Source organism: Gopherus flavomarginatus, chromosome 4 (assembly GCF_025201925.1).
Source record: "Gopherus flavomarginatus isolate rGopFla2 chromosome 4, rGopFla2.mat.asm, whole genome shotgun sequence".
In the NCBI taxonomy this organism is placed as follows: Eukaryota; Metazoa; Chordata; order Testudines; family Testudinidae; genus Gopherus; species Gopherus flavomarginatus.
In genome coordinates, this window is record NC_066620.1 from 126634571 (window position 1) to 126757061 (window position 122491).

Below are 122491 nucleotides of genomic sequence, written 5' to 3' on the forward strand. Positions count from 1 at the left end.
TTCTCCCCACCAATTCCCTGGTGAATCCAGACCCCGTCCCCTGGGGTCTCACCAGAATAAAAAAACAATCAGGTTCTTAAACAAGAAAAGCTTTTAATTAAAGAAAGAAAAAACAGTAAAAATTATCTTTGTAAATTTTAAAAAAATGGAATAGGTACAGGGTCTTTCAGCTGTAGACACTGCGAACACCCTCCCAGCCTAAGTACACAAGTACAAATTAAAATCCTTTCAGCAAATATACAAATTTGAACTCCTTTCAGCCAAATACATATTTGAACTTCTTCCAACCAAATACACATTTGCAAATAAAGAAAACAAACATAAGCCTAACTTGCTTTATCTACCTAGTACTTACTAGTCTGAACTTATAAGAGCCTGTATTGGAGAGATTGGAGAGAAACCTGGTTGCACATCTGCTCCCTCTGAGCCCACAGAGTGAACAACAACCAAAACTAACAGCACAGCACAAAAACTTCCCTCCCTCAAGATTTGAAAGTATCCTGTCCTCTGATTGGTCCTCTGGTCAGGTGACAGCCAGGCTTACTGAACTTGTTAACCCTTTACAGTCAAAGAGATATAAAGTACTTCTGTGCTATTAACTTTTCTTATCTGTTTATGACAGGAGGCTATTCCTTCCAAACATGGAGGTGAAGCTACAAAGCATCTAGCCACAGGATCTAAGCACCAATGCATTCAGAGTGTGCAGGGCTGCCCGGGGCCGGGGGCAAGTGGGGCAATTTGCCCCAGGCCCCCACAAGAGTTTTTCAGGGCCCCTGGAGCGGGGTCCTCACCCGCTCTGGGGGCCCTGGAAAACTCTCGCAGGGCCTGGGCCCCCGGAGCGTCTTCGGCTGCAATTTGGTAGCAGGGTGTCCTTCCACCCCAGGACCCCCTGCCACCGAAAACCCCAGGCCCCTGAATCCTCTGGGCGGTCCTGAGGCACCTGACCAGAGGACCAATCAGGAAACCGGATCAGGGTGAGAGTGTGCACCCTGATCTTGTAATTGGCTCCACATAGGTGCAAGGGACTGCCTAAGTGGAACCAATTGTCGAAGCAGAGCCTCAGTACTTAGCACTTGCAGTTTTGGGTCTTGAGAGTACAGATGAGGTGGACTTTCTAGAAGGAAACCATCAACTGAAGTAAAGATTTCTGTGTAGGCGGGCATGTGAAAACAGCATAGTTCATTCACAAACATGTAAGTTTTACCTGAATGATCAGCTCTTCCTTCCTCAAAAAAATGAATGAGGGTAGGGAAAATTCTAAAATTTTGTTTGGTCCTAAAATTGTTTTTTCTTCCAGATAACCTTAAATCCAGGCAAAACATGTCTGAATTGATTTTAGCTTTTTTGAGAGAGAGAGACGAGCTGTGTGTTGTGAACAAGATCCATATGTGTTAAGGTAATCTAATGTGGTGGTTCTAACAGCTTGAGAGAGTATCAGAGGGTAGCCGTGTTAGTCTGGATCTGTAAAAGCAGCAAAGAATCCTGTGGCACCTTATAGACTAACAGACGTTTTGGAGCATGAGCTTTCGTGGGTGAATACCCACTTCCTCAGATGCTCAAGCTCACGTCTGTTAGCTTGAGAGAGTTGATTAAATAGGAAAAGGGCAACTTTATTTTATGCTACCTCCATGGATGGGAGCAAAAACAAAACTCGTCAGTTTCTGTAAGTAAATAATTGGAATTTATCATCAGAATCATAAATATCTGTTAACGCTTGCCAACATAATCTCAATGCTAATATGCTAAGAACTTGGTGTTTTAATTTAGTATCACAAGGGGGCAGCAAGTTCCTTTAATATCCTTTAAGCTAGCTTGGTTTAAAGGATTTTTTTTAAATGCAAATAAATATACCACCAATGTCACCTTTTTTTTTTTATTTAAAATTTTTAAACAAAGCTTGTCCTTCAGAAATTGTTCCAGTACTACAGTCTTTGGAGAGACCACAGGCTTTTTGGCTGATAGCCCATTTGGAATCCAAGATGTAATAACCTTATGATAAAGGCTACATGTGTAAGTCACTGATTTTACTATAGCTGTAAGATCATATTAATTATTAGAATATTTACACTGATGTTTGAACATGATCCTCCAATGACACACACACAAATTGATATGGTCTCAGGCAGGGCTTAAATTCAGCCAGTGTTGTCTGGAGTGGAGCACTGCTAAATATTTTATCCCTGTGAGGATGAAGCCCTGAGCCCCAGCATCACTCCCCACTGTGGGGCTAAAGCCCCGAGCTCTGGCAGCCTCCAACAGAGAATGGGGGTTGGGGAGCATGTTGGGGTCCAGGAAATACTCTGAGAATTTAAGTCCTGGTTTCAGGCATCACTGGATAATGATGTCAGTGGAGGATCATGTTTAAACTTCAAGGTAAATATTCTAATAATTTCTAATGCAATTTCTGCACTTGCACTGGAAACAGCGACTTTTGCTATTACATCTTCGTGAGTGAAGTTGGTGTTCCTCAAAGCGAGGGACCAATGGCAGTGGTAAACCGCAGTCAGAGGTACAGGAACAATTTGTATAGTGGGGGTGCTGAGAGCCACTGAACCAATCTATAAAACCTGTATATGATGGAAACCACTTCAAGCCACGGTGTGTGACAGCACCCCCAGTTCCAGCACACAAGTCATAACTGAGGGCATAGAATATTTCTAATCCTAGGTGCTCTCTGTATGGTGGTTTTGGGACGAGGACAAATGAAAACAAGGCAGGGACCAGACCACCATCATGGTAGATTCACTGCACCGTGATTCAGGATTTGAAGCTAACTCTGTGAGGGAGAGAAGTTAATTCAGTCACTTTTGAGATCACTGTGCACCAAATCCCCCAAAAGTCATCATTTCATTCTCCATTCTGCCTCTGGGGAAGAGTGAATAATGTATCCAGTTGCCAAAGAACAGGAATGTTCTGAATCAGTTTACCGTATGCTTGGTTGTAAGTAAAACTCAGGTCCTTGGATGTCCATTGTTGCTTATGGTTTCATGCCAATAAGGAAAGAGAACCATGAGGGATGGAATGTGACAAAAATTATCAGTCAGAATGATACCAGTCAAAATGAATTAGAGCTTATAAATGGGCATCTTAATAAATGCCATATGCCAGTGTGCATAAACACGTAAGGCAGTAGGGTCCTGGTCATATCACAGTGCTATGTATGCCTGAGTTTCTCTAGAAGACAAATAGTATGAGCAGTTCATATTCTTTTCACAGCTTAGTATGGCTTACATTTCCATAATGCAGGAGCCCCATGTTTCCAGGTCACCCTATTCAAATTTTATAAAACTGTCTGTCAGAGCAGATGGTGTTACTTAAGGATAAAAAGCTTAGGCATACATAGGAAGACAAGCTGCCTCTTTAAGTAAGATCTGCTACTTGTTTTAGGCATCTTGGTCTTATCACCTAGGTTTCCATTGCCTGCAGGACACAGGGTTTTTCATGGTTTTTTTTTTAAAGTCCTTTACATCTTCTGTGGGGAGCTGGATTTTTTTTTCTTAACTGACACCCCACCCTCTGGCTGACCATGGACAAGTGGTTGTGTGTCTCTTTGCCTCAGTTTATCCCTCTGTAAAATGAGACAGCTGCCTGGCAGAAGGTTAGTTAATATTTGGACAGTGCTTTGGGATCTTGGGAGAAAAGGATCTGGTTTCTAGTATCTGTATAAAGTATTAATGAACCAGATCAATGTGTTAGCTTAATGTAGCTATAAATGAACTCATGATCTTTCCTCCCCTTCTCTGATGATGAATGGTTACAATACCATCATCCTTTCTGCCATCTTTCCCTCCTAGATTAGTCTCTTGGCTCCAGATCCTTAGGTGCCCAACTTCTGTTGATTTCAATAGGAGTTGCTGTCCACTAAAGTCCAGATCTTCAATGGGAGCTGGGCCTTAGTGTTCATCAAGGTCCTGCCAGCTCCTACTTCAAGCAACTTCTAGTAATCTACCTATCCCATGAAGCAATCAGCCTAGATGTCCCCCTCTCTGTATATTTGTCTTGTTTTGTACTTAATTATTTTTGATGGGTCCTTCAAACTGTAGGCTTTTGAGGTAGATCAGCTGCCCTACAGCAGTATATATACTTTTAAGGCTAATTACTGCCTTTTGTGATCTGGTATGATTGACTAAAGAAACCTCATGATAGCTGAATAATTTGTGACAGACGGTATCCTTTCTCATTCTATTTACTAGCACAAAGTTGTGGTGATGAGCGTCAGATGTTCAAACCCATGGTTCCTTTTAAACTGAAGGATTACTGCAGATCAGAAAAAGAGCTGAAGTTTGGAGTGACTAGCTATGATGTTTCAGGGTTCCCAAATTCTGTTCAGAATGTTTTCAGGAAGTGAAAGCATTGTCAGTGATATTGTGCTCTGTAGGTCAGTTCTGATGTCACTGTGCAGACAAATGAAATCATAGCTTAACTACAAAAAGTGTAAAGTGAAGTCTCAAAAAAGCAGTGACAACCTGACTAGGACAAAATAGTTGCATCTTCCATGGACTACTTCTTGCAATGATTGTTTATAAATAACCAGGATGAGAAACTGGGAAATACCAAGCCAATGAGAGTTATCTGTGGTGGTGGTGGATAGATGTATGTATGTTTTACATTGCTCAAGAGACACTACTAAAAACATGATACTGAACAGCCTCTGCCCATATCATACAGTACATTTGTTTGTAAGTTTGGAAAGACAAACTTGGGTGAAAGTCTCGACAGCTACAATAAAATGTAGGTGAAGAAACCCAAATTATTTTGTCCAGACAATACAATAAGATAACACCTAACAAGCCAGACATTTGGCTTCCTTCCTTATCACAAATGGTGTAACTTTCTCAAAATGAAAGATGCCTTTCCCCTGCATTCTTATCTGGTTTTAAAAGCAGCTTATCTGCCTGCTTTCTGCATAGCCTTCATGATTTGTGGTGCTGTATTAGGGAATTTTAGTAAAAACCAAACACCAGTATATTTTTTTTCTTTGTTTTAAGAGGAGAAAAGTGACTTGTGGAAATGGCACCTTCTCCTGAAATATATTTGTGTTGTGGGATTATTCAGAGTTAATTGTTGACATCAGGGACTAAAATAAATTGCTGTCTTTTAACCCTACTTGTCCTGCATAGTCCAGCACAACTATAAGAAAATAAGCTGCATTCTGTTTTATCACTTGAATCGATAGCAATGGTTACTGTTTCAATTGCAAGGACAAAATTCTGCCCCCATTTGCACTTGTCTGACCCCATTAAAGATGGTGTAAGAAGGCAGAATTTGAAGACAATAGGGTTGCACAGTCATTGTGAGAAGAATTCGGCCTGTAGAATCTTTATTATGGGTGCTGATGCACAAGAAGGAAAAATCTAGCGTGGCTTCCAGATTCCAGGCTGAGTTTGCAGGGAGAGCAGATAGAAGAGCAACTTTTACCTGGACTCAGCGAGATGCTATAAATAAAGAGCCCCATGATGCCATTTTTACAGGGGCTCTTTTCAGACTAGAGCTGCACTTTGATTATGTGAACATCTATCTGTCATAAACAGATAGCTAACTGTTAATGTTCTTTTATCTGTAAAGGGTTAACACAGGGAACCAAACACCTGACCAGAGGACCAATCAGGAAACAAGACTTTTTCAAATCTGGGTGGAGGGAAGTTTTGGGTGTGAGTTCTTTGTTCTTTGTCTTGGGTCTGACCCTCTCGGCTCTGAGAGTGATTTTTCTATCTCCTGGCTTTCTAATCTTCTGTTTCCAAGTTGTAAGTACAAGGATAGTAAGACAATAGGTTTATATTGTTTTCTTTTGTATTTACATGTGTGTAGTTGCTGGAATGTGTTAAATTGTATTCTTTTTGGATAAGGCTGTTTATTCATTTTTTTCCTTTAAGCAATTGACCCTGTATATTGTCAGCTTATTACAGAGATCCTTTTATGTCCTTTTTTTCATTCTTTTTATATAAAACTTTCTTTTTAAGACCTGTTGGAGTTTTTCTTTAGTGGGGACTCCAGGGAATTGAGTCTGCAGCTCACCAGGGAATTGGTGGGAGGAAGAAGTCAGGGGGAAAATCTCTTTGTGTTAGGTTTACTAAGCCTGACTTTGCATACCCTCTGGGGGAGGGGGAAGAGAGATTAGCTCTCTCGGTACTTGTGTTTCCAGAACTTAAAACAGGGAGGGTAGAATCCCTTTGTTTAGATTCACGGAGCTTGCTTCTGAATATCTCTCCAGGAACCCAGGGAGGGAACACCTGGAGGGGAGGAGGTGGAAGGGAAATGGTTTATTCCCCTTGGTTGTGAGACTCAAGAAATCTGAGTCTGGGGGTCCCCCAGGGAAGGTTTTGGGGAGACCACAGTGAGCTAGGCACTGTATAATCCCTAGCTGGTGGCAGCGATACCAGGTCCAAGCTGGTAACTAAGCTTGAAGGTTTTCATGCTAACACCCATATTTTAAACGCTAAGGTCCAAATCTGGAAAAAAATGTTATGACACTATCCCCTATGACCTGTCCTGAGCCCACACAGGTCACCAAACTGCTATCCAGAGCTAATTACTTTGGTCACTGCTGCCCGAGACCAAATTTGAACCAATTTCCTGGCGGTGAAAGGCTATGTTTTCTATTATATTGCCAATCCCCTGTGCTTTCCGCTCGTCTCCACAAAGCCAGTTATTTAAAGACAAAAGGTTGGACCCAAAGATCAGTGATCTCTATAACTTTGTCTGTGCACGTCTGAAGGCATGTCACCAGAGCACAACTCTGTTGGTTTAGCCTGCTCGAAAGGCAGCGGTATGAGTTTCTCTTGGGTGATGCAAATGCTTGACCTGAGTCATTCTTATTGCTGTCGCACCTCCACAATGTGGCTCTCCAAACGCTTTTGAAAATAATGACTGAAGCCTCACACCAGACACTGGCAGGGAATTATCACCTCTGTTTTACTGGTTAGAAACTGAAGCACAACAGGTTAATGGTCTGATTTTCAGAGATGCTTAGCACCCTCGATGCTCAATGGGAACCCTTCACTGCAGATGTAGCTCAGGCCCCTATGCAGGTGTTGTCCCCTAACCCCCATCCTGTCCATACCTAAAATCCTCTTTCCTCAAGTTGGTGGTGTTTTCACCTGGGGTTACCTGCATGGCAAGGGAGAGTAAGTTAGAGCTTGAGTTTCACTTTCACTTGAGCTGGTAAGCCACCCAGTTTACAGCGAAAACACGAGTGCTGTTAGATTAGTCCTCCAGTGCTATCTCATAATGCCCCAGGTGTGTCCAGAAGGACAGACAAATTCTCCTCTAATTGTCTGGTAAAGAATCATGCAGAGGCTCAACATACTCTAGCCCAAAGACCTGTGGGATTTGTCCCTAGACTGAGGAGCACAGCACCAGTGAGGACACAGTTATGTGTGGTGTGGCTTTGTAGCATTACTACAAGCATCACACCCAAGCTAGGCTAACCCACTGAAGCCAATGCAGGATGAAAGTAGTCAGCACCTATATAAATCAGGCCATGAAGTGTCCTTGTGGCTTGCCCAGCATCATGCAGCATCTTATTTCCCGCTGGCTCAGTTAGGCCAGTGTGCCAGCTCAAGCTGAAATCTATTCCCCTCGCCATACAGCTGCCCACCATAGAGATTTCCTTATTGTATGGTTGGAAACAGGAGTGGCAAAGTTCACTGATCAAGACTACCGCAGTTGTACAAAACACTCCCCTTCCAAACCCCCCCCCCAACAAACAAAAACCCCATAAGTCAGCCTTTTGTAATTGCACTTGACCACAGCAATTCATTAGTCTTTTGACAGGCAAGTGGGGTGTGTGGAAAGAGGAGAGTGCAGTTTGAGAAGGCTCATTTCCCATCCATGTCTCAAACAACTGGGGTGGAAACAATGGCTTGGGTTTTGTTTTGTTTTTTGCTTAAACATCTCCCATTGGTAAGGGGACGGGTGCCTTTCAACTCAGGAGGGGCCAGCCACAGAGCCATTTCTCAGCTGTCAGTTTTTTACAGCTGTCAATAAGGTGGAAGCAGCTTTTCTTTTTGGCTCTCTGATCTCAAGAGAGATTTTTTAATGCACTTAGTTGCAAACTGATATGAGCAGTTTCAAGCCCAGACCCTGCATCTTAGTGGAGGCAAAGTTTTGCCCCTGGCTTCATCTGGGGCCTGGGGGCTGTGGCTCAGTTAATATTGAATTTACTGGTCCCTCCTCATGGAAGCGACTGTTGCATGCAAGAGGCTGGTGGTTGAAATTCTGTTGCAGCAGCTCAAATTCCAGGGTAGGAGTAACATTATCTTGGGGGTTGGGAAGCCTTGTGGTTAGAGTGAAAAAAACTCAGCAAGCCCAACCCCTTAAGGATACAGACGTTTCATGTATAAGGCTATTTTTTTTCACTTGCTGTTGTCTCTACCACTCTATTTTCTCCATGTCCTTAGTCTCATGTTACTGCTACACTAAAATGAGACACTCTAAGACATAGCAGGTTAAATTCAACCCTAGTGAAACTCTCTGGAAGTCACTGAAGTAAGACCAGGGATAAATTTGGCCCCAAGCAAGTGGCTCAGAGCAGGGTATAATAAACTGGTGAAAGCTAGAGTAATAGCCAGTGATGCTGCATCTCAGGCATAATTCTTAAATGTATCCAGTTCAAAGTAACGTTAACCACACTCTGGCCGCAAATAGCCCTGTCTGTCAAGTGCAACGCTATGGTGCATGGATATGTCTTTTGTAAATCAAGTTAACTAGATGCAGATTACACTGTTATGAGGAGTGACATGTCAGAACTGGTTAGCACACCCACAGTCAGCTTATGGAGACCACCCACGAGACGGTCTGCATTGATTCCACCACATGGAAGAAGGCACGGACATGTGGTATGTGTTTTAGCCAGGCTGCAACTTGATTAGTCAAATTACATCCAATGTTCCCAGGGGGGACAACAGCCCAGCGCAGTCACTCACACCCCATAGATCCTTTGCCAATTTGGGGGCTCCCACCGCAAGGGGGCCCTATCTTCACACTAGCAGGTGTCTCCACTCACCTGCTAGCATCCATCCCCCTTATGGGGGTTGAGGCAAGAGGGGACCTTGATCCTAGCCAGCACTGCTATTAAGCGCATTGGTGGGGTGGGCCTCCCAGGTAACCCAGGCCCCTGGTTCCCATTCCTGCCAGGGGGCTAGACACGCTACCCCATCTCATAAGGGGTTGCTCCCAGGATATCCACTATGTTACCTTTTGGACCTGGAGCCTAAATCAGCAAGTTTCTACAATTTGATCAGTTTTGATTTGTGGTCCTTGAGCTGTAGAGAGTCACCTTCCCACCACACACCCTGTAGTTTGAGAGCCAGCCTTGAAGAGCTGCCCTTGGCTGATGTGAGCAACTCACAGCTCCAGAAGGCCCTGAAAAACCCCCACAGAAAGGCTACCCTAAAGAGTATAGCTTCACCGCTCTCTCCCCCCACCCCCCAACAGTAGACCCGAGGAAGACCCTCAGCTAATGGCCTAAGGACCATGAGGTCACTGGCTTCCTGACATTGCTCTGCATCTCGGCAGCCAAGGCTCCTTTCTACTGCATCCTGTGGTTCATGAATTCCTGACCCACAGACCTGCAGTAAAAGGCCACCCTGGCAAACCGTTTAGCTATAGTGAGCCCATGAACCACCAGATTTGGTGTTCTGGGATAGGTCAGGCCCTGAGTGGATCTTCAACCTCCCTGATACTCCTCAAATGCCATCATGTGTCATCTAAAAAGGTGTTTGTACATGTGCTCCCTTGGCTGCAGATCCTGCTTCTAGCAATCGAGAGTCCATAGGGGCACCACCAGCATCCTGTTCTGGCACTTCCCTGGCCTCCAGGGCTAGTGCTTTGAATCAGTTGACCTGCAAGTGAGAAAGCATCGGCTAGGCCACTGTTAGGCCCAGGCACATGCAAAGGTTTGCCAACCCTCCTGGACTGGCCGGAAGTCTCCCAGAATGGGCCTCGATCTCCCAGCCTATTGAAGCTAATCTGGAAGATTTTTAGGACCCTAAAATGGCAGTGGACTGGCAGTGCAGTGGCATTACGGCAGGCTCCCTACCTGCCCTGGCTCTGCGCCATTCCAGGAAGTGGTCAGCAAGTCCCTCTAGCTCCTAGGCACAGGGGCGGCCAAGGGGTCTCTGCACGCTGCCCCCACCCTGAGCACCAACTCTGCAGCTCCCATTGGCCAGGAACTGTGGCCAATGGGAGCTGCGGAAGCAGCGCCTGTGGGTGCTGGCAGTGCACAGAACAGCCTGGCTCCTCCATCTAGGGGCCAGACATGCCGGCTGCTTGCGGTAGCCTGAGGTCAGCCTCGCCTGGCCAGAGCTTGCACCCCAAACTCCCCCCTACACCTCCCCAACCCCCTGCCCCAGACCTGAGCCCCCTGGCAACCAAACTCCCTCCCAGAGCCTGCACCTCGACCACCCTCCTGCACTCCAACACCCTGTCCCAGCCCCCTTCCACACTCCGAACCCCTCAGCTTCATCCCCCCAGCCCAGAGCCTGCACCCCCTCCCACACCACAACCCCATGCCCCAGCCCAGTGAAAGTGAGTGAGGGTGGAGGAGAGTGAGCAACAGAGGAAGGGAAGATGTAGTAGGGGGTGGGGCCTTCGAGAAGGGGTGGGGCAGGGGTGTGGCCTCAGGAACAGGCAGGGCAGGGCTGAGGCAAGGATGTTTGGGTCTATGTGATTAGACAGTTGGCAACCCTCCACATTTGTGGCAGTGAAATGAATGTTGCATGCACCTTTCTGTTCGGTAATGTTAATTGGTAATCATCCATAGACAGAAGAAAGTGCTTGGAGAGCTTTAGTCCTATTCAGGATTCCAGGCAGGTGGACTCACTCCTTCCCCTCCCTGTGAAGGGCTGCTGTGCCCCATGCTAGCAAGTGAAATCTCTCTTCCACAGGCCAGTGGGTGAGACATCAGCTAGACCGAGCCCTGGTGTCCTGCCCTGGAATCATGCCAGCAGCAGTGTGCAGTCCCGTTCCTGCCAGGGAGGCCAGAGGAGACAGACAAACGTCTGTTTAGAGCATAATATGCACGTTACACAAGCCTGGGCCATTTGGGGCAAGTAGGCCTCCATTCCAGGGGTGGCTCTGCTCACCTCTGCACCTGAGCTGCATGCCCCAGGCCTACCTGAGGGCACCCAAGGAGCATGAGATGGAAGAAATTCCAGAGTTGAGCCCTTTCCTCCATTCAGGGACCTGATGAAGAGAGTGCAGTTCCTCGTGCACTCCCTCTATAGCCAGACTTTGGGGGCGGGGGTGGGGGGACATAACGCCGCTCTGACTGGAAGAATTCTACACTGAGTGCTGTGTTTGAGTCGGACTGATCTGTAAACGCAGAGATGGACACTCAAAGCCGTGTGAGGCATAGTCTGATAATCCAGACATTGCCTAGGAAAGGGGGTTAAACTCCCACCTACATTAATGCTTTGTCTTGAGGTCCCAGTTAGGATTTAGGGTTCACAGGAGCTGCCTCTGGAGTCTCTCAGTTAACAGACCAGCCTGCAAAGGCGAAGGCTGCATCATGCTTGGGGCCGCGGCTCAATCTCATGGGGCTACCATGTTTAGCCATAGCCCCAGCATGGCAGATACACTAGCAACCAGGTGGCGCCTCACTCAACAAGTAGAGTCCTGAGAAGGAAGGGTTCGGTGGAGGGGAAAGTGGGGGAATGTTTCTGCCTGAACATTGCACCAGCCCAATTAGGCTAACTGCCAGCTCAGCTCTGCACAACCTCCCTTGCAAGTCCCTTCCTGCAGTTCATACCAGTGTTTGCTCACTGCATGGTTCACAGCAGGGCTTTCCAAACACCTTTCAGCAGTTACTCTATTCCTACCCCCCCGTGTCTTGGTTTCCCTTGGAAGGGGTGGGGCTCAGCAAGGTATGAGAAGAGTATTTGCCTTCCAAGCGCAGATGATTGTCCTTGCCCAGCATGTTAGAATTGAAAAGGCTGCATTCTCCTGGCCAAAGACTTGTCAAGGGATGAAGCAGAGACAAAATGGAGACAAACCCAAACACTATTTTGAGGGGGAGGAGGGGAGAAGCAACTTGTATAACCTCTGCCTGTTGTAGGAACTGTGGGATTTATGGGCACTGACAGCCACCAGAACTCAGTGGAAAGTTATGAACGCAGTATGCTTAGGAGCGGCAGTTCTCCATTGTTGGGGTAGGATAGACATAATACAGGATCTGCAGGCAAAGGGCCTAACTACAGTAAGGAAGTTTGCCTTAAGAGTGCAAACCCCTCCGTGCATCTGCCTGAATCAGGGCTGTAACCCATTAAATCGCAGTAGGAACGGCCTTTGGAGTTTATATTTGGTGTGGAAATAGAATAAAACACTTATTGAGGAGTGTCTATCTGTCTTGCTGACCACACCTCAGAGGAACAAAGTCACCAGCAGCAGCATGAACCCCAGATACACAAGCTACTGCCAGGGAGAGGACGGTTCCGTTTTTCACTTCCAAAAGCACCAGTGTCCATGGTGTGCCTAGGTTTAGGCTGCAAGCATGGCCAGTGCCCCACAGGAGATGAGAGGAGACCACACACATGAGGAATGCTCAGATAGAAAGGGGCTGTGTACTAGGAGCAAGAACTACACCAGGGAGTGCCTGCCCCAGGCCCAGATCAGGACAATCAACTCAGCCCCCACGTTGCGCTGCTGGAGCTGTGATGGGTCCAAGGTAAGAACCAACTAGACTAGCATAAGCAACAAAGAATCCTGTGGCACCTTATAGACTAACATATATAAAGTATTCACCCACAAAAGCTCATGCTCCAATACATCTGTTAGTCTATAAGGTGCCACAGGACTCTGTTGCTTTTTACAGCTCCAGACTAACATGACTACCCCTCTGATACTAGACTAGCACAGCAAGCCAGAGGCACTAAATAAATTTCACCCCACAGGTTTAGGGGGTGCACTTGGGTTTGCTCCTTGGGGAGCATTTGGCTGGGGTTAGGCCAGCCAAGCTCACAAAAAACAGTTGCTGCTGCAACCAATTCAAGTCGCACAGGGCAGCAAATAGTCCCTTATGGGCATGGCCCACAGCCCGAGGCAGTCAGGATTTCCCACTAGGGCTCTGCCTGGGCCATGGAGCTCAGCCCTGTCCTTCCTAGGAATTCCTAACCCTCACTGCCCTAGCACCCCGAGCCTCACAGAGTAGGCTGAGGCAGCCCTTACCTTGACTTGAGACCTGGCCTGAGCAGCTTTGCATGAAAGCGAATCACTCCAAGGGAAAGCAATACAGGCATGGTCCTGCTGGCTTGCAGAGCTGCTGGCCCACCTGCAGCAGCAGCAGGCTGAGCCCAGGGATGCTGCCTCCCTGCGGTCCCATCTGGGCTGGCAGGCTGTCAGAAGGCAGCAAACAGGAAGTGGCCTTGAGGAGGTATCTTATCATGGCTCCAAATCTTGTGCCAAGTTCCATGAGATCTTACGGCTCCAAGTCCTGTGAGATCTCAAGCCTACCCCAGAAGTCCTGTAGGGGTTAGACAGCTTGTTGGACCTGGCCTGTGCGGTCTTTTTTGCCTTCTCCCATAGCGAGCCATTAAATACACCCCCTCACAAGGCTTGGGGCCTCTTGGCAGGGCCCTTAACAAAGCATTCCATGATGTAGAAAGTGCAATGGCTTTGTGTACCAAATGCATAGCATACGTGTGGCTTTATAGTCCCAGAACTGCACCTGGGAGGTAGTGATTGAGAAGCTGCAGTGGAGATTGAGCCGCATATGGCCCATTTAAAAAAAATAAAAGGGTTTGGTGGAAAAACATGGCACTCACTCCTCCAGGGTCAAGTCACTAAAATATGGGGGAAGGCGACTAAAAATATTTGGGGAATTTTTTAAAGCACTTTCCTGTGACTATTAAAAAAACAAAACATTTCATTGAGATTAATCAGGCTGTGTGTTGAAGCATGTTTGGGTGCTAGCAAGAGGATAAATAAGCAGGTGCTAACATGAACTGCACAGTGATATTCAGACAGGACTTTGCAGACGGAGGAATCAATTGACCGAGGCATGCCAAGATTATTATTATAGTACAAGCTATGTCATCAGTCGCTTAATAGCCTGACATTGATACGCTCTCTCAGTGCCTCTTCCTGACAGCCTGGGCATAGCTTTGATGACCTAGGGCCAGTCTATACTAGAAGCTGCAGCACTTCTATGCCAGTGGGTAGGGCTCTACCAAATTCACAGTTCACGATGGTCAATTTCATGGCCACAGTCTTAAAATTGGATCTGGGTCCAGATCCAAAAGAGGATGGGGGGTTCCACAGCTGTTGTAGGGGGGTTGCAGGATTGCCATATGCACGTCTGTGCTGCCTTCAGAGCCCAGCAGCTCAAGTGTTTCCTGACTGAAGTGTTCCCAGAGTTTCCTGCAGCTGGGGTGGGGGGGACTCCCAAAGGCAGAGGTAGGTCTGATCTCCCCAGTGCTGCTGGGAGCTCCCCAACCAGGGGCGCCTAGCTACTAGTCAAGGCCAATGGTGGATTAACACATGGACCCAGGGGCCCCAAACAATTTGAAAAATGGGTGACTCAGCCCTGGCAGGAGACACAGGGTAGAAGCTCCGAGCCCCAGCAGGTGCTGCGGGGGACTGAAGCCCTGAGCTTGGATGCCCTGAACCCTGGCAGGAACCATGCGGAAGGGGAGGGGAGCAGAAGCCCCAGAGCTTGAGCGCCCAGAGCCCAGGCAGGAGCCATGGGCGGCAGGGCAGCTTCAAGCTGGGCAGGAGCTGCTTGGGCTGGAAGCCCCGAGCCCTGCTGACCCCCAACCGGAGCCACTGGGTGTGTGCGTGGGGGGTTGGGTAAGGAGCAGCAGCCCCCAGCCCTGGCACCCTGAGCTCCAAGAAGAGCCGCGGAGGGTGGATCCCCGCAGCCTAGGGCTGGGCTGCTGCAGCACAGAAGCACGGATGATACACCCTCACACTCCTGTGCTGCCTGTGGAGATGGGTCTGATCTCCCTCCAATAACAGCTGTGGGGAAGGATCAGTCCCATCCATCCCCAGTGTAGCTGATTTCAGGGAGATCTTATTTCACCATCTGTGACACATTTTCCACAGCTGTGAAATTGGTAGGGCCCTACCAATGGGAGACAGATCTCCCGATAAGGTAATAAAACCACCTCGAGAGGCTCTCCCACCAACATAGCGCTGCCCATACCAGGCGCTTAGGTCGGTGTAACTTACATCACTCAAGGCACTTATTCACCCCCTTGAGCGACGTAAGTGGGAGAGTGTACAAGCCTTTGCTTGTTTGCGGAGTAACAAGTCGGACTAATTGGGTGGGTGGAGTATTAGTATCATGCTCATGAGGAGGGTATCTTCATCCCTTACTCATTATATAAATCCAGCATGGAGTTTAGTCTTAATTTCTTCCTCGGCTCTCTTCCCCTGCCCCAAAAGTTACGGGTCACAGAGACTAGATGAGGTGGAGTGATGATAATTTTCTTTTTTAGCAAGGCCGTTATAGTCACATTAGCAGCACAACTGTTACTTTTGCACATGGTAAGGAACACCTATTTCTGGGTGTTTGTCAAATTTCTTCTCCCTCAGGATATGCAACAGCGGGTGTGTGAAGTGATGATAAAACAGAGCTAGACTCCAGTCCTGCCCGATAGAGTTGCAAAGGTTGGTGTCCTTTATTTACACATGTATGTAAACAACAAAAGTAAACAATACCACCCAATGTGGTGTAGCAAATCTGCTGCTGCAGTTTTACTTCAGGACTTGAAGTGTTTCATACATTTCACAGAAATTGCACTGACAGCAACATGGGAAGGCTACATAGTTACACTGGTTTTTCAGCACAGGAGAGACACCAACACACACTCTCCACCATTTAGTTCAGCACCAGCAGAAGGTCATTGCACCATTACAGTCCACAGCACATGCACAGTGAAACAAGCACAGGAAAACTAGCAAGAGCTTGTTTTAGGACCAGGTAGGGCATGTTCTTAAATAAAATAATAATAATACTTTGTACTTTTATAGCATCTTCCACCCAAGGATCTCACAGCGCTTTACAAAGAATTAATTTAGCCTCACTACTACCCGTTCAGGCTGGTCAATATCATTTCCATTTTATGGATGGGGAAACTAAAGATCCTGAGAAGCTAAGTGATTTGCCCAAGGCCACACATCTGTTAACAGAACTGCGATCAACTTGCTGGTTCTCAGCTCCGTGCCTTCAATACATGATTGTTCTTCCTCCCAACAAGGGTAGGACTTCTTGACATTTTACAGTAAGTTTTTGAGTACAAAACAAGGCCCCAGTGTTGCATGGAGAATAGCAATGGAGAGCTCCTGCCTCCACCCGGAGCCCCGTTAATTTCAGGGAGGTGCCGGGCGGGTGAATGGTCACAATGCACAATGCATTGCAAGTATCGTGCCCAAACAAGAATCCAGGATGACCTTCCCAGCAAAAAGAAACTATTTGAAAACAACTTTGCTGATGTGATCTCCAACAATTGAAAATGCCATAGCAAACCACATATACTTTGCACTGCCTGGTCTGCAAATACTTCAGAAGGGGCAAAACTCTAAACTGAAACGAAAAATAATCCAAGACTTCAATGAAAAGTTTAAAACTTACACTGCCCGTAAATTGTCCTAATTCACATTTTAGCTCTACAGACACTTCTTGAAAAGCCAGATTCACAGATGTAGATTTTGTATATTCCAAAAAAGATGATGTGACAGTGATCACCACAATGAAAAACACTCTGCTTGAACCAAGACTGGCTGCAATGTTTTCCACTTGTCTTTAAAATAAACAACAACATGGACAGACTCATCCTGCATCCTAATATCAAATTAAATTCAAGCATGTAAAGACTGCTTCTAAAAGAGTAGCTGCTAAGTCTGATTTGAGTATCACAATGAATTGCTCATCCACCCTCTTGTGCACATTTATGCTTCAAGTAGTTTTATTTCTTCTGCTCTTCAAATATAAAACTATTAAAATGCCTTATTTCCAGCTATCCTGGGAAAGGACATGAACCACCACAGCCATAGGAGAATACAGTTTAAGACTGCTAACACAAGAGAAGATAGAATAAAGTTCATGTGAGCATAAGATTTTTTGTTCAAGAACTTCTGCAACAGCTGTTTCCCTTACTATTTAAATACATAGAACAAAACAGATGAAAGGAAACTCAGTTATTTTTCTTAAATAAAAACTATGTACAAATTGCACATATTACAAATCAGTTACAGAACGTAGAGTCTTCACTGATAATTTTCTCTTGCCATAGTCAGTGATTATCAGAGTACTCTGGTCTTCAAGTGTCAGAACACAACAGAACTGCAATATTATGTACACAGGCTGAGTTTGTCTTCTAGCTGCCCCAGTGGAATCCTTTTAAACTAGAATACATTCATTCCAGTAGCTACATAGTAACACTGTTCACTAGAGCAGCAAATCTCTCAACTCAGCAAGTCACAAGAGTGCTGTCATTGCTGTCTGGTTTATTGGTTTTAGGCAGTCTCTGGGTGTTGAATAACCCTCATTCACCAATGAATTAGTTTGTGGCTTCTGATAGTCAGCACAGTAGTCCATTGAGCTCAAAACACTGTTAACTTTAGGTTTATCATAGCTGATTAGACTCTGCGGTGTCTGATAGTCCCCATTCCTGACATCGGTCCTACTCGCATTACTGAAACTTCCAGCAGAAAGGGAATGCTTATGAGCAGAAGAAATTACAGGTACATTGTAGTCATTCTCAGAGGAAAAATTGTTCTCTCTTCCTAGATGCCTTTCTATAATAGGGGTGGCATATTCAGGCACCTGGTTGGTCAAGGGCAATGCATATTCGTGACGGCTAGCTCTGTGCGGGCAGTGATAGTGGTTCTCGATCACTGAACTATCTTTCTTCTCCTCATCCTCTGTGTCCATTGGTTTGAATGTGGATCCTTTTCTTGTTACCATCCCAGTTCCGATCATGAGAGGCTGCTGATAATCTAGAAAGAAGCATTAAAAGCTCAAAAATATAGACAAACTATTGGTTTCTTTGATTTCACCATATATAATGTAACAGGAGGCAGAGTTTAAAAACATTAAGAGACCCAGCTACTATATCGGTAGGAATTCTCATTCAGAATGTAAGAAAACTCAGTTTGTGCCAACTTCCTTCATTCAGTGAAGGAATCATTATTTGTCAGAGGTAGTTATGGTTCTAGAGCGAGGATAAAAGTTCAGTATCAGCAGGATATGGGCTTCTTGATAAGTCTGGCAAGGGATCTTGCATGAAGCTGATAGGAATTTTTTTCACATGTGAGAAGTTCTCTATGATGCCTAAAGGAAGGTTAACCTCCTCCCCCACCCTCAGTTCCTGCATTACTAACAAGGAATCTTAGGACAGTCAAATGGCAAGTGGAAGGAGAAAGCTGAATGGGACAACAACCAAGGAAGGTAGGTGTTGGAGTCCAACGAGTTAAGGGAAGTGTGTAATGTGTGATATTGGCTTTGGGCTGGAGGTGAGGGAAGAGTGGGAACAGCAAGGAAGGCAATTACTGGACAGGTCACCTAGATCTGGGAGGATAGCAGGAAGAGGATCAGAACCAGTAAATGAGCCATGGAGGAGCCAGAGGTAAGATCAGAGGACTGCAGTGTCAACAGGGATGTTTGCAACTCCAATCCAAGAAAGCCCCAGCCAAAGGATTAGCTTGGTAAAGTAAGAGAAAATTGCAACATTTTCACTAGCCTGAAACTAAGAAACTAAAATCTGTCCCCTTCTCTTTGCAGATGAACTAACCTGCACAGCTCTGTTATACAGCACTGATAGAGACTGCCATGTTTTGGTGTAGTATTTAGAAAGTTCAATTCAGTTTTTGTTTTGGCTTTGAACTTCATCTCCGACATGAGCTGAATTCAGCCCTACGTCCCCTGGGGAAATTCTCTGGCACTTCTTGTTCTGCATCTCAAACTACACTGTAAACTCTTTGAGACAGAGAAGGTCTTGTCTTTATCTGTAGAGTGCTGAGACTACTGGTGTACTAAATAAATAACAAATCGTTCTCTGATGCTACTCCCACCTTCAGTTCCATGGAACTCCTAATATGTTGTGATAAAGTATCCAGATCCATTCTGGGATTTCTTTAGGGACTAGTAAGTACTAGAGAATTTGACAGTGAAGGATTATATTAGGGATTTATTTAGGTTGGATATTAGAAAAAACTTTTTCATTCAGAGAGTAGTGAAACACTAGAATGGGTTACCTAGGGAGGTGGTGGACTCTCCTTCCTTAGAGGTTTTTCAAGTCAGGCTTGACAAAGCCCTGGCTGGGATGATTTAGTTGGGGACTGGACTAGATGAGGTCCCTTCCAACCCTGATATTCTATGAATCTATGATTCTATGATTTAAAACCAAACCAAACCAAACCATTTCTAAGGCGAATGCCCTCCACGACCTGGTTATTCAGGTGCCTTGAGCACACATTCCTTGGCTTAGCTCACTTTTTTCAGCTTTACCGTTTGCTTTTAAGGCAAGTATTCATAAAATACCAAACCTCAAACATTGCCTGTATAAATCCCCAGAATTTAGAAATGTTCACCCCATGGCATGAGTGCTTGGAACCCTCTATAAAGTAGCGGCCATCAGGCAAAAAGCGTGGATCCATGCTGGGTATCGTCTCACATAACCACAAGTAATATTTACTCACCCCTCTCATATAAACTTTTTTTTTTAAATAGACCATCATAAAAGTATTTATTCAGAAGGATCCTGTTACAGCAAGCACCAATACATCCATATTAGTGTTATATAGAATTCAAATTAACCCCTAGTCACAGCTTTTTTTATTTGGTCTTCACTGCATTTCTCTGCCAACTGATATCAAAGGCAAGCTGGAATTTTGGGATGCTGGGGATAGCAAATTAGTCTTGCAGGGAAGATCCATGCAGTGCTGACTGATCCTATAAAATGGCTGGGCTCACTAACCTTTCCAGACAGAGACAACATAGGCAGGGACAAGAGGTGCTTAGAGAAGGAATGAAGTATCCCTTTGGGATACAAACAGGAACGGATGGCTGGAATTTGCTCTGTCCAAACAATGAGTTGCAGCTAAGCTAACACAGCAGATTAATACATCATTGTTTTACTTAACTAGGTTGACTTCAGGGGGCCTGGCTTCCACAGCGGTTCAGGCACTAAGTGACATGAACAGAGGTCTCAATATGATCTCTAGTTAGGCATTAGGCCACAGCTCAAATTGTTGGACAAACTTTATTCAGGTCACTCAACTTTTGTGAAGAAATAAGACATTAAATACAAGCATGACTAAAGAAACGTTAAATCCCAATCAGCAACGGCAGTCTAGTCTATTTTAGTCAGGTCTATCACTTAAACTATGACTGTTTCACAAGGAGATAACAAATCTCTCTCCACATCGCGGAGGGAAGTTTTAATTTCAAAACTAAGGAGAGTTAAGAAATCTCCTGTATGTTTTTCCAATATATTCTCTCATTTCACTAGTTCAATGCCCAAAGGTAGGCACATTAATTCCTGGGTCCTGCCTCACATGTTTACTCTTGATGCACCCAGAGTTTTGCTCGGATAACATTTGCCTCCCCTCTCGCCATTATGTACTATACATCCAGAAGAAAGCGTATGGGTCTCAAAAGACATAACTGTTACCTGCCATGTCACTTGTGACTAGATCCAGCTTTTGTGGAGTCTCCTTTTCATTATTATAGGTGATGGTAAATTCCGCTGACTGATGTCTGACGAAGGGCTGCTTGATCTGTTTCCAACAACCTAGAAGCAATAAATGAACACAGAAAACATTAAGGGCTTGTCCACATGAACACTTAGTTCACGGCAAGCTGGGGTGTACATCTACCCTACAGTAGCCTATTGGGCACTAAGTGTCCGCGTGGATCCTGCTACTGTGCACTAACTAGTATGCTTTGAATTACACTATTCCGAAACAGGAGTAAATTAAAGCACGCTAGGGAAATTTTAGTGCATGGCAGTGGGGTCTACCTGAACATTTAAGGTATGTCTATGCTGCAGTAAAACATCCGCAGCTGACCGAGGCCAGGGCATTGGGGTTGTGAACTTGCAGTATAGATATTCAGGCATAGGCTGGAGACTGGTCTCTCGGGCCCTCCCCCATCACGGGATAAGTATTATCCTTTGGCACCTTTTGAGAGAGGAGTATTCTGTGTTGGCCTATTTCAAGATTGCTTTAGAGACAAGTGGAGGGGAAGTGAATTTCTTTTGCTTTCTTCTGTTTCAGATGGATGTTTCACCATTTAATTGGCAGAGGAGGAGAGTGCTCCACTAGAGAGAAACTAAATAGCAGCTGAACTCAGATTTCCTACCCTAAATTAAACCCACCCTAGACAGGCTAATCAACTGACACACACAAAAAATGTCACTTCAAAAGATGTTACTTCAGTTTTTGCAGGCATCTTCCAAAAGCAAAATCCCCTAGACAATGTTCTCTTCAGATATGATGAATGAAGCATAATTCAGTATTATTGGGCTTTTTTAGGAGTTAGGGAGAGAAAGCCACATTAAAACCATGTCTTGGCCTCCTTAGGGAGAGGCTAACCTCATGTGCTGCAGAAGAGAGAAAGGAAAGAGGCAATTTGCTAAACGGTAAGTGTTTTTTCCAGTGGGAACACTCTCAAAGTTTGTGACCCAAAGTCTCTCTTTCACTTGCTAATTGCATTTCTGTTGTGGAAGCTATGCGATGGCTGCTGTTTTCAGGTGGCACTAGTAGTGGTATCATTTTCCCTAACCCCTTTTGTGATACTGTGAATTAAAATGAAAGGAAGATAATGCAATTGATGTTCAATTGTTTGATCCTTCCCACCAACCCACAGAAAGGAGAGAGCATGATTCTCCACTAACCTGGGTTCTCTGCATCAGATGAACCATAAGCACCTCCTTTTGTCTCTCTCCTGTAAGACAGGAATATATTCGTAAGGTTTCGTCCGTCACCGCACTTCTCTCCACTGAAGCTAAGGCATGAAGGTGAACTATCATATTTACCAGCTGAGGAAAATCATCCCCCTTTAGTTTCTGGGTAACAGCACTTATTACAGTAGGGGACATGAATGCTAATCTTGTTATATTTGTTTCCCCCCAGCTATCTGAGCTGGCAAAAGACACTGGAAAACAGTGACCTCTTAGCAGTTCATGTCCCTGTATGCCAGCTCAGATGTTATCTTCCTGGCTGTGTTAGGACTGCTATCCTGAATTCTTTGCACAGTTGTTAGAAACTCTAGATTAGGTACTGGATTCTGAGGAGATGCAAGCCCTTTTCATAAGGAGGTGATGTCAAAAGGAACTTTGTCCCCTGTCCCAAACTTCATCTGCTGACAGGAACATCTGTATCCACTAGGCAGAGCTCAAATTAATGGAAGACTAGGGGGTGTATAAGCGAGTGAAATTTACCTTTTTCCAGCCTTCTCAACATGTGTGACAGCTGACGAGCTTTACTTCCCAACATGTGTTTTATACACTCTTACATGGCAGCTCTGAATTTGGCCCACTGAGTTACAGATCAAGGAACCAGCAGAGATGAATGTAGCAACCAATAAGAGGGGGGTAAAATAGCTTCCACTCTACTTTCTTTTGGTTCCTAGGTGTGCAAGTTACACCAGCCTAGACTCAGTTATTAGTCAGTAAATGGAGTAGATAGGTCTGAGGCAGATTAACCAAATTATATAGGAATCGGAGCTAGCGTAAGGGGTGCTACTTTACATCACCTCTGTATTTGGCTAGTCTACACTGGCAACATTAAATGTATCTACTGTGGCAGTGCTTTAACATGGCTTGTGTAGTCACGGCAGAGAGCTCTCCCAGAGCTCTAAAAAACCCACCTCCACGAGGGACGCAGCTCCCAGCACTGGTGCACTGTCTACACTGGCACTTTACAGCGCTGAAACATGCTGAGCTCAGGGGGGAGTTTTTTCAGGCCCCTGAGTGAGAAAGTTGCAGTGCCATGTAGACAAGCCCTTAGCTTCACAGGGCCACCTATGGGATGGGGCCCCAGGCAACTGCCCTGCTTGCTACCCATTAACACTGGTCCTGGCTTTTATATGCAGAAAAACAGTTGTTGTGGCACAGCTGAGTCATGGACTTTTTATAGCATATTGGGGGGGGGTGGACGTTCAGAAAGAAAAAGGTTGAGAACCCCTGATCTATGCCACTATAGCTGTTTTAATTTATATGATGAAAAATAAAATCTTACCTTCGTATGGCTGCACAGATACAAATCCCAGAGAGCAGGAACAGACACAGCCCTACTAAGACCGGGACAACTATAGCTGTAAGTTTTAACCCTGCAGGGAAAAACAATTAACAAAAGGTAACAAGGGCACAGTTTTCCAGAACTAGATACATTTTGTTTTAGGAAAATGCCCTGAAAATGAATATATGATAAAAATCTTAACTCAAGAGTGCGTGAGAAAGTGAAGGCACAATACTGCAGGAGGCTGTGGGCCAAATTTAGGTTTGATGTAAATAGGTGCAGTTGTATTGATTCCAAAAGAGCTAAACCCATTTTCTCTAGGTCTCTGTGTTGCTCAAAACATGTATACATCCTTCCAAAGGTAATTTCTTTCTTATTATAGTCTGGGCTGGTAGAACCACCTATTAAGGTTGCCTGACGCTTCCCATTATAAAGATCCTATTTTCAATTGTAACTTTGTGGCGGAGAGGGGACTGATATAGAATGAACTCAGGGAGGAAGACCAGGACTGGGAACCAGTCTTAGGGCAAGGGGAGAGAAACAGACTGGAGGAGGACCCTGGAGAGGGAGACTAGAACTGACTGGGCCAGGAGCCAGGGATGAGAAACCTGTAAAGTAGAGACTGGAGCTGGGTAGGCAAAGAGAATAGGACCATGACAAGGAGCCGGGGTGGGGAAAAGACAGGTCAGGGAAAGGTTGAAGAAGAGCCCTGAGTCTCTCCATCCTCTGTTGTCATTAAATATCTTTGAAATCCACTGGCAAAGTGCTTGTCTGAGCCCATTGGGATCAGTTACTTCATTAGAGTCAGTGGCAGAGGCCTGTGCAGTGGAACTAAAGGTTCCAACCCTGCTGATAAACCATGTGGTATCAATAAGACAGCACATGAGAGAATTTGTTTTTTCAGTTTTCTTTTTGAAAAAACTTTGAAATTACACACACCAATCTAATAAGAATATTAAGGTTGCAAAATTAAGCATGGAAAACTTAGGAAATGCCAAAATTAAGGTTTCCTCTGCAATTTTAATTTGTCACCCATATGTGTATGCATTATGGCATAGCCTTTAATTACATGATCCCATACTATTTTTTCCCATAGGCCTCCTAATAACAAGAATTATTGTTATAAGCTGGGAGCGCATCAGTTGGAAGTAACAGAGGAGGAGGAGAAGGACCTTGGAGTATTGGTTGATCACAGGATGACTATGAGCCGCCAATGTGATATGGCCGTGAAAAAAGCTAATGCAGTCTTGGGATGCATCAGGCGAGGTATTTCCAGTAGAGATAAGGAGGTGTTAATACCATTATACAAGGCACTGGTGAGACCTCATCTGGAATACTGTGTGCAGTTCTGGTGTCCCATGTTTAACAAGTACAGAGAAGGGCTACTAGGATGATCCGAGGAATGGAAAACCTGTCTTATGAAAGGAGACTCAAAGAGCTTGGCTTGTTTAGCCTAACCAAAAGAAGGCTGAGGGGAGATATATTGCTCTCTATAAATATATCAGAGGGATAAATACCAGGGAGGGAGAGGAATTATTTAAGCTCAGTACCAATGTGGACACAGGAACAAATGGATATAAATTGACCATTAGGAAGTTTAGACTTGAAATTAGATGAAAGTTTCTAACCATCAGAGGACTGAAGTTGTGGAACAGCCTTCCAAGGGCAGCAGTGGGGGCAAAAGACATATCTGGCTTCAAGACTAAGCTTGATAAGTTTGCGGAGGGGATGGTATGATGGGATAGCCTAATTTTGGCAATTAATTAGTGTTTGACTATTAGCGGTAAATATGCCCAATGGCTTGTGATGGGATGGGATCTGAGTTATTACAGAGAACTCTTTCCTGGGTGTCTGGCTGGTGAGTCTTGTCCCAATGCTCAGGGATTAGCTGATTGCCATATTTGGGGTCAGGAAGAAATTTTCCTCCATGGCAGATTAGCAGAGGCCTTCCTCTGCAGCGTGGGGCATGGGTCATTTGCTGGAAGATTTTCTGCATCTTGAAGTCTTTAAACCATGATTTGAGGACTTCAATGGCTCAGACACAGGAGTGGGCGAGTGAGATTGTGGCCTGTGTTGTGCAGGAGGCCAGACTAGATCATAATGGTCCCTTCTGACCTTAAAGTCTATGATTCTACCTCAGTCAACCTTTGGGTTTATTAGAATAGCAGCAAAAGTGCTTTTCAGTTAGAATGTATTCCTATTAATCTTACTCAAGCACCCACTCAGACTTCTATTCATTGTTAGGGAAGGTAAGGTGTATTGCCCTGGTTGGTCGTTTGAGTCACTGACCTAATTTATGATTATTTAGTTTGGATATATCTTTTTGTACAGCACTGGGGAGAGACAGAGACAGAGACAGAGACAGAGACAGAGACAGAGACAGAGACAGAGACAGAGACAGAGACAGAGACAGAGAGCACACACACCTCTGGAAATCCAACGATTCTAAGGTCTCTAGCAGATTATCCTCTGCAAAACCACCATTGTAAGAACAAGTGGGTTTTATTTTATTCCAAAAAACAGAGTCAGTCCCATGTATCAAACAGTGCAGGACAAAATTAAGAGTGACCTGCAAACTAAAAAGAATAAATGCCCACATCACTTCTCTCTGATTCACAAAGATAAAGACAACCTGAAAATTGTTTTAAAGGTGTTTTTTGCACTTTAAAAATTCTTCTTTTAAATTAGAAATTCAGGTCTTGTCTACTCAACTTTTCCTCTAAGACTCTAGGCGGGGACTGGACTCGATGACCTCTCGAGGTCCCTTCCAGTCCTGGAGACTATGAGTCTAGGGACAAGTAGAAAACTGGTAGATTTAGGACATCACACAAACCAAGGAAGTGAAACCTAATTAAATGAAAGAGGAAAGGATTTTTATTCAGACTATTTAAGAGTTTAGGGTTTGTTTTTGTTAACATCTATTAAATTCAAACACCTGAAAAACATTTGGAAGAAAAGTTATTTGTTAAAAAAAAGAATCAACATCACTGTCCCTTCAAAGGTATCAATCTACTTTTCTGAGTCTGTCAAAGGAGACAAAATAGGTAAGGTAATACTGGATATATAGATAAATAAAACACTTTTTAAAAAAATAAGGATTTCAAGTTCTCTTTATCCCTCATAAAGAAGCAAAGAGGACTCCCCTCACCCTCACATATGCAGATAACCATTAAAGAACATTGATGAGATGGGAACAGTTTGATCTGGCAAAGTGAAGATGCCTGTTAGAACAGGAAGTATACATCTCAAAAAGATGGCACATTTTAGAGAGACCGTACTGTTCTAGTGTTACCTAGGCTAGTTTCTTCTGACGGGATGGGTTCTGTGATGGTTCTGTCTTCTTTTCCAACAGCTACACCTGTGCTTTGACTTGGCCTTTGCCACATTGGGTAAGTAAATGAGTTGTTAGCTGCAAAAGGAAAAGGGAAAACAACTGAGCTGTAGGGGTTTTGGGATTCCATTGCTTCACTGGGCTCCTGGAAGTATTGCTTGCCACTTACTTTGCATTATTCGACAACCAATCAGCTCCACTTTCAATGCTATTCTTTGATGCCAGGTCTGTGGAATGATCCGCACGTATCGGGCCACTATAGGAGGGATAAAATTATTACGGACTACATCCTCATAATTAGAGTTGCCTTGGAATACCTGCAATTTAAAACACAAACACTTTAATTGCTGTGTTTTCAGAGTGACTTCTTAAAAATACAGAACATCTGAAATGTAAAGAGGGACACTTAACCTAAAACTCATTCAAAAATATCTTCAACTGTGTTGTAACTTTAGGAGTATCAGAAGTAAGTTTTAAAAGATTTAAATGTGCTAATGCATGCTACTGTGTTTGAATTAACAATACCTCCTGCATCAAAAGCAAAACAAAACTTTTTAAATCAAATCATGAAAAATGTTTTGTAAACTACTTTTTTTCTTCAGCAAAATCTAAATGAGTGACCAAAAAGAAGTTACTCACCTTGTGCAGTAATGATGGTTCTTCGAGATGTGTCTCTCTCTATGGGTGCTCCACTGTAGGTGTGTCTGCATCCCTGCGCTGCTCATTGGAGAACTTTGGCAGAAGTGTCCGTTCAGCCCGAACGTGTGCAGTCTCTCCTCATGCTGCACCATGAGGCTAGCCAGCACATGTTGGTTAACCATTCTCAGTTCCTTCGCTGCTGCAGAATTAGTGAGAACTCAGAAGTAGAGGGGAGAAGGGCGTCATATGGGGACACATCTCGACAAACCATTGTTACTGTACAAGGTGAGTAACAACTTCTTCTTCGAGTAGTGTCCCCATAGGTCTTACACTCTAGGTGACTCCTGAGCAGTGCCCCCCTTGGAGGGCTGGGACTTCAGCATCAGGTTAGTTACAGATGACAGTACTGTGGAGCCAAAGATGACATCAGAGACAGAGTCCCTGGTGATCACGTAATGTTCTGCAAAGGTGTGGACTGAGGCCCATGTCGCTGCTCTGTAGATCTCTGAGATGGGGACATTCCTGAGGAAAGTGACAGATGAGGAGATTGATCTCATGGAATATGTACGGATCGAGTCCGGACGGGTAATGTTACAAATTTGATAGCACTATCCGATGCAATTCGAGACCCACTTAGAGAGTCTTTGGGCTGAGCCCTTACACCTTTCCACCATAGAGAGGAACAGTCTAGGGGATTTCCTGAAGGTCTTTGTCCTATTGAGGTAGAATGCAAGGGCTCTCCTAACGTCTAAGGTATGGAGTGTGGCCTCCCTATTGTCTTGGTCAGGCCTGGGGTAGAAGGTGGATAGACTGATTCATGTGAACCGAAGAGGTCACTTTAGGGATGAACCCTGGATGCTGCCTAAGTGTAACCTTTGTCAGGGAAAAAGATTATGTACGGGGGATACGCCATCAGAGCTGCTATTTCCCCTAGAACAGGAGCTCTCTAGGTGCTGGAACCACGTAGGATCCATGTTTTGAGACAGAGGATCCCCAGGTTGGGATATGTGGTACAACCTTTGTCCTGAGAGAGAGGGTGCGAAGTGGCCGGAACAGAGATCAGTGACACATCACAAGCTGCATCAGGTAAGGGTACCACGTCTGTCACGGCCACATGGGAGCAATCAAAATTATGTAAGCTCCGTCCCCTCTTTATCTTTAGCAGACCCTTCAGCAGAAGAGGAAATGGAGGGAAGGGGTAAAGAAGGCCCTTGTCCCATGCGGGGAGGACAGCATTGCCCAGAGAGTGCTGTCCAATCCCCACCCTGGGACAGTATTGCAGACACTTCTTGTTCTGGACAGTGTTCCGCACCGTGTGAACAAGTTGTGATGTACCAATAGGTGCATCTCCTACTCATGGTCATATGGAAATTCGTGACTGGGCTTGTCTGCTATCGCGTTTTGCGTGCCTGAGAGGTAAGCAGCGGACAAGGTGATGATGTGAGAGATGTGCCTATTCCATAGTTTCATGGCCTCTGTACATAAGGAGGGTGATCTGGCTTCTCCCTGATGGTTGCTATAAAACATGCGGGCTACATTGTCTGTTAGGATTTTTGTATGTGATATGGGTATCAGCAGGAGGAAATGGGTTCAGGCGTTCCTGACCACTCCCAACTCAAGGAGATTGATGTGCAGGGATATCTCCACAGGCATACACGACCTGTACCTCCCAATACTGGGGGGCACAATCTAAAGGGGAGGACATGCGATGGGGACCTCGCTGATACTGATCTCTCCAGTGCCAGATGGGCCAATGCCTCTGGTGATACCGGCAGCTCACATACCGGAATGTTTGCCATTCTCTCTCTGTGGCAAAGATTCAAAGCCTGTGCCCAAAGAGTCTATCAGTGGTACCAGACAACGATGGTTGCCATGAGGCATGGGTGTCAGATGATCTCAGTGCTGGCGGAGCAGAAGATACCAAACGAGATGGTGATTGCTTTCGGCTATTCCTGCGCTTGCTGAGGGGACTTTCTGCTCTCTTTTTGACTTGTGAGAGGGGTCCCTGGACTGTTTCTTTGACCCAATATCCTTCGAAGTCAAAGGTTAATGGGAAGGCTCACGCCTGCCAGAGGGCTGGGGTTGGAGAGCCGTCTCCATGGAGATGATTTTCTGGCGGCACTCTCTGTCCTTGCGGGATCTCAGCCGGCCCTCACGAAGGCAGCGAATGCACTGGGAGTGCTTGTCCATGACTGGGCTCGCCCCACTGCAAGTGTGACACTTGAAGCCACGAGAGCTGGGGATACCCTTCTCCAAGGCTGGGGGTCAACACAAGAACAAAAAGTCTTTTCTTCTTTTAGGCACAGCCAAATAAAGAGTCAGAAGAAAGCTAAAACGTTTTTAAAAGCTAAAGATTTTCAAATGAAAAAGGGAATTAATGATCTACTAACCAGCTAACGGACAGCTAAAAGGTTCCGTCCCTAGCCAGGGGCAGTTGAGAAGGAACGGAGGACGGTTAGCCCGCACTTGCTGGCTAGCCTCATGGCGCAGCACGAGGAGAAAGAGTACGTGTGTGGGCCCAACAGACACTGCTATCTAAATTCTCTGATCAGCAGCGCAGGGATGAACACACCTAGAGTGGAGCACCCATTGGGACACTACTCGAAGAAGAACTGTTTGACTATGTTCTCTTCATTATATTTACAAAATCTGTCTGATCAGTCAGCCCATTCTACACGTGGACCTTTTTATTAGTTTGTTTAAATTAAAAGTGTATAAACCTGAGGCCCTGGCTGAATTCTGTTTAAGATCATGTATAACAGTTTCTTATGAGATTTTTAAAACGATGGAGTAATGTAGAACCAATTAGAAGTTTACCCTAATGAAACTTTGATTCACATGGAATTTAAAAAACAATCAAGTCAATTTTTTTTAAAAACTTTTAAGAATTACCATTGTGGAATAGTGCAAACCTGAAAACTTTAAATATCTCGTTTGCATAGTTCAGAGCCGTTACTGTACAAATTTTTCACTGCAGGCAAAAAACTGAGGTTGTAGAATATTAAGGGTATGGCTACACTTGCAGATGTAGAGTGCCGGGAGTTAAAGGAGCCCTTGGAGACAGCAGCAGGGAAAACACTGCTGTGTGTTCACACTGTGCTCCTTGTGACTGTGGAGCAAGTCCATATTAGCAGGTCTTGCAACGTCACAGAGAGCAGTGCATTGTGGTAGCTACCCCAGTGAGCAAGTGGCTGCAGTGTGCTTCGGAAAGGGTTTGCAAAGCATCAGGGGCAGAGAGAGTGTGTCAGCATGCTATCTTGTAAGTTCAAACAGTGGCAGGGGAAACCTGATATCAGCTCCCACCCCACACCTCTCTCTCATTCACACACACACACACACAAATAAATGCAGGAGCATTCCACAGAAATGGTTTGCTCTGTGTCCCGGAGCAGATAAGCATGAGGGCTGTCAGAAATGGAGCTTTGAAAGGGGATATCTGCATGCCTGTGGCCAAATTCAAAACAATGATGAGAGTGACCACTTGACTTCAGGGTATTATGGGATGTTTCCGGAGGCCAATCACAGCACAGTAATGCAACACATTGTCCACACTGACACCCCAGGGTGCAGCAAGCTCTGTGCTTCTCGTGGAGGTGGATTATCAGGAATGCTCCAGCTGCAAAGTCTAGGAGCTCTAAATGCCTTGCCAGTGTGGATACCTCTGGAATTATGGCGCCCAGGGCTGATTTAATGCATTCTAACTCGCAAGTGTAGCCAAGGCCTAAAATCCTGAGGAAGTCCACACTGTGCAAACGAAATTTCTCTCCAAACAATTTAAAGTACAGGATACATGGAGATAATAAGAACCCACTTTCTCGATTCAGAATTTTAGTGTATAGTGAGAACTGATGATTAGTTAGGCTCTGGTATTGCATCATGCTGAGCTCCCACCTGTACCACTGAAAATAATGAGAGTACACTCAGGAGCAAGCTCTTGGGATTTGTTCAGAAGTAGACCAACAACGAAATTCAATGTAATTACACTAGTGCAACCCTCTAATGTAGACCTTGTTTACATGAGATCTCTGCACTGCTTTCGTTTTAGTTCTTAAATCGATTTAAGTTAAACTTGTGTAGACTTCTGCATGGACATTTATTTTGGCTTAAGAGCAACTATTTTGGTTTAGTTTACAATGATTCCTTGAGATAACCCAAAAAGTGGTCAAACAGCCTTTTTGCACCAGTTTAACGATATTGGTTTGAAATAACACCTTTGCTTAACCTGGGGTAACTTTTGTGTGTAGCTAAGCCCACAGATGTACTGCACCAGTAAATTACATTGATGCAGTTACACTGATGAAGACAGCCTAATCTTTCATGACAGTGAAAATCTCTCTTTCAATATCAAAGCATCTTAGAGAATTTTTCCTTTTGTGTTCCCATCCCCCCCTTCACCTCCTTTTACCTTTTCTTCATTGTTTAGGATTCCTTTGTAAGTTCTCCATTTTGAGTTGTTATTTTTATAGTTCAAAATAAAGGTCTTTACATAAAAGTTAAACTTCAGCATAGTGGATCCTGTAGTCCTAATCCCTTGTAACAAAAGAAAAAATGTATTTTGTTAGCTTTTTTTAAAAAGAACATTTTCATACACAACTCAAAAAGAAAGTGTGTTAAAAATAAAGGCACAGTTCTGTCTAAAAACCATTCACCTCTCAAACTAAGTTTGGAGTTCAAAAAAAGAAAAACTGGTTTGGGGAAGAAAATCAGTTTTATACTATGAATTTCATGGCTTCTGTTGTGAACTCCGACTTGATCTTGGAGAGTCTATAGTTTTGGGTAAAATATAATCCATTTGCTAAGCATGTTTATAGAAGTAATAATGGAAGTTACTGAAGCTGTACCAGTAAGGAGAAGGAGAACCAAAACATATGTAGTAAAAATAGGCTTGGCAATAGTTTTAAACATTAAGGACTTAGAATGACACCTAACAGAAGTTGGCAGTTCGCATAAGTTAGCATGAGTATTATGTGCTTGACCAAGGTTATGAAATAATACATGCTTGACCAAAAGTTATAAAATCTAGCAATATGTATCCTTTAATAGTTTAGCAGGGCATCATGTAATAAACAGATAAACCCAACTGAACATATACTAAAATCGTACGGGCTTTTTGCAATAAAAGCTAACCACATTAACATATCAAAACTACTAGGAAAGGGACTGACATGAATGATTGGGTTCACTGTCGGAAATGTAATTATGGTCAACCAGAATACCACATATGGACAACCAGAACCCTAAAATTGGTCTCCTGGAATACCAAATATAAATAGGGGTCTGAGACTTGATCAGATATGGTCCCAGATGTATGTGGATGGAATGAAAAAAGGCACAGAAAGGGTTGTCAAACCCGTCTCTAGTTGGGACACTGGGATAATGGCATGGGCTGCCAGGCAGGAAGCCTGACCCAGCAATTTCTTCTTGTAGTGGGCTCCACTGTTTCTTCTATCTTTGGTTCTAATGGTTTCCATAAGATTACAAGTATGCACAATGTAAGATTGTAAGTAACGTGGGAAACCACATTACTGTACTTAATCTTATTCTACTTACGTGTATTGATTTTTCTATGGTTTCAATTATATTTGTATTAACTAAAACTTAATGTTTCTGTGTGCGCTTCACCTTCTTAATTAACTCTAAGTAACCATCTAAATAAAGAACTTTTTTGTTAAAGGTGTACTTTAAACCTTAGATTAATCCCAGGCTACACTGTCAACTAATCAGTGTTGTTACATGCAAGGCATATTTAAAAAGAACACCATCACCAATGCAGGAAAAGATTTCACATGAAAGATTTAAATTATATGGTTAGGAAACTTTCAAGATGCTCTTTATGTAAATACATGCCATGGAATTTTAAAAGATTACTGACCCAAAAATGGCAATGGCTCTCACAGATTATGGTCCATTACGAGGGTCTTTATCAAGTGACTGTAATTTATATTTTACAAGTGACTAATTCATATTTTTTAGACAATGCAAGGAGCTCACAACAGAAGCGCCTTTCATGTGAACATACCATTGTTTCAGTGACCAGGCTTAGATATTCATTTATTGATACAGGGAGTTCATCATAAATAGATCCTAAAAAGAGCCATTTACAGGTTGATCAGGACACAACAGACAAGCTCTATCGCTGACTGTGTGAATACATTGTATAATGTCTACAATGTAATGTTTACAGATAATTGATATGACAAAAGGCATATAAGACACTCAGCCCAAACCTGTGTTCCTGTATTCCCCACTCAGGAATTGTCTACCCGGTTTGTTAACTGCATCCACAACCAAGGAATTTGATGTGGGATGGAAAAAGAGGAACTCTGTGCCCTTTGATGGCACGTAATATTTTTTGTCAGATGTCTTGCAAGTTGGTGGAATTGTTGCTGGGGTCCGCCAAATTTGCCTAACCAGTTCCATGATGGCATCATTCATGGGTAGGGCAACTTTAGAGGAGGCAGATGTGTGTCGAATGTCAAAAAGCTTGTGTTGGTTTCCTGAACTACTTCTAGAGAAATGTCCAAGGAGCAACTCTCCTATAGAAGTCTTGGAATTGTTAAAGTCATCCCTCGTGTTGGGGGAGGCACTATGCTGTCATCAGGAGAAGAAAAGTGAAGGGTAGGTTCAGTGCCCTGGTCAGAGGGTTCATCCTGTTCTGCTAGAATGTCCTCAAGGGGCTGACAGAGTCCTGCTACTGACAGTGCAGGTGATGGATGTGTGCTCTCCCTGGGAGGTTTGTGGTGGTAAGGGGGATGTGCCATCCCTGATGTCCAACACAGCCACTGTGTGCCATCCAGGGGTACCCGTACCATTGGGATTCTTTGTGTGCAGTGTGGAGGCATAGGTGCCATCCAGGGGTACCCGTACCATTGGGATCCTTTGTGTGCAGTGTGGAGGCATGTCCTGCCGTACTGCGGATGGGAGAAGAGTGGTGGGAATAAATCTCTCCATCATTGACATCATCCTTGTCACTCGAAAGAGGGGGAGCCGGGTGAGGTGGAGTGGAAGGATGATTTGGTACTAAGTGAGTCAGGGTAACGTCACTGCTGAGGATAGGTGACTCAGGATTGAGGAGACTGCTAAATCCTTTTGTATAAGAATTGACTCAGTACTGATGGTGGCATCTACTATTTAGACGTAGAGCCTCTGTCAGAGGCTGCAGTAGGGGACTTCTGTCCCAGGGGAGTCCTGGCTTCTGGCTCAGATGCTGGCCTGAGGGACTTCTCTTTTAGAAGCAGCTTAGCTGCAAGTCCCTGACTTTCCTGATCCTGGCTGTTAGTTTATGGCACTGCAGACACTTTTGAAGAATATGTGTCTCGCCAAGGCAGTGGACACACTGAGTATGCCTGTCTGACGCTGGAATCGATAGCCTACAGGTGAGGCAGCATTTAAAGCCCAGAGAACCAGGCATGCCCCTGAAGGGAGAGTTTCACCCTCCCCTGAGGGGAGAACTGGCAATAACGGTTCAACAAAAACCTACTTCTAATCAGGAAAAACAAATTATGATTTTTTTTTTAATAAATGGGGAAAAGAAATGAAAAAGGGCTGACAATATATAATAAAACTGGAACTAACTTGGATATATTATTCTAGCTAAGCTCTGAGGTGCTGCTGAATGCTCTGACTCATAGCCAAAGGTAGTAGAGAAGGAACTGAGGGAGGACTGGCTGCACAGTGCTAGTGAACTGCCTGAAGCAGCGTGAGACGGGGACCATGCATGTGTGATCCAACCGGGCACTGCTACCATAAATCACCAATTAAGAGCACAGGGATGCACAAACACCTAAAATGGAGCACCCACAGGGACATCACTTAAAGAACTTAAGCCTCAGGCTTGGGAACCAGCCATGTTATTGAGTAGGTAACTTACCTGTTATTCTCTTTTTCTCTCCCAAGTCTACTTCCAACCACTCCCGGTGGCTGCTATGGTTGGAAGCCCATGAAGTCCCTTGGACTTGAAGCCAGGCCTTATCAGGAGACCACTGAACACTTTCCCCAATTTCACTGGTCTCTTCCCAAGAGGATGATGCTGTAATATGGCTGTTGGAGATGTCTCCATCTCCCAAACTCAAGGATTTATTGCAGCCTAGAAGCAATTCCAATACAGAGAGAGATGGAAGAGACAACTTGCATTTTCCCAGCATATCCCACCAAGACCACCCACAACAACCAGCTCCTATAATTTTCCACCCTGCCATTTCTCCCTCCTGTGCTGCCATCCATTAGGCATAATGTTTGCAGCAGGCAATCCAATATCAAATTAGTATGCTCCCTCTCCTTAAGCCAGCCTGTCCCACCTCCCTGAGAATGAAAGTGGAACTCCATTCATGTACCAGCACCACAGATGTAATATTATCACAACATCATGGCAGCGGCTTCTCAGCCACATGCATTTATATTATTCCTGGCTTTTTCCTCTCCCCGGTCACAAGCTATAGTTGTAATACACTGGCATCCTCAAAGCCACCACATTATACGTAGTTTGACATTTTTCAGGTTATTTTAGCTTTTACTGGGAAAAAAAATTGCAAGTCAAGACTTGAATATCTAAAATAAAGGTATTTTTCTTACCATTTGAGGTAAACACAAACCGCTTGTCTGAGAGTGAGCCACTATAAGAAAACAAAGGGGTGTGGGGGAATGACAAAAAAGAGTTATTGAACATGTCAGGAGCTGCTTATACAAACTAGCCCAAGATCAGTATATTCACTTTGGGGTGAGAGTATTCTGTATCTAACAATCTCTCAGACCAGATGGACAATCTTCAATATATTCTTGCTATTCATCCACCTCTTGTCAGGGCACTCCTGTTTTTGCCATGGTCTCATAATGACAAAACTCAGACCATCCTTCACAGGTTCTGGCATATACAAATTCTTTGAAATGATTCACCTCTCCCCCAACCCAGACTATCATCCTCAAAACATATTTCTCCTTAAGCATCTCCACTATGCAGAACCTATGCTACTTTGGGGCACTTTTATGCTAACCCAATTTCCCCATCTGCTACTGAAAAGCCACCAAAGCAACAGAAAAGCCACCAAAACCATCACAAAATGCCAAAATGCCAAGGTAACAGGAGCTCTGTATCTAGCCACCATGCACTGCTCAAACAATGAGCCCAATTTTCCTCTCTCACGAATGTAAACCAAGAGTAACTCAACTGAAATCAATGAAGTTACACTGGTGTAAATCCAATATAAGTGCAAGGATAATCAGACCCAGTTAAACTTAATCATACTTTAGTCTGGTCTTTAAATGTGGCCAAATAATACCACAAACGGGTTAAAAATAAACACTCATGCTCTACAAGGGCTAAAAAAATGGAGGTTTTAATCTGGTTATAGAATGGCTTTGCCATAATCAAGTTCAACTAAAGTTTTTAAAATGTCTCTTTTATCTCTGAAGACAGGGCCAAATTTTTTGTCTTCTCTCCCCACTTCCCCCACCCATGGAGTTATTTTAATATAGGACATTAAACAAAAAATAATCCTGCCCCACTCCACAAAACCTCACATAATAGTGCAGAACAGTAAAGTAGCAAAAATTTTAAAAAGTGACTATGAATTATGTAAAAGCAGCAAAGAATCCTGTGGCACCTTATAGACTAACAGACGTTTTGGAGCATGAGCTTTTGTGGGTGAATACCCACTTCTTCAGATGCATGTGGTGGAAATTTCCAGGGACAGGTATATATATGCTAGCAAGCAAGCTAGAGATAACGAGGTCAGTTCAATCAGGGAGGATGAGCCCCTGTTCTAGCAGCTGAGGTGTGAAAACCAAGGGAGGAGAAACTGGTTTTGAAGTTGGCAAGCCATTCACAGGCTTTGTTTAATCCTGAGCTGATGGTGTCAAATTTGCAGATGAACTGAAGCTCAGCAGTTTCTCTTTGAAGTCTGGTCCTGAAGTTTTTTTGCTGCAGGATGGCCACCTTAAGGTCTGCAATAGTGTGGCCAGGGAGGTTGAAGTGCTCTCCTACAGGTTTTTGTATATTGCCATTCCTAATGTCTGATTTGTGTCCATTTATCCTTTTCCGTAGAGACTGTCCAGTTTGGCCGATGTACATAGCAGAGGGGCATTGCTGGCATATGATGGCGTATATTACATTCGTGGATGTGCAGGTGAATGAACCAGTGATGATGTGGCTGATCTGGTTAGGTCCTGTGATGGTGTCGCTGGTGTAGATATGTGGGCAGAGTTGGCATCGAGGTTTGTTGCATGGATTGGTTCCTGAGCTAGAGTTATTATGGTGCGGTGTGCAGTTACTGGTGAGAATATGTTTCAGGTTAGCAGGTTGTCTGTGGGCAAGGACTGGCCTGCCACCCAAGGCCTGTGAAAGTGTGGGATCATTGTCCAGGATGGGTTGTAGATCCTTGATGATGCGTTGGAGGGGTTTTAGCTGGGGACTGTATGTGATGGCCAGTGGAGTCCTGTTGGTTTCTTTCTTGGGTTTGTCTTGCAGTGGGGAGGCTTCTAGGTACACGTCTGGCTCTGTTGATCTGTTTCCTTATTTCCTCGTGCGGGTATTGTAGTTTTGAGAATGCTTGGTGGAGATTTTGTAGGTGTTGGTCTCTGTCTGAGGGGTTAGAGCAGATGCGGTTGTACCTCAGTGCTTGGCTGTAGACAATGGATCGTGTGATGTGTCCGGGATGGAAGCTGGAGGCATGAAGGTAGGCATAGCGGTCGGTAGGTTTTCGATATAGGGTGGTGTTAATGTGACCATCACTTATTTGCACCGTGGTGTCAAGAAAGTGGACCTCCCGTGTAGATTGGTCCAGGCTGAGGCTGATGGTGGGGTGGAAGTTGTTGAAATCATGGTGGAATTTTTCCAGAGTCTCCTTCCCATGGGTCCAGATGATGAAGATGTCATCAATGTAGCATAGGTAGAGAAGGGGCGTGAGTGGACGAGAGCTGAGGAAGCGTTGTTCCAGGTCGGCCATAAAGATATTGGCATATTGTGGGGCCATGCGGGTGCCCATAGCGGTGCTACTGATCTGGAGATATATATTGTCATCAAATTTGAAATAGTTGTGTGTAAGTATAAAGGCACAGAGCTCAGCAGCCAGTTGTGCTGTGGCATCGTCAGGGATAGTGTTCCTGACAGCTTGTATTCCATCTGTGTGTGGGATGTTTGTGTAGAGAGCCTCTGCATCCATGGTGACTAGGATGGTGTTTTCTAGGAGGTGACCAATGCATTGTAGTTTCCTCAGGAAATCAGTGGTGTCACGGAGATAGCTGGGAGTGCTGGTGGCATAGGGTCTGAGTAGAGAGTCCATATATCCAGACAGTCCTTCAGTGAGAGTGCCAATGCCCGAGATGATGGGGCGTCCAGGATTTCCGGGTTTGTGGATCTTGGGTAGTAGACAGAATAACCCTGGTCGGGGCTCTAGAGGTATGCTGATTTCTTCTGGTGTTAGTGTAGGGAGTGTCCTGAGTAGATGCTGTAGTTTCTTAGTGTATTCCTCAGTGGGATCTGAGGGAAGTGGCCTGTAGAATTTGGTATTGGAGAGTTGTCTGGCGGCCTCCTTTTGGTAGTCAGACCTGTTCATGATGACAACGGCACCTCCTTTATCAGCCTCTTTGATGATGAATTATGGGTGCCTGTCAAAATGCATCTTAAAGGGGCCTGATGTTCAGAGGGATGGGTGCTTGGGCTTCCTGAAAATCTGTTCCTTTCAGGATTTTGCCAGTTAAGCACCCAAAAATCAGTAGTCCTGTGGGGCCCAAACTCTTCCTGTCCCCCCTCCCCACCAGTAATGGAATCTGTCCACGCTCTCCCTCCATTACTGCACAGTTGACTCAGTAGAGAAGCTTGGGCTGAGGGCAGAGCTGGGGGGTGAACTGGGGATGGGGGAGAAGCTGAGGCTAAAGGCTGGCCTGGGGGCACAGTTGGGCTGGGGGCAGAGCGGGGATGGAGAGCTCCCTCTCTGACCATGCCAAGCGCCCCTCCAATGTTCCTCTGTACATCTCTAAGGGGTGAACCCAACAGTTTAAGGACTGCACTAGTCCCTTTGGAAAATCTTTGTGAGTATGTTATGCCTTAAAGTAACTTCTGTACTTAAATGACAAAAGAACTCCCCTCCAGGGTTGCTTTTTCATGGTCATCCAGGACAGTTTGTCCTCAACTCTAGTCTGCGGGCTAAGCGTGGCCCAAAGAATTAAATATTTTGAGAACCAAGCTATAGCAAACTGGGAATAGAAAGGGAAGGGTAGCTACGTGAGAAGACCAGTCAAAGTACCACCTCCCTTCACCACTTTCTAGATAGGAAATATTGGTGATTAAAGAAAAACCAAGACTTTCAGAAACAGAGACTGTACAGAGGGAGTTGATTTATTTGGGGGTTCAGGTGAGTCAAAGCAGCAAGAGCAACTGGTAATCGTCTAGGGCATTTCTCACAGATGGGCTCTGTTGCTCTATGTCACAATTTTACATTACATCCCAAAGCATCTTTGCATATTTATTAAATACAAAGTGGTCCACTGACAAAGGCATGGCATGTCAAATCAATGAATTATAGGACTCCTAGAGCAATGTTTACAAAGGTATCTCTTACAAAGTCTTTTCTTTTTTGCATCAAAGAAAGGCACTGAAACTCCGTCTAAAAGAAATGCCTCTAACTTTAGCTAAAAGAGGGAAAGTTACAATTTCTAAAATGTTTTTAAGTTTAAGAAACTTTTACAGTTTGCAGGTCATTAAAAAATGGGCTAGTCTAATTACTGTAAATCATCATTTTTCACATTGTGATAGGTGGCATTTCTCACATAACGTATGTCAGTAAGGCACACTACTGTAAAGCTCCCCATTTCCTTACTAATCTTAAGAGTTCTTTTGAGCAGATTGTGAGAGCTATATGGCTCTACAAAAGAATCCACTTGTGATGATTCTCTGTTGCATTACATTTACATTCACAGGAGGACTTTAATAGTAGAGTCCACCTCAAGGAGATTTTGTAAACAATGCTGTTTAAACCCAGGCCTTAATCTGTACAATTCCTAAACAAATATCTCTGTTTTCAAAGACAGAAAAATACTGTTGCATGCTCAGCATCCCCCACAGGTAAGAGCCCTTTGTTTTTGTTTTTTATTTTGTTTAAAGATTTCCGGGGAATTTATCAACATTTTTTTTTAAAGTAGCAATGGGTGAAAAATCTGTAAAAACCAAACATGAAAGGCCTCTGGGCGTGAGATGGGAGGATGCTTGGTGGTCACCAGAGGCAGTGGGTTGGCAGGGGGTGATAGGAACCCTCTGTTTCCTGTGGGGCCTGTTGCTGCAGCAGTCTTGGTTGCTGGAACCTGGCTCCCTACCCATCTTGCTCCCCCTCTGCAGAGCAGCAGCAGTGGCTGCCAACTGGTAGAAGGGAGCCAGGTCTGGGGAATTCCAGCACTTGCAAAATTTGGGTTAAAAAGCAGTAAAACCCAAACACTTGCTTTTTTCAAAAACTGGAAATAGGCGGGGGCGGGTTCAGTAAAACAAAAGACAAAGGGCTTTACTCATAGGCAAGCTCGGGGGACAAAGTAAAAGCTGATACATTTGCACTTAAGATGTCAGAAATGCCTGATAAATCAGAGCCATGGCCACTGTATCTTCATTATACAATACATGTGTCTAGATCCACACATAGATCATGGAAACTACAAATCACAGATAACAGAGCATAAAAAATGAAGCAAGAGAGGCCAAGGTCAGTTCTAGGGAGGTGGTAAGTGAGCAATTCATAACTTAACCATCAAATTATAATACAGACACATTTACAGGCTCAATGCACATAAGCAGAAGTAGCTTTTGATGAGGTCAACTTCAACTAGAGTCACTAAATGAAATAAATCTTTTGCATATTGAAACCCACTGTAAATGAGATTTTAAAAAAGTATAGAAACCCTTTATTTAAAGGAGTATTTGAAACTCAGAAAATACTATTGTTTAGGTGCCAAAGAGTTATCCTTTTCAGCGCTGACAGTTCTGAGGAGTTTTAGTTATCGCGCGTGTGTTCTGAGAACAGAATAGCTATTCGGTGTTAGAAATACATATTATGAAACCCTTTTAAAAACTTGAAATACAGATCCAGTGTGTTTTCCTACTAATTTTGTCTTTTATCCTTCTGGAAAACACTCACTTCACTTATGTTTTGAAATAAGATGAAATTATTCTCCTCTCACCTCCCCATTTAGTTCTACAGGAAGTGCCACACTGGTCAGACCAATGGTCAGTCTAATCCTGTATCTTGATCCCAACAACAGCAAGTACCAGATACTTAAGGGATGGGTGGCATATCTCATAACGGACAGTTACAAAATAACATGCTCATGAAGGAAGTTTTTTCTAATCTTCGGTCCCCAGGCAGTTAGTGGCTGACTTATGCCTGGAAGCACAGGAGTTTATAACACTGATACATTTTGGGTGAAATCCTAGTCAACGGGAGTTTTGCTATTAACTTCAATAGATTCCAGATTTCACCTTTGTGAATATTCTTATTACTGCTCACAAAGAAATGGTTTGACTGGGTGACCACATGATGTTAGGCGGGCTTGGGAAAAAAAAATAAGGGGAGCGTGAAACTATGGGTGAAAGAAGAAATATTCTCCCAGGCACTCAGCCTGTTAGAATGCTTGGGTGAGAGGGCTTCCCTCCCCACCAATAAACACCTCTCCCATATTCCTGATATTTTAAAATTAAAAATATTAATAATCTTCCTGAGTGACACAGACAATTGCTGGAAGTGCTCACTGCACAGTTAGATATTTTAAGAGGTTTCATTTTTGCCTCAGCTGTAATACATGTAGGGGCAGCAGATAAATGGTAGCTCTAGTAATCTTAAATGGTGCTACAAAAAGCTTGTGAATGTATTTAAAATTTTCATTTAACTCCCCCACTTCTCAGCACTGCTATTTATTCCTTCAATCATATTATTTTAAGGTTTTTGAGGTTTTTCATTAGTTCATCATTGCTTTTTTAACATATTGACTATTTAAATGTATGATTTTGTTTGCAGAACACCAAAAACTTTGTGTATTTGCAAACCAGGTGATTTGATAAATATGTGAAAAGAGAGAAAGAGTAGCACAATCTAAAATTTCTGGTGCATTAATGCACCAAAGACCTGAGACACTATGTCTCTGTGTCCCAGAACTAATGCCATTTTAATTAAGTGTCAGCAAACCAAATGACATTGTGTCTTACATTTATCTTCCAAAGGTCAACTACTAAGTGATAAACACTTAAACGCTTCCAATTTTTTTCCATTCTGAAAGGGGACGAGCTGACAGTGTCCCATCTGCTCCCTCTCTGATGTGGTGGGTTAATTATGCCTCCAGGGTTACTTTCAAACACAGAATAAAAAGACAAACAACTGTGACACTTACTCCTGTGAAAGGATGCCATTGGCCAGGATGCCTTTGTATCGACTTATTCCTTTCTGCTGAATCACATTGATCTGGCCACCCAGCTCATCTGCAATAACGCCTGCGTGTATGGCTGATTTGCACAATAAGGAGGTCTGGAATGTAGAAACCAGAACTCAAACAAAAGGTTAAGTTTGGCAAGTTATTAAAAAACTTTCAAGCTCAACCCACCATTACCTCTCTCATAAGAAGTCAAAGATCTTCAAAATCATAAAATCCTCTGAAGACTTAAGGTGAATATAAAGAAGGAAAGTACAGTATTTTTTTTCCCTACAGGTTATGTTTAAAACTCTTCCCAAAAAACAAATGCTTATTCAAAAAAAAAAAAAAAAACAGACAAAAAAACAACCAACCAAACAAAAAAACAACCAACCAATAAACAAAACCCTGATTTGCTTGTAGGGAAAGTGCTCCAGAATCACCACCTAACACAACCCTCTCACATGCCCCTCCCCAGCAAAAGTAATTAAAAAAGGTACAGTCACTGCTATCTGCTGGGTAAAATTAATGTAAAACTACTTCATGGATTCACTTATTCTGCTGAAGCCAAACATACCTGTTACTTTGTGCAGGGTGAAGAACTGAGGCCTTGTCTATATTTTTGGCAAAAATTTCCCATTGCTGATAACATAGTTCAGTTTCGCCATTTTTAGCAATATTAGAAGCTCTACTGTAGATTGACTGCCACTAGCATTTTAAGGACAATGTCAATTGTGTCCACTTTAAGCAAAGTTAGATGGCACTGTACTTAAAATGCCAGCAGCTGGCCTACACTACAGCTTTGTGTTGCTACCATCATTAAAACTGAGAAATGGTTAGCAGCTATGAGAAAATTCTGCAAACTTTCCTTAGTGTAGACAAGGCCTGAGTGAGGCCCTGCCGTTTGTTGCTTTTCATTTCTAATCATCAGGTGTGGTAAGCAGAGCACCCTTTGATACAAGTTGTGTGTAGAATTTCCTTGTTATTTCAGCCAATTTCCCTATAATTCTCTAAGAAAGAGCAGCTGAACAATCAGTGAACAGTTCGAGGACATGCACTGGCATTTAAAACTCAATTATTACTCCATTTGTGATGAAGAAAGATGCACCTTTATGTAGATAAACTTAGAGATGCTAGAAAGATGTCAGAGGAATCTAGGGATTATATGCTAGACCTGTGGGTGGTCAAAACAGGGTGTGGTATAATACAGGCATTAGCGAACCACTCAGGCTACTTTCTTCTTTAAACAAAGAACTACTAATATAAGGCCTGATCACAATCCATTGAAGTCAATAAGGTGCCACAAATTCAATAATTTAAGACACTGGTAATCCTAAATGGGACAAGTTTAGGAAACATAAGATATCCCAGTAAATCACTCTGAAATGAAGTAGAATTGGTGTCAAAATCCAATTCTAACTGAACTGATTTTTTTCCCTAGGAGGACGGACTTAAAAAAATGGAAAGATTTGTGATAAGCAGGTATAGCACTGTTCAGGGAGTAACAGATCTGGAATTGGGGAGCACTGGATTCTTAAAAGAGAGAGCAGGAATCCTGAGATTGTAGGAATAGTTTAACACGTCAACCAGTACCACTTAGTGGACAAAAAATGAGAGAGGGAGAACAAAAATCACAGTAGCTAGAAGCCAAAAGTATCTTTTTCAGTGCATGGTTTCCTGTGACATGTTTCTTGCTCATAAATGGGTGGTTGGCTTGTTTGGTAACATGTAAGTAGTAAAGTTGCCAGTGAACGGGATTACTAACAGAGCTAAAAGTGAATGACATTTTTGCTTGTGCTGCTAAATAACCATGAATTTTCTAAGGTTGACAACTTGTGTAATATTTAAAAACTGGGCACTGGAGCAGGAGTGACTTTCCCCAAAGTCCCTCCCCTGTCCTGCCCCCTCTCCCAAGGCCCCACTCATTGTTTACTCTTCTTCTGCCTTCTCCTGTCATTCGCTGCTTTTCCCCTCTCCTTTCCACTCCCTATGTCAGGAGGGACTCACCTGTGGAGCTGGGCTAGGAGCTGCAGCTGCTAAATGCAGGTTAGGAGGTGGACCCAGCCGAGTAGGGTCTGGCATGCATGATTACCTGGTCCCTTCCTGCCTGCCCTAACGGGACTTTGGGTGTTGGGTCAGTAGATCTGATCGGACACTCTCAAGTCCCCTTTACCACCAGACTTTCTGGTCAAAAACCAGAGATCTGGCAACCCTAGCAATTGCCTTTGTATTCCATCTTTCTAAAGTCCACTGTTTACCCTTCATACTTACATCTCTGTATCCTTCCACTATATTGCCGGAAATATCACCTGCTATGTCTCTGCAACCAGCAGGACAGTATCTGCTGCAATAAAAGAACAGAAGCGTGTTTAAAACATGGATTGTAATGCCTGCCACACACACACACACACACACACACCCCCACCCACCCACCAAGAAATATTTTTAGAAATGTGTTCTAGCTGAGCATAAATTAGCATGTTTTTAAAAGGCAAATTTGTTCTCAGATTCAAGTTCATTAGCTTACTGCACATAGTAGAACACACAGAGAGCCAAAATACTAATCATTTAAGTGCATTTTTTTCTCTTTAGTTCTGCTTGTTCTGGAAATACTAACTTTCCAAGCAACTCAGAGAAGAAAAATATGCCTAATATTGTTCATGAGCACAAAAAATTGGCTTGCGTTCCATTACGATTTCAAAACCTATTGCCAGGATCACTGCCTTAAGAAACTAACCTAGAAACAATTTTAATGTACCTTGGGTATGATCCTGGAAGATACTTAATGCCCTCAACTCCCAGTGGCATCAATGGAAGTTCAGGGCTCTCAGTACCTCCAAAGGTCAAGCGCTGCATTTTTAGTTTACCCCAGCACTGCCCACTTATGCCACAAATTAAGAAAGTTTTAGCACTGTAGCAGCATCCCTTGTTTGTTCTGGAAAGTGAAGTCTCGGGGAGATGACTCTTCCGCTACTCACAAATAAGCCACAGATAATTACAGCATTATACTGAAAAGGAACTAACTTCTCAAGAAAACACATTCCTGGGGCAAAGGCTAGGCTTTTCAGTATATTACATGCTGCAAACAAAATACTTTATCCAGATACAACAATGAACAGGTCAAACAAGACACAGCGAGACAACTGCAGAGCATAGTTTTGCACTCATATTTACCTGTATTCGTTCTTCACGTGATGATTTGCTCTCTCCAAACATGTGATTAGATCTGTTAAAAATATTACAACTAGTCATTCCTGACTGAAGAGTATAAACGTGTAGAGAAAATTTGGCTAAACATGAAATTATATTTTAAAAAGTCTCCAGATATTATTTATACATTTACATCTTGATAGTTGACATTTTTATTAGCAGGTATGAAACAGCTATGATAGCCTCCCCACCTTCCCTTCCCCTCTTACCTCTGATCCCACACATAAATCAGATTGTCTGCTACCATTAAAAGTAAACTGCACAGTGAAACTATCACATCATCAGGTGTTGGTGTTAAATGTTAGTCTTCAACAACCTGATACATCATCACCACGTGATTAATATCTGAGCCCGAGGCCTCCTTTAATAGGACTTTAATGAGAATATGCTCATTTTCTGCTTAGATGACCCCTATCCCGCAAACAGTCCATGCAGGACTTCAATGACTGCTCTATGTGCATGCATTACTACTCTATAATTGTCCTTGTGTTACTCCTGAGGGCATTCTGCGCCAAAAAAAAAATTAAAAATTCTGTGCACAATCTTTTAAAATTCTGCAAATTTTATCTGTCAAATAAATACAGAGGCTCCAGCATGGCATTGGGGAGCATCGGCTACATGGAGGTGGGAGATCACTGTACAGCTTTGCTCCAAGTCAGACTCTGTGGTGAGGCTGCACCCAACCCTGACACAGCGCAATGACCGGGCCTGCCCAGAAACACCCCAGGGCTCTGCCCCTCTGCACCAAGTGTGGGTGGGCAGGCTCAGCAAAGCAGGATCCAAGTGTGGAGGTGCTTAGTGTGAGGGGATCCAAGTGCAGGCTGCGAGGGTTCTGTGTCAGGCAATCTAGGTACAGGCGGCTCAGTGGTGATCTGTGTGTGTGTGGGTGAGGGGAGGAGGATCTGGATGCACAGGAGCCTGTTGTGGGGTTCTGAGTGCAACAGTAATGGGACTCTGCAGGGGGGTCCAGGTGAAGGTGGTTGGGGCTCAGCAGGAAGGGGTCTGGGTGTGGGGAGGATAGAGCTCAGCAAGGGAGTCTGGGTGTGGGGAGCTCGGAGGGTGGTGGTGTCCAGATGCTTGGGGAGTGGGACAGGGATCCAGGTGCAGCTGGTTGGGGCTCAGTAGGGTGGGAATCCCGGGTGGGTCGTTGGGGTGGTCCAGGTGCCAGGGGAGTGGGACTGACCAGGGAGGATGTGTGTGTGAGGGGGTCTGGATGCACAGGGGTTGGGCGGATGGGGGAGGGAGTAACTCTCTGTACACTGGTCCCTCCTCCAGCAGCTGAGGAGTGATGGGTGCAAGAAGTGGGGCGGGGGGAGTTTGCAGAGCTTCCTATAGTTGGGGGAGAAATCTGGGGGTGGGCCTGACACGGGCCCAGATGCTGTGCAGGGGGAAGAGAAAGTCCCAGCCTGCCCAGCCCAGCCGGGACTAGCAGTTGAGCCTGGTGCAGAATAGGAGCCACCAGCCGGGTCTTCTCCAGTCCTGTTCCCTGCTCCACAGTGATTTCTCTCTCCGCCGGCTGCTGGGTACCCAAAACTGCTGGAGAGGGTCACATTCCCACTTTTGTAGCTTCCTGTTGCTTTCCCATTAGAAAATCAAAGTGAGGAAGCAAAGAAATCTGCGGGGGACATAAATTCTGCACATGCGCAGTGGCACAGAATTCCCCCAGGAGTACATGTGTACACTGTATTAAAAATATCTACATATCTCTCTCTCAAAATTATGGTTAAAATAGTTAAGTTCCCTGATAATACCGGGCACCCAGAGATTGGGCTTTATGAATATTATCAGCACGTTCACCTGTACCCTCAAGTTCTCTCTCTTTAATTCATAAGGGCATTTGCTTTTTGCACTGATTACTATACCTGGATGATCACTACTGGCATAGGATAACAGAAAGCCCCGTCCGGATACATGGGATCCACTCTCAAAGCGAATAGTTGCTTCATTAGTATCCAAGATAATTTCTTTAGGAACAGGCATCTTATTGCCACAGTATGGTCCTAAATGCAGTAAAAATAAGATTTCAAAAGCTTTAGATGACATAAATAAAAAAGGGAATAGACACTCTTGTGATAAATAAGGAATTTCACAATAAACTCCTCCTCTTGAAGTATGATTACAAATGTTTACTTCAGATGTTTGGATTGAGATCTTTGTGGGTCTGAAATCTGAAGTTACTGTAACACAAAAGTGGCAAGAATCCAATCCTGTAAGTACAGTGAAAACTCTGGCATTTAAATTTCCCATTATTTTAGCCTCAAGTGGGTAATTGATGCTCTTTGGCCTTTGAAGTATAGTATTTTTAAACAGCAGTAATCCCATTAAGGAAAGAGTGGAGTATTTAAAGGCAATCCACGGCATCTATGCAGAGTCTGCAAGATAACCTATCTAGATACACAGGTCAGGAAACTTTAGCTATGACTGCAACTTAATACCAAAAAGCATGCATGTTCTTAAAAGAAAACATGCAGCATGAGTAGAACAGGGAAACACACCACCAACACCACTTACAGCATCAAATATTCAGAAACAATTCATTTTTATACTAATGACGGACTATTTTTCTAGCTCAGTCTTAAAAACATCTTGAAACAAGAATGCTTTGAAGGGATTTTTAAGCAGACAATGCAAGTTTATTTTACAATCTTTTAATAAAAAGGGTAGCCTTCATGCTCCCATTGAAGTAGACAGGAGTTTTACTGCTGCTAGCTACAATATCCCAGGATACCATCTGGCACAGTATTTCCCTTGACAGATAGCATAGGTGCCAATAATTCCAGGTTGACCTATTTTCTTCAGGACCCTCTTCCTTTCCCCATAGAGAAAATGTCTTTGTCTTGGATACTGCCCCCTGCTCTTTCCTACTGAAAATAAGTAGGAAGAGCACCAAGAAGTAACTCAGTCTCTGGTCTCCTCTCAACCACAGATGGCCACATAAACTAGGAGATAGTGTAATACTTACTCTCCAGTAAGATGATGTATGTAAGTTCACAAAGAGACTTCTATTAAAAAACATTTGCCCTATAGAGACTATATATTTTTCAAGTCAGCATCTCTCTGCCTGGGAGAAATTAGGCTCTGTGTGCCCCTGCCGAAGCCTTAAGGATTCTTTCAACCGTGACTATAACCTGTCTGCCTCTCCTACCAAGACCATGCCCTTGAAAACAGCATAGCTGTCAATAGCATGTGGTAGAGGAGGACTGGACAGAATTTCCTTTAAAAAACACCAAACCCTACCCATTAACCATCCAGAAGGGAGTTGCTGCTGAATGAAGCAAGGAAATTAAGATTGGTCTCTTTTGGTTATGTAACCGAGAGAACTGCATCAAAGTTCAGGGAAAGGGAAGCTGGTAGAAGAAAAGTCTAGTATATAAACCAGGACTTTAGAGCCTACACAGCTGATTTGGCATATGTGGAAGATGCAATGCTAATCTCCGCCTTTTGTTTTGTTAGTAAACTAAATTTATAGTGCTGTTCCTTTGTGACAATGGCCTTGAGAACATAAAACAATCATTATGGATGAAAGTTTGTTACTATTCCTAAAGATGAGGGTTATTCAGCCCTATGTGCCTGCAACGGTGGAGGCCATGACCTTTGGGATCCATGAAATCACAGCCACAGAACAAATTTAGTGGGCTACACCTTGCCTGCAGTTCCCCCAAAGATCCCACTCCACAACATTCTCAGGCCAGCCCTGTGCACAGTGGCATGATCAGAAGCCAGTTATATACAAGACAGGGAGGAAAAAAATTGTTTAAGCCCCCTAAGACAGACTAAGGCTGGCTCTAGGCTTATAACATATAAGGCAAAATCAGGTATGCACAGCAGTAACAAAAAGGAAGCAGCAATTAGGATTAGAACTGGGCAGAAAATGTCCAGGGTTTGGTGAAAAATGCCAATTTCTAAAACCCAACAAGGTTGACGGAAACATGGTGGGTTTGACAAATTTTTGTGTCCGAAACCTGCCGGGTGGGTTGCTGGGTAGCATGGGCTTCCAGGGCCAGTGGTTTCAAGACAGCCCTGAATCGGACCTAGACCAAATGTTCAAGTGTCAGAATTCTCGTCAAACCAGAAATTCTAAGTTTTAGCCAGCTCTAGTTAGAACATTTCCTTTGTGAATGCATGTTATAAAAATGGCCTATGACTCAGTCAGAGAAGACAAGAATTTCTATAAAATGGTTAAGCTTCCTTTCCTAATTAATTTGCTTATCAAAAAAAGACAGCATCTGCCATGGTGTCATAATCAAACTAAAATATGAAACACACAGGTCTGTTTTCTAAGCGTGATGAGTGGTTTGTCAAAAATCTGTCAATTTTAAGCTTGGGTTTGTCTTTCTAAGGGAGAGACTTGAAAAAGTCTCTGGTGCAGTTATTGGTAATGCAGAATTTTAAAACCTTTGGCATGCTGTTGCATCTCTTCAGAATGATCTGAATGTACAAACTCAATCTCATAGTACCAATATGCTCCCATGTCCACAAGCTTCCCAGAGATTCATTAGGGTTGAATTTTGGTGTTAACAACTATGGGCATTAGAGGTTATGAGATAACATGAAAAATTAAGCCCTATCTCATGCCTCTATTGTTGCTCTCAATAAAGTGGGTATATATACATTTTTTGGTCTATACGTTCTTTTTTTATACAGGCAATTATGAGGAGTTAGACTGTACGATAATGTAACTGTTTTATTTTTATCCAATATTTATTATGGTTGGGAATTATCCAGTACAGCACATTACTGATTTGGCTTCCCTGATTATGTTGTTTAGTGCATGATAGCACCAGACCCTTTTGCCAAGGTCTTCAAAGGGTGGCCCACTTGACTCGGTTTCCTGTGCCTCAAATGAATTGGATGATTACCAATCCACAGTCTTCAAAAAAGTTTTCCCAGGATGATCATCTGTAGTGTAGGGAAGAGAAACTGATTCAAGGTAAGGTATTAATTTTGACTGATATAATTTTGCTTAGCTATGAGATTTTTCACTTTGACAAGTTTTCCTAATCTGTTCTAAATTTTCTTAAATACATACTATAAAATCCTGCTTTTAAAGAAATATATGTACTCCGAGGTATTTTAATAAGGTGGTCAGGTCACCCATTTATATTTTTGCAAGTCAGGGCCCATGTCAACGTCCAGAAATTCAGATTTATTGTACTTTATTTTAAAACCTGAAACTTTACCAAATTTCATTATTTCTTTTTGCAGTTCAGGAAGCATGCCAGGAAGGTTTTACACATGCAATTGCATATAAAATACGGGTTTGTTTTCTACTTTTATTTCTTTTATATTATTATTTCTGACCATCTGTGAAGGTTCCATTACCATGGCAAAGAGAAAAAAGGCAATCTTTCTCACAGGTGTCCATCAACTCTTATTGCAGCCTTCTGATCTGAGAATACAACAGAGAACCAATTTTCAAATTTGGGGCATAAAACGGAGTATTTTAAGGACTGCCAATTCTCTCAAAAGCTTTATCAACATCTAATGATAAAAACGGGTGAGGTTCTTTGGCTGATTCGGCTGAAAAAAATTAGGTCAAAAACTCTCGTGAATGTTGTTTGTTAACTGCCAGTTTCACATAAATGCTGTCTGATCTAGTTAATGTATACAGGCAGTATTTTTTTTAAAATCTATTTGCTTGGCAACTAAATTTAACAAAGAGATGGATGTATATGCCATGCAACAAGATAGGTCTTTACGTGGTTTTGGTATTACTACAATATGCGCTCCTCTCCTGGTAGCAGAGATCTTTTTTCTTTCAAAATCTCATTAAAGACATCTGACTGGTTATGCCAGTTGTGCCCTGAAAAATTTGCAAAATTCTGAGGGAAACCCATTGTGGAAATAGAGCAAGAACTGAAGGGGATTTCAATGCAGTCACCTCTATGAGCAAGAGTCACGCTAGCTGTAACCCTAACAACGCGAGATTTGTAGAAGTGAGAATTGCGTGAGGCGAATGAGAAAGAACTGTGTGAGAACCTGTTGCGACCTTGTGTAGATAAGACAGAATGTGGACTAGTGTCAAAATAAGTGAGAAAAATAAGTTATCAGGATGACCTATGTATAAACAAAATGCAGCTGTTGCTTATTACTGTATGTAATAAAAGGTAAAAATGCTTGCTGTAATTGTTTTATCTTTTGAGAGACCTGCCTAGGAGGGGGAAACCCTGTGTCCTAGAGCACTCCCTCCCTCTATGCAATTGTAAAGAGAAAATAAAGTATCTGCCTTTGCTGCACCCAACCAAAAAAGTGAGAACTGAGTTTTTCTCTGACACCATCATGGCCTGGAGATTTACCATTTTTACATAATTTAATAACTTCTATAATTTCTTCAGGTTCAGTGTCCTCCTCCAGGAGCTCCTGGTCTATTTGATCTACTTTAGGTAGCTTCTTTCTCAAGAAAGCTTTAGGTAGCTGGTTGCAAAGCCTAGAGCCTCCTGTAAAAATTGGCAAATGCCTCACATGTGGTTTTGGACCTGTGGCTAGCTCATATGGAGTCACCCACATTGGAGGAATGATTTTATAATCTTGCATATTTTTTATATTAGCAGGTAGCCTGTCGCTTTTGTTACCTTTTTCATAATAGAGAGTTGTGTAAATCTAGTTGCCTTTTCGTCTGTAGTAGTTTACCTCTAGCTTCTCTTACATACTTTCCAGGATTTGATTTGATCTGTGTTTTAAAGTCTTTCTACTTCTCTTAAGAAGTTTGGTGCCTCCTTTTTAAAAAGGAGTCTTTGCTTATCCAATGCTACTTTTTATGGTTCTCTCTATCTTCTTTACAAGGTCTTTTTCTTTTTAAGTCCTTTAATTTTTTTTTTCCTGTAATAGGCTACTTGCTAATAAATTTGTGTTCCTATATCCACACTCTCCCCTATGCCTCCTTCCAGGTCAGTCATTCTGCTCCCAGTTTATTCATTATCAACTTGATCTCATTCACTTTGACATCTACAGAGGCTTTAGATTCCCCAGGGACTCGTCTCTCCTCTTTGTCTTTAGCCTTCTCCCCTCAAACTGACCCCTGTGCAGCAGGCTGCTTCTTGCATCTGCCTACTCGGGCCTCTTGTGTCCCGATGAGTTTGTCTTTGGAAAACAACTTTTTTAATTGACACTTCTGCATGCTACTGCCATTTATTAAGCAGGGTACTTCGGGTGCCCCAGTGGCCAGGATGGATATGGCAATGGGCTTGGATTATGTTGGCTTCATCTTTGATCTCAGGACCCAAGCAGACGCTATGTAGGGCTGGCTGGAAAACACAAATTCCATTTCACAAAATATTTTGATTTTTGACATTTGTTTTCAGTCTGCATCAGAATGAAATAGCCTGGTAGTCAGGACACTCACCTGGAATGTTGAGGGATCCAGGTTCAAGACCCTGCTGTGCCTAATGGAAGCTGGCGCTTAGAGTCACCCTTCTTTCACAAGAAGGCTTGAAGGTTATTTCACAAAATAAATAAAAATACCCCCAAGCAATCTGGGGGGAAGGGAGGAATGGAAGATTGAGTTAGGGGACAAGAGCTGGAAGCTGACAGACAAAAGTATTGAAATATGGCCACTAGAGTCATTTTCTATCAATCTTAAAAAAAAGAAATAGATTGTTACAATATGCAAACAAGTCCGTGTGACAATTATTTTAGTCTTCCCTGGACCAGTAGTCCACATAGTTGATCCTGTTTTTACATCAGCAGCTAACTACTAGAAGCATCAGTAGCTATTATTTAAAAGGTCATTTTTCTTTTATGAGGCTCTGATTCTGCAGTAAGCTTCATGCAGGCAATGCCTGTCGAGAGCCCCACTGAGTTAAGGGTCTGCTCTCAGAGTGTTCATTGCAAGAATGGGGCCTTATTCTTAAGTTCTTGATGTTTTAGTCCATCTCGCTCTGTGATTAAATGTGTCTTCGGCTTTAAAGCTGTGCCTCTGAGAAAAGGATATGTCCTGCTTCTCTGGAAGGTTGCATGTGCATGGCTATGTTAATATTTAAATGACTGGCTGACAAAGGTGAGCAGTTTTAGTGAAACTGAAGTCAGACTAGCTTTGCTATCAGAAGATTAATAAAATTAATTTTAAACCATTCTAGCAGCCACGTGCACAGCTGTCAGAGATTTTTGCCTTAGTGGTATCCATAGGGTCGGCTAAGGCGCCCCCAAGAGTGCTGTCTTCATGTGCTGGTGCTGCCAACCCTATGCCTTCTCAGTTCCTTCTTGCCGGCAACTCTTGACAGGGGGCAGGAGAACGAGTAATGTAATGGACATCAGCAACACATCTCGAAGTACAACAGTTATGAAAAGGTAGGTAACCATTTTTTCTTCTTGGAGTGCTTGCTCATGTCAATTCCAGTCTAGGTGACTCACAAGCAGTATCCTCAGAGGTGGGCTCAGAGTTCACAGTCTAGCAGCTTGCAGCACTGCTCTACTGAACCCAGCATCGTCCTGGGCCTGCTGGGTAAGTGTGCAATGGGACATAAACGTGCGAATGGATGACCAGATAGCACCCAATGGTCCGAGGTCAGTTGCGACCAGGTCGACTGGTGTTCAGGCGGTTGAGGAAAGAGCAGGGGAGTGGATCCTGGGAAGTGACTGGGGCACCGTCCTCGGGCGCATCCTCAAAATGCCCACTTCTGGCTTCCTTGGCGTTTGGAAGAACCAGGCTAGGCAGAGGAACAGGAAGATGAAGGATGACACCATTTTAAATCCTGTGTCTCTGCCCTTCTTCCTGTAGGAGCTGGACTGAGGGACACCCCATGACCTTGACGGAGGTGGTGGGGGATGGAATGGCTTTCTAGCCTGAGTCGGGAGTTCGGGGCGGGGGGGAAGATGGGCCTGGAAGGGGTGTACAGAGGGGTTGGGGCGTGGAGAGGGGTTGGGGCAGGCAGGGAGCAGGGGCGGTTGTATGGGTTAGGAGTTCTGGGCGTCTTGTCAGGGAGCAGGATGTGGTTGGATAGGCATGGGAGTCCCAGGGGTCTGGCTGTGGGCAGGGGTGTGGATAAGGGTCAGGGCAGTTAGGGGACAGAAAGGGGGTAGGGTCCTAAGGGGGAAGTCAGGGGACAAGGAGCAGGGAGGCTTAGATAGGGGGTGGGATCCTGGGGGGCAGTTAGGGGCAGGGGTCCCAGGAGGGGCTAGTCAGGGGACAAGGAGCAGGAGGGTTGGGGGTTCTGAGGGGGGCAGTCAGGGAATGGGAAGGGGGAGGGAGTGGATGGGGGCAGGGCTAGGGCATGGCAGGAGCAGGGCTCCCTGGGTGCACACTCTAATGAAATGTGCTGTGCATGCCTATGCATGCCTCATAGGTGGAGACCTTGGCATCAGGGACCCAGGTCTTCTGACCAGGAATTGGGGCTGCAGTGCCAGTGTCTTAGGCTGTGGTGATGAGGATTGACACTTGCGGTCCGGGGACCAGGTTTGCTCCACTGCTTTAGAGGGTAGTCCCATAACCGGCTTGCCCATAGATGATGGAGCCTTAGCTGGGTCTGTCACCTGGCTTGGCTTCTGCGTTGCCAGCTGGCCTACTTGCTCTTTGGCCACTGGGCCTGCTTTGGGCACAGATGGCCCTACAAGGAGCTGGGACCCCTGTCGCTCTCAGGAGCCCACAGTGAGTCACTGGCTATGGTAAGGGGTCCAACTGCAGCAGTACTTCAAGTAGCTCCAGGGCGTGCATGTGGCCTAACACAAGTCCCTTGCCTGAAGCCCCCTTTTTCTGTGGTGACAGTGGGTCCCATCGACTTTGACCACAGGACGATGTGCAGCCTCCATACAGAGGGCCCTCAAGCAAATATCCCGCTTCTTTTGAGTTCAAGGTCAAAAGTTTTTGCAGATCCTGCACTTGTCCTTTCTGCGGGACTCCCTCAAACACTTTGAACAGCTCTCATGAGGGTTGCTAGGCCAGCTGCACAATGAGCATGGCTTAAAGCTGGGTGAACAGGACATGCCCCGCTCTGAGGCAAAGTCCCAGCCGGGACTCTAACTACTAAACTACTCAGACACTTAACTTCATGGTCTAAGTATCTAACAACTAAAAACAAAGGCGACAGAACAATGCACTGTAAGAACCACTAAGGCTCTTGCAATACAAAGACAAGGTGCTCTGACCAACCGTCAAGGGAGGAAAGAAGGAACTGAGAGGGAGTAGGGTCGGTGGTGCCTAATATACCAGTGCATGAATGCAACACTCAAGGGGACACCACAACCTACCCTACAGATACTGCTAAGGCAAAAATCTCTGATGACTGTGCATATGGGTGTGTACACACCTAGAATGGCATCGACATGAGCAAGAACTCGAAGAAGTACCTTTACACATGCACTTGTAACTAATAGTTTGGGCTCAGAGTAATACTTGGTTTGGAGGCTTCATCTGGTGAACACCGATTATTAGTAGAGCAACGAGCCTGAGGTATATATGATACTTTTGAAATGCATTAGGTTCCTTATACCTACAGAGCTTACTGGGATTGTAGAGAACTACCAGTAACAACTGAGTGGGAGGGACTTGAGAGATGTGGCACATTTACAGTTAGAATGTTGGTCAGTAGTGATTTAAGAGAATGATTTATTGACCTCTTTAGCATGGGAGAATCAAGAGCCATCAGGTTACAGAAGTGCAGGATTTATTTTACAACTACATTAAAGCTTCTTTTAATGTTCAGCCATTTAAAAAGTGAGATTGTAAATATGGAAATACAATGGTTTCATGCCTAGCTTTATTAAAACTCAAGAAAAGCACTGAGGATGAAGAGTATTAAAATGTCCGTTTTTTAATGGAGTTGAAAGGCAGGGTTTAGTAGTTCACCATAAGCAATTTTCAGTTTCAAGAATTATTAAAACCAAAATGATCTATGGTAGTCTATAAAAACTGTGGCACGCTACAAATTTAAATATTACTTATATTTAGGTGGTTTGTTGTTTAACTCCTAGAGAGTCACAGACTTATTAAAGAGGAAACAGAAAAAAAAATCATCAATCAGGTAATATAAATCCTCAAACCCACTCATTTATATAGAATAGTAGTTTCCATTAGGCTATGGAACATCAATAGTTCAAAAATGAACTGGAAGGTCACCAATGCATTGTAGTTTCCTCAGGAAATCAGTGGTGTCACGGAGATAGCTGGGAGTGCCAGTGGCATACGGTCTGAGTAGAGAGTCTACATATCCAGACAGTCCTTCAGTCAGAGTGCCAATGCCCGAGATGATGGGGTGTCCAGGATTTCCGGGTTTTGGGTAGTAGACAGAATAACCCTGGTCAGGGCTCTAAAGGTATGTTGATTTGTTCCAGAGTTAGCGTAGGAGTGTCCTGAGTAGATGGTGCAGTTTCTTAGTGTATTCCTCAGTGGAATCTGAGGGAAGTGGCCTGTAGAATTTGGTATTGGAGAGTTGTCTGGCGGCCTCCTTTTGGTAGTCAGAACTGTTCATGATGACAACAGCACCTCCTTTTTCAGCCTCTTTGATTATAATGTCAGGGTAGTTTCTGAGGCTGTGGATGGTATTGTGTTCTGCACGACTTAGGTTATGAGGCAAGCAACGTTGTTTTTCCACAATTTCTGAGGAAACTACAATGCATTGGTGCCTTCCAGAAAACACCATCCTAGTCACCATGGATGCAGAGGCTCTCTACACAAACATCCCACACACAGATAGAATATAAGCTGTCAGGAACAGTATCCCTGATGATGCCACAGCACAACTGGCTGCTGAGCTCTGTGCCTTTATCCTCACACACAAATATTTCAAATTTGATGTTAATCTATATCTCCAGATCAGTGGCACTGCTATGGGCACCTGCATGGCCTCACAATATGCCAATATTTTTATGGTCAACCTGGAACAAAGCTTCCTCAGCTCTCGTCCACTCACGCCCCTTCTCTACCTGTGCTACACTGATGACATCTTCATCATCTGGACCCATGGGAAGGAGACTCTGGAAAAATTTCACCACAATTTTAACAGCTTCCACCCCACCATCAACCTCAGCCTGGACCAATCTACACAGGAAGTCCACTTCCTAGACACCATGGTGCAAATAAGTGATGGTCACATTAATACCACCCTATACCGAAAACCTACCGATCGCTATGCCTATCTTCATGCCCCCAGCTTCCATCCTGGGCACACCACACGATCCATTGTCTACAGCCAAGCACTGAGGTACAACCGCATCTGCTCTAACCCCTCAGACAGAGACCAACACCTACAAAATCTCCACCAAGCATTCTCAAAACTACAATACCCGCACAAGGAAATAAGGAAACAAATCAACAGAGCCAGACGTGTACCCAGAAGCCTCCTACTGCAAGACAAACCCAAGAAAGAAACCAACAGGACTCCACTGGCCATCACATAAATCCCCAACTAAAATCCCTCCAACGCATCATCAGGGATCTACAACCCATCCTGGGCAACGATCCCACACTTTCACAGGCCTTGGGTGGCAGGCCAGTCCTCGCTCACAGACAACCTGCCAACCTGAAGCATATTTTCACCAGTAACTGCACACCACACCATAGTAACTCTAGCTCAGGAACCAATCCATGCAACAAACCTCAATGCCAACTCTGCCCACATATCTATACCATCACAGAACCTAACCAGATCAGCCACACCATCACCAGTTCATTCACCTGCACGTCCACCAATGTAATATATGCCATCGTATGCCAGCAATGCCCCTCTGCTATGTACATCAGCCAAACTGGACAGTTTCTACGGAAAAGGATAAATGGACACAAATCAGATATTAGGAACGGCAAGATACAAAAACCTGTAGGAGAACACTTCAAACTCCCTGGCCACACAATAGCAGATCTTAAGGTGGCCATCCTGTAGCAAAAAAACTTCAGGACCAGACTTCAAAGAGAAACTGCTGAGCTTCAGTTCATCTGCAAATTTGACACCATCAGCTCAGGATTAAACAAAGCCTGTGAATGGCTTGCCAACTTCAAAACCAGTTTCTCCTCCCTTGGTTTTCACACCTCAGCTGCTAGAACAGGGGCTCATCCTCCCTGGCTGAACTAATCTCGTTATCTCTAGCTTGCTTCTTGCTTGCATATATATATACCTGCCCCTGGAAATTTCCACCACATGCATCCGACCAAGTGGGTATTCACCCACGAAAGCTCATGCTCCAAAACATCTGTTAGTCTATAAGGTGCCACAGGATTCTTTGCTGCTTTTACAGATCCAGACTAACACGGCTATCCCTCTGATACTTGACAACCAACAAGGCGGCACTTTTATGTAGAAATCCATGATTAAATTGAGTCTTCCCCACTAGCAATTTGAATCATGATCTCAAATTGATTTAAATCAAATCCACCCTGCTCAAGTATGAGTGAAATCTGCCAACTGTGCAGCTGGTTACTGAGAATGTAAATTAGAAAAAGGATGTGGGAACAGTTAAAGTTACTATATGGTAATTTATTTATGCATAATGCTCAACTCTTCTTGTCCATGGACTGAAAAAACTGCAAAACTGAGCCTCCTGAACACATGTTTTTGGCTGATGCCTAATTTTTAAAGGGGAGAGGGGAGGAGGGCAGAGGCACAGGAGGTTAGAACTTCATCCAGTATTTAAGTCTTATTCTCCAACTCTAAAATATGTACATATTTTCCCCCTTTTCTTATTAAAATCTTTTGATTATAAGTCAAGGCTATACCAAAGAAAAATTATTCAGAAATGCAATAATCAAATGGCTGGACGTATGTTACTGGTAACCAAGTTACAGGTGATTTTGTTTTAAAGTGTATTTTAGATAAAAAAAGGGGGAAATTAATCAGATTAATATTGTTAAAGAAGGGACAATATTTGAGTAAGGGAGTCTGGGGCTCTTATGTCAGGAACAGCTGAGAGCCAGACCCCATCCCCTTTACAGCCTCCTTTCACCACATGTGGGATGAGGTGGGATGGGATGGCTGAGACATAGTTAGAGATCATGTGGAAATGATTAAGGAAAGATGATGACCTGCCCTGTACAATTTGTTGCTGGGTTCTCCCAGATACTTTAAGTGAATAAAATTGCAGAAATAACCTGATCAACCCTTCCCACCATCACATCAAACATTTTCAGTCTCATGATCAGCATATATGCAAGTGCTGGATATGAACATATCACTCAACACTTTGAGAAGACTTTCTATTTTAAAAACAACTACTCACCCACGAAGGGCAATAATTATCTTTATCTCCATTTGTGAGAAAGACCCTAATAACTCACTTGGTCTTATTGCACCATATGAATTATAGCTCTATTACACACATGAATGAAAGGCAATCATCATTCTTTACTCTCAAGATACTTTGTGAATCTGTAACTCCAGAGATTCACACACTTTACTGAGACAAGCACCACGCTAGGGTCACCTTGAAAACCAGCAAACGTTCAAGTAGAATTTATCTAACTCTCCCCCTCCCTTCTACTCCAATGGTTTTCAACCTTTTTTCATTTGCAGACCCGAAAAAAAAATTTAAATGGAGGCGCAGACCTCTTTGGAAATCTTAAACATCGTCTGCAGACCCCGCAAGGGTCCGTGGATCACAGGCTGAAAACCACTGCTCTACTCCAACCCATCAGTGATTTCCAATGTTGCACGTACAGGTGAGAAAACAGTACAGATAATTCTTCAACCAACATTCCTTGTTTTATGTAAAATTTTATCTAATAATAAGAACTTATATGGTGTAGTATCTGTTCATTCTAATTACACACACCTTCATCAGAATATAAAGCAGTGACTTTTGTTAGTGCTCACACTGACATGAAAGGTAATTTACCTCCTACATGATGAATGGGTGGAAAGGTTCAACATCAACTACAGTTTTCAAAAGTTGATATGGGGGAGGCACGGGGTATCCCCAGAGAGGATCCTAGCTCTTCTGAATAAGCAGTTTTAACATATCTATTCGGGATACATAATTTAACTTCTAGTCCAGTTATTTTACCTCAGTGAAAACTGGCCGAGCATTTGCCATTTCTGCTTTCACGAAAGTTTGGGTACTAAAGCTTATGAGTTAACAAAATCTATTGTTAATTAAGGTTTGTTCCAGTCCTAACTCCTTCTCTAGTCCAGTCTTTTGTTCCTAAGTCCCCTGCCAACTGCAGGCTCCCCTGGGCACCTTCTCCTAGCTTCAGGCTTTCCTTTACCACAATGCAATAAAAATGTATCCTACTTAGCCACAGATAGGAGAGCCTTTGAGACTTATTGCAGAGCGATCAGTTACAACTGGCATCTCACCTCTGTTTAGTGAAGTAGTGAAGCATTTCATTTTAATTGTATTGCTGCTATATACCACAAGGGTGTAGGAGAGACTGATCAGTTAGCATTTGCAATGCCTAACCCTTTATGCTTTCAATATAAAGTTCATAATTGTTAAATTTCACATATTTCGGGCTAAAACTGTCAGTGAACATGCTAGTACTTGTTGCACATTCACTTTGGCCAGGCAGTTGTATAGCATGTACAGAATGGTCGTATTTCTATGTTTCTTACAATATGTGAGACACTAACCACTTTACATGCTTGAGAACAGAATACTCTAGCACACAGGAAGATTTTTCTGATAAGGAAACAAGGTAACAATTTCCATACTTTTCCTCTGATCATAATCAATTAAAACCCACAATCTTAACAATTTATGATCTTACCCATTTTTCATACATACCATGGATTGTTGAAGAGCTAAGGACGGTAAGGTAGTTAGATTCACATTTTTGGGATTCAATATCCAAGTCTCCAATTTTTAAGATCAGTCGTTTTCCCTGAGGTATTTGAATTTTCTTTTCACAAACTGTATAATTGGGGTAAGTCCCAGGATAGTTCTTGGATGCCAGAGTGCCACTGTCTTGATATACCACCATGTGCCCACATCCATCCCCTGTTTGCAGTGGAAGGGGTGAGAGAGAAAGGAAGTAAAAACAACATATATAAGGCATTATCATCAATAGTCACTCACTAGTTTCAAAAATAAAGCATTTTATTTTGTATTACTCCTCCTCAGCTCAGTCATCATTATACAGAAGTCCCTGTAAATTTAAAATTGATGGAGTCAGAGCATCTTTCTTTTAAAACAAGAAGGGGGCATGGGGGAGAAACTACTGTTTCAAGTTTGAAGGAATCACATACAGATGAATTTATTCTAATGTTCTATTTTAGGGCCAAATCCTGCTGAGAATGCGAGCACAAAATGTAGTATCTGGCTATCATGATTTTGCCATCATTTTTCTCCTAGTTACCACTGCATGTTTCAGTGAAATACAATACATAGTATTGCTAGGGGAGAAGGAAGTTGGACCATATGTGAAAGCAGAGAGAATTCAACTCCACACTACGTCACCACTATTATAGTCAAGTTTATTCTCTTCCCCTCTTATCCAATTGCACACAGAAAACAGACACTGAGTGGGCAATGGAGCAAAAGCACTACAGGATGGTTTAGAGCCACTGATGGTGCACAACTGTCAGTTACAGCATTAGGTATGACAACTGGAAAGTTCAAATGAAAACTCTAGCCACCTCTGTTAGAATGGGCGGGACAGAGATTGAGTAGAGAAAGCATTAGTTGAGAGAAAGGAAGCAATCGGTATAGAAAAGAGACTCAGATTACTAAGGAAGCAATACACAGTGGGACTAAGAGTAAGCGTACCAGTAGTCTGAAGTTTATATTTTTAAGCAAACACATGCCTCTGGGTTTCACAGTAAATTCAATGGAACTTCTTGAGCAAGTAAAGTTACTCACATGCCTAAGTGCTTGCAGGGTCAAGTCCTCAAATTTTAAGCTCTTGGGGGCATAGATAGTCTTTACCTTTGTATCTAGTACAGTATTTTGCACATTATCAGTGCTAAAATAATGACTGCTACTATCACTGTTAACAAACAAACAATAATTATTCGGAATGGTTGGAGATTCTCACACTGTAATTATCCAGAAGTTTACATTGGGTTACTTTGGTCAAACAGTCATTCCCCTTCATTTTAAACTACTAGAGAAAAATACTTAACTCATTTGGGTGAAATGGCAAATAAAAATGAAGCGCTGGTGAAGGTGTGATATGTTGGCAACAAAAAAGGTGATATAATTTGCAAAGACAAGCTCCAACCTGTCAAACTTTAATACAATGCTGTATAATTACAGTGCCATCATTCAGTGCATCTCACACACACACTTTTCACAGAAAGCAGCACTTATTTTAAAGTTTTATCATTGTTACTAGCTTGTGTTGTTTGGAAAAAGGTGAACAGAAAATGAAAATTCAGATTGCTACCACCATACAATCAAATTCCATTAAAATGAGATTCTAATCCCTACTGTTCACACTATTGGAAAAAACACCCACTAAAAAGTCCCTTTGTTAAAGTGGCTCTATTTACTTTTGATGTTACAGGCAAATGGTAAGGATAAACAACAACTGAGGTTTTTGAGCAGATTGCTGCCGTTAGTGGTGCTACCTCTGACTAGCAATAATAAACATAGCTATCACTCAGTAGCAACATCTGTTGGTAAGCACAGCTTTGTCTACAAGCAGAAGTTGCACTGATGTAGAATTTATTAGTACAATAAAAAACGCTATTTTGGAAGAGTACACTGACACTACGTCATGTATAACAGTCATACTACAATGCTTGTGTCCACACAGCAGCACGGTGTTACGGATAAAGGTGCGATGCACTGTGAGTAGATATCCCAGTGTCCTCCATTACAGTTACCAAGATATAGTTATATATTGACTTGAACCTGGCTTCGTGCACATAAATCCATTGGCAGAATCAGAGGATTGGTATGCAACTAGTCCTCACTGAGGTGTATTGCCTTTATCAGATCTGAAATAATTTGGTTTTAATTAGATTTGACCATTTTAATTCATTTCATATGTGTGCAAAAAATAATCACTTAATGTTAACTCCATGTACTTCTATAGATCATGTGCTTAAGGTCATCTTAGTGTGCAATATACATGCCAGTGCACCTAAAGAATGTCAATATACCCCAGCGCCAGGAATTGTCAAAATTCCATTGGTTTAGTTAGTGAAGATTTTAAGTTCAGACAGCTAAAAAGCTCCAGGATACAGTTTCCCTTTTCTTTGTTTCTTTAAAGATAAAAAATAAAACAAAACAAACATTGAGGAAATTAAATGCAAAAAAAGTTGAACAAATACAACTTAATGTTGTGGAGCACAAATCATAAAAACTCAAGAAACATAAAAGGTCCCAATAACATCAAATTGCTGTTGGCTCTACTGGGTTACATTCTACCCTATATTATACTGGAGTAAATCAGAGGGCCTCTGTGGTGAAAAATGCTCCACGCGATCTGAGAGAAAGGAAAACCTACCACAGCGATGCAAGGTATTGGCAACTCCACTCTACCTTTGGATCTAGAACCAACAGAACTCAGAAAGCAAGGGCCAGAGGAACCATGGGGCTTCACCAATTCATTAAATCTCCTAGACAGTTTCTCTTGGCAGGACTTGTCAAGGTTACTGGACTAGCTGCACCTTTGGCCTCTTTCTTGTGTATCTGAATCTACTCTTTCAGGTCTCTGGCTTCGTAGCTTGACCTATCCTGGGTGAAATTCCACAATTCTCTCTCTCTCACTGAGTGGGCTCTGGGCTACAGTTCATGGCGTATCAACTGTGCTTATCTGCAAGTCTAATTGAGTTCAGTCCCCATGGTCCTTTCCTTTGGGAGTCTGGAACAAGTGGTTTAGATCATGCTCAGAGAGCTATCTTAAACTATTGTTTATTTTCACAGTAGGAACAAACATTTAGAGAAACAGGACTCTCCCCATGTCTATCTTACCTATATGGTTATCACACCCTGACAGTAACCTAAGCAGGCCTAATGTCTTTGGAGATGCTTATTGTTGGACGGTGAATAGGATAGCACCAAGCAGTCTCTCTGTCAGGTGCTTGTCTGGCGGGCTCTTGTTCATGTTTTCAGGGTCTAACTGATCACCATATGTGGAGTTGGGAAACAATTTTCCCCCAGGTCAGGCTGGCAGCAACCCTGGGTTTTTTTCCACCTTTCTCTGTGGCGTGTGAGTGCAGGTAACTTGCCAAGATTAACTGGGTGTCTCTCACTTAATCATTTCTGTGCCATTACAAGAGCCTCTGCCACAGGTGCACCTTGGTCCCGCCTATTGTCTGCCTGTAGCACATAATCTAGTCTCTTGTGGGCTGCAATACTTGGATTCAGTTGTGGTTGTTAGGTTTTACGTGTGGGTGCTCAGTGGTGTTTGTGGCCTGTGATGTACAGGAGGATAGACTAGATCAGTGGTCCTCAACCTTTTTGGCTGGCGGGCGCCAGCCGAAGGACCACTGCGGTGGTGGAGTACTCACTGAAATGCCGCCGAATTTCAGCAGCATTTCAGCGTCGCCGCCTCTCGATGACGCCACTTGTCGCTGACAAGCAGCATCATTGAGAGGCGTCCACGCTGAAATTCGAGGGCGACGCCTCTTGATGACGTCACTTGTCGGGGACAAGCGTTATCATCTAGAGGCGTCCCCGCCAAAATGCTGCTGAAATTTGGTGGCATTTCGGCGGGTGTTCTCCTGGGGGCCAGGATGCGGGTGCATTAGGATGCTCCCGCGGGCACCATGGCGCCCGCGGGCACCACGTTGGGGACCACTGGACTAAATGATCTGGTGGTCTCCTTCTTGCCTTAAACTCTGACTCTACGACATCCATGTGGGCACCCTGGTCTCAGGCTGGTTCTTTTGAACAACTACCCCCTCTTGTGGCCCTACTTTAAAAGTTGCCCTCTCCAAGTGAATTGCTCCTAGGGCACATGTTCCCACTTGTGCAGGAAGTTCCAATTTTCATCCCACCTGTCCCAGTGGGGGTGATTCTAGGTACAGTAAAAGCTGTGTTATCTGATACTTTACCAATCAGAAAGCTATATAAACTGGAATTTCTGATCTTCATAGAAAGTCTGGTTTATAGTCCAGTTGGCGCGGGGCTGGCAGGCTCCCTTCCTGGCTCCGCGTGGCTCCCCGGAAGTGGCGACATGTCCCTGCTGCTCCTAGGTGGAGGAACAGGTTCTAGGAGGGAGTTTGGGTGTGAGAGCGAGCTCGGGGTAGAGGGTTGAAGCACTGGAGGGATTTCGGGGTGCTGGATGCGAGCGGCGCTCACTTCAGGCAGTTCCTCGCAAGCAGCGACATATCCCTGCTGCTCCTCTTAAGCAGTGACATATCCCTGCTGCTCCTATGTGGAGTCGCACCCAGGTGGCTCTGCATGCTGCCCTTGCCCCTGCCCCGAGCACTGGCTCCGCAGTTCCCACTGGCCAGGATCTGCAGTCAATGAGAGCTGCGGGGCCAGCGCCTGTAGTTGGAGGCAGTGTGCAGAAATGCCCAGATGTGCCTCTGCCTAGGAGCAGCAGGGACATGTCGCCATTTGTGGGGAGCTAAATGAGGTGAGCGCCGTCTGGATCTGGCACCTCAAACTCCCTCTCATACCCCAACCCTGTGCCCCAAAACCCCTCCCGCACCCAAACTCCCTCCCTCTTAGTTAACTGGAATTTTTGGCTCATGAGCACTCCCCCATTCTCCCAACATGCCAGTTAAAAAAGTTTTTATTGTAGTATTTTCTATTCCTATTTTGGGGGAAACATGCATAGCTGTATTGTCATTTATAAATTTTACATAGATCATTTCAAAAGCAATCACAGCAAGCTACAACTGGAAACTGATCATTTTCAAGACTCTGCCCCTACCACTTTTAAAATTGCACAGCATTCAAAGAGAATTAGGCCAGGATTACACTTGGAAGGCTTTGCCAGCATAGTTATACCCATATACTATACTAGCAAAGTGCTCCTAGCACTGGCAAAGCTGTGCTTTTACTTGTATAGCTTATTCCAGCCCCTCCTGAGCAAACTAAATGACACTTGCAAAAGCCTCTGTTTTTCTGGTACAACTGTGTGTCCGCTAGGAGCTTTTGACAGCCAGCTGTCAGAGATCACACCCAGGACAGACATAGCTATGCCAGCAAAAATATCTGTTGTGTAGACCTAGCCTTAGGCTGCCCTGTCAACCAGATCATAACAAGATCTCTTCCCCAGGTAGAACTCCATTTTCTGTATGCTCAGAGACCGGCTCAAAACCAAATTAGCAATAAAAAGTCTCCTTTGAGGTGAAGAATTAAAGGTAATTTTGTGGCTCGCTGCTACTAGAATCTAGCTGGAGCAGTCATGCAAATAATCAAGATGATGAAAGGTAAGTGCACATGACACTGGCTTTTCTGCACTTCTCCCTTCTGCCCATGCTCTCACTGTTCACCTCAGTGGCATACATGACAAAAGCATCTATGCCACGAACAGTTAAAGTAATAATTCAAAAGGTACAGTCACCCCAAGTCTGAATGTGGTTATATAGTGGCTTGTGCGCACGATTAGTTTTATTTTTTCCGCAACAATTCATACTGCTGGATTAGAAAAAATGCCATACTGAACTCTGCTGGAAAAAAATGCATTCTGGAGAGGTAATACCAGACAGAAAAAAACAAAACAAACACAAGAGTAAATGGCAGAATGTCAGCTTTTACTCTGTTGTGGAAAAAAGCTTGTGGTAGTGGTGAAAATCTTGAAAATGTGACAAAGAGCACCTGGAATACTCAGAAACCAGAAGACGGAGACCCTAAAACTAGAGCTGGTAAAAAAAAATTGAGGTTTTTCTGCACAAAATTTACACAAAATCAACAAAATTTTTGTATAAGTTTTCCACATAAAATATTGATCTTCAGTGGAAATATTTCTGCAAAACACCAAAATCTGCTTTGCCTCATTGGAGTTGCAGTTTGGGGTGTCTCACTCACAATCTCCTCTGTAAGCCAGGCTCCCTGCTTGGACTGCATCTCCTATAGTGTTCATGATCTCCCTTCTTGGAGAGGAAATGCAACTCGTCATGGGAGACCCTGGCCCTACGGCGTTATGGGAGATATCCATCTGGGAAGCCCATCCTATTAGAGGAGAATGGGGATATGATGCAACCAAACTACAACTCCCATGAAGCTCCACAGCAGCAAAATGTTTAAGCTTTTGGGTACTGGGGTTTTTTTTTAATGAAAAGTTGAATTTTTTTTTGGAAAGTAGATTTGACAGAATCTTGCATTCCCATGCTGCCAACTATTACAACCTGGCCCAATACTATTCTATGGTCACCAGTCTGTTGTGAGATGACTCAAGTCATTGGCTCCCATATACTTCCAAGCTATCTGGGTCTGGGAAGAGTCCAGACACTAGTTCTAGCTCTTCATCTGAGCCCTTCTTTGAGATTTGGGGTGCCACTGCCATCTGCCCTTAACTCTAAAATCAGCATCCTAGACCACCTGAGCCTCCCAGTCACTTACTTGCTCCTCTGGAGCTCTACCTAGGCTGAGGACACTCTGGCTTTCTAGTTTAACTCCTTTATGGAAAACAAGGCAGGAAAGCAAGGTGCAGAGGCTTAGTGAAGCAATTTCTTTACCACAGAAACTTCATTAGTAAAACTATTTGTTATACGTCTTTGAAAATAACAAGAGTCCTGAGTCACAGTCTGAGCTCATTCCTTTCAGCGAGTTAAAGGTTTGTGTCAGTGTTTCAGGCACGGAAGAGTCCTTTTCTGTCTCTCTGGGGGCAGCGGGGAAGACCTACAAAACCTGGAAAAAATAAGTGGAAGGCAGGGTTCATGTAAAAAAAACACCATGATATTGGGCGGGTCTCAAACAAAGAGGAGAGGGGGCACCAACGAAAGCATTGGAAAAGCCTATGGGCCACAACTGCCTAAAATCACCAGCCCGACTTCCCCTAAACGAGCCAAAAATCGCTTGTTTTGAGCAGACTAGTGATGATGGATTGTCTTTCTCAGAGTAGCGCCACTCTCTTAAGGACAGTCTCTGTCTCTTTGTCATGTGCTCCACTGAGGCCACGTCCACACTACAGAGTAAAATCGAAATTAATAAAATCGATTTTATAAAACAGGTTTTATAAAATCAATTTTACGTGTCCAAACTAGGGCACATTACTTCGGTGGTGTGCATCCATGGTCCCAGGCTACCATCAATTTCCGGAGCGGTGCACTTTGGGTAGCTCAGTAAAAGAATGGGACCAATAACTTTGATTTCCGTCCACACTAACCCTAAATTGATATAGTAATATCGATTTTAGGGTTACTCCTCTCATTGAGCAGGAGTACAGAAATCGATTTTAAGACCCCTTAAAATCGATTTTAAGTGCCTTGTAGTGTGGACGGGTACAGCGTTAAATCGATTTAATGCTGTTTAAATTGATTTAACGCTGTAGTGTGGACCAGGCCTGAGACATTCCAACTTCATCCCTCAGTCATGCATGCCCCCACCCCCTGCATGCCGAGGTCAAAAAAGCATTATTCCATGGGGATAGGCTCATAGCTGAAAGCCATTCAAAACTGATGGCGCTAGACTGCTGTGTTGATGGCTTTTCAGGGATGGTCCTTCAATGAAGTGGAAAGCACCTCTCCTGGGCAGGGCACTGTCTGAAATGCAGTGCAATGTTATGGCCACACAATACAAAATGGAGTTCATAAATCGATAGAGACATATTCCACTCTGTCACACCAACTTCATACAATAGTGGAAAAAAATAATATAGCCAGAATTTGCTTCTCTTGAAGACCTTGTCTGCACATTAATCCTGGGAGACAAAATTCATGTTCCCCACAGATTTTTTTTTCCTCTGCATAAAATACATTTTGCTGGAGAGGCACTGCAATTATGCCTTTTGCCCACCAGGGGCTGCTGTAGTGCCAGAACAGAGGGCAGCCAACTCACCAGCCAATAGAAGAGGAGAGGCTGCATTCCTCACAGCATCCTGCCCTCAGTGTCAGATGAGGAGGCAGGGGACTGGGGGGAGGGAGAGAGACAGAGCTGGGCATATGAGGCTGCTGGGGGTGGGGGTTGTCACAGATTGAGGGGGGTCAGAAAGGCTAGTGGGGGGGACGGACTGGGGTGGGCGCTGAATGGGAGCAAGTGTGCAGGGCCAGGATGGGGGTGTGGGGTGCAGGGGTGCATGGGGATGTGGGGGAGGTGGCTGAGTGGGGGTGCAGGGACACATGGGAAGGGGTCAGATGTGCCTGACTGAATGGGAGAGGCTAAGGGTCAGCTAGGATCTGCACGGGGCGGGGGGGGGGGTTCTAACTCCCTAACAATCCCTATCCCCACCCCAAAACCTGTCCTTCTCTTACCCACAGGCAACTCCATCCAAGTTCACTCCCAGGCTCCTTCCCAGCAATTACTTCCCCCTCCCTCAGCTCCTCCATTACCCCGACTGCCCCTAACCTTTGCCTTGCTTCTGAGGCATGCTGGAAACACATTTCCGTATTGTAGTTTAAATGAATTATTAGTCAAAGTTCTGCAGTAATATGCCTAGTAAGCAAACTATTTGTCAAAAACATTTCCTGGGTCTTTTTTTTTTTGTTTGCATTGTTACAGATATACTTGTTGACAGGTATTTTGAAATAAATTACCCAAATAATTGAAGCTGGTGTGATTATATTGGGTTATTTTTATAAAATATACAGAATTTTAAAATATTGTGCGCAGAATTTTTTATTTTTTGGTGCAGAATTCCCCCAGGAGTAGCACATGCAAAATAAATATATCCACCTCAGCAATTGCCAGCAACAGAGCAACTGCACCCATGAAAACATCTGCATAAGCACTAGCAAACCTTTGGTTGAGCTGTCTGCAACCACCATGTCAAAGCAGGTTTTCATGACAAACTGACGGAAATGCCCAAGTTCTGTCTTCTCTAGTGGCTTAGTGATTGTGCAACGGTACTGTTGCTGAAATATGACTTTTCTGGTGTCACACTAGTAGAGGAGTGATCTCTTTGGGATCCAGGATCTAAACTGTTTAAAATTGTATAGAATGTACCACAACCTAACCTTCTCATTACCTCCTAATGACCTCATATACATATTGAAAAGGAAGGGTAACAAATAGAGCCCAAGATACCACTGAACACTACATTTGCTCACAACCAGACTCCATTACATCATTTGGCACTACAAAACTGGAGTCCTGCTGAGGGCTTGCTGTCCAGGGAGTTGGGATGAGATCACTCATTTACAAAAAGGCAGCGTTTGGAAAACTCAAACAGTTGGTGCTGGACCTTCAGCTGGTGCAAACTCACCTACCTCCACTGGACTTTGATGGAATGCCATTTACACCCGCTGAAGATCTGGCCCAGGGAATCCAATATGTTAAAAAAAAAAAAAAAAAAAAAAGTGTATACATTTGTAATGCATGATCTGCCCAATGACAGGCAACTTTTAGGAATCCAGCTCTACAGTCTCCATGGTAGCATGGCTCCAACCTCCTTCACAAAATCTTGTGGAGATCACAGACAAAAGCCGAGAGTTTCACTGCTGATCTTAATTATTTTTATTAAAAATGTTCCTAACTAAAACATGGGAATTAAGGCAAGTATAATATAATTAGAGAGAGCATCAGGTAAGTGATTAATGACCTCTAAATCAGTACAGTTTCATAGATCCTCTTTTAAAAGGGGAAGCCTTTGCTTTGCAACATGCTGTGAAAGGAAAAATAAATTGCTTGTAATGTATTTTCTTTGAACTGTACCCACACATATTTGGCCGTATTAGGTTCTCAGGAAACATTTTAACCCACATGCTCCAACAGCTCCTCACAGCAATCACTTAGCTGCCAAAGCAAAGGACAGGCAGCTGCTTGGTGGAGGAAAAACAAAGGATCATTGTAGTGTATTGTTTTGTCAGACCAAACTGTTTACTTACTGATATCAAAAGGAAGAAATAGGAACAGGAGGTCAAACAAACTAGAAGGTACTTTTCCCCTTTTCTAAGATGTTATTTACTGTAACCTCCCTCTTTGAGCAGTAAGGAAAAAGCAGCAAATGATCCTAAATTAGTTCCACAGCATAAGCACAATAAATCACCAATTTTTTACCAAGAGTCTAGCTGAAATAGTCTTTCAAACCAGTCTGAAGCTTATTTAAATAGACCCAATGTAGCACCATGATATTCACATTTTAGGTATCTGTTACAGGCCTAGCTTTCCTTTCCATTCCATCCCACAAACAGAGCTCAGTAAATGCCCCAATTAGAACAACCCCTGATGGGCCATATATGAAGTCATCAAGGTAAACTTGGCCATCACTACCAAGTAGCTAAGAAAGACAGTCTACCACTTTTAAGCTCACCTTTTAGTAAAATATTCGCAAGATTCCCTTGATGCTCTCCATGGATTATTTTAAAATTAAACAGTTTAAAAAATTATCATCTCTATACCCATACACACAAAAGTTTCACTTCCGCCACAATGACCTAAACAACATTGATTTTGTCAGCTTGCCATGGACATCTGCAGAGCCTCCACCATGCCAAAAATCGCCTCTCCTGTGAAAAAGCCCTGGGATAGAGGTAAAAACTACAGTGATAAAGCTTTCATTTACTCAGATTTTCCCCTTCTAAAACTTTAAAAAAGCAGTAATTTTTTTAAGGATTAAATTATCCCACTTATAAGAAATTACATTTCTTTAAAGTGGAAAGGGTGTGGAGAACAGGGGATTAACTTTACACCTGGTGTTCAGATTTTCAGTTTTAAAAAGCTTTACAATTCATCTTATTTACATTAACTCATATTCAAATCTGTAGTCCTAACATTATAACCCATGGGATTTTGTACCCACAAGAGATTTGGAGTGAATGACCCTTAGTCAAAAGCTATATGGACAGGAAGTGTCACTTCCACATACACATGCTAAGCACATTCGCTATTTGCAGGCATCCTCCTGCCCACTTAGAAAAGGGAGAATGCCATCAGTGGCACTGCCTCCAGCTGACCAGCTTCATTTATGTATGGAAATCAAGAAGTGAAACAATTCAGTTCACAGCAGAAGCCTGGCAGCTAGGGAAATGTCAGCCAGCAGAGCCAGGAGCTGTCTATGCAGACAGCTTTTGCCCCTGTGAATCATTCCCCAGGGAGTGAGAGTCCTCACTCTAATCCTCAGCATGCTTTAAGGGACAACTTATAAAAGACACTCTGAGGGGGCACCTCCAAGTTTCCCTGCTCTTCTTCCAGGGGATGCTCACAAGTCTGCCTTTGCTCTTCGAAGTCACCATCTAGGGCTAGGCCAACATCCTCTATACAAGAAAAACACTAAGGGAAAAGTGGTTTTTTTATTCATTGTTCCCAGGGCTAATAGTTACAGACAAATTCATTATTAGAAAGATGCCACTTTCAACACTGGTATTTGTCCTATGCATACTGCAGTCATGAGCTTGTGAGACAAAACTTCTGTCTGACATGAAGTGGACTCTCTTTTAAAATTACTATAACAGAAGCAATTTCATTTTATTACAAAATTATTATTTTCCTGCTGGGAAAGCAGCTTTTATTAGCACTTTGATTTTACAAATACAACATAAACCTTGTTGTTATAACATAAATCAGACAGTTACAATGATTAAGACAAGGTCTTATTTGGTACTTCAGTCATATAGGCAACAACCTTATAACAAAAGGTGAATACATACCATTTTAAGTTAGTTGTGACAACAGAGAACACATTCCCTTTGTCAAAGGGAGTTACACAATCCCCGATGCAAGATTCCCAAAGACATGCCTCACCAACTGACTCAGGATAAAACTAATGGAATCATGACATAAGCAATAGCTGCCATTAGCCACTCCAGACACAAATTCCTGTTTCTCCTTTCCCTGGGTCACTGTATCTTGCAGTCAGTCCTTTCCAGGCGAATTACAGTCATCCTTCCACAATAATAAATGCTTCCCTGCATACTGCAGTTTAAATGGAAAGCTGAATGGTTCAAATGCAAAGATAGTCAAAGCTGTAAAGCAGGTTTCTGAATTGGAGCACTGTAGACAAACTGGAAACACCCTTCTTCAGTATTTGTACGATAGTTTACGTGGCACCCATTGTTGTGGGATCTTAAAAGAATGACACATTGCTTCTTATGGCTATCATGGCTACGTCTGGGAGCTACTGGATGTTGCAGACGTTTTTAATTTAAAAAAATTAAAGTAGAGCATCAAAAACTACTCCTACAGCATCAAAATCAACATTATAGTGCTTCATATGAAATGCACATTTCTTAAAGCTTTCACTTTCTCACCCTTTTCTGCTCTGATAGGAGATAGTATGAGAAATTTGAAGCCAAAAGGAATTTGAAAATGCTGTGAAAGGGGTAACAAATAGAATGGAAAGTTTCATGCAACCTTCTCTGTGATTCCATGGATTTCTTTATTTCTTCTGAATTTATTGGCCATCAATGTTACCAACTGACCTCTTGTTTTCGTGTTATGGAACACGGCATATAGGAAAGTCTGAGCAGTTCTCTTTTTACTCTTCTTGAGTTTGGATACACCTCAGTTAAGTCATAATCCTTTATTTTATTTTTATAAGAAAAAACATAGGGACTTAATCTTCAGAAGTCACCAGGGGTCTGATTTTCACAGTGTGGGTGCTCAGCACTTTCTGAAAATCTGGGTCCTTTAAAGTGTCTTAAATTTTGTAACCAAAAACTTGTCCCACCCAAAATTACTGGTCACCTTTGAAAAATTAAGTAACAGATCTTTAAAGACAGAAGGGGCCATTATCATCATCTAGCCTCACCTCCTGCAAAACAGGCCATGAAACCTCACTCAGTGATTTCTGCATCAAGCTTCTAACATCTGGCTGGAGCTATAGCAGCGGTCTCCAACCTTTTTAAGCACAAGATCACTTTTTGAATTTAAGTGCAATGCAGGATCTACCCTGCCCCTTCCCCGAGGTCCTGCCCCACTCACTCTATCCCCCCACCCTCCATCGCTCACTCTCCCTTATTCTCATTCACTTTCACCATGCTGGGGGTCGGGTGTTGGGGTGCGGGTTCTGGACTGGGGCTGAGGGGTTCAGAGAGTGGGAGGAGGCTCTGGGCTGAGCCTGGGGCAAGGTGTTAGGGTGAAGGAGGCGATGAGGCATGCAAGCTTTGGTAGGGGATTCAGGGCTGGGATGCAAAAGGGAGTTCGGTGCTGGCTCCAAGGGGGCGGGGGGCGCTCAGAGATGGGGCAGGGGATTGGAGTGCACTACAATCGACTGGAAGAGGTTCCGCGATTGGCTGGCCGATCGTGATCTACCAATTGGTGACCACTGAACTATAGAGTACCTTTTAAAAAAATATCCAGCCTGGTTTTAAAGACTTCACGTGACAGAAAATCCACCTTGTGCCTAGGTAAACTGTTCCAATGGTTAATTACCCACACCACTGAAACACTTGTACTTTATTTCTAGTGTGAATTTGTCTCCCACAATCCTGCCTGGAAATTAAAGTCAAATATCCTGGTGGGAAAAAAATTCCAAAATCAGCATACCCATCCACACGCTCATCCTCCCCTTTTTAAGATGACACACGAAAGTTGATCAGAAGTCTGAGCAGCAAGAAAGTCTTTGTAAGATAGGCACCCATAATGGGATAAGGAAAACAAGAAAATGGCCAGAGGAAGCAAAGAGGGCAAATCAGAACCTGGAAGCATAACAAACTTTAACAAACACAGAACTGGTAAGTAAGGTCCTATGGAAAGGAAACCTAAGGGATAAAGGAGTTCAGGAGAGCTGACAGTTTCTCAAAGTGACAATACTAAAGGCACAATGGCAAACCATCCTGATGCAAAGGATGGTTTGCCATTGTGCCTTTAGTATTGTCAAAAGGCCAACATGGCTGCATCCACAGCTCTTTAATGACCTGAAAATCAAAAAGGAATCCAACAAGAAGTTGAAACATGGACAGTTTGCTAAGGATGAATACAACGGTGCAAGCATACAGAGACAAAATCAGAAAGGTTAAGGCACAAAATGAGTTACACTTGACAAGGGACATGAAGGGCAATAGGAAGAAATGCTGTAAATACATTAGGAGCAAGAGAAGGGTGAAGGAAAGTGCAGCAGGGAAGGAGAGCTAATAATCGATGACAGGTGTTGAATGCCTATTTTGTTTCAGTCTTCATTAAAAATGGTAATTGCAACCAGATGCTTAAACAAAATTAACAACAAAGGGGAACGAACACAATCTAGAATAGAGAAAAAACAGGTTAAAGAATATTCAGGTAAATTAGATGTATTCAAGACAGCAGGGCCTGATGAAATTCACCCAAGGGTACTCAAGGAAATAGGAGAAGCAAATCTTGAAACAGTTAGCAATTATCTTTGAGAATTCATGAAGGACAGGTGATGTCCCAGAGGACTGGAGAAGGGCAAACGTAGCACCTATCTTTAAAAAGGAGAATAAATAGTTCCTGGGGAATTATAGACAAGTCAGCATAACTTCGATACCTTGAAAGATACTGTAACAAATGTTTAAACAATCAATAAGCACCTAGAAGATAAACATAATAATTAATAGACAACATGGATTTGTCAAGAATAAATCATGCCAGATCAACAGATCTTGCCTAGTTTTCTTCTTTGACAGGGTTACTGGCATAGTGGACGGGAGGAGGCAGTAGATGTAACATATCTTGATTTTAGTAATGCTTTTGACACCAACCCACCTGACATTCTCATAAGCAAACTAGGGAAACACAGTCTAGGGCCACGTCCACACTACAGAGTAAAATCGAAATTAATAAAATCGATTTTACAAAACAGATTTTATAAAATCGATTTTACGCGTCCACACTAGGGCACATTACTTCGGTGGTGTGTGTCCATGGTCCCAGGCTACCATCGATTTCCAGAGTGGTGCACTCTGGGTAGCTCAGTAAAAGAATGGGACCAATAACTTCGATTTCCGTCCACACTAACCCTAAATCGATTTAGTAATATCGATTTTAGGGTTACTCCTTTCGTTTAGCTGGAGTACAGAAATCGATTTTAAGACCCCTTAAAATCGATTTTAAGTGCCTTGTAGTGTGGACAGGTACATCGTTAAATCGATTTAACGCTGTTTAAATCGATTTAACGCTGTAGTGTGGACCTGGTCAGATCACTATAAGATGGGTGCAGAACTGGTTGAAAGCCCATACTCAATTATCAGTAGTTTGCTGTCAAACTGGGAGGACACATGCAATGGGGTCCTGCTGGGACCTGTCCTGGTTCTGGTACTATTCAACACATAGTCATTAATAACCTGGATAACAGAGTGGACATTATGCTTATAAAAATCTGAAAATTACACAATGCTGGGAAAGAGTTGCAAGCCCTTTTGAGGACAGGATTAGAATTCAGAAGGATCTTGACATACTGGAGAACTGGTCTGAATTCAACAAGATAAAATTCAATAAAGGTAAGTGAAGAACTTTGCACTTAGGAAGGGGAAAAAAAAAATCACCAAAACTACAAAATGGAGCATAACTGGCTGGGTAGTAATACTGCTAAAAAAGAGCTAGCGATCATAGTGGATCACAAATTGAATATGAGCCAATAATGGGATGCAGTTGCAAAAAAGGCTAATAAAATTCTGGGGTGTATTAATAGGAGTGTTGTAGGTAAGGGCTAATTTAGACTAGACATGCTACAGTGGCTCAGCTGCACTGATGCTCCTGCGCTGCTGTAATGCATCTAGTGAAGATGCTCTACGCTAACGGGAGACAGCGCTCCCACTTGCACTAATAATTCCACCTCATAGACTCATAGACTCATAGACTCATAGGTCAGAAGGGACCAATCTGATCATCTAGTCTGACCTCCTGCACAAGGCAGGCCACAGAACCCCACCCATCCAATTTTATACAACCCCTATCCCAGGATTGAGTTTTTGAAATCCTCAAAAATGGTTTGAAGACCTCAAGCTGTAGAGACACCACCAGCAAGCGACCCGTGCCCCACGCTGCAGGGGAAGGCGAAAAACCTCCAGGGCACCTGCCAATCCGCCCTGGAGGAAAATTCCTTCCCGACCCCAAATATGGCGATCAGCTAAACCCTGAGCATGTGGGCAAGAGTCACCAGCCAGCACCCAAGAAGGAGTTCTCTGCAGCAACTCAGTACCCATCGCATGCAACATCTCCCCGCAGACCATTGAGCAGACCTGTCTGGTGGTAATTCAAGATCAATTGCCCAAATTAACGATCCTATCATAACATCCCCTCCATATACTTATCAAGCTTTGTCTTAAAGCCAGGAAAGTCTTTTGCCCCTACTACTTCCCTCGGAAGGCTATTCCAGAACTTCACTCCCCTAATGGTCAGAAACCTTCGTCTAATTTCAAGCCTAAACTTCCTAATATCCAGTTTATACCCATTCGTCCTCGTGGTTACATTAGTACTAAACTTAAATAATTCCTCTCCCTCCCTAACGTTAACCCCCTTGATATATTTATATAGGGCGAGCATATCCCCCCTCAGCCTTCTTTTGGCCAGGCTAAACAAGCCAAGCTCTTTGATAGGTGGTACTCTACGTTGGTAGGAGACGCTCTACCGCTGAGGTAGCACGGTTTACACTGGCACTCAGCTCAGGGTAACTTACACCACTGGGGGGGTGTTACCTAGAAGCTCTGTGTTCTTGGGAAACCAAGGCACAGTACCCAGCTTGACTCACGAAAGACCTTCCCGCCCCCCTGCCTCTGCTTGAACCAAAACCTACCAGAAGAAAGAGACTTACAAAAAGCAATGAAAAGGCGGAATAAGGATGACAGGATTAAGGAAACTCCCCTAGCCTCATTTACATTGAAGACAGAACAAGAAGGCATCTCCATTAGCATACAGAATGGAGAACAAGAGATTCCAAGGCAAGAACCCGCATGGAACTCTGGGACCAGAAAAGCAGGGAAGCACTGCATGATAGGGGAAATCTCTGCTCCAGATGTTAATGAACCCACGCCTGCACACACCCAGCTCAGTAGTTAGCAGATGAATTCTAGAAATAAATCCTTTATTGGTATCCGAAATAGTGAAGCTCTCTAATTGCATTGTGAGCTCCCTCCAAGGAACACTGCCCAAAGCCAGGAATGATCAGCTCCCATGGTCTAGCCCAGTGGTTCGCAAACTTGTTCTGCCGCTTGTGCAGGGAAAGCCCCCTGCGAGCCGGGCCAGTTTGTTCACCTACCGCGTCCGCAGGTTCAGCTGATCGCAGCTCCCAGTCGCCGTGGTTCGCTGTGCCGATCTGCAGCCACTGGAGCCGCGATCGGCCGAACCCGCAAACGCGGCAGGTAAACAAACCGGCCCAGCCCACTGGGGGCATTCCCTGAACAAATGGTGGAACAAGTTTGGGAACCACTGGTCTAGCCTGAACAAAACAACTTTGGTATACTCTCGTTTACTCATAAACAAATCTAGTGCTCTCCTTTGAACCATTGTTGTTTCTCTACAAAACCCCCTATCCATGCTCAAGTAAGTGTTCTGATGCCTGGATCCTAAATCTGTATCAGTTCCATTGAAACTTCATCTTCTCCTGTCTGATCATGCTGGGGGCTCTGCCTGTATCCAGCACTCCAGACCTTCAGCTACCATCACCACCTGGGACCCCCGATTGATTCAAGCTTCATAGAGTGGTGAGAAATTAATCAATATCTTTCTCTCGTTTTTTGGTTCTCTCATTTGCTCTGCAGCAACACTCCTTGTACCCAAGCTAAAAGATCCCTGTAGTGTCCAAAAATCTTGTGTGGTTTGCTCATCAAGTGGGTTATTACCAGAACAATTGTAATGTGAAAGTGGGCATAGGGACATGCTGAACCTGGGACATATGAGGGTGACAGCTTGAACGTGCTGCCTGACCTAGCCTGAGTCCAGGGACATATAGGGGGTCAGCTTGGGAGTGCTGATTAAACCGGTCCTCTCAGATGCGCTCTGTTAATGTGTGTGTGTTCATCTGATTCTGGGGCTGGAAGAACCCAGCCCTGGGGAACCTAGGTCCTGCAGGATAGTTCCATTGGGAGGGTACTTGCAGCAGGGAGAGGTAGAGCTCGGTATGAGAACACAAGTGACACAAGCAGTACATTGATAGAAGTACAGAAACTCTCCCCCCCACACAGAAGAGGAACCCTAATATATTGCATAGCCCAAAGTAATGGGCAGAGCTGGTAACAGGGTGGGGGGGGGCTTATTCACACACTTGAGCAATGTAAGTTATACAGAATTAAGTTGGAGTGTAGACCTGGCCTAAGAATCAGGAGGTAATTGTCCCACTCTACTCAAATGGAGTACAGTGTCCAATTTTGGGTGCCACACTTGAAGAAAGATATGGACAAATTGGAGAGAATCCAGTGAAGAACAACAAAAATGATAAAAGATTTTAAAAGCATGTCCTACGATGAAAGGTTAAAATACTGGGTATGTTTAGTCTTGAGAAAAAAAGACAACCAAGGGCAGACCTGATAGACTTCAAACGCACCAAGGGCTGTTATAAAGAAGACAGTGATCAGTTGTTCCCCACATCTACCAAAAGTAGGACAAGTAGTAATGGGCTGAATTTGCAGCAAAGAAGGAGATTTAGAAAGTTTTTCCTTATAGTTAATTAGATATTAGGATAGTTAAGCACTGGAACAGGCTTTCAGGGAAGGCTTGGAATCTCCATCACTGCAGGTTTTTGAGAACAAGTTCGACAAACACTGGCCAGGGATGGTCTGGGTATACTTGGTCCTGCTTTAGGACAGAGGGGGCTGGACTAGGTGACCTCTTCAAGCTCCTTCTAGCCCTTCTTTTTTTGATCCTATGATAATCCACCATGTGTTTGTCTTATTTTAAAGATTCTCGAGACTGGCATGGCTTTTCAATAAATCCACTGTCTGCAAATCCATTTTCATTACAGGATATATAAAAGACAGAGTAAGGTTTTAAAAAGTAGTTTAATTTTAGCATATTATCAACCAACAAACTTCAGATTTATTTTAAATTGCTTTGCTGGTATAATACATGTACCAAACTTCTTTCTAAGGAAAGTACTATTTTAAGGAATAAACCCCAGCGGGTGGTGGGGCAGAGGTTTGTGAAATAGCAAGAACTGAAAAGGGGGGATTTTTTTCAAGTTTTAATAATAGAAATGTATTTTCTTCAACGCCTTTAGAAGCTTTAGATGGCTATATACTCCAATATCATGAAGGCAGCTCAGCCCAGCATCTAGTCATTTATACCAATTTATTAGATAGATAGGCCACAGGAGCAGTGCCTTATTGTGTTAGGACTTAATTGCTGTGTGTGCACATGCGCGCATTCACTGAGCTGCTCCATCATCTTCAACATCTTGCTCGGGCATAGATATTTCTCTGCCCTTACCCACTATGACAGACATTGAGACTTCATTTCTATCTATCTTACTTCAGAGGCAGTACCATAAATGCAGTATCCGCAGAATCTCTCAAATTATTTTAACGGATACGAGTGTAATTTTCTCCATATCCTACAGAATCAACTATTGTGATCTTGCTTGCACAGATATAAACCAAGAATAAGACTATGTGTAACTCCATTTACTTCAACAAAGTAGAACTGGTGTGAGACCAGAATCAGGCCCAATATCCTGAAGGGAGTATCTTCAAGTAGTTTCAAACATAAGTTGTACATCTCTCAATTCTGTGTGTAGCTGACCATGCTCAGCCCAAAAGCTACAGGAAATTCGTATTTTTCACACTCCTGAGCTACCATAGCTGCAATGGTAAGATTCACAATGCTCCACACTAACATTCTGTTTTAAGAGTAAAAGAACCCACCTATGCTTAAAGGTTTTAAGTCTGTTCTTACTACACAAGTGGAAAAAAAATCTAACCTTCCCTCCTCCCCCCGCACATAGTGCTTGGTCTAATATGAGGGAACATATGCAGAACTGCCCCAATGTTTTCATAATTTGAAATAAAACAAAGTACTATTTTTACAAGCAGACAAACATCTGGAAGATTGCATCAGCATGACTTCAGCCTTTGAGGTGAAAGCATCATGCAGACTGAATCCAACACTATTTATTTAAGTAGCTTGTGGTAGTTCTGATGAGAACTCGAATACTGCTGATTAAAAAAATGGATGAAAACAAGGTTTCTACAGCAAATGATACAGCTGAATCAAAGCTCAGGGCTTGTCTACATCACAAAGTTGCAGCGCTGGTGAGGGGGTTACAGCGCTGCAACTTAGGAGGTGTACACATCTGCAGGGCATCACCAGCGCTGCAACTCCCTGTTTGCAGCGCTGGCTGTACTCCCGTTTTGTCTCGGGTGTAGAGGATCCAGCGCTGGTAATCAAGTGTAGACACTTACCAGCGCTTTTCTTGACCTCCGTGGAATAAGCAGGTATCCCAGCATACCTGAGGAAGCCTCTGGTAATCAAGCAGGTCTCCTTCCCTGCGGTTTGCTCTCACGTTCCCCGAACCCCCGAGCAAGCAGGTCTCCTTCCCTGCGGTTTGCTCTCGCGTTCCCCGAACCCCCGAGCAAGCAGGTCTCCTTCCCTGCGGTTTGCAGGGCGGTTCGGGGAACGCAAGAGCAAACCGCGGTGAAGCAGGTCTCCTTCCCCGGTTTGCTCTCGCGTTCCCCGAACCCCCGTGCAAGCAGGTCTCCTTCCCTGCGGTTTGCAGGGGGGTTCGGGGAACGCGAGAGCAAACCGCGGCGAAGCTGGTCTCCTTCCCCGGTTTGCTCTCGCGTTCCCCGAACCCCCGAGCAAGCAGGTCTCCTTCCCTGCGGTTTGCAGGGGGTTCGGGGAACGCGAGAGCAAACCGCGGCGAAGCTGGTCTCCTTCCCCGCGGTTTGCTCTCGCATTCCACGAACCCCGAGCAAGCAGGTCTCCTTCCCTGTGGTTTGCAGGGTGGTTCGGGGAACGCGAGAGCAAACCGCGGCGAAGCTGGTCTCCTTCCCCGGTTTGCTCTCGCATTCCCCGAACCGCCGAGCAAGCAGGTCTCCTTCCCTGCGGTTTGCAGGGGGTTCGGGGAACGCGAGAGAGCAAACCGCGGCGAAGCTGGTCTCCTTCCCCGCGGTTTGCTCTCGCGTTCCCCGAACCCCCCTTGAAGCCGCCCAACAGCGCTGCAGTGTGGCCACATCTAACGCCACTTGCAGCACTGGTTGCTGTAAGTGTGGCCACTCTGCAGCGCTGGCCCTATACAGCTGTACTAATACAGCTGTAACAACCAGCGCTGCAAAATTGTAGATGTAGACATACCCTCTAGCAACGTTCTACTACCAATTAAACGCAATATTACAGAACATTCCTGAGAAGCGGAAGCCATTTCATAGGTGAGCTTCCAACCAACTTCCAACACAAAGGCCTATTTTAACACCCTGTAACTTTAGCTTGGAAAACTGATTTGGTCTGAACATTCCCAGATTTACTATGAGGGCAAAAAGAACACTTATGCATAGTCTGAAATACATTCAAAGGACATTAAAAATTACCCTGATATGAAACTGTCTTGTTTGATGCTTGTCTCTCTAGTTAAGTCTTCCTGAAAAGTTGTGTGCTGGCTATATTTGAAGAAATTATGCAAAGTTATTTTTGTTGTTGTTGTAATAGATAGTTTGGGGCCCAATCCTGTTCCTACTGAATTCAATGGAAAGTGTTTTTGTTTCCTTGTTTAAAGTTTGTGCAAAGTTTTCTGATTTGACAAATTGTGTCATGGGAGAGCATTCAATAAGAGCATAACTGATACAAAGCTAGTCTTGAACCTAAGCCGTTACAGACTCAAGCTAGTGCTCACAACACCCACTAACTCTCAAATACCTACAAATGATGGTGTTACTTCCTTTTAGTATCTTTTCAATAGTTTATCACTGATCAAAACAAATTGTACATATTTATCTTCAGTACAGAGGCAGTCTTATTCTCCTCCAGCTACCCAACACGTGAAAAAGTATGATTTTATTAAATTGTGTATATTGCCTTAAAGGTGGCCCTCAGTAAACCAAAATCCCTATCCTAAGAAAATTATGAGTTAAACTGGGTGGGGAAGAAATCAGTGTTGTGACCTAAAAGGGGAAGGGACAATCAGAGTCATAGACTAAGGTCAGAAGGTACCATCATGATCTAGTCTGATCTCCTGCATACTGCAGGCTATAGAACCTTACCCACCCACTCCTGTAACCCCCTAATCTCTGGCTGAGTTAATGAAGTCCTCAAATCATGATTTAAAGACTTCAAGTTACAGAGGATCCACCATTTACACTAGTTTAAACCTGCAAATGATCCATGCCCCATGCTGCAGAAGAAGGCAAAAAAAATTCCCTGGGTCTCTGCTAATCTGACCTGGGGGGAAATTCCTTCCCAACCCCAAATATTGTGACCAGTTAGACCCTGAGCACGTGAGCGAGACCTACCAGCCAGACACCTGGGAAAGAATTCTCTGTAGTAACTCAGAGCCCTTCCCATCTAGTGTCCCATCACCGGTCATTGGGGATATTTGCTGCTAGCAGTTGCAGACTGGTGGCTATATGCCACTGTAGGCAGTCTCATCCCACCATCCTCTCCATAAACTTATCAAGCTTCGTCTGGAAGCCAGTTAGGTTGTTTGCCCCTACTGCTCCCCTTGGAAGGCTGCTCCAGAATTCCACTCCTCTGATGGTTAGAAACCTTCATCTAATTTCAAACCTAAACTTGTTGATGGACAGTTTATATCCATTTGTTATTGTGTCCACGTTGGTACTTAGTTTAAATAATTCTCTCCCTCCCTGGTATTTATCCCGCTGATGGATTTATACAGAGAAATCATACAAGAACATAAGAACGGCCGTACCAGGTCAGACCAAAGGTCCATCTAGCCCAGTATCTGTCTACCGACAGTGGCCAATGCCAGGTGCCCCAGAGGGAGTGAAGCTAACAGGCAATGATCAAGTGATCTCTCTCCTGCCATCCATCTCCATCCTCTGATGAACAGAGGCTAAGGACACCATTCTTTACCCTTCCTGGCTAATAGCCATTTATGGACTTAGCCACCATGAATTTATCCAGTTCCCTTTTAAACATTGTTATAGTCCCAGCCTTCACAACCTCCTCAGATAAGGAGTTCCACAAGTTGACTGTGTGCTGTGTGAAGAAGAGCTTCCTTTTATTTGTTTTAAACCTGCTACCTATTAATTTCATTTGATAACCCCTAGTTTTTGTATTATAGGAATAAGTAAATAACTTTTCCTTATCCACTTTCTCCACATCACTCATGATTTTATATACCTCTATCATACCCCTCCTTAGTCTCCTCTTTTCCAAGCTGAAGAGGCCTAGCCTCTTTAATCTTTCCTCATATGGGACCCTCTCCAAACCCCTAATCATTTTAGTTGCCCTTTTCTGAACCTTTTCTAGTGCTAGAATATCTTTTTTGAGGTGAGACCACCACATCTGTACACAGTATTCGAGATGTGGGAGTACCATGGATTTATATAAGGGCAATAATATATTCTCAGTCTTATTCTCTATCCCCTTTTTAATGATTCCTAACATCCTGTTTGCTTTTTTGACCGCCTCTGCGCACTGCGTGGACATCTTCAGAGAACTATCCACGATGACGCCAAGATCTTTTTCCTGACTCGTTGTAGCTAAATTAGCCCCCATCATATTGTATGTATAGTTGGGGTTATTTTTTCCAATGTGCATTACTTTACATTTATCCACATTACATTTCATTTGCCATTTTGTTGCCCAATCACTTAGTTTTGTGAGATCTTTCTGAAGTTCTTCACTATCTGCTTTGGTCTTAACTATCTTGAGTAGTTTAGTATCATCTGCAAACTTTGCCACCTCACTGTTTACCCCTTTCTCCAGATCATTTATGAATAAATTGAATAGGATTGGTCTTAGGACTGACCCCTGGGGAACACCACTAGTTACCCCTCTCCATTCTGAGAATTTACCAATAATTCCTACTCTTTGTTCCCTGTCTTTTAACCAGTTCTCAATCCACGAAATGACCTTCCCTTTTATTCCATGACAGCTTAATTTATGTAAGAGCCTTTGGTGAGGGACCTTGTCAAAGGCTTTCTGGAAATCTAAGTACACTATGTCCACTGGATCCCCCTTGTCCACATGTTTGTTGACCCCTTCAAAGAACTCTAATAGATTAGTGAGACACGATTTCCCTTTACAGAAACCATGTTGACTATTGATCAACAGTTTATGTTTTTCTGTGTGTCTGATAATTTTATTCTTAACTATTGTTTTGACTAATTTGCCCGTACCGACGTTAGACTTACCGGTCTGTAATTTCCGGGATCACCTCTAGAGCCCTTTTTAAATATTGGCGTTACATTAGCTAACTTCCAGTCATTGGGTACCGAAGACTATTTAACGGACTGGTTACAAACCTTAGTTAATAGTTCCGCAACTTCACATTTGAGTTCTTTCAGAACTCTTGGGTGAATGCCATCGGGTCCCGGTGACTTGTTAATGTTAAGTTTATCAATTAATTCCAAAACCTCCTCTAGTGACACTTCAATCTCTGACAGTTCCTCAGATTTGTCACCTACAAAAGCTGGCTCAGGTTTGGGAATCTTCCTAACATCCTCAGCTGTGAAGACTGAAGCAAAGAATCCATTTAGTTTCTCCGCAATGACTATCGTCTTTAAGCGCTCCTTTTGTATCTCGATTGTCAAGGGGCCCCACTGGTTGTTTAGCAGCCTTCCTGCTTCTGATGTACTTAAAAAACATTTTGTTATTACCTTTGGAGTTTTTGGCAAGCCGTTCTTCAAACTCCTCCTTGGCTTTTCTTATTACACTCTTGCACTTAAGCTGGCAGTGTTTGTGCTCCTTTCTATTTGCCTCACTAGGATTTGACTTCCACTTTTTAAAGGAAGTCTCACTGCTTCTTTTACATATTTGTTAAGCCATGGTGGCTCTTTTTTAGCTCTTTTACTGTGTTTCTTAATTTGGGGTATACATTGAAGTTGGGCTCTATTATGGTGTCTTTAAAAAGGGCCCATGCAACTTGCAGGGATTTCACTTTAGCCACTGTACCTTTTAACTTTTGTTTAACTAACCCCCTCATTTTTGTATAGTTCCCTCTTTTGAAATTAAATGCCACAGTGTTGGGCTGTTGAGGTGTTCTTCCCCCCACAGGGATGCTGCATGCGATTGTATTATGGTCACTATTTCCAAGCGGTCCTGCTATAGTTACCTCTTGGACCAGCTCCTGCACTCCACTCAGGATTAAATCTAGAGTTGCCTCTCCCCTTGTGGGTTCCTGTACCAGCTGCTCCATGAAGCAGTCATTTAAAGTATCGAGAAATTTTATCTCTGCATTTTGTCCTGAAGTGAAATGTTCCCAGTCAATATGGGAATAATTGAAATCCCCCACTATTATTGGGTTCTTAATTTTGATAGCCTCTCTGATTTCCTTAAGCATTTCATCATCACTATTACTGTCCTGGTCAGGTGGTCGATAATAGATCCCTAATGTTATATTTTTATTAGAGCATGAAATTTCTATCCATAGCGATTCTATGGGACATGTGGATTCGCTTAAGATTTTTACTTCATTTGAATCTACATTTTCTTTCACATATAGTGCCACTCCCCCCCGAATGACCTGTTCTGTCCTTCCGATATATTTTGTACCCTGGAATGATTGTGTCCCATTGATTGCTCTCTGTCCACCAGGTTTCTGTGATGCCTATTATACCAATATCCTCCTCTATCACAAGGCACTCTAGTTCACTCATCTTATTATTTAGACTTCTAGCATTTGTGTGCAAGCACTTTAAAAACTTGTCCCTGTTTATTTGTCTGCCCTTTTCTGATGCACCAGATTCTTTTTTATGTGACTGTTTATCATCTGATCCGGCCCTTACATTATCCTTTTCCATCCTCTGTTCCTGACTATAACCTGGAGATTCCCTATCATCAGACTCTCCCCTAAGAGAAGTCTGTGTCCGATCCACATGCTCCTCTGCAGCAGTCGGCTTTCCCCCATCTCCTAGTTTTCCCCCATCTCCCCTCAGGATTCATTTGGTTAAGCTAAACAAGCCAAGGTCTTTGAGTCTCCTCTCGTAAGGTAGGTTTTCCATTCCTCAGATCATCTGAGTAGCCCTTCTCTGCACCTATTCCAGTTTGAATTCATCTTTCTTAAAACTGGGAGACCACAATTGCACACAGTATTCCAGATAAGGTCTCACCAGTGCCTTGTATAATGGTACTAACACTTCCCTGTCTCTACTGGAAATACCTTGCCTGATACATGCTAGGTCTGCATTAACCTTTTTCACAGCCTCATCACATTGGCAGCACATAGTCATCCCGTGAGCAAACAATACACCCAGGTCTTTCTCCTCCTTTGTCACTTCCAATCGATACATTCCCATTTTATAGAAAAAATTCTTGTTGTTAGTCCTTAAGTACATGACCTTACACATTGCACTATTAAATTTCATCCCATTTCTATTACTCCAGTTTACACGGTCATCCAGATCATCTTGTACGATATTCCGGTCCTCCTCCATATTGACACTACCGCCCAACTATGTGTCATCCAGAAATTTTATTAGCATACTCCCACTTTTCGTGACAAGGTCAGTAATAAAAATGTTAAACAAGATTGGTCCCAAGCCTGATTCCTCAGGAACTCCACTAATAACCTCCTTCCAGTCTGACAGTTCACCTTTCATTATGACCCGTTGCAGTCTCCCCTTTAACAAGTTCCTTATCCACCTTTCAATTCTCATATTAATCTCTACCTTGTCCAATTTAACTAATCAATTCCCATGTGGAACTGTATCAAATGCCTTATTAAAATGCAGGTATATTAGATCTACAATATTTCCTTTGTCTAAAAAAAATCAGTTACCTTCTCAAAGAAGATCAGGTTGGTCTGGCATGATCTATCTTTTGTAAAACCATGCTGTATTTTATCCCAATTACTGTTCAAATTTATATCCTTAACTACTTCCTCTTTCAAAATTTGTTCCAAGACCTTGCATACAATTGTCAAATAAACAGGTCTGTCATTTCCTAGATCATTTTTCTTCTCCTTTAAATACAGGAACTATTAGCATTTTCTCTAGTCATATGGTACAACCCCCACGTTTACAGTTTAATTAAAAATCCTTGCTATTAAGCTTGCAATATCATGTGCCACTTCCTTTAATATTCTTGGATGGAGATTAACTAGGACGCCTCCCGATTTAGTACCATTAAGCTGTTTGAGTTTGACTTCCACCTCGGATGTGGAAATTTCTACCTCCATATCCTCGTTCCCATTAGCCACCTGGCCACTACCTCTAAGATCTTCATTAGCCTCATTAAAACCTGAGGCAAAGAATTTGTTTAGGTGGTGAGCCACGCCTAGATTATCTTTAGTCTTCACCCCATACTTAGTGGTTAGCAGTGCCACATCTTCTTTCCTTGTTTTCTTCTTATTTATATGGCTATAGAACCCTTTTCTATTGGCTTTAATTCCCTTTGCAAGGTCCAGCTCTGCTTGGCTATTGGCATTTCTCACTTTATTCCTACAATTTTTCAGGTTTTGAGAAAGCATCCAGGGAGATGGGCAATTACAATAATCTGAACAACCATGTTGAGTAGCTTCTTTGGTCCTTCTATGTTTTTGCTTTACAACACTATCTTGTCAGGCATAGGGATGACAATGGGGAATGCTGAAGTAGAGATTAATTGCATATTACTAGCTGCAAAAAGTGAATTTTAAAGAAAAATCTGAAGGAGTAAGTGAAGTTGCTAGGTGCACAAGTTCAGGGAGGCTGTTTGAGGGATACAAAACGGCATGAAAAAAGATGTGGAACTGCAGGAGGAAGAAGCAGCCAAAAGATACATGAAGGTGAGTAGAATTGAAGTGAAGGGTCTAGGGATGACTAGTATGAGACCAAAGCAGACTTGTAGGTAGTGTTGAAGCAAGAAGAAGCCAAAGATTAAGAACCTGAATGAGACATGGAAGACGACAAAGCTTCTAGAAGGTATTGAAGAAGGGAGTCACAGGGTTATATCAGCTGGTGAGGAAGATTATTTTTACTGACACCAGGTGGGTGAGGTAATATTTTTTATTGGACCAACTTCTGTTGGTGAGAGAGAAGCTCTTGAGCTACATAGAGATCTTCTTCAGGTCTGAGAAAGGTCTTGAGGCCAGGTCTACGCTACACACTTACTTCAGTATAACTACATCACTCAGGGGAGTGAAAAGCCATTTCCTGTATATCAGAAGGACAGAACAGGTCGTGCTGGTGGGGGGTGGCACTATATGTGAAAGAAAGCGCAGAATCAAATAAAGACTCAAAAAAAATCATAAAATGAACCAAACTGTACCATAGAATCTCTATGGATAGTAATTCCATGCTCTAATACTAAGAATATGGCAGTACGGATATATTACCCACCACCTGACCAGGATGGTGATAGTGACTGTGAAACGCTCAGGGAGCTTAGAGAGGCTATAAAAATAAAAAACTAAATAATAACAGGGGATTTCAACTATCCCCATATTGGTTGGGTACATGTTACCTCAGGACGGGATGCAGACAAAGTTTCTTGACGCCTTAAATGACTGCTTCCTGGAACCCACAAGAGGAGAGAGAATTCTTGATTTAGTCCTAAGTGGAGCACAGGATCTGGTCCAAGAGGCAAATATAGCTAAGCCGCTTGGTAATAGTGACCATAATATAATTAAATTTAACGTCTCTGTGGTGGTGAAAACCCCACAGCAACCCAACACTGTAGCATTTAATTTCAGAAAGGGGGACTACACAAAAATGAGGAATTTAGTTAAACAGAAATTAAAAGGTACAGTGCCAAAAGTGAAATCCCTGCAAGCTGCATGGAAACTTTTTAAAGACACCATAAAAGAGGCTCAACTTAAATGTACACCCCAAATAAAAAAAAAAACATAATAAGAGAACCAAAAAACAACATGGCTAAACAACAAAGTAAAAGAAGCAGCGAGAGACAAAAAGGCATTCTTTAAAAAGTGGAAGTTAAATCCTAGTGACGAAAATAGAAAGAAGCATAAACTCTAGCAAATAAAGTGTAAACATATAATTAGGAAGGCCAAAAAAGAATTTGAAGGAGAGCTAGCCAAAGACTCAAAAAGTAATAGCAAACTTTTTTTTTTTTTTAAAGTACATTGGGGCAAGAAGCTTGCTAAACAACCAGTGGGCCTACTGGATGATCGAGATGCTAAAGGAGCACTCATGGAAGATAAGACCATTGCAGAGAAACTAAATGAATTCTTTGCATCGGTCTTCATGGCTGAGGATGTGAGGGAGATTCCCAAACCTAAGCCATTCTTTTTAGGTGACAAATCTGAGGAACTGTTCCAGGTGTCATTAGAGGAGGTTTTGGAACAAACTGATAAACTAAACAGTACTAAGTCACCAGGACCAGATGGTATTCACCCAAGGGTTCTGAAGGAACTCATATGTGAAACAACAGAACTACCAACTGTGGTTTGTAACCTATCATTTAAATCAATTTCTGTATCAATTGATTGGAGGACAACTAATGACATGCCAATTTTTTAAATGGGTTCCAGAGGTGATCCCAACAATTACAGACCGATAAGCCTGACTTCAGTACAGGAAAACTGGTTGAAACTATAGTAAAGAACATAATTTTCAGACACATAGATTAACATAATTTGTTGGGGAAGAGTCAACATGTTTTTGTAAAGGGAAATCATACCTTACCAATCTATTAGAATTTTTTGAGAGGGTCAAGAAGCATGTGGACAAGGGGGGAATCCAATGGATATAGTGTACTAAGATTTTCAGAAAGCCTTTGATAAGGTCCCTCACCAAAGGCTCTTAAGCAAAGTAGGCTGTCATGGGATAAGAGGGAAGGTCCTCTCATGGATTGGTAACTGGTTAAAAGATAGGGAAAAAATGGTCAGTTTTCAGAATGGAGAGAGGTAAATAGTGTGTCCCCAGGGGTCTGTACTGGGACCAGTCCTAGTCAACATATTCAAAAATGATCTGGAAAAAGGGGTAAACAGTGAGGTGGCAAAATTTGCAGATGATGCGGCATAGGGCACGGGTCACTTGCTGGAGGATTCTCTGAAGCCTGAGGTCTTCAAACCACAATGTGAAGACTTCAATAACTCAGACATAGGTTAGGGGTTTGTTACAGGAGTGGGGGGGGGGGTGAGATTCTGTGGCCTGCATTGTGCAGGAGGTCAGACTAGATGATCATAATGGTCACTTCTGACCTTAAAGTCAATGAGTCTACAAAACTACTCAAGATAGTTAATTCCCAAGCAGACTACAAAGAGCTACAAAAGGATCTCACAAAACTGGGTAACTGGGCAATAAAATGGCAGATGAAATTCAATGTTGATGAATACAAAGTAATGCACATTGGAAAACATAATCCCAACTATACATATAAAATGATGGGGTCCAAATTAGCTGTTACTACTCAAGAAATAGATCTTGGAGTCATTGTGGATAGTTCTCTGAAAACATCCACTCAATGTGCAGTGGCAATCAAAAAAGCGAACAGAATGTTAGGAATCATTAAGAAAAGGATAGATAATAAGACAGAAAATATCATATTGCCTCTATATAAATCCATAGTATGCCCACATCTTGAATACTGCATGCAGATGTGGTCGCCCCATCTCAAAAAAAAGATATATTGGAATTGGAAAAGGTTCAGAAAAGGGCAAGAAAAATTATTGGGCGTATGGAACAGCTGTCATATGAGGAGAAATTAGTAAGACTGGGACTTTTCAGCTTGGAAAAGAGACGACTAAGGGGGAATATGATAGAGGTCTATAAAATCATGACTCGTGTGGAGAAAGTAAATAAGGAAGTGTTATTTACTCCTCATAACACAAGAGCTAGGGGCCACCAAATAAATTAATAGGTATCAGGTTTAAAACAAACAAAAGGAAGTATTTTTTCACACAATGCATAGTCAACCTGTGGAACTCCTTGCCAGAGGATGTTGTGAAGGCCAAGACTATGACAGGATTCAAAAACAACTAGACAAGTTCATGGAGGACAGGTCTGTGAGGTTGCACTCCATATGCTTTATGGAAATATGCTTATGAATATGACATAACTGGAATATGGTTTACGCTAAATACCCCTTGTATGGTGTCATTAAAAAGTTTGTAATCTACTAAGTGTGTTCATCCTATTTGTTTGCATGTATTATTTTTATATCTGGAATTAGGAGAATAAGATATAAATAATGTAAACATATTAAGTGGAAGCCATTAAGGGTGCTCCATAAACAATGAGATGTAAATGGCTTTAGTTACTTGAAAGTAGTTATCTGTGTATGTGTGGGCCAGCCTAGGGGGAATGGAGACTAGGGGTCTTACAGAGACATGTGACCATGTCATCTGATAATGAAATCCATCTTAAATCTGCTACTTTTCCATTTAAAAGGAGAGGTGGGGACCCAGAGAGAAAAGATTCTCACCTTGTGTCAAAGCTATAAAAGAGGGTAGAGCAAGACAAAAGTGGCTCCAGTCATGAGAAAACCCCTTCTTACCACCTGAGATGTCTGCTGGATCTAACAAAGACTGTATTGGGGAAAGGACTGGGCCCAAACTAGGAAGGAATCTAGTCTGTGAAAGAAGCTTTTTGGAACATCTCTGAGGGTGAGATATTACCTGTAATCAATTTCTTAATGTATTAGGCTTAGACTTGCGTGTTTTTGCTTTATTTTGCTTGGTGACTTACTTTGTTATTACTTGAAACCACTTAAATCCTACTTTTTAAAAATAAACAAAAGTGATTTTCTTAAGTTAATAAACCAAGAGTAAGTGATTAATACCTGGGGCAGTAAACACCTCTGCATCTCTCTCTGTATAAGCTTTATACAGAGTAAAACAGATTTATTTGGGGTGTGGATCCCAAGAGGGGCTGGATGTCTGGGTGCTAGAGACAGGTAACCTGCTGAGCAGTTTTTAGTTAAAGTTTGAAGCTCTAGGGGTGTGGCCCAGACCTGGGTCTGTGTTTCAGCAGGCCAGCCTGTCTGTCTCAACAAGGCAGGGTTCTGGAGTCCCAAGTTAGCTGCGAAAACGTAATTTCAGCACGTCAGGTGACACTCCCAAGGGGATCTCTGTAAAGGAATCCATCACCAGGTTCATCAATGGCTATTAGCCAGAATGGTCAGGGATGGTCTCCCTAGCCTGTTTGCCAGAAGCTGAGAATGGGTGATAGGGGATGGATCACTTGATGATTACCTATTCTGATCATTCCCTCTGGGGCACCTGGCATTGGCCACTCTCAGAAGGCAGGATACTGTGCTAGATGGACCTTTGGTCTGACCCAGTATGGCCATTCTTATGTTCTGTAGTGACCTTAATATCCCATGTAGACAGTGCTATGTCGGTGGGAGAGCTTCTCCACCTCTCCATCTCACGGAGGTGGAGTAACTAAGCCGACAGGAGAGCTCTCCCCTATTGGCTTAGAGCATCTTCATCAAAGTGCAGTGGTGGTGCAGCTGCATCAGATGCAGCATTTGCAGTGTCCTGAGAGTGTCTCATCTAAATGCAAGATTGAACAGATAGTTTAGCATTAGTAGTTAGCAAATATTCTAAGGGACCATTCAAAGTGAAGTGGCCCATTAACACCCCTGTAGTCATAGGACAAAAAGGGGAGTTAGTTTGCTGAGGTATTTTGTATAGAATTAAGGGAAGTCAGGTGAGAAGCAGGGTGGGATAAAGGAGGTCAAAGTGGTAGTCAAGGTGAGAGATGACTCTGATATGGGCCATTGGTTTTGCAGGGAGAATGGATAGGAAAGATGGATGGATTCTGGCGCTACTGAACAGGAAGGAACTGATGAGAAGGCCTGAGAAAAAAAATAAAGCCAGATACAGTATTTCTCATCTAGAGACTGATACAAAAAACAAGTACGGCCCTATCAATAAGACCCAGCTCTCTCTCTACTCTGCTGCTGGAAAGGAGGACAGTGCCTGGATTAGTGCCAGAGTGCCATTTCTGGACCTTGCTCCTGGGCTCCATTGTTTACATAAGCCTCTGATTTATAGCTCTCCAACCCTCTCTCTCTCGCCTCCGCATTTATCAGGTCTGGGGCCCACTGTGATAGGTACTGTAGAACATAATAATGATGGTCCCTGCCTCAGAAAGTTTATTCACTAATGCCCATAGGTTCTGCATAGGCCATGTCTATACACAGGGACTACAGCAGCAAAGCTATGGTGCCATAGCTATGCCAGCAAAATACCATAGTGTAGCTGCAGCCTTCAGTGGTGGAAGGTGTTTTTTCATCTCTGTAGGAACACCACCTCCCTGAGCAACAGTAGCTAGGTCGATTGAAACATTCTTCCATTGGCCCAGCTGCGTCTACACCGGCTATTACGTTAGCATAGCTATTGAACTTAGGGATTTTTCATACCCCACAGGGCCAACTATGCCAACCTCAAACCTTAAGTGATCAGACCATAGCTGTCTACAAATTCATGAAGACAGAACAACACAGACTGATATTCAGAAGTTGATCTTTGCATTCATCAGAGCTAGGAATTTTATTTTAAATGTAAAATTGAATTCTACAAGAATAGATAGCTTAAATCCCACCAGTAATGAGATAAAATCCTGTTTCCTCTTCTCCTCCTTGCTCCCCTCCCACCAACCTTTTCCAATAGTTAAGGTCCACACACCCCCACCCCCTTCTTCTTTTGTAAGTTCTAACAGGCAGGACTTGGCAAAAGTCCAGATGTGAATGGTGGAAAGAAAGAGTCAAATACAACACTAAGGGCTTGTCTACACTGGCACTTTACACCACTGCAACTTGAAAAAAACACCTCCCTGAGCACAGCAAGTTTCAGCGCTGTAAAAAGCCAGTGCAGACAGTGCACCAGTGCTGGGAGCCATGCGCCCCTCATGGAGGTGGATTTTTTAAGAGTGCTGGGAGAGCTCTCCCCCAGAATCCTGCTGCGACTACACAAGCCAGGTTAAAGCGCTGCCGCGGCAGAGCTTTAGCATTGCCAGTGCAGACTAGCCTTAAGTTAGTAATTTTGGGCAACAGGCAAGATAGTTAAATCCTTAACTGTGAAACGGGGGACTGGAGAAGAATTAAGGAGAAAGGTGAGAAGTTCAGGTTTGCCTCCTCTTGATCATGAATTTGAGCTGGTGGAAGGAAGTCCAGGAAGAGATACCAGAGAGTTGAAAGATGTGAGGCTGAACAGATAGGGAAAGAAGTAGATTTTGGAGTCAACAGCAGAGAAAAAGACAACCACAACCATGAGATCACTGACGGATAGAATATGTGGAAGAGCCTGTTGTTAAATATCTAAATTCTTTATTACTCATACAGAGTCAGAGCTGCACTGTTTTTAGTGGGGCCAAACCCAGTGAAGCTTAAAAAGATGTTTTCCTTAATTAAAACCAGTTTCCAAACCACCTCACCTCTCCCACGGTTATTCAATGAGTAACAAAGATGCAAGTTTCAGAGCCTTCCTCAGACAATATGAAGTTATGTAATACATTCCAAATCAGAAAAAGAGTCCCCACTTACTCCCTGCACACGGAGAGCTGGACCCAGATTTTAATAGCAATTGTTATTGCTAAATGATTCTCCCTTGGACTGTGTTTTACAAAAACCTTTTTTAAGTGTTTCCGACACCATAACACATTTTTGAGTCTCAAAACTGAGGAATAAGCCAAAGTGAAGGGATATGGGAGGGAAATATATAGAAAATAAAAGGTGTACAAAGCTTGAGAATCAAAGGCCACTACTAGACTGATACAAAACTTCAGTTTCAAAAGGCTAACGAACGCATATCAGAAATCCAGTTTCAGAAAACATATGCATTTTCCATACATGGTCTTTCCACAAACAGGTCAAAGGCAAAGAAGTTTTTAGTATTACTGTTGGGATGCTAACCTTGACAATGTAAACTCACACACCATGTCTTTTTGAATCGGTAGCTAGACTGAAATAATAGCACTGAGTGAAGCATATACTTCTCCTATCTTAATGAGGTGCTATGGTTGCATTTTAATAATGATCACAAACTCCAAGATTAATTATTTAACTGCCGGTTGTTAGTGAGTTTTCTTAAGAAAGATGGATGGTTACTCCTGTCATGTACTGATGTTCCATGGCAATAAGGTTGCAAGTTTTGAATACAACGATAGCTACTCTTTTGATTGTACAGGAAATTAAAATGTTAGCCACTTAAAAATTAGGATAAACAGGTGAGTATACCATCTGTAATAAAGTTGCTTGCACAGTCTCATGGGGTTTCTACAGAACTTGTTCCAGTAACAGTGAAGGCAGTTCTATTTAATAAGCAAATACACAATTGGATCTATCTGTACATAAAGCTGCACCGATGCTATCAGCATAGTGAATTAAAGCGAACAGAACTGAGCCTGTGTTCTTCACAGAAATGGTCATTGCACAAGTACTTTTAGACTGTTCCTCCCTGCGCTTTATAATGTATATCCTCCATCATTATGTCAGATCGGAGCCAGGCAAAACAGTAATCTTTGTAGAAATTAACCTGCATATTACCTACAACTTGTTGTGGTCTTTCTTCCTTGTTTATTTAGCTTTAGAACAGGGCTAATTAACCAAAGATTAACAAATCATCGGTACAGTTACTGTAAAATTGGTTACCACTTTAATCCTGTGGATACTCAGACACACGGATAAACTAGGCACGGATTAACCAGGTCAAACTATATACAGCCCTGAGACCAGCTAAGAAACCATCATTCATGGTTAGATTGGCGGAGTTAAGTTTCCCAGCTGCCAGAGATAAAGCAAATTGATAGAGGAAGGAGGATCAGACTCAGAGGAGGAAATCCCCTTCCGCAAAATGGCCAAGGGGCAGCATTACCTAGTAGCCCCATTTTCTTAGCCTTGTCCTCGTGGAGTTCACTGTTGCCTTTTGCTCTGGCAAGTCAGAGAAGGGATCAGGTTAGGTCCCGATTCCGGATCTCAGGTACGTCTCATTTGGGAGTTTTCGCAGCTAGGGCGCTGACGAGGCCCCATTCTCTAGCCTTAGATCAACTGCACTGGGTCCTGCTCCAGCTGAGAGGAGCTTGCAGAGTCTGCTGCCTTGCAACCCCCCACGCCCGCACACGTGGGTTAGCGAGCCACGGAGCAAAGGGGAAGCCACTAGGGAAGGGAGCGGGCACAGAAGGAAAAACCTCAGACTAACACGAGACACACACACACACACGCACAGAAGTCCCGGGGATCAGACTGGGACAAGAGCCTGAGCCTTGTGTGGCTGCGGCAGGCCCGCTCTGAGCTGGCTCCACTGCCCCCCGCAGGGTGCCCGAGGCTGATAGCCGTGCCCCCTGCTACCTCCCCGGGGAGAACTCACCCAGCTTCTCCGCCTGCAGCCACGGCGGGGCAGAGAGTCCGAGCAGCAGCGCCAGGAGCGCGGAGCGGGCAGCCCGCATCCCCTCGCTGCAGCCCATGGCTCTGCCTCCTGAGGGGGGATGGCGGGGGACAACTGCCCCCAGTCGCTGCTGCTCCTTCTCCGCCGGGGGCTGCTCTGCTGCCGAGAGGCTCCTTCGGACCCAGGCAGCCAGTGTCCGCGTGAGGGGTGGAGGGACACCCGCCTGGCCCCTGCCCCCGAGCGACACTGCGAGCGAGGGGCTGCGGTGCAGCAAGCCGCTGCCCTCCCGTCCCGCCGCCCGCGTCTCTCTCTAGAGGGCGGCAGCTCTGCATCTCTCCTCCCCCTGCCCAGGAGCTGGGGGTGGGGAAAGGAAACAGAAGACGGGAAGCACCGCCGTTCCCATTGGACGGGGCTGCGGGGCGGCCCCCAGCCTTGCCTCGCCTCGCCTCGCCCCTTCCCCCAGCGGAGGCGCAGGCCAGGGTCCAGCGGAGCAGGCGGGTGGGTACGAGTGTCTCTCCCTCGGCTGGTGGAGTTGCAGTTGCGGGTCCTTCCTATCGCTTGTGGCTGTGCCCAGCTTGCATCCCCGCTCATTGCACGGGGCAGTGCAGCTCCATGGCCATGCTGCACCTAGTGACCTCCGAGACAGTTAAGCGCGGCTGGTGGCACGGCTGGGCCAGCGACAGGAGCCTGGCGCGTTTGGTTCCCCGGCGGAGCTGGGGGTGGGTCATGGCTTCAGAGTGTAGCTGCGGGTTGGGAGGGGTAAGTTAGGAGTTTTGTTTGGGCCCCGCAAATCAGAATGGAAGTCCTGAAACTGTTCCAAGGCATTGCAGGTGCTATGCTTCTGGCAGCTGGGGTTACTGTGACCTTTCTGCTATCGCAAGAGCAGAGCTGAGTCAAAGGGTTTAGTTTGCACAGGGGTTCATACAAACTTTCTTCCTCAGTTTGAATCAGCCTGAGTTTCAGCTTTCAGGGTTTCTCTCTGGGTCTGTGAGTGTGAATCAACCTGAAAATTCAGATGAAACCATGGTTTAGTGTAGTACTCGTGCAAATCCACTGAAAACTGGTTTGAAATATCACCAACTCCAAATGTCCAAAACATGTCATGCTCTCCTAAAATCATGAGATCAGTCAAAATATTATAAATATACATACACACTTATTTTGTTTGTTCTTATTTGCCTTCTGTTTTTTGAGCCTTTGTGGTGCACAAGAGTCACATTTTCAAGCTTTCCTCTGTAACTGCAGGGGCTAAAATTAAAGCTGTTCAGAAATGAAAGCTGACATTGTCACATCTCCACTTGTCTAATGGAGCTGGGGCTTTAAGTACAACATCAACTATTGTGAGAGCTGCAATAAAATCATGAGTGGACAAAACTGAGATTGTGTAACCCTTACGCTTATGAACAGCAATTCTACTTACTTCAATGGGACTGACTGTGTGAATAAGTGAGTAAGGTTTACACAACATAGTCCTGAGTTAGCCTGGATTTTCTACTAGAAAACATAAATTGACCCAAGTTCATCAACAGGTTCACAAACCTGGCCTTTAGTTTCTAGTTTCTAAAACCTGAGACCAAGCCCTTGTCTTCACTAGGCAAAAAGGTGTCTGTTAAACTCATATTAGCTAACATGTTGAAATCCTAGACTGAGATTTTCACATACATTCCCCCCACACTCATAAAAAAAACACCAAAGCAGCATAAGGGTATGTCTACATTGCAGCTGGGAGCAAGCCACCCAGCCTAGGTGGGCAGACTCCCATTAGCTTGGGTTGAGCTAGTATGCTAAAAATAGAAGTATGGACAAAGCAGCTCCAGCGGAGATGGGCTAGCCAGCCAAGCTCAGACCCAAGGGCTGAGTGGGCTTGAGAGCCTGAGCTGCCTTATGAGCTGCAACATCTATATTATTTTTAGCATGCTTGCTCAAGCTGAGCTAGTGCCTGTCTGTCTACTTGGGCTAGGAGGCTCACTGCAAGCTGCAGTGTAGACATATGTCATAAACAGATAGCTAAGGGTTAATGTCTCTTTCACCTGAAGCACCTGACCAGAGGACCAATCAGGAAACCGGATTTTTTTCAACTCTGGGTGGAGGGAACTTGGTGTCTGAGTCTTTGTCTGTCTGCCTGCTTTCTCTGAGCTTTGGAGAAGTAGTTTCTGCTTTCTAATCTTCTGTTTCTAAGTGTAAGGACAAAGAGATCAGATAGTAAGTTATATGGTTTCTTTTCTTTGGTATTTGCATGAAGATAAGTGCTGGAGTGCTTTGATTTGTATTCTTTTTGAATAAGGCTGTTTATTCAATATTCTTTTAAGCAAAAGACCCTTAACAGTCTGGTAATGGCTTCTTGCTTAACATGCAAGCCACAAACTGCCAGAGAGAGCAGAAAAAAAAATTCTCTTTTAAAACCAAACTGTTTCTCTCTGCTAAACAGCCCTTAGCAGAGAAAAGAAAAATATAATATTTCTACTGGTTTCTGGATTTTGTCTATCCCGTAACCGCTGCACACCATATCATAACCTTAGTCCCAGATTTGGACCTTAGCGTCCAAAATATGGGGGTTAGCATGAAAACCTCCAAGCTTAGTTACCAGCTTGGACCTGGTACTTGCTGCCACCACCCAAAAAATTAGAGTGTTTTGGGGCACTCTGGTCCCCCTGAAAAACCTTCCCTGGGGACCCCAAGACCCAAATCCCTTGAGTCTCACAACAAAGGGAAATAATCCTTTTTCCCTTCCCCCCTCCAGGTGCTCCTGGAGAGATACACAGACACAAGCTCTGTGAATCCAAACAGAGTGACTCCCCCTCTCCGTTCCCAGTCCTGGAAACAAAAGCACTTTCCTCTTCACCCAGAGGGAATGCAAAATCAGGCTAGCAAATCCAACACACACAGATCTCCCCCTGATTTCTTCCTCCCACCAATTCCCTGGTGAGTGCAGACTCAATTTCCCTGAAGTAAAGAAAAACTCCAACAGGTCTTAAAAGAAAGCTTTATATAAAAAGAAAGAAAAAATACATACAAATGGTCTCTCTGTATTAAGGTGACAAAATACAGGGTCGATTGCTTAAAAGAATATTGAATAAACAGCCTTATTCAAAAAGAATACAAATCAAAGCACTCCAGCACTTATATTCATGCAAATACCAAAGAAAAGAAACCATATAACTTACTATCTGATCTCTTTGTCCTTACACTTAGAAACAGAAGATTAGAAAGCAGAAACTACTTCTCCAAAGCTCAGAGAAAGCAGGCAGACAGACAAAGACTCAGACACCAAGTTCCCTCCACCCAGAGTTGAAAAAAATCCGGTTTCCTGATTGGTCCTCTGGTCAGGTGCTTCAGGTGAAAGAGACATTAACCCTTAGCTATCTGTTTATGACAACATACCCTAAAGAGGCTCTAAGAAGGGGTTCCAGATGGGAGGATTCCCTCAGCGCAGACACAGAGAACCTGTTGCTTAACAGACTTCTTGCCAAATATGTGTTGGAGTCAGGGTTGTAATGTGCAACGTTGTGGCTTGTGGAGATTCTGTGCGGGTGGGGAGGATGCTGCGGCAGCCCCTGGAGACTACACTAATTTACAAAGGCCCCCAGGGCTGTCTTCTCTAAATTATGCAGGGATCCCAGAGCAGCCAAGAACTGGGAGGGCACAAAGGTTATAATAGGTTATAATAATATACCATATCTTATATTAAAGGCTTTTATGGCAGTGCTGATATTATATTAGTAAATTTAAAGGTAGCATTTTGGAAATAATTGTACTTAACTAACTTGTGTGCTAAACAACTCTGATAATCATTTGTTTCAATAGGGATATTCTATAAATGTTGTTGTCTTTTGGTTTTAACTATGCAAAATAATTGCATCCAAGACATGTTTACTAAGCATATTTGCACAGTGTAATTGATAAGATAAATTATCCTTGTTGGATACATTGAACACAGGTTTTTGTTTTGGAGTTTTTATCGCTATCCTGGGAATGAGCAGTTGAGATCTAGCTTAAAATATCATTGTGATAAAGCAGTAGAAGGTAGAATATTTATTACTAAACCAATTTAATAGTCAAACTAAGTCTCATTAGATTTCATCAGTGCAATACCAGATGCTTTCAGACTAAGGCCTGGTCCGCACTACGCTGTTAAACCGATTTTAACAGCGTTAAATCAATATAACGCTGCACCCGTCCACACTACACTGCTCTTTATGTCGATTTAAAGGGCTCTTTAAATCGATTTCTATACTCCTACAAAACGAGAGGAGTAACACTAAAATCGATATTACTATATCGATTTAGGGTTAGTGTGGACGCAAATCGACGTTCTTTTACAGTAGCTACCCACAATGCACCGCTCCAGAAATCGATGGTAGCCTCGGACCACAGATGCACACCACCGAATTAATGTGCCTAGTGTGGACGCGCACAATCGACTTTATAATATCTGTTTTATAAAATCGGTTTTAGCTAATTCGAATTTATCCTGTAGTGTAGACGTACCCTAAGCCAGCTAACTTGTTAGGGACTAACTTGTGAAGTCTGTTGGTACTGAGACTGTCGATTCTGGTCTTTCATAGACAACTTGCAAAAAAAAAAAAGGGGAGGAGTGGGGAGTTGGAAAGGTATTTCTGTGTAAACAGATCTGTTTCTGTTCTCATCAGTTTTCCAACCGTACATCAGAAGTAACTCCACTGAAGTTCTATTGATGTAACCTTGATGTAAGGGAGAGGAAAATCAAGTCAAGACTGGATTTAAAAAAAAATTGACACAATATTGGTAGGAATACGTGACCAGATAATCTTCAATACCAATATTGCATAAACATTTGCAAATTAGATTTTACATAATGGAGAAAAGTGAGTGGAATGGAATAAGCAGAAACACAAAAAGTTTAGAGGAGAATATTTCTCCATTGAAAGAGTTGCAGTGATAGGAGATAGAGTTATAGAAGACAGAGCTATAAATGATTCAGGAAAATGACAGAGATGTGTCAAGAATGGTCCCAGAAAAGATACCATACATGGCAATATATACCAGAGTGCAAGGAACTAGAAACAGAGGAAATCCAGGGATAAACATGGTGAAGAATGACATAGAACAAAAAGGTTTCAAGATGAACAAGCTGTGAAGCTGATACAAGATAGAAAGTGTGAACAGATTTTCTTTGGCCCCATCCTAGTTACTGAGCTTACAGCCAGGCATCAAAGAAGAAGAACAGGTAGTAAGATTATATTAGACATTATTATCAGTGTCCTGTAACTGCTGCATGGACCATGAAAACCAATCCCATATGTAAATATGTATTACAAATTATACTGATTTGTATTATATCAGTTCAGTTCTAGAAAACTGCTTTTAAAAATAAGGTGAGATTGGTCTTAACATTTAATTATTTTGGTTTAGAATCCTAATGGTTAGAGATAAAAAAAGACCTGCTAAATCATTGAGTTCAGTCCACCATACCAAAGGAGGTATTAAAATGTCACTCCTTGTCCTTAGTTAGTACACCCTGATGTCCAATTAAAGTCTTTTGTTTCCATGCCATATCTAGGCAATGCCAAAATAAACTGGGTCCTGAGATTGCTGTGCTTTCTAATAGGCACCGGTAAGCCAAAAATGTGATATGGTATTTACATTACAACACAGACATCAATGTTGTCAGCAGATTAGTTGTGACAAAGTGAAACAGCAGGCTAGAAAGGGTTATGGGATTCCTGTGTATCACATTGCTGTGCGGAATATATAAGGAAGAGGAAGCTGGAGAAGAGGTTACAGGGAAAGGGTGTGTTCTCTTTTCTGCTGGGTGGTGGAATGGCAAGGTGATAGTGTCTGGGGGTTGTAGCCGATAGGAGAGTTTACTTTGTGTTCTTTATGTCTTTTGTATTCCAACAGTAAGGCCACGTCCACACTACAGGGGGGAAATCGATCTTAGATACGCAACTTCAGCTACGTGAATAACGTAGCTGAAGTCGAATATCTAAGATCGAATTACTCACCCGTCCACACCGCGCAGGATCGATGTTCGCGGCTCTCCCTGTCGATTCAGGAACTCCGTTGGGGTTGATGGAGTTCCGGAATCGATATAAGCGCGCTCGGGAATCGATATATCGTGTCTAGATTAGACGCGATATATCGATCCCCGAGCAATCGATTTTAACCCGCCGATACGGCGGGTAGTCTGGACGTGGCCTAAGTCGTGTTTTGCTGAAGAAAAGGCCTTAGAAGGACTTAGGTGTGGTATCTGCTTCCCTTCCTGGGCTGGTGAAATAACTCACTAACCTACAGCAGTGTATGGCTGGAAAGAAAAGACCCTCTGGAAGGGCAGGTAAATAGCCTTTTCCTTCTCACACTGCATGGGCCTCAGTTGGAGCTGCTTATATCCAGGGTCCTGTATTCTCTGTGTCAAACTGGACCTAAACTCTGCAGCAGGTTCCTCAGATTCTGTAATGCTTCAGAGGAAATTTTGGAAATTCTGCAGCTAGTTCAGATAAATGTTAAATATAGGGGGTTTTTATTACTTAAATAGGAAAATGAATAATACAATCATTGCAGTAGCTTCTGTGCTGTTTATTTTGATATTAAATGCAGTTTTCTTTAGCTTGCCTCCATGTTGTCCATTTTCAGTATGTGTAAGGTGTCATTATTAGCTTCCAGTGTTAACTCATTAAGATGAACAGAGCAGTCTATGTCACGCAGAGCTATTGTTTCAGGGTATCTACAAACTCATAGATGCATCACTGCATTGGTTCACACGTGGTTCACGTTTTCAAGTGTTTCTTCTTAAGCAGGAGGCTAAAACATAACTTTTTAACAACAAAAGATGAGATTTTGGGACACAATTCTGGAGCAAGAGTTGAATTCTGCAGCTTCAGAATTGTAGACTACAGGGGGCATACTTGTATCTTGTAAGTGAGAGAGCTAGGTCACTGCAGGGGTTGTGAAAGCACAGGGATTTTCTATGGTAGTATGCACCATGTGTTTAAATCTGCTGAATTTGATCCTGTGGCATTTTCATAGATTCTAGGACTGTAAGGGACCTCGAGAGGTCATTGAGTCCAGTCCCCTGCCCTCATGGAAGGACCAAATACTGTCTAGACCATCCCTGATAGACATTTATCTAACCTACTCTTAAATATTTCCAGAGATGGAGATTCCACAACCTCCCTAGGCAATTTATTCCAGTGTTTAATCACCCTGACATTTGGGAACGTTTTCCTAATGTACAACCTAAACCTCCCTTGCTGCAGTTTAAACCCATTGCTTCTTGTTCTGTCCTTAGAGGCTAAAGTGAACAAGTTTTCTCCCTCCTCCTTATGACACCCTTTTAGATCCCTGAAAACTGCTATCATGTCCCCTCTCAGTCTTCTCTTTTCCAAACTAAACAAACCCAATTCTTTCAGCCTTCCTTCATAGGTCATATTTCTCAAGACCTTTAATCATTCTTGTTGCTCTTCTCTGGACCCTCTCCAATGTCTCCACATCTTTCTTGAAATGTGGTGCCCAGAACGAGACACAATACTGCAGTTGAGGCCTAAACAACGCAGAGTAGAGCGGAAGAATGACTTCTTGTGTCTTGCTCACAACACACCTGTTAATGCATCCCAGAATCATGTTTGCTTTTTTTGCAACAGCATCACACTGTTGACTCATATTTAGCTTGTGGTCCACTATAACCCCTAAATCCCTTTCTGCCGTACTGCTTCCTAGACAGTCTCTTCCCATTCTGTATGTGTGAAACTGATTGTTCCTTCCTAAATAGAGCACTTCGCATTTGTCCTTATTAAACTTCATCCTGTTTACCGCAAACCAGTTCTCCAATTTGTCCAGATCATTTTGAATTATGACCCTATCTTCCAAAGCAGTTGCAATCCCTCCCAGTTTGGTATCATCTGCAAACTTAATAAGCATACTTTCTATGCCAATATCTAAGTCATTAATGAAGATATTGAACAGAGCCTGTCCCAAAACAGACCCCTGTGGAACCCCACTTATTGTACCTTTCCAGCAGGATTGGGAACCATTAATAACTGCTTTCTGAGTACAGTTATCCAGCCAGTTATGCACCCACCTTATAGTAGCCCCCTCTAAGTTGTATTTGCCTAGTTTATTGATAAGAATATCGTGCAAGACAGTATCAAATGCCTTACTAAAGTCTAGGTCTCCCACATCCATTGCTTCTCCCTTATCCACAAGACTCGTTATCCTATCAAAGAAAGCTACCAGATTGGTTTGACATGATTTGTTCTTTACAAATTTGACTTCATTAAAGATTCAAGTTTTTTTTCCAGGTGTGTGAATATAATTCAGACTTGTCTACTACTGATGACTCATCCAGCTCCACTTGTAGCTTACTTTTAGTATGTACATGAGATCTTCCATTGCAGTTGTTTCTACCAACATAGCACTCAGGATTATTTTTGTGGCCCTGTTAACAGGTATTAATCATTTTCCAGGTCTTACAATGCAACTCCAAATAATTCAGACCTGTAAACTTATATGTAAATGCTATTATTGAGTCAGAATCCTCTACAATTAGATTCACTTCAGTGGCTGATTTAGCATAAAATGATTTACATAATTAAGACTCATGAATATTAAGTATAAAGTAAAACCAGCTTCCTGTTAACAATAAAGATGTTGCTCCATTAACACTTGGCTTCAAGATAATGTCAACTCAAAGCATTTAGGGAAATGTTTTTTCTCTTGGCACAGTGATGACAGAGTGTCAATTTAGGTAGAGGGTAGTGTTATGTTGGAGTTTTACATGGCATCGCTTTCCATATGAATAGTTATATATGCAGTTGCCCTTCTGACACTTCAAATTGAAAGGCCTTCTAAAATTTAATACAGGTACCATACAACTAATTAATCTCTATTATGCCAGGTGTAGTGATCAGTTTTAAAGTATATATGAATTTTGATGTTCTAATGGGAAGTGGGAGGGAAAGGAGAAGAAAATAAACAAATCAAGTAGAGTTTACCTAAGCTTGTCTCACCACCCTTTCAGTGTATACACTCTTCCTTCTGAAAGTGTCTCATTTCATGCCTTGGTTCTTAGAAAAAGAACCCCCTGCCTCATTTACACAGATCAGTTTGAATTTCACCTTGTTTGGGAGTATACTTGCTTTTACATTGCTAACAGGAGAGTTCTTGTTCTTTAGAGGTTTTTAATGCTTTTTTGTGACTTGGGGGAAATCATAATACACAATGAAGTGGAAAAGACCCCAGTCACAAACAGAGAGTTTAAAGAACAAATGTAGCCATTGAGAGGCATGTTAATCCCTTCACTTAGCACAAGGACAGCATGTAAATTGAGACTGCTTTTACAATCTGTGGGACAAATTTGCCCTCAGTTTACACTTTGCAAATTGCCGTCAATAGGGTAATTCGGATTTACAGGGTATAACTGAGAATGATGTTGGCTCTCTGTGCATTTTAATACAGCATTGAAACAGAGGCGTGGGCTGGTGGCAGTATACAAAATTAGAAAAGAAATCCTGTAAAATAAAAACCTCAGTTATGGCCTGGTATTTAGGAATGGTGAAGTCAACCCTGCTGTATTGCAGCAGGGTGGGCTAGAAGTCCATGAGAGGTCATTTCACGTGCCCGTGATTCTATAAAACTAGAGTCTCCTGGAATCAGTAACTAAATGAAGAATGACTGTTTGAAGTTGAATCATGGGAAGACTAAGATCGTGCTGGTGGGAGAGTGAAGATTTTGAAGAACTTTTACATCTCTTTAACATCACTCTCTATTAAGGTCTCCAGACAGCTGAAGCTGGGTGGCCATGTGGACTCATCAGTGCTTCTGGATATACCATAGTTGAGAAATGTTGTTTTAAACATTTTTGACAAAGGGATTCATTTTTTGAGGGGAGAGGGGAGGAACCCTTCTATAGACAAATTTTCCCATTTTTTTGACCAATTCTAAAAAGTTACAACTTGTTCAGCATGCAACAGCCCATCTGCTCAACACACAAACAGCTGAGAGTATGTCATCCTAGTGCTCTGGTCATTGCCTTCCTGGGAAATTCCAGGTCAAAATCAGCTTTAGGGATTTTGCTGGGACTGGGCTAATTCAGCTGTAGCTGAAGGGCAGTCTGTTTGAAAACAGTTTGAACTGTACTGGTACATGTCATTGTTTATACTAGTGTATTGTGTCTATGGTATGGATTTGAATTGGTACATCTACACTGACGGTTAAAATTCCCAGTGTAGACATGGTCTAAACAGAAAGATAGTAGGAGCTCTAAATATTCCATGTGAACAGAATTTATGGCACATGACTAATTCTATATGGTAACAAAATCTGGGTGTAACTCTTAACTGCAATGTGAGCCATACTGCAGATGGATGTATGCCTTTTATCACTTGAATTACTCTTGCATATCGGGTAATGTCAGTTTTTATGATCTAATTATGAATCATTATTATAACCGCTCATTTGTCAATTTTCACAGATTCTGCAGTTTTCCACAGCTGCTTAATAGTTGGCCCTGGTGCTCTTTTAGCTTTCAGTTTAAAAACAAATTTCTAGTCTTGGTTTTGATGATAATCTGCTAAACATGAAGAAGAGTAACCAATGCAGTGCTGTCATCTTCAATCCTGTCAACAATTAGTGCTTGTGCAGAACATTCCTTTTCTTGGTTTCTACACAAAGAATAAATGGACACAAATCTGACATCAGGAATCATAACATTCAAAAACCAGTGGGAGAACACTTCAACCTCTCTAACCTCTCAGTGACAGACTTGAAGGTGGCAATTTTGCAACAAAAAAACTTCAAAAACAGACTCCAAAGAGAGACTACTGAACTCGAATTAATATGCAAATTAGATACAATTAACTCAGGCCTAAACAGAGACTGGGAATGGTTGGGTCATTACACTACTTGAATCTATTTCCCCATGTTAAGTTCTCCTCACACCTTCAGTGGGTCATCTTATTTATCACTTCAAAAGTTTTTTTCTCTTGCTGATGATAGCTCATCTCAATTGATTAGACTCTTCCTGTTGGTATGCATATTTCCACCTTTTCATGTTCTCTGTATGTATAAATATCTCCTATCTGTGTGTTCCATTCTATGCATCCGAAGAAGTGAGCTGTAGCTCACGAAAGCTCATGCAGAAATAAATTTGTTAGTCTCTAAGATGCCACAAGTACTCCTGTTCTTTTTGCGGATACAGACTAACATGGCTGCTACTCTGAAACCTATAATTTAAAACCTATAATTTAAAATTGTATCACAGTCTTTGTTTTTAAAAAAAACCCTTAGTATTATTTTTTAGGTTTTCAATATTCCATGGGTGAAATGCTGGCTGCACTGAAGTCAGGGCAAGGCTTCTAGTGTCTTCAATGGGGCCAGCATTGCATGTCATGTGCTTTATGGATGTTTCGTATTTGAATTAATGTACTATGTTTTAGTATATTTTTAAAATGCTATGACTTTGGGGGTTTAAAACAACTACATTTTGTGGGGTTTGCTTTTTATTCTTTTTTTGCCATGATAAGTCATAATCATGATTTTTGTTTATTGCCTTGTTTGTTCACGCTTTATAGGGATGTCAAGTGAGAATTTAGAAGCTACCCACTGCAAAATACACAGCCATATGGTGGTGACTTAAGCAGTGTTTAAAGGAATAACCAAACTAAGTAGAATTAATTTTTTTTTGGTTTTTTGTTTCGTTTTGATAAAAATAACTATTTAGTTATATTTGCTAAATATGAACAGAGGATTAGACATTTCAAGCCAGAGTCAACCCTGATTTATGTGTGCACGATTCCACTGAAGTCAGTGGGTTTATACCAGGACTGAATTTGGCCCTTCACCAGTTCCGACTTTCATATTGCAATAAAAAAAAAATCTAGCAACATCTGCCATGAACTCAGTCTAACATTCTCTGAGGGTGAGAAACAGGTCCAGAGGTGCTCTTTCTAGTCTTTCTGTTTGTTTCTTTGAAGGGAGAAACATGGGAATCATGCTAGTTAATTTAGGAATGTGTATTGTGTGAGACAAATTTATTTTCTGCTCCCTTTGGCTGCTTTTTAAAATCCACATTCCTCATAAGTGTTGCAGAGAGTAAGCCAGTTATGCGCAGTGGAAGCATGGGTCATAAATCTCTAATAATAATTGCATATGTGGAAAAACGATGTTGTGCAACTTTTCCACATAGTATAGGGACATTACACCCACAAAGTACAAGGTAAAATTCTTGTAATTCATGAGTGTGACAGCTCCCAATTACAAATTTATGTATAGTTTAAAGGGTCACTGTCAATTAGTTTTGGAGCAAACGTTTATTTATATATATATATACTTTTTTTTTTTGGAGAAAAACTTATTTGAGTAGAACTATCACAAAGATGGCATTTAAAAACATTTTTTCAGGAAAAACAAGGATGTGGAGGTAGTATTGAATATTTCCATACAGTCCAGTGATGGCAACCAAAAGAGCATTGTGTCTGTGCATGAAATAGAAGCGAAGGAGTCTATACTAGATTCTTTGTCAAAGGAGAGTGGAATGCAGAAAGTAAACAAACAACATGAAAGATGACAAGTCCAAATATTTGGAGATAAGTTTTATGTTTACAGTGTCCCTTTTGTAAAAGTTCTCTCTCAGATGAAAGCTTCCACCTGCTGCAGGTCTCTGCTTTTCACTTAATATTTGTTTTTGTGTGAGGTTGGTCTTAGGCACTGTCACTGCCTCAGTGGTGCAGGGGACTCTCTCAAAGGCCTCGTATAGAATAAGACTTAAAGATGTGATGTTAGCTAGTTAGGTCTCCCTCTTTGGCTTTAATTCAACCAATTTAGTGTGTGTTAAAGGCAGTGTGCCTGGTCTACACTAGATGTTTAAAATATGTTAGCTTCCATATGCTAATATCATGCCTCAAATCCTAGTGTAGACTAGGCCAAAGGCCCAGCCCCAAGCAATGTTCTAGCTGGGGGGGTGGATGGTCCAGAGCTGTGTTAGCGGAGACTTCTGGCCGTGACTCTTGCTGTCTCAACAGACCTCCTTCCTGAAGCTGTCCCAGCTGGGTACAGGGGAACGGGCATCTGGATAGAAGCTTCCCCTAAAAATTAGGCCTCTCTATTTCAGTAGCCCCCAGCTTTGGCCCTGTTACAGCTCAAGTGCTAGTTGCAAATCCTGAGATCTGTTGGACACCCTCAACTGCCTCTGACTTTCTCAACTTCCTGATTTCAATGGAAGTTGAGAACATTCAGCACTTCTCAGAACAACTCAAGCCATGTCTATATTCTAGTGACAGAGCTAGAGTAGACGTCGATGGAAGGGGTTTTTCTGCAGTGGTAGGTAGCCGCCTTTTCCAAGAGGTTGAGGAAGCATTCTTTTGTTGACATAGCTGCGTTTGCAGTAGCAGTAAGATTGATATAACTGTAAAGCACGAGGTGGAAATTTTTCACAGCCCTGAGCCAGGTAAGTTAGATCAATCTAATTTTTAGGTGTGGAGCAGGCCTCAGTTGCACAAGTCTCTTGGAATCTCAAGAGACAAATCTAGACAAAACAGTGGTAAAAATGTGCAGGTTTTGTCCATGTTAGAGCCTCTCCACTGCTGCTACCACTGGTGGGGCTACACAGGTGGTGAGTTACAACTTCTGATTAGTCAGTGTAGACACAGCTAATGTGACTGCTGCTGAATATACCAAGAACAGGGAGCTAAATGATTTTTTTTTTATCATCTTCTCAACTAGAAATCAGACTCTGAACTAATATGGGCAATCCTACATCGTCTTCCTGCCATTGCTGGAGGTCAGCATTCTTGGACCATGTCCCTTAACATACTTCACTGTAGATTGTTAACCTAGAGTTGCTGAGTTTTCTTAGGCTTTGTTTACACTAGAAGGCTTTGCTGGTATATCTATACTGGCAAAGTACTCCTAATGGTGACACAGCTGAACTAGCAAAACTGCACTTTTGTCAGCATAGTTTACTCCAGCTAGAAAGAGCAACATAAGCCATATTGGCAGGAGCATGTTTTTTCTGGTATCACTTTTGCTTTTGCCAGTACAGCTATGTCAGTAAAATATTATATCCCCTCATGCCCCTGATTGTCATAGCCATGCCAGCAAGGCCTTCTAAGTATAAACAACCTTAATCTCTTTGTGACCTCCTTTATTTCAGTGTCATGGCCATTTTCTGTGTTTAGGTATATGTAGCTATGTTGATATAATGGAACAGCAAGGCTAAAGCAGAAGAAACAAAAAACATTGTAAAGATACTGTAGACACAAAATACTGATAAAATTTGCAGACAGTCTGCTGCCTTTCCTTGAGTATAACATCTAATTTAAGAAAACTTTAGTGCTTTAGTTGAGTATTTCCAAATTTTCTAATAATAGGGCTTTATCTAAACGTTAGTACAACAGTCTAATTTAAGATGTTTGTATTTTAATGTGAATTTTGATTCTCTTTATTTTCATTTTTTAATAGTTACAATATTGTAATGTATGTAATTACAACCTTAATTTTATCTTAATGACAGGCCATCTCTGTTCAAAAACTATGTGTAAAAACTCAGTAAACTCAGTAAACTATCACTGACCTACATATAAAACAATTAAGTTTCGCCACTTAAATTGTACATTCTTATTTAGATTGTAGGTTCTTTGGGGGCAAGGACTGTCTTTTTATTCTGTGTTTGTACAGCACCTAGCACAATGGGATCCTGGTCTATGACTTGGCTCCGATGTGCTACAGTAATACAAATAATAAATAATAATGAGAACAGTTTGCATCTTAGAATTTATGCTAGTCAGAAACTATGCCTTCAGCTCCACTCTTGAGGCCTCATCCAAAGCCATGAAGCCATTGAGAGTCTTTTCATTGACTTCAGTGAGCATTGGATCAGGGTCTTAAAGACCTTAGAAACTCTGCAGGAGTCTCAGCCCCAGCTTCTCTCTTTGATCTTGCACAGTGTATAATCTTTGAAGGCTCCCTAGCACTTCTGTCCATATGGAGCACAAGGGACCCCCAAAAGCTGCCAGGATTGGGACTAAGGAGACCCAACAAGACAAGGCAGCCTATAGAGCTTATAAATTGTGGTGTAATAGATATACTTTTGCTCCTGGCTGCTCTCAGTCTGGAATTTAAAAGACCCACAGGTGTGGGTCTTTCTGTAGCATTTATAAACACTGCATATGTCCCTGCCAGCAACCCTGTATTTACAAAATCTGTTGGACACCCTGCAGAGTTATTGCAGGCTAATATTAAAGCATAGCAGATAACTAATCCACCAAACATTCTACAAATAATCAAAGGCACCAGTTCTCATCAATGACAACAGAACAGACCAAATCTGGGTTTTCCAGGCTGTCTCATTTCTGAGATGACATTCTTAAAAATGTTGGCAAAAGTGAAAAAACCCACATTTTAAAATGGTTCATTTAACGGATCTCTTGTTGGTTACCTACAACATGTCTCAAAAAACTCCAACTCCTTCCTCTGTCCGAAGATCATATGTGAGAGACTTCAGGTGGATTGATTTAGATTTGGCATCTACTAGAGCTAGGTGATATGTGGCTTATCCTTTGCTATGGAAAAACTAGAGTCTCTGGGTTTGTCTACATGGGGAAATTATTCTGGAATAAGGTAAGGAGTGTAAACTGCTATTTGTGCAACTTTGAGTCCAAGGAGTCCCAATCCAGTACCCTGTTCCCTAGGCCACACTACCTTTCAAATGAGAAATGATATAACACTGCTCTCAGCATTTGAAATTAACCTGAATTTTATTAACTGTTTTGTTTGTTTTAATTTTCATGCACCTCTGCATTTATTGGTTTGTTTAATACTGGGGCTTGATTCCCTCCTGGTAGAGCAGAGGAATGTTGCCCTCCTGCACTAGCAGGGGCTTTTTGCCCAAGCTGACAATTCATGCCCAGAGGAGGGCAGATGGTGGTTTTGCGGGGATAGGTCTGTTTTAAATTGTGGTTCAAACCCCGTGGAGGCTACCCTAAGGGTAGCAAATTGATGTATCTCACCAGCACCCTAACCACATCCTTCTCTGACATGTACCAGTCATTCTGGGGACTTCAATGACTAAATCCAGGCCCCCTCAATCAAGGTGGATGTTGTAGATGTCTGATGCCACCACAATCACCATCTAAGTGGACTTTTTGCTGCTGGGAGCATGGTATGCTGCCTACAGGCTGAATTTAGTTCTGCATGCAGAACTTCTTTGAGAATAGGGGTTTATGTGGTATTCTGACTTGGTGGGTAGAGGAAGTACTGGAAACCGTGTAAGAAGGCTTTTCGGGCCTGTCATAAACAGATAGTTAAGGGTTAATGTCTCTTTTACCTGTAAAGGGTTAAGAAGCTCAGTGAACCTGTCTGACACCTGACCAGAGGACCAATGGGGGGACAAGATACTTTCAAATCTTGGTGGAGGGAAGTCTTTGTGCTGTTTGTTTTGTTCGTTGTTTGCTCTTGGGACTAAGAAGGGCCAGATGTGCAACCAGGTTTCTCCAATCTTTCTGAAACAGTCTCTCATGTTCAAAATAGTAAGTACTAGCTAGAAAAGGCAGATTAGTTTTATAATTGTTTTCTTACCTTGCAAATGTGTATTTTGCTGGAAGAATTTTTGCCTCTGTTTGCTGTAACTTATATCTTAGGCTAGGGGGGAGGGAGTCCCTCTAGTCTATATAAGCTGAAGACCCTGTAAACATTTTCCATTTTGATTTTACAAAGATAATTTTTACTTTTTTTCTTTCTTTAATTAAAAGCTTTCTTTTTAAGAACCTGGTTGATTTTTTCCCCTTAAGACCCAAGGGGACTGAGTCTGAACTCACCAGGGATTGGTGGGGGGAATGGAGGTGGGAGGAAGGTTAATTTCTCTCTGTTTTAGGATCCAAGGAGTTTGGGTCACAGTAGTCTCTCAGGGTAACCCAGGGAGGGGAAAGTCTGGGAGGGGGAAAGGAGGGGAAATGGTTTATTTCTCATTGTTTTAGGACCCAAGGGGTTTGGATCTTGGGTTCCCCAGGGAAGGTTTTGGGGGACAGGGAGTGTACCAGACACTGGAATTTCTGGTTGGTGGAAGCGCTATCAGATCTAAGCTAGGAATTAAGCTTAGAAGGGTACATGCAGGTCCTCACTTTTTGGATGCTAAAGTTCAAACTGGGAAACATACCTTGACAGGGCCTTCCATAGGAGAATTCCATAGGAGATAGATTTGATGTTATCAAAACTGAACATTTGAACCTTTGGAACATGGGTGATGGGTGAACACCCCCTTTGGGGAGACTAGCCCCCTGGCCTCAGCCCTTCCTGAGGTCCTGCCCCTACCCTTCCACCCTCCCGCACCTGCCGGAGCCCCAAGCTCTCCCCTCTCAGCCCCCAGTGCCCGGAGGAACCCCAGCAGAACCGCACCGCCCTGACCCCCGGCCTGGGTTAGGAGAGGCTTATTCCTGGCCTATTATACTCGCTGCCCATGCTTTTGAAATTCATTGTTCACTAGTAAAGATACAGTGAGTAGTTGCCCTCCTCCGGTTGTCTCTTTCTCCCTCTCTTAGCTTTACAGCTTCTTACACAGTTATCTGTATGCTTGGAGCAATTATCCATGTCCTTTGCAGCAATCAACCTTCTCTTCCTTCCGTTCTCTCCTGAAAGTCTTTGTGTATCCTTCCTGTGCAGTTCTACTCAGAGACAACTTGTCAAGGCCTTCTTGTGCTTGAGCTATTGTCCCATCTCATATTTGTGTAAGGTCAAAATCCAGTTTCCTCATGGCAGGGACCTGATCTTTCTAAGTACATTTTAGTCACTCTATAAATTAATAGATATATAATTAAACAAATAGTTAAAGAATATTAGAGTTATTTTGCAAACCTCTCCTCTTTATAGAAACACACACACAAAAAAATGGATAGTGAGTTGTTAGGATTTGTTTAATTTGTTTTCTTCCTTAAAAAGAAAACCTGATTTCAGTGATCACAGTTTACCAACCTTTCCTCTGTCTCCAGTGGTATCTTGTAGGATAGCTGAAAAGACAGGTTAATAAGCAATCTAGATTATTCAGCTTTGAATTTTTCAGCTAGCTAATCTACACTTGCTACTCTGTCCTGCTCCTGCAACTAGTGATAATACACTGCTGATATGTTTATGGACCTACATTAGCTCTTAACCATTCCTTCAGTTTTCATACCATTGTTAATCTTCCCAGCCTGAATTTTCCCAGTCTGTACATTGTTGTACATCATTTAATGAGATATTTCTCTAGGCATCATTATTCCAGATCAGTGGAAGCAAATCCCTGTCTCCTGACTGCTTTAACTAAGTATCTCACACATGACTGTCTTTCCAATCTGATCCAGTTTAACAGTCTGGTTTTCTCATACTACCTCCCTAATCTGGGGAGATGGATATAAATCTTGAGCCAAACTCCATGGGGTTTCTCTTGTATGCTTTTTCCCCAATTTGTGCAAAGTGTTCCTGAAACAGTCAGTTGTCACTGCCAAGTAAACAGCTTAGAGGTAGCACAGAAGAATAAAAGGCAGGTCCAGAGAAGCAAGTTTCAAAGCCCTCATGGTTCTTGTTCACTTTTGTCACTTGCTCCTGGCTGTGGCTTTTGGATTGGTAGCCCCCTGAAAGACAGGCTCTGAAGATTTTGTCCTTGCTTCGAGGAGTTGACAGTCTAAATCAGAAAGAGACAATGCAGTTCAGGCACACGGTTCAGGTTCAGTTTTACTGTGGTGCAGCTTTTAAAGAGATTTTTTCCACTCCTGTCTTAAATTTGGGATTTGGCACCTGAGACGGGAGATTGCTCCAGAGACAGGATGGATGGCTTGTAGTGAAAACATTTGACTGGAACAGAGTAGATGTGGGTTCTTTTACTGACTCTGCCACAGAGTTCATGTGAGACGTGGGTCAAATCACTTAGGCCCTGTTCCAGCTAGGCATATGCTTAACTCTAAGCACATGAGAATTCCCACTGATTTAAGTGAGATTATTAATGTGCTTAAAGTTAAGCATACACTTATATAGCTTGCTAGATCAGGTCTCAATCTCTCTGTGTCTCAAACCCCGCATCTGTAAGATGGGGACTGTGCTTCCCTACCTCATAGGGGTGTCATGAGGATAAATTAAGTGACATTTGTGAGTAAATACATAAAATCGATAAAGTGTGATGGTCATGTGCAAATTGAGAATTTTAATAGACTTTGCTGTTCTCAGCCAGTTGAAGTGTTCTGTCCCCTCTGTATTGCGTTATAAAGGTCAAGTTTTATTATAGGCTTCAACAGGTTTGGGATTTGCAGTTCTGGGCTCATAGGTAGCCGTATGAAACAGATCAAAAACCGAATTATCTGTATATAGAATTTCACCATTTGTGAACTCTAGTCAAGAGAGAGTTTTCTCTCTTGAACTCCAGTCTCTAAAACCCATAAATAATTTCTTATCTGGAGGTACTTCTTGGTATTTAGATGATAAATCCAAAGGTCCCTGTGCTAAGGTGAATACTATTATTTGTTTGGCACACATATTACACTACATTAGCTCAAACAACAAGAAAGAAAGTATCTACATTTGTGTTTTCTCTCCAGCCTTATTTGTGGTGTCTCACAGTGCCACCTGGTGGAAAACAAAATATGACCTTTAGTAAGGATTTCTCTTTCCAGAGAAAAGTTGGCAGTGTAACAAAAGCCTTTATTATTATTATTTATTATTTTATTTATTATTTTTTATTATATTTGTATTGCAGTAATGTATAGAATCCCCAGTCAGGAATCAGGGCTATTGTGCATGCGTGTGTGAGAGTACACAAACATAATGTTTCTTTATTGATATTTACATAGATAATTACAGTACCTTTAAAAATAAACCTTCAAATATATGTCACTGCTTGAAATCATGTACAGAGTTTTACTCCTTCAAAACACAATGGGCCAAACTGATCCCTTGAGTTACACCAGAGGTGAAATTTGCTCCGTATATACAGCTCACTGTATACGTCATGCATTGTTTTGTGTTTGTACAGCTCCTAACATAATGGGGCACATGTCCATGACTGGGACTCCTAGGTACTACCACAATATAAATAATAATTCATTAGTATGTAAGAATCACCCCAGATAAACAAAAAATAACTATATTATGTTCTTAATTTTTTTCTCCTGAACTTAGACACTGGTGGGTACCTGTACACCAACTCCTGAGGGCAGGGGGATGTGCAGGTATTTACATTTGGCTGCTTTTGGAGGGGCTTGTTCTGTGCCCCTGCCACAACCCTGGAGGAGCTTGCTCTCCCTGCTGCAGCCCTGAGGCCGGAGAAGTTCTGTGCTCCTGCTGATTATTAGGGGTCTGAGGGGGTGCTCCTGCTTGCCTACCTTTGTGCACGGCCCTATCTGAGGGACATATAAGCTCCTTACACTCATGAAAGGGAGCTCAGCACTGTGGTATATTGAAAACTGTATTAACATTATAAGCTATTACTTTAGATGTTCCGTTTTCCCCCCAGTTCCTGCTTGTAGGCTAGGGAGCTCTGCAGGAAGTGTGTGGTGTGGGCCTAACAGCAGCAGTCAGTCTGCAAAGAGCAGCTTAGAGTAAGATGGGTGGGGAAGCTTTCTTTCTTTTAGGAAGCAGTCAGCTTTGTGTGTGTCTTTTTTTGTGTTCTTGTGTATTTGGCTTATAAAGTCTAAGCAGTAAAGCAGGGTTGTGTTGCAAGCTTCCAAAAAGAGTATTTTATGCTTTGTATCTAATTTCTTGGTGTGTATACTGTGAAGTTAACAGGCACCAGCTTGACCAATGCTGAGGACTTTGAAGCTGGCATATTTCATAACAGCTCTAAGGTCAGGCTCTGAGAAGCTGCTGAAGGGAAGGGTGGTGAAGCGCTGGAATGGGCTACCTAGGGAAGTGGTGGAATTTCCTTCTTTAGAGGTTTTTAAGGTCAGTGTAAACTCCTGTGTGGATCCTCCTATATTTGTCTGATTGGCTTATTTCAGTTTAGTTTAAATATTTTCCTGATAAATTTAAGATAGACCAGAGTAAGGCACTCTTACACTGAAATAAGTGTCCATTCAACATTTTACAGCAGTACAAAATCATAGCTTAAGTTAAACTGGTGCAACTCCACATGTAGGCAAGGGCTTCCTGGTGCTACCAAATATAGATATTTTAAAAATAGTGCTAATTATAACATCAATAATTTTAAAAGTTAGTGTTATCAATAGACAACCTATTGTCATGTCATGTATAGCCCAACCAAGCATTTCAACTCAGATGATATTTTGGGTTTGTATGTGGCCTAGGGTTGTCAACTTTCTAATCACACAAACCTGAACACCCCTGCCCCGCCTCCTGCCCTGCCCCTTCCCCAAGGCCATGCTCCTGCCCTGCCCCTTCTCTGAGGCCCCGCCCCCACTCACTCCATCCATCCTCCCTCCATTGCTCACTCTACCCACCCTCACTCACTTTCACCGGGCTGGGGCAGGAGGTTGTGGTGCAGTAGGGGAGTGAGAGCTTCGACTAGGGGTGCGGGCTCTGGGATGGGGCCAGGGATGAGGGGTTTGGGGTGAGGGAGAGGGCTCCGGGCTGGGGCAGGGGTTGGGGTGCGGAGGGGTATGGGATCTGGGCTGGACATGTGGTCCCCAGGTGGGGCCATAAATGAGTGGCTCAGGGCATGGGAGGAGGCTCCAGGTGGGGGCAGGGGGTTGGGGTGCAGGGATAGGGGTTGCAGACTCCTTCTGGGGGTGCAGGCTCTGGGGTGGGGCCAGGGTTGAGGGGTTTGGGGTAAAGGAGGAGAGGGCTCTGGGCTGGGGTAGGGGGTTGGGATGCGGGGGGGGAGGGCTGTGCCTGAGGCTGTGGACTCTGGTGTGGGGCCGAGGATGATGAGTTTGGGGTACTGGGTCCCAAAGGCACTTACTGTGGCTCCCAGGAAGTGGCTGCCAGGTCCCTGCAGCCTCTGGACACATGGGTAGCCAGGGAGGCTCTGTGCGCTATCCCTGCAGCTCCCATTGGTCATGGTTCCCGGCCAGTGGGAGCTGCAGTGCTGGCCCCCAGGGTGGGGGCAGCGCGTGGAGCCTCCCTGGTCACCCATACGTCTACGGGCTGCAGGGACCGTGCAACCGTTCCAGGAGCTGTGCGGAGCCAGGCAGGAAGGGAGCCTGTCTTAGCCCCAGGCCTCTGCTGCACCGCCAACCGGACTTTCAATGGCCTGGTCGGCAGCTGGCCTCTTTTTGACCAGGCATTCAAGTAAAAAACCAGACACCTGGCAACCCTTATGTGTAGGGCCCTACCAAATTCACAGTCCATTTTGGTCAATTTCACGGTCATAGGATTTTAAAAATTGTACATTTCATGACTTCAGACATTTAAATCTGAAATTTCATGGTGGTGTCATTGTAGGAGGTCCCGAAAAAGAATTGGGGAGGGTCGCAAGGTTATTGGGAAGGGTTGCAGTACTGCTACCTTTACTTTTCTGCTGCTGCTGGCAGTGGTGCTGCCTTCAGAGCTGGGCAGATGGAGACTTGATACCAGTCAGCTCTGTGTTTTTGGGGAACCAGGGCGCAGTGTCTGGCCTGTCTGACTCAGGAGGGACACCTCACCCCACCCCAGGAGGAACCCTGCGTGAACCAAGATTGATCAGAGAAAAGGCTTGCAGAGAGCAGTGAAGGGCTTTGGGAGACACACCTAGACCCCTCCTGACAAGGGTGACAAGAGTAAGATATCTCCATTTGCATACAGAATGAAGAGCAGAGACAACTCCCCTAGCCTCATCTGCATGAAAGATGGGACTGGGATTAGCATACAGAATGAAGAACAGAGAACTGCACTGAACTGTGGGATGAGAAAAACAGGGAAGCACTGCATCATGGGAATCTCTGCTCCCAATGTTAATAAATCTACGCCTGCCCACACCAAGCTCAGCAGTTATCAGACCAATTCTAGTAATGAATCCTTGATTGATGTCCAAAATACTGAAGCAGCCTTGTTGCACTGCAGCTCCCTGGAAGAAAACACCACCCATAGCCAAAAGTGATCAGGTCCTTGAACCACTGTTGTTTCTCTACAAAACCCCCTACCTATGTTCAAGTAAGCATTCTAATGCATAGACCCAAGTTCTGCATCAGTTCCACTGGGACTCCATCTCCTGACTGTGCAGGGGGCTCTTCCTGTCTTCTGCCCTCAGAACCCGGAGCTGCCACCATCACCTGGGAGCTCCGACCAGTTCAAGTTTCAGGGAGAGGTGAGATTCCCTTCTCTCTCTCTCTCTCTTTTCCTTTCTACCTTAGGTATTAACCTTTAATCATGTATGTTATGTTGGTTTAGCCCTCCTTGTGTAGTTATCACTATTATTCAATAAATAAATTGAATGGTTAAGCTGGTTGCTTCTCTCTCTCTTGCTGAACTTTACTCTTCTGTGACTTTAGCTTCCCCATTTACTCTACAGCAATACTTCTTTTATCTAAGCTAAAGATCCCTGCAGTGCCCAAAATACTGTAAGGTTTGCTAATCAAGTAGGTTACTACCAGTACAATTGTGATGTGAGAGTGGAGATAGGGACGTGCTGAATCTGGTATGCATAAGGGTGACAGCTTGAAAGTGCTGCTTGATCCAGCCCATTGAGCCCAGGGGCATATAAAAGGGGTCAGCTTGAAAATGCTGATTTAGGCAGTCCACTCAGACTTGCCCTGCTAGTGTGTGTTTGTGTGCGCGTTTTCATCCAGTTCTGGGGTGGAGGAACCCAGCCCTAGGGAACCTAGGTCCTGCAGGATAGCTCCATTGGGATGGGACTTGCATAAGGGAGGAGTAGAGCTCCACATGAAATCACATGTGACACAAGCAGCACATTGATAGAATTATCAAAAAAAAACCCACCCCCAGAAGAGTAACTTGAATAAATGAGCATACCCCAAAGTAACGGGCAAATCTGGTAACAGAGTGGCGGCTGCTGGCTGGGAGCCCAGCTCTGAAGACAATGCTGCTGCCAGCAGCAGCACAGAAGTAAGGATGCATACTATGGTATTGTCACCTTTCTACGCTGCTGCTGGAGGGGCACTGCCTTCAGAGCTAAATATCTGCCCAACAGCCCCGCTGTCCAGCCACCCAGCTCTGAAGACAGTGCAGAAATAAGAGTGTCAATCCTGCGACCTAAAATAACCTTCCGACTCTCCCACTACCCTCTTTTGGGTCAGGACCCCCAGTCTGAGAAATGCTTGTCTTCCCCCATGAAATCTGCATAGTGTAGGGTAAAAGCACACAAAAGACCAGATTTCACGGTTTGTGATGTGTTTTTCATGGCCGTGTATTTGGTAGGGCCCTACTTATGTGGCCCCATGTACCATATTTGGAAACAGTTATTAAAAACAGTCTCAGCTAAAACGGTTGTGCAGGCCAGCGTGAATTATTTGTTAAAGATGTTTTAAGAAAGTTATTCTCCACCACACCAATCAGCACAGCTCTGTTACCTGAAGCCATTTTTAAAAACAGTGATTAAAAATTGTTTCATCATAAGAATACAAACAGGGCTCCTCTCTCTCTCTCTTCGTCATTCACCATAATGCCCGGATAAGATCACTCCACTTAGTTTTCTTTTCACTTCAATGATAAGGAGTCATGTGACCTTTCATCGGTCGGCACCTTTGTCTGAGCGGTTTAATAAGAAACTATTAAATAGATGTTGCGCAATG

The 122491-nt window shown here is 43.2% G+C and overlaps 1 protein-coding gene across 3 annotated transcripts; it reads right to left on the bottom strand.

The window, feature by feature from the left end:
• Nucleotides 1–15593: 15593 nt before the first annotated feature.
• DCBLD1 (discoidin, CUB and LCCL domain containing 1) lies at nucleotides 15594–98169 on the bottom strand. 3 transcript variants are annotated; one of them, XM_050949596.1, is made up of 15 exons: nucleotides 97857–98169; nucleotides 61385–61597; nucleotides 47602–47739; nucleotides 45704–45755; nucleotides 44801–44870; nucleotides 42512–42645; nucleotides 35723–35763; nucleotides 35022–35237; nucleotides 31557–31681; nucleotides 26682–26829; nucleotides 26474–26590; nucleotides 23182–23272; nucleotides 21837–21886; nucleotides 20613–20732; nucleotides 15594–17937 (listed from the first exon to the last, which is right to left on the bottom strand). In XM_050949596.1, exons 1-15 carry the CDS (start codon nucleotides 97951–97953, stop codon nucleotides 17417–17419), a joined length of 2133 nt encoding a protein of 710 aa, XP_050805553.1. In that variant the 5' UTR covers nucleotides 97954–98169; the 3' UTR covers nucleotides 15594–17416. The 3 variants fall into 3 exon arrangements, with proteins under 3 accessions (XP_050805553.1, XP_050805551.1, XP_050805554.1); XM_050949594.1 differs by having other exon boundaries at nucleotides 44801–44873; XM_050949597.1 differs by lacking the exon at nucleotides 61385–61597 and having other exon boundaries at nucleotides 44801–44873.
• Nucleotides 98170–122491: the final 24322 nt, after the last annotated feature.

What these genes read in the sequence shown, in the direction of transcription:
- DCBLD1 (XM_050949594.1), bottom strand. Translation starts at nt 97,953, where the DNA reads ATGGGCTGCAGCGAGGGGATGCGGGCTGCCCGCTCCGCGCTCCTGGCG. An exon ending in CACGTGAAGAACGAATACAG is followed by an intron (nt 44,874 to 45,703) that starts GTAAATATGAGT and finishes CTTTTATTGCAG; the next exon opens with CAGATACTGTCCTGCTGGTT. An exon ending in GTTTGTGTTTACCTCAAATG is followed by an intron (nt 35,238 to 35,722) that starts GTAAGAAAAATA and finishes AATTGCTTCTAG; the next exon opens with GCTGCAATAAATCCTTGAGT.